This window comes from Nomascus leucogenys, chromosome 17, assembly GCF_006542625.1.
Source record: "Nomascus leucogenys isolate Asia chromosome 17, Asia_NLE_v1, whole genome shotgun sequence".
NCBI classification, from domain to species: domain Eukaryota; kingdom Metazoa; phylum Chordata; class Mammalia; order Primates; family Hylobatidae; genus Nomascus; species Nomascus leucogenys.
Genome location: NC_044397.1, coordinates 4,936,414 through 5,077,837, shown reverse-complemented (window position 1 = coordinate 5,077,837; position 141,424 = coordinate 4,936,414). Strand labels below are relative to the sequence as shown.

The following is a 141,424-nucleotide window of genomic DNA, read 5'->3' as shown; positions in this document are numbered from 1 at the left end:
CACAGAGCAGTTGAATGACCTGCCCTAGAGAACACTCAGCTTATAAATGGTAAGCTGGGTTTACAGCTGCAGTCTGACTACAGAACTCCCACTCTGAATCTTTTCTTCACATCTGCTGGGGAAATGCAAGTTTAGCAGGGTGAATTCAGATCATGGGTGCAAATAAGTGAAACGCATTTAACCATTCCCTTTGTCATTCAATAAATATTGATCACATACCCATTGGATGCTAGCTCTGTGCTAGGGGACTTAGCAGTGCCCCCCGCCCCCCAGGAGCTCCCATCTGGAAGAGGAAGGAGATGTGTGGATGGAGACCTGCCTCACTACTCAGTGAGTGCCCCAAGAGAGGGGGACAGAGGAAGGAAATTGTGGATGTGAAAAGCTGGCTCCAGAGGAATCATTTTTTAGGAAGATAAGCGAGGGAGCCAAGTCAGTGGAGTCAGGGAACAGCACTCCAAGAACCAGAAGGCAAGCCAAGAGGGCAGAACCATGCCCACCCCTAACATCTGCAGGACCCAGGAAACCCCATGAACCGCCCCTGGCTCACAGCCAGTCTGTTTCTGTTCACGCTCCTGGCTTGTCTTGCAGAGTGAGGAGCGTCATGTGAATGAGCATGACAGCATGAGTGCCAGCAATGCCTTCAAGCTCTGGCCTATAAACAGCTCCACCTATAAACAGCTGCCCCTGGTTACTCCTCAGGCCAGGGGACACACACCAGAATCACACTTCAGCCTCATGAGGACAAAGTGAGGAAAAGGAGGAAAATAAAACAAAACCGAAAATAAAACAAAACCAAAAACAAAGGGGCATGAAGAAGATTTTGGAGGTAATGGCTGTGTTTATTACCTTGATTGTGGTGATGTTTTCACAGGTATATGCATAAGTCCAAATGCATCAAATTGTATATAGGAGATGGGTGCAGTTTTTTGTATATCAACAACAAAGAAGAAAAAGGAGGAGGAAGAGGAGGAAGAAAAAAAGAAAACAGACATATAAAAAGAAAATAGATGATGGGGCTCGGGGAGGGGAGGAAGGGGAAGTGATGTTAATGGGTGCAGGATTTCTTTTTGGGGAGATGAAAAGGATCTAAACTTGACTGTGGGGATGGTTCACAACTCTGAATAAATGCAAAACTGTTGAATAGTATTTAAATGGGTGAACTGTATGGTACATAAATTACATCTCAATAAGGCTGTTACAAAAAATAGCTATATACTGGGGCACATGGAAGCTTCAATAAGCTTCAAGGAATTGAAATAATTTTTTAGAAAATAAAAAAAATAATAGACCAGGTGCGGTGGCTCACGCCTGTAATCCCAGCACTTCGGGAGGCCAAAGTGGGCAGATTGTGAGGTCAAGAGATCGAGACCATCCTGGCCAACATGGTGAAACCCCGACTCTACCAAAAATACAAAAATTAGCTGGGTGTGGTGGAGCGTATCTGTAGTCCTAGCTACTCGGGAGGCTGAGGTAGGGGAATCGCTTGAACCTGGGAGGCAGAGGTTGCAGTGAGCCGAGATCACACCACTGCACTCCAGCCTGGTGACAGAGCAAGACTCTGTCTCAAAAAAAAAAAAAAAAAAAAATAGGGCAGGCCAGGTGCAGTGGCTCACACCTGTAATCCCACACTTTGGGAGGCTGAGGCAGGTGGATCACTTGAGGTCAGGCATTCAAGACCAGCCTGGCCAACATGGTGAAATCCCATCTCTACTAAAAATACAAAAAATTAGCTGGGTGTGGTGGCACGTGCCTGTGGTCCTAGCGACTCAGGAGGCTGAGGCAAGAGAATCACTCGAGCCCAGGAGGTGGAGGTTGCAGCAGTGAGCCAAGATAGCCAAGATCGTACCACTGCACTCCAGCCTGGGTGACAGAGCGAGACTCCATCTCAAAAAAAAAAAAAAAAAAAAGAATAGGACAAACTGAGGGAGGAAGCCCTTGCAGGCTCTAGAAGAGAGCCTAGGGCTGTTGGGGCAGATAATGTCCAAACATTGGTTACTTGGCCCATGGCCCAGCGACAAGTTACACGTTCCAGGGAGGTGTGTTTCTTTGACCCCGTGAGCTCCCTGCTCTATCAGGGACCCTGGTTGTCCAGGTCTAAAGGCCATTTTGGATAGAATCATGGAAGCCCTAAGAACAGGTTTCAGCCTTTCTCCCTCTTCTCCAGGGAGGCTGAGTGGAGCAAGGATAAATAAGAGGCCACTGGCTGGGCGCGGTGGCTCACACCTGTAATCCCATCACTTTGGGAGGCCAAGGCGGGTGGATCACCTGAGGTCAGGAGTTCGAAACCAGCCTGACCAACATAGTGAAACCCAGTCTCTACTAAAAATAGAAAATTAGCTGGGCGTGGTGGCACATGCCTGTAATCCCAGCTACTAGGGAGGCTGAGGCAGGAGAATCGTTTGAACCCTGGAGGTGAAGGTTGCGGTGAGCCAAGAGCATGCCACTGCACTCCAGCCTAGGCAACAAGACTGAAACTCCGTCTCAAAAAAAAAAAGAGAGAGGCCACAAGGTGCCCAGGCCTTGGTGAGAGAGCAGTGTCTGTGTTGCAGGGGCTTGTGGAGACGTCCCAGGGCATTAGGTGGGGAATGGAAGGTGGAAGGCACAGAGCACTCTTTCAAGAAATTTGGCAGTGAGAGGAAATAAAGCAAGAGGAAAAGAGCTGGAGAGGGAGGGAGGACAGAGGGAATGTTTTTGTTTGTTTGCATTTAGAGGGCAGTAGACAGGAGTATGTTTTCGTCTGAGGGAAAAGGAGTGTGGAGAGAGAGAGGGATTGAAAAATGAGAGGGTAGAGGGAAGGGCATGAAAAGGAAATATGACCAAAAAGGATCTTTTATTTTTTATTTTTTGAGATGGAGTTTAGCTCTTGTTGCCCAGGCTGGAGTGCAATGGTGCGTTCTCGCCTTACCGCAACCTCCGCTTCCCGGGTTCAAGCAATTCTCCTGCCTCAGCTGGGATTACAGGCATGAGCCACCACGCCCGGCTAATTTTGTATTTTTAGTAGAGACGGGGTTTCCCCATGTTGGTTAGGCTGGTTTCAAACTCCTGACCTCAGGTGATCCGCCCGCCTCAGCCTCCCAAAGTGCTGAGATTACAGGCGTGAGCCACCCTGCCCGGCCCCCCAAAAGGATCTTTTTGCCTCATCAGCCAGGGGATTTGACAGCCTTATGAAAAAAGCAGGACCTCTCTTTCTCTGAGGGAAGGTAGGTGGTAGATTGAGGGAGCCCTAGCCGGGCGGTCTTGATTGTCCCTGAAATAATTCCATGTATTGAACATTCACTCACTGTGTGCCAGGCACTGTTTTAGGTGTTAAACATGTCATATCTTGCTCATTTCTCAAAACTACCCTCAAGGTCAATGCAATCATTGTTCCCTTCATTTGACAGTAGGGAAAACTCAGGCACAGAGAGAGGACTGGTAACTGGCCCAAAGTAATGCATCGAGTTAGCAATGCTCTTAGACACAGGCAGAGAGGCCTCTGACCTGAGGTCTGAATGTTTGAAGGCTCTGCACGTCATAGTCACCCAGAAAACAAACATTAACAAAGCAAGACTTCAGCTACTGGCCATAGTGAAGTTACTGAGACGAGATTTACTGTCCTGCCTTAAAAAACTAGGGCTCTGGATAAAGTAGATGATTTTTCAGACTTTGAACAAAGGCAACTCAGGACCATGATCTCCCAGAAAAGGGAAACAAAAGAAGTGAGCCCTATAATTACCTCCAGCTCACAGCCTGATTGCAGTTTGCAGGCTTCAGTACAGGGACAGGGAGTCCAAACAGAGTTTGGAGTCTTGCTGATTAAGAAAACAGAATTCAAGAGGCCAATGTGCTAGAATTTGCATGGCAGAACACCAGAGAGGAGGGAGCTGAGCATATATCCAAAGATCTGCAGAGATGTCTTCTTAAATCTTTGGCTGAGTACTGATTTGCACATGCACGAAAGGCAAGGCCTGGGAAAGAACCACAGAAGGCAGAGCAGTGCCTGGAGCTCACACAGGGTTGGGATTAGTTTCTGTTCCCAAAAGGCAGAACGAAAAAACCTTGTAATACATAGGATATCAGGTACAATTCTCAAACGGGTATTGCCTTAGTAGAGGTCTAAATTAACCTTAGACTAACAGCTCCTCTGTATCTGTCCTAACAAATCTTAAAAGTAAGCATCAGAAATAAAAATCTGATTCCAAATGTGTTAAGTGTGTGGCCAGAACCAAGTCTGACATTACTTAAAGAAATGCAACAAAATGCAGCCCCAAACAATGTAAAGTTCACAGTGTTCAGAGGCTTGTCAAACTACAGATCAATTACCTCAAAAACATACATGCAAAAATTCTAAACAAAATTTTAGCAAATCAAGTCCAACAACATATAAAAAGTATAATACATCATGGCTAAGCGGGATTTATCTCAGGAACACAAAGTTGGTTTAATGTTTGAAAATCAATCAAAATTAATTCACTATATTAACAAACTAAAAAGTGAAAACCATGTGATCATTGCAATATATGCAGAAAAAACATTTGGTAAATCCAATATTTATTCCTGATAAACACTCTCAGAAAACTAGGAATAGAAAGAAAGTTCCTCAACCTGATAAAGAGCATGTAAAAACAAAGAAACAAAAAAACACAACAAAAAGCATACAAAGGGCCAGGCGCAGTGGCTCACGCTTGTAATCCCAGCACTTTGGGAGGCCGAGGCGGGCGGATCACGAGGTCAGGAGATCGAGACCACGGTGAAACCCTGTCTCTACTAAAAAAAAAATACAAAAAATTAGCCGGGCGTGGTGGCGGGCGCCTGTAGTCCCAACTACTCGGAGAGACTGAGGCAGGAGAATGGCGTGAACCCGGGAGGCGGAGCTTGCAGTGAGCCAAGATTGTGCCACTGCACTCCAGCCTGGGCGACAGAGCGAGACTCCGTCTCAAAAAAAAAAAAAAAAAGCATACAAAGAAATAGAAAGTGTGACCCACAACCAATGGAAAAATCAATCAGTAGAAACAGACCCTGAAATGAAGAGATGAAGAAATCAGCAGAAAAGGACATTGAAAGAGATTACATAAATATGACTCATATATTCAAGAAGGTAGAGAAAATGATAAATATAATAATGAAAATGTGATTTCCAGGAACAAAAATACAGCACCTCAAATAAATAAAAAAATACAGTATATTAAATAAAAAATACACTGGAGTGGATAAAAAGCAGGTTAGATACTATAAAATCAACTATTTTGAAGATATAGCAAAAAAAATCTAAATAAAATACAGAGAGAAAATGAGGGTAGGGGGAATAAACAGAGCATCAGTAACATTTGAGGTAATATTAGACAATCTAACACATGTGTAATTGGAGACCCAGATAGGGTGAGGAGATAAAAAATTATATTTGAAGAAATAATGTTAAAATTTTTCTAAATTTGCCAGGCACAGTGGCTCGTGCCCATAATCCCAGTGCTTTGGGATTACTAGGAAGATATGTTTGCCAGCTAGGAAGCTGGGACATAGTTTATGTAATGGGTGGACAGCTTTATGTGTAACTCTTAACTATCAAGACACCTCCTTTGGGAGGTTCCTTTGCACTCTTGCCCTGGGCTGCAAATGTGAGGGGTGGGGTGTCTGGCAGGTGGTAGACCCAGAACTTTACCCAGGTGGTCTGGCCCCAGGACCCACTGCACCACCCTCCATGGGAAGAGAGAGTGGGGAGACTGGGAAGAGTACAGCATGGAGAAGTTTCTGGAAGAGGCTTGCAAATATGCCACAAAAGCTCTGTGGGGCTGGAATTTAATATTGATGAGGAAATGTTTGATGGGTGAGGGTGGTAAAGAGGACAGATAAAGGGTGTGAGGTCTGCGGGTATTGACTATTTCTCTGGGGACAAAGGGGTGTGATCAGAAGATAGCTTGTAGCCCGGAGCTGAGCAGCCCTTGGGCTCTGATGCCTGTGTTGAAATGGCTCTCTTTATTTAGCTAACTCCCTATTGCCTTCAGGAATGGAAAGCCAGTGTCACTTGGCAATCTTAAAAATGCATGCTGGGGAAACAAAGCAAGGTGCTACGTTTTAATATTGTTGCTGCCAGATGCTGCTAAATTCTGACCCAGCGATTCACTGGTGCTTGAGAGCCGTTGCAGACAGGCTGCACTAAGCTGAGATGATTCTCTTTGATGATGTCAGAAGAATTGAAAGAGAATTCAAAATGCAAATTTTCTGCTTCCCAAGGTCCACCAAATCATCTTCAGGACAGCAGTGATACAGTCACCGTGGTCTGGGAAAGTCTGGGAGAGGGCGCTAGTCCAGTTGGGCAAGCCAGACTTCCACCACTTGTCCGAACTTACGTGCCGGGTACACTGTTTTCAAAGACAGCCACAATTTCTCCTATCCCTAGGTCGTGTCACTCCTCCTACCAGAAGGTAGAGGCTGTTTCCCCTCCCCTTGATTCTGGGCTGGCCTTGGAACTGGCTTTGACCAACAGAACGCGCCAAAAGTGTTGCCGTGTCAGTTCCAGCCTAGGCTTTGAGAGGCCTGGCTGCTTCTGCCTGCATTCTCTTGGAGGCTTGGGCCACCATACAAGAAGTCAGTCCATCCTGCTTGAGAAAGAAGGTCAGCCATCCTCCACCCCTTCCACCCACCCCAGCTGAATGGCCAGCTGAATGCAAACAAATGAGCAATGCCAGCCAAAACATAATGGGTAGCTGCTGTTTTTTTATTTTTGTTTTTTTTTTAGACGGAGTCTCGCTCTGTCATCCAGGCTGGAGTGCAGTGGCGCTATCTCGGCTTACTGCAGCCTCCGCCTCCTGGGTTCAAGGGATTCTCCTGCTTCAGCCTACTGAGTAGCTGGGATTACAGCACCCGCCACCACGCCCAGCTGATTTTTGTATTTTTAGTAGAGACGGGGTTTCACCATGTTGGCCAGGCTGGTCTCGAACTCCTGGCCTCAGGTGATCCTCTCAACTTGTCCTCCCAAAGTGCTGGGATTACAAGCATGAGCCACCACGCCCAGCCTAGCTGCTGTTTTAAGTCACCACATTTGAAAGTGAATTTTGCACTGTGTAGAGCTTTCCACGTGTTATTTTTTTTACAACACAATGTTCCCCACACCATTCATATGAGAGTGTTATCTTTTTTTAATATGAAAATTGTATAATAAAATTGTTTTAAGCATCCCCCACCCCGGCCATTTGCTAAATTAAATCCATTGCCTCATTCTGCTCTAAAAATAAGGGAGACTGTTTGATATGATTATATAAAATTGGTCATGTTCTTGTTTGAAGTTTGAGGAGTTTTTGGCCTAGAAATTGTACAAATAAACATTCCTTTGTTGTTTTTAAATTTTAGTTGACATGTAATAATTGTACATATTTACCGGATACAGAGTGATGTTTTGATACATGCATATGATGTGTAGTGATCAAATCAGAATAATTAGCATATCCATCATCTCAATCATTTATCATTTCTTTGTTATGAGAGTGTTATCTCCAGCTCCACTTTACAGATGAGAAAACCAAGGCTCAGAACGGTAACCACTGGATTCCATGAGCTGAGGGATCACGTCAGACTCCCTTTGGGGAGAGCTCATCTGCTTCCTTTCTCTTGAACTCACGGCTCCTCTCAGCCTCATCCGTCTCAGACTCAGGCATCCTGCCCAAGCTAACCCTGAAATCCCTCCTCCCTCTGGATTAGCTGGACGCTGTCTCTGGTGGGTGAGAGGGGAGGGATAAGTTTCACTGTTCAGCTAATATGTCCCCAAGGAAGTCAAGCAGGGTGTCCTCGCTAAGCCACACTGGGACTCCGAGTTGAGCTCTATGCAGAACTGGTTGACTAGGGGGCCCTCTGGGCATCTTTTTGCGTGAGTTTACCAATGTGCTGGCAGGCATTCCTTTGGAGGCCTCAGAAGAAAAGGGAAGTTTCTGGAGCAGTTGCCTGGGACAGAGGTTCAGATGGAAGGGAAGGCATGAATACAACAGAGGGTGTGGTAGAATCTGAAGTGTCGTTCAATCTCTGGTCCATACTTCCCTGGAAATGTTGGAACCCTGAAAGCAGCATTGTTCAAAACTTCCTTTCCATAAGGATTCAGGCGGAAACTAGTTTCCACCTAATGTCATACCTTTGGTGGTGTTTGGAAGGCAGAAGCGAGGCGGAGGCCACTTTCTTGCCCCTTTGGCAGCTTGCATTCCCAGGTGAGGTGGTGGAGATGTGAAGTGTTTCTGCAACAACATTCCAGGATCCATTCTGGAGTTTGCTGGGTGCTGACAGGAGGGTTTGGGGCAACAGTAGCAGCTTCCTGAGTCCTGGATTGCAGCCATGGGGTGTGTTCTGAAACTTTTAGCTCCAGTGGGGCCTCAGAGGGAGGAGTCTCCTGGTGGGCCCCAGGTGGCCACCTCCTCCTCTGTGGAATGCTGTTCTCTTGAGCGGCTTGGGCGATGTCACACAATTCTGGTAGGAGCCACCTGAGCCTCTCTAACACTTCCTCCTTCTTCTGGATGGCTTCGTCTTCCCTCCTTTTATTCCCTCTGTTCCATCTCTTTAAGTCCTCTCTCCAAGAGAGCTGCTTGCCTAACTCACCACCTGAGCATTGGGGAGGGAACATGTCATTTCTACTCTGTGGGCCTCAGTTTTCTAACCTGTAAATAGGGTTGCAATGAAAGTTCCCTTCTAGCTTGAACCTGCAATGATTCATTCCACAAATGTGTAATTGCAGTCTGCCAGGTTCTGGGCTAGGTAATGGGCCACAGGATGAAGGGGTCTGGTCTCTGTCCTAGTGGCTCTCACCTTCTGGAGGACACACAGACGAGTAAGCACGGAGTGACAACACAGGGGGCTCCAGACCGGGGTTGAGAGCGTCAGTTGGTTCCACTGGGCTTGCTAAGAAAGGCAGGAGCATCCTGACTGCCCCGCCTCTCCTGCCTGCTCCCTAGACACGGCCACTTTCAGTTCTTCTAGAGGATTATTTTGATTTTCAGCATCATCTGGGTCGAAAAGAGACTTGCATTGCTACTTTTTGATTTTTCAGTTTCAGGTACTCATTAAGCCCACATTCTATGAGACGTGGATTCAATCCCTTTCACCCGCTCACCTCCTTGTAACCTTCCTCCAGCAATCCCCTCCTGTCTCCCCCTCTCCCAATATGGTTACACCATCCTTTTGGTTAGACTAGGATTCTGTGTTTTCATTATTAGGACTAACTGTTATGTACAGCTAAACCACATAGTATGTTATTGTTACTTTTCTTTCAACATTTTGCTTAGTTTTCTTTATTATCATATTAGGGATTCAACCCCAAATTGTCCCCCATAGTACATTAGATCTCACCAGTGTCTTCACATGTCAGGCATTCTGTGAGTTCCATCTTCTGCGGGAACTCCCTTCCAGAGCCTTTGCCTTCTTTGGTCTGGCCTGGTAGCTCTTTCTTCCCCGGATGGGGTCCTCTAACCTCTTCCTTATGCCCATCCTCTGCTTCCCTTTTCTTGTTTTTGGTGGAACACATCCTTCACCCTCCTACTATGAGAAGTGGTGAGTGGAGCTGCATTTTGGGAATTTGCATGTCTCGACATGTTTTTATGCTGCACTTAATTAATAGTTTGGCAGAGCATGGCATTTTAGGTTGGAAACAATTTTCCCTTAGAGCTTCAAAGGCAATGTTCCATTATTTTCTATGACAGTGTTGTACATTCCAATACTGTTTTTAATGTGCTCCAGGTGCCTGTAGGATCTTCTCTCGTCTGCCATGTTCTGAAATTCTGTGATGATGTGCTTTGGTGAAGGTACATTTTTACACACACTTTGACCCATTCAGTTAGATGTGATAGAAACTCACGTCTATCAATTCTGGGGCATGCTTTTAAGTTACTTAGGAGTTTTCTCTTCCCTGATTCTCTCTTTTTAGGCCTCCTATTATTTAGATGTTGGATCTCCTGAACTGGTCCTCTAATTTTATTGTTTCTCCTCTGTTTCTCTTTGCTGCTGTTTTATTTGCTGTACTTTGTGGAAAATCTCTTTGACTTCCAGCCTTCTTGCTGTAGTTTTCATTTCTGCTATCATATTTTTAATTTCTAAGACCTCATTTTGTTCTTGGAATGTTCATTTTTGTAACATCTTAATCTTATTTCATGAATGCAATATCACATCTCCTTGAGAATAAATGACTTTTAAGTTTTCCTCTATCTGCCTAGTAATATCTTCTGTGTTGCTTTTTGTCTGTTTTGATTTCTGTTTTTCATATTAGGTGTTCTACTCATATCCCTGTTGGTCCTTGCATTTTTATTGAAAAATAGGATTCTAAAAGCTCTGTGTCTGTGAGTGGGCCTTGCTGACCTGACCTTTGGGAACCCTTGATGTCTATGGCTCTCAATCCCCCTGGAGTGTCCCTGCTTCAACCACATCAGTGTCTCCCAGCCCAAACACCCTCTACCCCTCCAGAATATTCATCTCTCATCATCTGCCATGGTATGGGGAGGAGAAGAGGCCTGCCCATACAGAGTGGCAGAGTGGGGTAGGGGATCTGGAGGACTCACTACTCCCTAAACTGACTTTCAACCAGTTTGCCTGATTTTTCTTTTTTTCTTTAAAAAAATAGGCTTGTCAGGGCACGGTGGCTCACGCCTGTAATCCCAGCACTTTGGGAGGCCGAGGCAGGTGGATCACCTGAGGTCAGGAGTTTGAGACCAGCCTCACCAACATGGTGAAACCCTGTCTCTACTAAAAATACAAAAATCAGCCAGGCGTGGTGGTGCGTGCCTGTAATCCCAGCTACTTGGGAGGCTGAGGCAGGAGAATCACTTGAACCCAGGAAGGAGAGTTTGCAGTGAGCCGAGATCGCGCCACTGCACTCCAGCCTGGGTGACAGAGTGAGATTCTGTCTCAAAAAAAAAAAAAAAAAGGTTTTTTTTTTTTTTTTTTTTTAAGAGTGGTTTTAGGTTCACAGCAAAATTGAGTGGAAAGTACAGAGAATTCCCATACACCCCCTATCCCCGACATGCACAGCCTCTTCCATGATTAACGTCCCCACTGGAGTGGTAGGTTTGTTACAATATATGGACCTACACTGACCATCGTTGTCACCCAAAGTCCACAGCGGTTCATTCTTGGTGTACATTCTGTGGGTGCGGACAAATGTATAATGGCATGTACCCACCATTATAGTATCACCCAGGGTAGTTTCCCTGTCCTATAATCCTCTGCTCTGCCCATTCATCCCTCCCTCCCCTCCAGTCCCTGGCAACCACTTGTCATTTACTTGGTTACAGATTTGCCATTACTCCCACTTCTTTTCCTTTTTTTTTCTTTTTGAGACAGAGTCTTGCTCTGTCACCCAGGCTGGAGTGCAGTGGCACGATTTTGGCTCACTGCAACCTCCGCCTTTTGGGTTCAAGTGATTCTCTTGCCTCAGCCTCCCAAGTAGGTGGGACTACAGGTGTGCACCACCACACCCAACTAATGTTTGTAGTTTTAGTAGAGGTGGGATCTCACCATGTTGGACAGGCTGGTCTTGAACTCCTGACCTTAAGTGATCTGCCCGCCTTGGCCTCCCAAAGTGCTGGGATTACAGGTGTGAGCCACTGTGCTCGGCCATTACCTCCACTTCTAGAAGTACCCAGTGCCAGCCAACAGTCCCTGAGCATTGGTGGGGAGGTCCACATGCAGAGTGGGCTGCCTCTCAGCTCTTCTCATGCTACCTTAGGACTCAGCTGTCTCTGCCCATCCTCTCCAAGGGCTCTAAAACGTGTTGCTGTTGTCTCCTGTCTGGTTCTATTTGTCTCTTTGAGGCTATTCCTTAAAAGAAAAATCCCTCTACTGTAGTTCAGCAGGGCTCCAGGAGGGCATGAAGGAAAGTGCATGAGCTCAATCCGCCATGTTTATGAGAAGCTGCTCCCATTGGGTTTTCTGATGTCACCTCAAATTCAATTCGACCCAGACCAGTCCTCTCATCGTGTACTACAAATCGAGCTCCTGCTCCATATATCCTGACTTCCGCCAGTGGCTTCTGCCACTCCCTCACCTAAGGCTGAAAGCCGTAGGGGCCTCATATGTCTTTGTTTTTTTGCCACCCACTGTAGAACCAGTCTCACATTCTTCTCTTCCTTTGTGGGTGGGGCATCCCTTCCATTTCCCTTCCGCTCTGTTCACAGCCACCGCCCCCATCCAGCTTCTCACACCCAGGCCTGAATGAATGGCCTGTTGATTTTCAAGCTTGTCTCCCTCACATCTAATCTACAAGTGCCTGTTATAAAAAAATGCCATGATTATATCATTCCTCCACTCAAAAATATAGTTTTTATTTTTATTTATTTATTTATTTATTTATTTGAGATGGAGTCTTGCTCTGTCGCCCAGGCTGGAGTGCAGTGGTGTGATCTCAGCTCACTGCAACTTCTGTCTCCTGGGTTCAAGCGATTCTCCCACCTCAGCCTCCCAAGTAACTGGGATTACAGGTGCCCGCCACCACACCTGGCTAGTTTTTGCATTTTTAGTAGAGACGGGGCTTCACCACGTTGGCCAGGCCGGTCTGGAACTCCTGACCTCGGGCAATCTGCCCACCTTGGTCTCTCAAAGTGTTGGGATTACAGGCGTGAGCCACCGTGCCCAGCCAAATATTGTATTTCGTCCAGAGTAAAAAGTCCGAAGTTCTGAGTCAGGCCAGTGATTTTCCATAATCTGACTCCAATCAATGTCTCTGGGCCTAATTCTCCTACCATGACTGCTGGGCACGGGCACTCTGAACAGATCAGCTCCTTTCAGACGCTGTGCCCTTCACATGCTGTCCTCTCTGCCCGGGCACCTCTCAACACCCAGCTCAAGTGCTTCCCTGGTGTGAAGTTTCCCAGGTTACCCCAGGGAAGTTGCAGACATCCTTTTCTGGGTTCCCATGCCCAAACTGAATGCTGTATTGTCATTCTTCTGCTTATATATCTGTCTATATCTATAAGCTTCATATATATACATCATTCTTCTGCTTATATATGTATCTGTTTGGAGTTCTTTGAGGAGACAGACTGTGTCTTATTCATCTTGTACTTTCAGAGCCCAGCTTGGTGCCTTGTATGCAGAAAGTTCTCAATAAATTTTGAATGTATGAATGATTAACCTCAGTTATACTTCATATTTGTTGCTTTCTATTCTTTTCTATGCAGCTGCCTTCTCTGTCACCATATTAATAACAATTTTTATAGGAAAACCTTTTGTAAAATTAAACCCCTTGGAAGTGTCGTAAGAAGACCCTTTTCTATATGGGGAGTGCTTACAGCAGAAGGGAGTCGAGCATATTCTTTTGCCTGGGGCCTTATCTTAACTTATTTTACTTCTTTACATATCGGTGTTATTTTCTTTCTTTCTTTTTAATTTTTTTATTTTTTTAGACGGAGTCTTGCTCTGTCGGCCAGGCGATTCTCCTGCCTCAGCCTCCCCAGTAGCTGGGATTACAGGTGCCTGCCACTACATCTAATCTTTTTTATATATATATATATTTTTTTAGTAGAGATAGGGTTTGGCCTTGTTGGTCAGGCTGGTTTTGAACTCCTGACCTCAAGTGATCCACCCGCCTCCGCCTCCCAGTATGCTAGGATTACATGTGTGAGTCACTGTTCTTTTTCCAGCTGCTCTGTTAGCCCCTTAGGGTAGGGCCTGTGCCTACTCATTGCTTTCCGTATTCCCCGTTACTCCCAGCCGCAGGCTGGGTGTAGAATTGATGCTCAATAAAGGTTTGTGGATTGACTGGGTGCGCTCTGGGGTAGGGAAAGATACACGCGTCAGTTTGGGGTGATTCTCCAATGCGGAAGCAAAGTCAGGAAGCTGGGGGTGGGTCGTGGCAAAGGTCTGACAGCCGAGGACCAGAGCGGGTTGTGGGAGAGGGCACCCGGGGACAGCCAATGACAGCTGAGCATTCTTTGTGAAGCAGGAAGCAAGAGAAGGATGAGGAAGGAATTCCACGGAAGAAGTAGGAGAGAAACTTGTGTGAATGGTGTAATGGTTGGGTGGGGGTGGCGAGTGCAATAGGGGAGGGGTGCAGGGAGGTGAGAAGGCTCCCGGAGTGAAGGCCTTAGCAGGCCTAACAGGCAGGCCAGCCCTGTCTTCCCTGCCACCTCCCTTGCCTCCTGTTCACACAGATGCTCCACACTGCGGCCCATCTGCCAGAGCCGCCTTTGTCTTAACTATTGAGGAGCCCCTGAACCGCCCCACACCCTCCTTCAGTGTCATCAGGCCCAGGCCTCTGCTTGGGGATGGGATTCCCACCCGCTCTTGACTTCCCACTGCCAGCTGTGAGTCCCATGACTGTTTCTAGGCTGCCCTTCCCAGAAGGGGTCCCCACCCCTGTTCCTGAGTTCTCAGGGAGATAACAAGGAATGAGACATGAGAACCAGGGGAACTGCTGAGTTTGCCGGAGAAGGGCCGGCTCATGTATGCACTCATAAAGAGGTATACAATCTGAGCCCATTCTGCCTTTTCCCTTGCTCCTTTTTTTTTTTTTTTAAATTGAGAAAGAGTCTCACTCTGTCTGCAACCTATGCTGCCTGAGTTCAAGTTATTCTCATGCCTCAGCCTCCCGAGTAGTTGGGACTAGAGGCACACGCCACCATGCCAGGCTTTTTTTTTGTATTTTTAGTAGAGACAGGGTTTCACCATGTTGGCCAGGCTGGTCTCGAACTCCTGACCTCAAGTGATCCACCTGCCTCAGCCTCCCAAAGTGCTGGGATTACAGGCATGAGCCATCATACCCGGCCCCATGCTGCTTAAAAATACACTGAGGCACATATAACCATCACTGCTGAGATAATTAATAATAAAACATTTTCTTGACATTCCTTGGCTATGTCCCACCTCCTCTCAACCTCTGAGGGTCTTCTCTCTCTCTCCCTTTGTTACTTACTAAACTCACTGAAAGAGAGACCTACACCCGCGCCTCTACTTCCTCTCCACATACAGACTCCCTAACCCAGGGGTCCCCAACCCCCAGACCGTGGACCTGGTCTGTGGCCTGTTAGGAACTGGGCTGCACAGCAGGAGGGGAGCGGCTGAAAAGGGAGCATAACCACCCGAGCTCCACCTCTGTCAGCTCAGCGGTGGCACTAGATTCTCACAGGACTGTGAAGTCTATTGTGACCTGTGCATGCAAGGGACCTAGATTGTGTGCAACTTATGAGAATCTAATGGCTGATGATCTGAAGTGGAACAGTTTCATACCGAAACTATCCCCCCACCCCCACCCTGGTCCATGGAAAAATTGTCTTCCACGAAACCAGTCCCTGGCGCCAAAAAGGTTGGGGACCGCTGCCCTAACCCACCATTCTGCCCTCACTCTTCTTAGAAACTATTCTGTCCTAGGGCATCAGAAGCTTCCAGTCGCCAAGTCCATGGAAGCAGCTCCCAGGCCTCGAATTTTGGGAACCCTGTGGCCTCTGTCACAGTGAACCCTCAGCAATGCCTTCTCTTGTGGTTCTCCTTCCTTGCCATCCCCGTACTATCCCCACCTTCCTTTGTGGCCACATCTCCTGTCCCACGACCAGATGTGGGCCCAGATGTGCTTTGCCAATTTCCATCTGTCCAGTCCTGGGCATGGGAGCCACTTGATGTCCTGCCACCCCTGCAAACCCCTTTAACATTTTGTCTTTTCCCTTGCTTGTCTTGAGCCCACAGGGGCTGAAAGGATAAGAATTCTTCCTGTGGCATGGACCCCAAACCTTGGAGCTATCCTTCTTTTATTTATTGATTTATTTATTAAATCCCTTATTTATTTATTTATTTATTTATTTATTTAAAGGCAGGATCTCACTCTGTTGCCCAGGCTGGAGTGCAGTAGCACGATCTCAGCTCACTGGAGCCTCCACCTCCTGGGTTCAAGCAATTCTCCCACATCAACCTCTCGAGTAGCTGGGATTACAGGTGCGCCCGGCTAATTTTTGCATTTTTAGTAGAGACGGGGTTTCACCATGTTAGCCTGGGCGGTCTCGAACTCCTGACCTCAGGTGATCTGCCCACCTCAGCCTCCCAAAGTGCTGGGATTACAGGCATGAGCCACTGCACCTGGCCCATTCTTTTTTATTTTTAAGTGAAATATTCCAGCCACAAAAAGGTACAGAGAACAGATTTAACCTCTGTGTTCCCACCACCCAGCTCCAATACTAACCATTACCAACAGACTTGAAGCCCCTTGAATACTCCTCCCCATTGCATCCCCCTCCCCAGAGTGACAGCCACCATCTTGAATTTGTTATTTATCATTCCTACAAATTATTTAAATGTTTGCTACATGTATGTGTGCCCATACATGATATAGAAAATTATTACACGTTTTCAAACATTATACAAATGAGAACAGTCTCTATGTATCTTTCTTCAACTTACTTTTTTTTTTTTTTTTTGCTCAAATTTACCCTGCTGATGGGAGCTCTTTATTTACTCTTTGCAGTGTAATATTCCATTGTCAAATGTGCCACACTTGATTCCCCTCTCTCCTGTGAATAGACATTTAGGAAGGCCCTGTTGAGCTTGTTCCTGACCTCCTTTCTCTCAGGTAGCCAACAGCCCCTCTTTTACTCTGTTGTTTTGCAAAAAGCCTCCTGACACTATTTTCCAAAGCAACCCGCCACCCTACTTAGGCCTTCATCATCTGTCACCTGGACAACCCGAAGAGTCACCTAATTGGCTCCTGTCATCCTATATGGTTCCACCTGGCCTCTTCCCCAAATCTCAGGTCAATCCTGTTATTTCTCTGCTCTAAATGCCCCTGTGGGTACAGCTCCCCCAAGCCCCAGCTTGGTCCCCAGCTTGACCTGCGGGGCCCTCCCCTGTCTGGTGCCTGCCTTTCCACTATCACCTCCCACTAACCCAGTCTCCCTGTCCGGCCTTCCTGGCTGTCCCCAGGTGTTCTGCCCAGTCCACCTGTGTGTTTTCAGCTATCCCCTGCCTTGCAAACCTTTCCTGCTAAGTCGAATCTGTATGGCTCTGCTGTGCACACCTCTGAAGGTCACAGCACCACTCACTGGCCCCTGCCACACCTGTGAAGTACCCATTTAAGTCCAAGACAGTCCCTCTGTGGATGGAAACTCCCCAGTGGCATCAACAGCAGCAGCAGCATCACCACTTACTGGCGTCAGCAGGTGTGGGCATGCTCATGCCACCAAGCCGGGTAATTCTCCCCTTAGCCTTCTGAGTAGTCAGGGAGTCTTAGGGCCACTTTATGGGAAACCACACCCCAATTCACCCACCCAAAGCCCAGGGCAGTCAGTTGGTAATGACAGGGATGGGGCCAGGTTTCTTTTCTTTTTTTTTTTTTTTAGACGGAGTCTCACTCTGTTGCCCAGGCTGGAGTGCAGTGGCACAATCTCGGCTCACTGCAAGCTCCGCCTCCTGGGTTCACGCCATTCTCCTGCCTCAGCCTCCTGAGTAGCTGGGATTACAGGCGCCCACCACCATGCCCGGCTAATTTTTTGTATTTTTAGTAGAGACGGGGTTTCACCATGTTAGCCAGGATGGTCTCGATCTCCTGACCTCAGGTGATCCGCCCGCCTCAGCCTCCCAAAGTGCTGGGATTACAGGCGTGAGCCACTGTGCCTGGCCCCGGGGCCAGGTTTCTAAGACCCTATTGGCCTCCCTGCCTCGGCCTCTGTCTCTGCTGCTTCCATTTAATTTTTTGTTTTCTTCCACATTAACCTTCCTTAAGCTCCATCTCAGTTCCCCTGCAGGCCTAGAATGTCCGCTCTTGTCCCCTCTTTCTACCCAAATTTCCCCTCCTCAGCTCCAGAACTCTTCCAGGGAGTCTTCCAGGATACACTGGTCCCCAGTGAGCACTTGGGTCCCCCTGAGCCCCTATGGTGACTGGCACTCAGGACTCCATTTTATTAACAGCCATTATGTATTGAGGGCATATTATGCACCAGACATCTTTTTACATATCATTAATCTTCTCAACAAGCCAGTGATGTAGAGATATTACCCCACCCCATTCTACAAATGAGAACTCTGAGGCCCAGAGAGGTCCAGTGGCTTTCCCAACGCCACAGAGCTGGCAAGCAGCAGAGGCAGGATTCGAACCCTTGTGTTTACTCCCTCACAGCACATGACACTCGGCTGATCTCCATCTGTTTCCCAGCCAGAGAAGCAGCTCTCAGAGAACAGAGACCCACTCTGTGTTTCTCTGGTGACCACCCACCCTTACCCCCTGCACCTGGCCCACTCCTGGAGCCCAAGCATGGTGGCCTTGTATAGACAGGCCTGCATTCCAGGTCCCAGAGCAGGAGAGGCCCTCGTGGGAGGGCCAGGGCCAGAAGCCCAGAGTGCCGGCTTGGTTACCCAGCCCACCACTGCACTGTCCCTGTTAATTCAGCCAGTCTTCGGAAGGTTGCCAGCCCTGTCCCTGGCCCCTCCTGGCTAGGACAGAGGGCCTTTCAGCTGGGCTGCCACCATGACCACCTTCTCGGGAGGGGCTGTTTTTCTAAACTTTTGATCCTGAGGCGGATGCAGACTGCAGGCCAGTGAGGTGTCGGGGGTTCTGTGTGGTGGGATGTCCCACCCTGGGGGTCCATGGCTGGTCACCTAGAGATGACTGCAGATGGAAGGGACCTCTGGTGTCAGCATATCGGGTAGTAGCATGTGCATGTTTGTGTGAAGGTGTGTGCTATGCGTGAGGGGTGTCATTGTAAACTCCTCACCACAGACAAGGGGATCTTTGTCTGCCCTGCTCTGCCTCACCGTCCCATCAGAAGGGCCCCTGTCTGATTATTTTTATAGGGTAATTCAGACTTCTTTCTCTGCTTCACTCTGTCCTTCAGTGACTGTTCCAAGATCAATTTACCTTATTCTGCTTAGAGAAGAATGGCAGCTGGGGAACTCAGAAGCCAGGGCCTAATTCCTGGCTTCGAGGTGCTCGGAGCCTCATTTCCCCACTGGGAGCCTCCAGAGAAGCAGGGAAGCAGCGAACACCAAAGTAAATTGTGTCACTAGAAAGCAGGGGCAAACCACAGGGTCTCCCTCTTCTCTTTCCCCACCGTCAGCCACAGGTTCCTTTTTTTTTAAGCCCAGAACCCGGATTGCTCATCTGCAAAGATTCTTTATTCTTAATGCTTTATCTGCTCATCTCTTTGACTCTGCCTCAGTTTCTTCATCCATAAAATGGGGATAATAATATCTAACTCAGAGTCGTTTTGGGGATGAAATGAAATATAAAGCTTCTAGGATAGTGCCTGGCACATAATGAGGGCTCATTAAATGTTAATAATTATTACTATTTTAAAACAGGTACTGAGCCCTCCGCTGTGTGGCGGCTGGCATTCTCAGGGAAATTGTTCTGTGCTCTGGAGACAGGCAAGTTTGTCCAGAGGAGCCGGTCTTCTTTGTTTAAAGCGCCCTCTGCTGACCATCGGCAAGAAGGCCTTGGGCAAGGTGGCGAGTTCACGGTGGGGGAGCCAAGTGCTGAGTGCCAAGGGGAAGGGGGACTTCTGCCGGATGCAGAGCACAGAGCGCTACTTATCCCACCCCTAAAATGTCCGGCTTGGAGCATTTCTCTCTTTTTTTTTTCCCCAGCCTGAAAACAGGTTCCAAAGATAGCTTCCCCAACAGGACTCAGCAATGCTAAGACCAGGACAAGCTGCCAGCCGCAGCTAACAACAGCCTGCACCCTGGCTGTGAGTTAACAGTAGGAAGGAGAGAAGCTACACACCCAGCATGCAGGGCTTCCTGACGGCAAAGCGTGATGGGGGTTGGCGGGGCGGTGGACATGTTTGTTCTTACTTCGAATAAGGTAATAATTGCGGGAGGGCTGCCCCATGTAGGATGTCAGATCAGGAAGAAAATAAATTACTGAGTCTATAAGCCCAATGCACCCAGAAGGTGATGGCTCATAACAGCTCTTGTTATATTGCCAGACCCTGCCCTGTACCAGTGTCCAAAATAGATCATCACCCCACCTGCAAATGCACTGACAATTCACTATAGCCCTGTGAGAGGAATACAAAGAGGACTCTAGTTGAAGCAGCAGAAACTGAAGTTAGACTGCGGGAAGGGCGGTCCTGAGAATAAAGCTAGGTGCAGTCTTGTCCCTCCAGAGTCTGGCATAGGAAGAATGCCCCTGGGGCTAGTCCACAGAACTGACGCTCTTCTTCAAGGGGGTAGAGTAACAGGGCTGGGAGACTGACAGCCAACACCTCAGGATTCTCTGGGGCATTCTGGTAGGTCCCGGCTGGGAGGGGAAGAAGGGGAAGGGGGAAGCAGCTGCAGCAAAATCATGGGTAATCGTTTTATTGCATTGTAGAGAATGCCATTGTCCACAGATTACATGCAGCTAGGTTTACCGTACAAGGCCCTGGCAGCCTCCAGGAGGGCTGGGAGGGGCAGATTACAATACACATCAGTGCTACTTCTTTAAACAGTGTCTGGTGGGGAGACTCTAAGACCAAGCTGAGCTCCCCAGCCCCTCTCGAGGTACCATGGGGGACAGGGAATTCACCCCAGGCTCTACACAAGCGTCCAGAGGATTAGGGCTGTGGTGGAGCAGGCCTGCAGAGTGGATGAAGGTGAGACAGAGAAAGCAGGGTGAGGGAGCGACAGACAGAAACAGATGGAGGAAAAGGACAAAAGACATGCCTGAAAGTAGAGAGAGGCCAGCAAAGACTCACCATCCAGGTCCTTCTCCTAGCATTTGGCTGGAGAGTTCCAGCAGTTTGGTGATTTGTGGAAAGGGTGATTGACTCCAGTTCAGCTTTCTCAACACCCTCCCCTCCCCTGCTCGCCAAATACACTCTTCTGGGCCTTGTCCCTAGGGACAGGCCTGGGACTCCTTTCTGCCCTCAAGGAGGGAGTGTCCAGAAGGTGGCATAAGACCAATGAGGGCCGGGTGCGGTGGCTCACGCCTATAATCCCAGCACTTTGGGAGGCCGAGGCCGGCGGATCACCTGAGGTTGGGAGTTTGAGATCAGCCTGACCAACATGGAGAAACCCCATCTCTACTAAAAATACAAAAAAATTAGCCTGGCGTGGTGGTGCATGCCTGTAATCCCAGCTACTCGGGAGGCTGAGGCGGGAGAATCGCTTGAACCCGGGAGGCAAAGGTTGCAGTGAGCCGAGATAGTGTCACTGCACTCCAATCTGGGCAACAAGAGTGAAACTCCCATCTTAAAAAAAATAAAAAATAAAGAAGACCAATGAGACGGCTGAGGCCCTGGGGATGTGCACGGGGGTCTGAGGTGGCAGGAGGGGCTCTGTTGAGGAGGGGCAGCAGGTGGGGAACCAGGACTTAAGACGGAATAAGAGGCGCAGGCTGGTGTGCTGGGGCTGGGGGAAGTGTCAGGGCCCATCTTTGGCTTAACAGCTTGGCCCTTGGCCTCTTTCCTTGCGGCCTATCCAGGGTCCCCTTTGTACAGGTTGAATGATCCCATTTCTGCCGTGAGCCCACAATGACTATGATGATTATGGTCACCGCACAGCGTGCCACGTGGGTGTATATGCACACTAAGGGTCCTACTGCTTTAGGATGCCACCACCACACCTGGACACGACTACACACACACACGCTTATCCAGGCAGCCCCCTTGAAGACGTGGACAATGGGCCCGGAAGGACATCTGGGCATGGGGGTGGACGTCTCCAGAGCAGGTGGCACAGGTAAAGGAACCCTGAGGCAGTGGTCCTCTCCATCCCTGCAGCAAATCAGCTGCCTTCTCCAACACTCTGGCAAGAACTTGGATTTCAAACTAGTGAAAGAACTAGGGCGAAGGATTGGGACACTGGAAGAAAACAGGAAAATGACAGAGAACCCTGTTTAAGCGTGGAAGGGACAGGAGGCACAGGGGAACTGGAGGTGGGTGGGCCCTGTCTACAGTGAGGGCACATGCCCAGCACCCCTGCAGGGCTGCTCATTCCATCCACTCACAGAAACCACCACCACAGCGACCCTCACATTGCTGCTGCTCTGCCCAGGTTCCCTGAGCAGAGCGATCTTTCAGCTTTAATGCTCCTCCTCTCCCGCACCTCGGTGACACACACAGGGCCCGGTGAATAGAGGACGTTTAATATTTCTGTGCTGGTCAAACGGAACACAGGTGGGGAATACATGGGGAGGGGGCGGAGGGCCCCCTGCCTCTCAGGAGGGGTGGCTTGTGAGGGGTGTATGTGGGGGGTTCTTGGGAAATATCCAAGGAGTCTTCTCAGTAAAGGGGCCAGGCCAGAGGTGTTATGAGCATCCAATATGCCCAGTCCTTGGCCTTGAGTTGGGGTCCCCCATAGGGGGTCTGTGGAGAGTCTCACTTTTTTCCAGCTCTTTTGCTAGAATCCACACTCCCAGCACGACGGGTGACTTGGTCCTAGAGAGGGGTCTGGAGAGCCCCCAGGAAGCAGCCCAGGGTCGGGGAGGAGGGCTCCTGTGCCCACTCCTGACGGGGTGAGAGCCTGCTTCCTCTCCTCCTTTCTCCTTCCCCCAGGCTGGGCAGGAGCGGAGGGGAGGGGGGCAGGGCCCTGCCTCCACTGAGCCCCAGGGTCCTCGGGGTGGATGGAGGAGGGGTGGAGAGAGAGGGTCTTGGCCACCAACAGACACTGTAAACTTTGGTTTAAAACAATAACTTAAGTGGAGGGAGGGCTTCCAGCCGGGGGCCGGGGGGGGAGAATGGGAGGGCAGGTGCTGGGGAGGCGACAAAGGAAAAAGCCAACAAAAAGTTTTGGTTTTTGCTTCCGGCATAAGAAAGGTCTTTGGTCATCCGTTTAACTGGGGGGGGAGGGGGGCCGTGGGGGGAAGAGGCGGGCAGGGAAGGGGAGCTGAGGGCGACTGCAGAGGAAGGGGAGCTGAGGGAGTGTGAGAGGACTGCAGAGAGGCCTGCAGGCTGGATGTGGGTGTGGAGCCGGGGTCCAGCCTGGCCTTCCCCTGGGCTCCCGGCCCAGGCCCCCGCCTCTGGCCTCAGGGGGAGCTTGGCTCCACCTGCAGAAGCACACCTGGCACAGACCTCTGTGGGTGAGGCAGTACCAGGCCTCTTCCCATGGGGGCGGCTGGAGGATCCCCCAGCAAACGGGGGTGGGGGTGGAGGCCTGGCTCAGCCGGGTTCTGTCTCAGGTTGGGGGCAGGGCTGGAGCCAGGTGGGCCTGCTCACACGGACCCCCACAGGGCACACAGACAGTCCCACCCCAGCAGCAGACGGGGCTGTTTCTTCTGGGGATGGAGGAACAGTTCCTCCACTCAGGCCAGGGCAGGGTGGGAGCTGGGGGTGGAGAGTTCTTTCTTCACAGTACGGAAAAGGCGGCAGAAGGGAGCACGAGTTAGGAAAGTGGGGGCCTCTGGCCAGAAAACACGGCCAGAGCCAGGGGCCAGAGAGAGGTGCCGGGGGCCCTGGGTTTGAGAGGGGTGGCTAAGCCCCGCCTGCGGGTCTCCATGGTGCTGAGGGGCCCTGTGGGGATAGCTGGTGGGGGAGGAGGGCCCTGCTGCTGCTGGTGGTTGGGGGGAGGCGGTTTCAGATGTGGGGAGGGTCTGAGGAGGGGTCTGAACCCTCCGTGTCCTCTACTGGTCCGAGACCAGGGGTTGTGTCCCTGGGGGTGGGAACCGTCCTGCCCCTACGTGTTTTTGTCAGGTCACACTGGGAGCTGCTGGCCCGGGCCTCCCCCGTCTGAGTCCTGGATTTGCCTTGAGGCTCGGGAGGGGCTGTGGAGTGGGGGGAGATGGGGCCTGGATTCTGGAAGGGAGGGGTCTCACCCCTGCCCTGCCGGTCCCTACAGGCCCTTAGGACAGTTCTTCTCCCGGCAGCTCCTCCTCCAGGTCCCTGTCTTCCAGAGGCCCCGAGGCGCTGGGGTTAGGGGCGCCCAGGGGAGGCCCAGGCTGCCTGTCTTCCTCCGCCTCTGCTGGCTCCTCCTTCACCTGCACCTGGTGGCTGAGGCAAAAGTATGGCATGGGCACCAGGTGGCTGTCCTCTGATGCCCTCTGACCCCTGCCCCCCAAACTCACCCAGAACTCTGGGGCACAGTGGGATGCCCACAGCCCCCTCCCCAGGATCCCATCAGACCTGAGGGCTGATCTCCCCTAGGGCTCTCTTCAAAGAAAAGCCGGTGCTGGGGCAGAGACTGCTCTGGGTTGCGGAGCAGAGAAGAGGGGAGATGAGCGAACGGAGGAAGGAGAAGAAAGACAGAAGAAAGGCCAGGCGAGGTGGCTCACACATGTAATCCCAGCATTTTGGGTGGGCGAGGCCAGTGGATCACCCGAAATCAGGAGTTCGAGACCAGCCTGGCCAGCATGGTGAAACCTCATTCTCTACTAAATACAAAATAATTAGTCAGGCGTGGTGGGAGATGCCTGTAATTCCAGCTACTTGGGAGGCTGAGGCAGGAGAATCACTTGAACCCAGGAGGCAGAGGTTGCAGTGAGCCAAGATCTTGCCATTACACTCCAGCCTGGGTGACAGAGCGAGACTCCGTCTTAAGAAAGGGGGAAAAGGGGGAAGAGAAGGTGGGAAGGTGGGGAGGTGGGGAGAGGGGGTAAGAAAAACAGGCAGGTGGGACAAGGGAGGGCTGAGAGGGCTGATGAGGGAAGGTAGAGAGAAGCCACTTGTCCTGGGGAGAGGTGTGGTGGGGGTGGGATGGGGGATGATGCCTCCTCCCTGGTGGTTGAGGGGCGCTGGGGTGGGTGGGAGTCCGTGCTGTGTGCTCACCTGTACTGGGGCGGGGAGAGGCGAGGAGGGCTGCTGCTGCCGTTGCTGGGCAGCGGCTCCACGGGGGCACCCACGTCATCGTGGCTGAGGGGCAGCAGGCTGCTGGCGGAGCCAGGGTTCAGCATGCCAGGGCTGTTGAGGAGGGGGAAGCTGCTCTCGGCCAGGGCGGCCTGGAGGGGCACAGGGTTGGGCCTTGTCAGTGGCTCCACAGGACGGGGCACACTCAGTCTAAGGAGAGCCGCCTGTGTGTCTGCCTACTGGCCCCACGGGCGCATCTGTCTGGGCAACTCCCAAGCCCCAACTCAGCCTTTGAATGTAGCACCCCTCCCCCATGGCTGGAACTCTGACCTCCCAAACTCCTACCTCCCAGCTTTCCTGGAACCTGGGCCTGGCTTATCCCCTCTCCCAGGGAACAGAGAACCCCCAGACTGACAAACCAGGAAAGGGGATGCTATAGGTATGCCATCCTCCCAGCTGCCTGCCTTGTCTGAACCCAGCCTTGAAAGCAGAGGTGGAGGCTAGCCCCGAGCCGGGGTGGGGCAGAGAGGTGGGGTCTTGGAGAGTTTGGGTCTTCACCCTCCTTCCCTCCTCTGGTGAGTCCTCTGCAGGGGAGGACGGAGTCTCTTGTATGAGAAAGCAAGGGGGCAGGAGGTAGAGGTGAGCGGGTGGGCTCTGGGCTGGTCACCTGGTAGCTGGCATTAAGTGCTCCATAGCTGAGGCCCGAGATCATGTTCTTCACCAGGGTGGGGCTCCTGGAGGACAGAGAAGGCCATCTTTGGCTCACTCATTCACTTAGCTCTTCATTCGCATCTCTTTACTCTCACTAAGTAAGGGCCTGTGCTGGGAATGGGTCCCATTCCCTAATCCGGGAGGCCAGGGCGGATCAGCCGCTGTCTTGGAGCTGTGTGTGTGCTTGGTCTGATTCGGTCTTCAACACTCAACTAGCCCTGCAGGAGCAGCCCCTTCACAGGTGGGTGCAAGGGGCTTGGTTCAGGGACCTGTCCAGGTCTCGGAGCTGGGAAGCGGGAACTGGCATCCCCCCAGTGTCTGCCTTCACAGCATGCTGCCCCCTCCCCGCCACCCGTTTTCTCTCTCCGGTCTAGATTTTCCAATGTTTGGCAAGGTCCAATCTATAGTCTCCGCAGTTACACACCTGGTCTGCCCGCACTGTCTTGCCATCCTAGATTCTGGGACATGTCAGACATACGCTCAGCCTGTCCCACATGCTTCATACAGAAGGCTTCTCTGCACGGGAAGGTGTTCGGGAGTTGGGACAGGAAAAGCAGTGGCTGGGGGCTGTCCCTCTTCCAGTGATGACACCATCACAGAGCTCTCACAGAGCTTAAGGAAACAGCCAAAGGTCACCAAACTGGTGAGAAGCAGACGTGCAGGCGCAGCCAGGCCTGGAGACTGGCCCCTGGGCATTCACCAGGCAATGGCTTCCCTCCATTCTCCAGGCTCCCACACTGCCTGGCGTGCAAAGGCTCCTGCCTGGAGAGCAGGCATCTTTTGAGGGGAGCAGACACCCCACACCTCAGAGACATCCATCTAACTTGCTCTCCTCTCCTTACCCAGGGGCTCTGGCCCAAGGGGCACAGCAAGCAGGTGGCTGGGGTGGGGGTGTTTGAGGTGGGGAGAAGGCCACTGCTGCTACGTGGAAGCCAAAGGGAGGTCCTGACCCTGTCCCAGGCTCCTCAGTTTCTGTTTAAACTGCCAGGTGGAGGCCAGATGCAGTAGCTCACGCCTGTAATCCCAGCATTTTGGGAGGCCGATGTGGGCAGATCACCTGAGGTCAGGAGTTCGAGATCAGCCTGGTCAACATGGTGAAACCCCGTCTCTACCAAAAATACAATAATTAGCTGGGTGTGGTGGTGGGCGCCTGTAATTCCAGCTTCTCGGGAGGCTGAGGCAGGAGAATCACTTGAACCCAGGAGGTGGAGGTTGCAGTGAGCCAAAATCGTGCCACTGCTTTCCAGCCTGGGCAACAGAGCAAGACTCCGTCTCAAAACAGTAATAGGCCGGGCGCGCTGGTGCATGTCTGTAATCTAGCACTTTGGGAGGCCAAGGCAGGTGGATCACCTGAAGTTGGGAATTCGAGACCAGCCTGACCAACGTGGTGAAACCATGTTTCTACTAAATACAAAAAAAACTAGCCAGGCGTGATGGTGGGCACCTGTAATTCTAGCTACTCGAAAGGCTGGGGCAGGAGAATCGCTTGAACCCGGGAAGTGGAGGTTGCAGTGAACTGAGATCGTGCCATTGCACTCTAGCCTGGGCAACAAGAACGAAACTCCTTCTCAAAATAAATAAATAAATAAATAAAATAATAAAATTAAAAATAATAATAAATAATAAATAAAATGCCAGGTGGTGAAGCTGAGCACAAAAGACCAGGAGGGCAGAGACCTGGTCCTGGAACTAGCTCTGCCACAAATCTGCCCTGGGGCCTCCTGCCAGCCCCTGGCCCTCACTGGCTCTCCTCTGCCATAAGATGAATTGGTGGGGTCCCGGGACCTCAGAGGTCTAGTCATCCTGATAAACTGAGAGAGCAGGTGCCCTGGGGGGTGGCAGCCCCTCATCCACGGCCCATTGGCCAGCATCTGCCTGTGTGCCAGCTCTGGCCAGGGCTACTTGGGGCCCCTGTCTCTCTTTGCTACTAGGCCTCCTGCTTGGCCCCTTCCCTCAGTCAGAGTGAGGACAGAAGAGGACATAAATGTCTGCCTTCTGATTATCCATCACTTCCAGATTCCAGCCCCCTGTCCCCAAGCACTAGTCTCCTCTGCTCCTTTCTCCCCACACGCCTTCCCCCAGCCAGGAAGGATCTGGTGCACATGTGTACCCTGGAGAGGTAGGGGGTGGGGGTGAGTTGGCTCCTGCCCCCTGGGCAGGTACACCCCATCCAGCTCTGGACCCACGTACCCTGTCATCTTTGGCGGTCTCCGCTTCTGATACTCCCGCTCGTCCACAGTCCACACGGCACCCTTGACGTTCTCCACGCGGACGAAGCACTTGTGCAGGCTGAGGTTGTGGCGCACGGCGTTCTGTGGGTGAAGAGGAGCTCAGAAGCGGCTTGCTCGGCCAAGCACAAACATGATAGTCCTCACCCCATCCCACGTCCCACGCAGCAGTGGTCCACCTTCCTCAGCTCAGGGATGAGCAGGGGAGGGGGGTGGGCTGGGAGGAGACACGGCCAAAGGGAAGGCGGGCCGGGCCCCTACCCTTTCCATAGAGCCAGGGGCTCCCAGCCTCTTCACCATGGATGACCCATTTTATTAGCTGCCTCCTCTCTCCCTGCCACGTCTTGGAAAGTTCCGTCTACTAACTAAATGCTATCTAGTTAGTAATAATCTGTTTCATCATCTTTGTTAATCAAAGACACATGTAATTGTTACTCAGGGCTTTGGATCAGCAGCAGATCACATTCAGGCCCTGGCATCTCTGCAAGCCCAGGATGCTTTATCTCAGGTGCATGCAGAATTTCCACTAAGCTTTTAAAAGTTTAGGAAAGAGCTCATAAACCCTCACTGCCACCTCCACTGACCCACAGGAGCCTGGGAGCCATGCTTTGGGCCGTGGCTCAGAACAGGCAGATTATATTTTGAGAGTACAAGGTATACAGTAAAGGCCTCATACGTGTTGAAATAAACAGGGAGAGAGGAGAGTGTGGGTTGACAGCTGAGAGTCAGAAAGAGGAGAGAAAGAAGGTAAGTCACCTTGTCTGTTCCACCTCCTCCTGGCAGGATAACTTCAAGAATTGAGGTCATCTGGTTTGTAGGACGCTTGGGTGAGGGCAGGGTGCTTGGCCCAATTCCTCCACTCACCACCACGGGAGCCCGGACTAGGGCCCTAGTCTGCCCCACCTCATCGTGTCCCTCAGTCCTGTCCCTGCACCCTCCTCTCTCAGCTGTGCTACCCCCACGGCCAGCTCCCAGTTATCACCATCCCTGCCTGCATCCCTGTCCCTGCTACCTGTCCTCCCTTAGCCTCCCCCGCCTCGTCCCCATCCTTGTCTCCTCTTTACATTTCTAAACGGGGAAGAAAGCGGGTAGGGCAGGCAGCCCGTGCCCCTGGAGATCCCCTCTCCCTCTCTCCCTTCCAACTCTTGCCACTTGCAACTGGCCCGATTTCATTACCAATTTTAATTTGCCTCTAATTAAATCCTGTGTATTTTTCCGACTCGCTTGCTAATCCACGAGGGAGGCGGGCGGCTGGAGTGGAATCTCTTGGAGCGATAATTACAAAGGGTCTAATCACGCCGGGGCTCCTGCCTCGGAATAAATTTGCCCGCATTACGGGGCTCCGATCCTCCGCTTTGCAAATGAGAATGACCCCAATTTCCGAGGATGGCCTCACCGGGGCTTTTTTCCCTCATTTCGAAGCCTGATTCGTGATGAGAGACTAATTCGTTACGCTGAAACATTAACGGCAATTTAAGGGGTCTGGCGGGGGCTTCGTAAACAAAAGGACAGGCCCACAACACGGGCCTTGGGAGGGGATGGACACGGGGAGGGCCAGCAAGGACCATCAGCTTGGCAGATGGCAGCTCTGTCCCTGGATGAACGGCAGCTGGTTGGGCCCACACCATGCCCGCTCCCAACCCTTCTGCCCTGGTCTGAGGTGGAAAGTATCTCAGGGTGAGAGCCAGCAAAGGTGAAGAAGGGAAAGAAGGAAGCACAAATAATTCGGGAGAGGAGCAGAGATGACCTGACGGGCTGAGAAATGAGTGGAAAGTAGAGGTGGAAGGGAAGCAGAGTTGGGTGTAGACGGCGTATTTCCCAAGTAACATGAATGGATGTGGCTGAAAAAAAACAGAAGGTCAAAGTGGACCTCAAGCTGGATGGATTCTGTTGTGCCATGAGGAAGACTCAGGCAGTGGCCTCAGGCACGGAAGCAGCAGCAGAGTACTGCTAACTGGGAAAGTCACCTACTTAGTCGTTCACTTTCCCCAGCCCAGATGCTTCGTACTGGACCCTAGACTAGGTGAGGGGAGACGGGGGTGAAGAACTAGGAGGAACACACCACAGAGATGTCAAAGGCTGGGCTGGGCAAGGGCGGCAGGGTTAGAATATCAGGGGGGTGGCTTCAGGATGGTCACTGAGTAGTTTAAGGAAGTCACCTAAACCAGGTCACCTAACCTGACCTCAAGAGAAGAATTAGAAAATTGCAGCAGGGCGTAACAGGTAAGAGAGACGGAAGGAAGGAAGGTAGGTGGCTTAGCAGTACTTTGCCCCCAAAGAGGAGGCTGTCTTACGGAAAGGAGGCTCTATATTGCTACCCCTAAAGGCAAAGGATTAATATGCATTATTAAACATTAGGTAATAATTATAATCATTCCTTACGTTTGTAGGACTCTATCATTTATAAGAACCTGGTATCTGAACTGACTTGGAGGTTGGAGACTGGACCAGGTGGTCCCAAGCAAGCCCTGCTGGCTCATAAAGAGGGCAGGAATGTGGTTGGCAGAAAATGACATCACTCACAGCCAATTAGAGCAGCTGTCCCAGCCTCCCAGCTTCTCTCCCAAGCTTTGGGAATTGGGTATGGGGATATGAAAGTCATGATGCAGTCCTTTCTGCTGCACTTAGCATAATCCCAGGGCAAAGGTAGGCAGGCACTGTGCAGACCCCACCAAGTCCTGGGCGCTGGTGGGGAGGAGGGGCTCGGTAACACTTGTTGAAACCTAGTGCGATTGGGGGAGGTAGCCCGTTTAACTGCAGTTTCTTCAGTGGCCAGCAGGGGGACTCAAGAGCCAGGGATCCAATTAAGGTTCAGAGAGGCAGTCCTTGCCCGCGTCTAACCTTCCCTGCAGGGGCCAACTCTCTTCTTCTTCCCCCCTACCCCGCCCACTCTCCCAATTTAGATATCACCTTCCCACCTTGAGACGGACAGACAGACAGACAGACACACACACACACACACACCACACACACACACCCCTTTTGGCTATAGAAAAATAAATGGCCTAGTGCCCCAGCATCTCTGTGTCCCATTTTTCTAGAGTCCCCCTCTTGCCTGCTTCTGCTCTCCCAGGAAAACTTATGGCTGAAGGTGTTGAAATGACTAATTGGATGGAGATAATTATCTTCCTGCCAGGGACGGCAGAGCTGAGGACGGCTGTGAGTGCTGTCAGTGCACCAGTGTGTGGTCCAAGGCTCTTGGTCCATCCGTGTGTCTACGCCTGCACTTTCCTAGCCCCACCCTCAGGCTTCAGAACATGTACTTTAAGCCAAGGTATCCAGACCCTTGGGGTCTCTGTGAAATTCGGCCCAGGCCTCTGTACCAAGCTTGGGTGTTAGCAGTTCCTAGAGGCCCTACCTCATGGGGCTGGCATCTTTGGGGCCCTTGTGGGTGTATCCTAGAGAAGAGAAGGATTGCTTCCCAGAAAGGAGGCAGCACCAGGCTGGAAGGAAGGGATCATTAAAAGGTTATGGAACAATCCACAGCTCCTGCTGAGGTGGGCGTGGGGCATGCAGCCCTGGCTGGGCCCTTGGGTGGCTGTTTCTGCAGGACTAATGGTTTAGGGAACTAATTGTTAGGCAGCCTTGGTCTCCATGGGATATGGTAGGTCTAAGGGTGACTGGGGCCCAGAAGGTGGAAGGGGCCTGCTTCACCTTCCAGGTGGCAGTGTTTCTGCGGAAATAGGCGAACATCCTGGTGAACCAGTTATAGATCTCATTCAAGGTCAGCTGCCTGTCAGGGGTTTCCAGGATGGCCTGCGGGGAAGGAACAAGCAAAGGGACCGTCAGCCTGGGCCTCGAAGGGTCACAGCCCTGGGTTCCCTCCCCCAGTATCTCTCCCTTCTGCCTGGGCCCGAGCTCACCTTGTAAGAAGACCTGCTCAGAAATGTGTGGATAACAAGATGGGTGGTGGCTGGTGGGTCCCCTCAGAGGGACAGGCTGGTTACAGCCCGGCCAAGGATAAAGAGGGCAGGAGCCTCCAAGGGCTATGTATTTGTACAAGAAGGATTGGAGCTGCTTCTGGAGAGAAAATGCCTTTAGTACCCGGCCCTGGACCGAGGGTGAAAGCAGTCAGTCCTGTCTTTCTTGGGAGAGATGTCCACTGGGTGGAGGCTGTTTGGAATTTATTCTGATTTTGGCAAAAGGCACCCTAAGCACAGTGTGTGTGAGAGAGAAAGAATGTGTGTGAGGGTGTACATGCCTGTCTGGGTATCAGGGAGGACACATGTGTCCATGTAAGTTCATGCGTGAGTGTGAATACTATGTGAACACTGGTGACATGAAGATCATGGGCTCGAGGGAGGAAGGAGACAGACTAAGAGTGACCCTGAGTCTATCATGGGGGGCTGTGTATGTGGAAATGAGCACATGAATGCCACGGTGGGCATCAGTAGGAAGAGCAGTGTGTGCACCCCCAGAGACACATAACCCTATGCAGCAGGCTGACAGGGCCCAGCCTGCAGGAGGGCCCCGCAGAGCAGAGAGGGAAGACCGCCATGTGAGAGGGAGCGGGACAGCTCCACTGCTTGGCCCCAGGACCTTCCTGGAGGCAGGGGTGTGGCAGGGGCTGGGGGAGCAGCCTGTGTGCCATTCCCCACCCTCCTCCTACCTGCCCTGCTCACCTGGCGGATGAGGGAGGCGTAGGTGAAGGGGGGCCGGACGTCGGCGTTCTTGTAGAACTCATGATTCTGGGCCAGCTCTGGGGAGACAGGCAGAGGATGAGGTAGCCAGACATGGGGCTCAGATGGGAAAAACAGCCTCACTCTGCTGTCGCCCTGCAGCCCCCAGCCCACCCTCACCTGAGGAGATGGGGGAGCAGAACTTGTCGCTGCTTCTCCGACGGGCTGGGCCCCCACCATGCAGGGAGGCAGAGCCCAAGCCAGGGGGCCGTAGGGGGGTGACAGGGGCTGCGGCCGAGGTCGGGGGGTGCACGAGACCATCTGGGAACGAGTCTGCTGCAGAGACGGTCACCTTGGAGAATGAGGAGGAGCCGGGGACCGGGTTCAGCTGTGAGCAATGGGGAGGGTACTGAGACCAGTGCCCGAGGGTGGGGGTCCCGAGGCTCCAGGGTCTGTGGAAGGCTCTGGGAGGGGCGGGGAGGGGAGCAGCACTCACTGGCTGGCTGAAGGGCTTGGGTTCCGAGGGCCGCATGTGCAGGTGGGCCATCATGGCCTGCAGCCGCTCGCTCTCCTTGGCGAGCTGTGGAGGGTGGCAAAGCAGGAGGTGAGCGGGAGGCTGAATCCTGGAGGCAGTGTTGTCCCACCCCTCCACCCCCAGGCCCTTCAGAAGGCCGCCGGTTCCCACCCCCAGTGGCCTCCTTGCCTCAGCATCCACACTCCCTCTGTGACCTGCCCCAGGGAGGCCTCAGCAATGCTCTACCCCTCAGGGGCTGCCAGCTCCACGAAGCCTCTCCCTTTCTTCCCTGGACGGCGACCATTTGAGCCCTCCCAGTGCGTCCTGGCTGGAGCTTATCCCTGCCTCTACATGTTGGGGGGCTTCTTCCTACCCACCCACGCGGGGCGGCCACTGTGCCTTGTGCAGTGGCACTTGTGTGTGAGGGCCTCGCATACTGAATGCAGATGCAGGAACGGATGAATGGCTCAGACACCCCATTCATAAACTCAATGGGTCTCTCATGACCACCCTCTCACAGTAGGATGCTCTGCTAGGTGCTGGAGGGAGCAGCACAGAGGAGCTGCCCTGAGTCGCTTCCTGGGAACCCTGTGCTGCCGAGTGTCCCCTCTCAAGTAGCTGGGATACTCCCTTGGGAAAGCCAGGCTGCCTGGGTTCTAATCCCAGCTCTGCCGCTCACAGGCAAGTTACTTTAGCTCTGTGTGCCTGTTTTCTCCATCTGGAAAATGGGGAGAATAATGGTACCCACCACATAAGGTTGTTGAGAGGATTCCTTGAGCTATATAAGGTATTTGGTACAGCACAAAGTAAGTGCTGCATATGTTAGCTGCTAATAATTATTTTTGATGTTTCTATGTAGCGTGAGTCTCTTCTGGACCTCCCAGCAGAGACGCCCCCAACCTTGGTTTACCCCTCAGAATCCAGCTGTCCTCACCTCACAACCATGGTCATTAGGACCTAGAAAGCATAAGATGGTGGCTTTGACCATAGGACCCTTCCATAAGACCCTCCCAACAGAGCCCACCTAGCAAGTCAGTGCTGTGGGTGGGCAGGGGCTGGAGCCCGCCATGTCCCTCCCCAGCATCTTCTGGGCCACACCTGGATCTCCAGCTGCTGCACCACTTGCATCTGTACCCGGCACTGGGCTGTACTCCGGTCATCGAGGGCATGCTCTGTGTTGAGGTGTCTTCAAGGGGAAGAGAGGAGGAGAGAAAGTTGGCTTCAGTTTCTCTGCTGCCACCATCCTCCCATCCTATCCTCTAATCCCACCCATGGCCTGAAAAGCAGACAGACCAAGAGATACAAAGAAGAGAAAGAGATGGAAAAACGGGGCAATGGGGGAAGGCTTCTCCCTTCTCGTCAGCCTCCTTTGATGTCTTTGCTAAAATCCCAGCTACAGAGAGATCTAATTGCAAATGAACTAATTAAGTAAACCTCTGACGAAGCGTGAAAACAATTTGTTTGACCCTGATGCTGCAAGGGTCTGGGAGACAGCGGAGTTAATCAGTCAGTGACAGAGCCTGGCACGGCTGTGGCAGCTGGCCGCCTGCTGCCAGCCGCCTGTCCACCTCCCGCCCTGCCTGTCTGCGGCCCTCAGCCTGTCACTCGCCATCACTCCCCGGGGCTGAGGCTGGAGGGGAGCTGGGGAGGGTGGGGGGAGGAGAAATGCTTATGTTTGTCCTCTCCTTCTACCCGCACCCTGTGCTGGGGATGGAGTCCGGGGAATGCAGGCCCAGAAGTATAGACAGGGTAGGGAGTGGGTGATCAGGGAGTCCGTGGGGGGCAGAGAAAGAATTAGAACCCCCTGGAGTGAGGACAGTAGTACAGCTAGTGAGGAGGGCTCCCAGAAGGGGCAAGCTAGTGGGCAGGGTTGGGGGAGGGGCCCTGTGGGGAAAGGCTGCTGGGGAGGCGCTGGGGGTGACACCTACTTGATAAACTGGCCCAGGTCTTCACACAGGGTCTCACAGCCTGGCCACTTGCACTCTCCGTGTCCGTACAGGGGGTGGGAGCCGGGGGTCTCCTCGTGGGAAGAGCTGGGAGGACAGCAAGGAGGTGGCCGATCAGGGACCCTGAAGACCCCAGCCGCCCTATAGTCAGCTGAGCACCAGCTCCCCTGCTGGTGACATTTCTGCCCCAATACAGGTTTCCCAGCGGCCAAGCACCATCTGTACACCCCGGGAGAGGGAGTGGAGAGGGAGTGAACCTCCGGTCCCTGGGACCCACCCCCTCCCTCACAGTCCCCATCACAGGGCCAGCCCTCGTGGGGTGGGGGGGGCAGGTCTACCCCCAGGCAGGGCTTTGATGCCCCTCCCAGCCTGGACCCCTGTACCTGTCTCTCCGAGATGTGAGCACAGTGGGCTGTCCGTTGGGCAGAGTATGGTGGGAGAGGGGGGGTGAGACCTTGGGGGGAGCGGCAAACGAGGTAGCGGTGGCGGCCGTGCCAGTGAGGTCCAGCCCCTCCTGCTTGACGCTGTCCTCGGCAGGCTGCCCGGGGGCACCCTCACCCTTCCACAGCTGGGGCAGGTCTGTTGGGCAAACAGCTGCTGTGGGAGAGACAGGGGAGGCTGGCAGGGCCCCACGAACACTCGGCTTTCTACCTGGCCCCAAGAGCAGGGGCTGCCAGCTCTTACGTACAGGCAGGGCTGTGGGGTTGGGGCTGGGAGGGGAGGAGTGGCAGGCGCTCACCTTGCGGAAGGGTCTGGAGGGGCCCCGAGGCTTGGTTGGGCTGCAGGCTGACCAGCCCCTGCCTCTGCAGGTTGAGCAGGTGCTGCTGCTGCAACTGTTGCATTTGCAGGAGCTGCTGCTGGAAGGCCAGCTGCTTGTTCCCCAGTGCCTGGTGAGGGGCCCGAGGGGGCGGGCAGAGAGGGGTGCCATCAGCTTCAGGCATGCCATCTGGCCCCCACCCTGCGGCCACCCCCTCCCAGGGCCTGTCAGCCCCTGGAGCTGTCGTTGTGGCGTCTGCAGCTGCAGTGTGTCTGCTCCCGGCCCAGCTTCCATAAGGCTGCATGCCTCCTCGCAGTAAACACACGCATGCACGCACGTACGCACGCGCGCAAACACACACAGCCAGACCCAGACACGCAGCACGACGCCCTCCCTCCTCCCGCCTCCCTCCTTCCGCTGCTTCAGCTCCCTGCACCGCAGCTGTGCACGCCTGGGGGGGGCCTCATCACAATGATCGATGAGCCTGTCAGATTCTGGGGGCCACTCCTGCCTGGAGGGCACCCTTCCCACATGCCTGGGGTGCCCCCCTTCTGCTCTGGGGAGGGAGTTTTCTCTCCCCCAGCTCTTTTCCTCTCTTGCTTTTTAGATACAGAGAATCAAGGAGTCTGACGGGACTCGCTGGGACCCAGGCTCGGAGAACAGTCACATCACCACTGCCCAGGCGTCCTGTACTCCCTGGCTCACCCACTCTACCTACCCCCACCCATTCAGTTCTTCACACAGGCACTGACAAGTCAGGCTATCAGCAAGTCTCTTTTGAGCCCCAGGAGCCAAGCATGTCCTGGGTGGGTTGAGAGGCAGAGATGTCTCTGCCTGCCTGCTGGGGGTGGGAAGCATGGGGTAGGGTGGGGGCTGGCTATTCAATACAGAGACACAGGATAAACTTAGCCTAGAGATTTACCTGCCGATAACACAGCAATTACAAGACTGCTGACGGGGGAGACTGGGGGTGCTGGAGAATTCCTGGGTGTCAGGGCAGCCTTCCGGGAAGAGGAAACTTAGAGCTTGGGGCTGCAGTTGGGCAGCAGGGGAGATTCACAGGTCTGGGACCCAGGGGAGAAGGGCCTCCAGGGCCTGGTATAGAAGCTCCGATGGGGTAGGGGATGTAGGCTGGGGAGCTCTGAGAGGAGACTGCGGGGTGGCTGGGCAAGTCATGACAAGAAGGGGAAGAAGCTGGGGGCAGGCTGAGGTAAGGGGAAGTGGTTTGCTGAAGGACTCAGAGATTCGCAGGACAAGGAGGGGAGGGCTGAGGTGCTGGGTCACAAAGACACAAGGGGACAGGAAGATGGCGTGACCACAAGGCACATAAGCGTGGCCTGGCAGACGCCACACACGGGGGTGACACGTACACACCTGTCTACACCCATGTGCACAGAGACAACAACACGAGGCAAGGAGAGAAAGAATGAATGAGGATGAGGGGAGATGGAGACACGTAAGAACCACCATCCCCATTTCCCCCACAATGATCCTTGGTCCCCATCCTCAACCTTTTCTAGATTTTTCTACTATTCCTGCAAGGCAGTTCCCTCCTGACCAGCTCTGGACACCCAGCCTCTGGGCAGGGGGTGAGGGTGGTGGTGGGCCCTGCTACGGCCCCTTACCTCTTTGGGCTGCGGCTTCCCAGCCTGCTGCTGGGTGAGGAGCTGCAGGTGGAGCTGCTCCTGCTGCTTCTTGTAGTACTCCTGCAGCTGGGGGAGTGGGGGAGGGTTACCACTGGCAGGGTACTGCTATCCCCACAACCCCAGCCCTGTCCCATCTGGGCTCCTGGGGGCAGGAGAAGGGAGTTTCCCTAAAACGTGGCCTGGCTCTCCGCAGTCAGCCTGGAGGGGCCCTGAGCAGGGTCTGGGTGGGGAGGGAGGGGGCAAGGGATGGAGGAGTTTCATTCCCACAGCTCTGAACCCTCCCTGCTTTTGGTGGATCTCCTGAACAGGTCACAGGGAACAAGGTGCCAGTATGTTCCAGTACTTTGCCCTTCCCTGTTCAGGAGATAGAAGTGGGGCCAGCATGCAGGGAGGGAGGACGAGGGAGTATTGTGGGGGCAGGGCCGCCATGAGAGATGCCTGACCTTTGACCTCTCCCCACTACCCTAGAGGAATGCAGATCAGTCTGGCCTGAGCGGTCTCTCTGGTTTCTGGGACAGCTTGGGCCCTTGGTGAGGTGTAAACAGGATGGGAGGAGCCAGGCCAGGCAGAGGAGGAGGGACCAGCTGCCCTGGGGCCAGACTCACCTGCTGGAGCATGAGGGCTTGCTGCTGCTGGAGCAAGGCCTGCAGCTGCGGGGGCGACAGGATCTGCTGCATCTGTTGCGGGGTAAGCATCTGTGGCGACATCATGGCCACCGACACAGGCACCTGCAGGATTCGGCCCGTTAGCCCTGTCCCCTGGACCCCACCCCAGGAGGAGGCACCACCCAGGGCCCCACTCTCAGCGTGGCAGAGTGGCTCCCAGGGAGGCTGCCTGGGTTCCAATTCTGGCTCTGCTGCCTGCTGGCTGTCTCTCTCTTTGGACAGTGACTTACCTCCCTGTTGTCTGTTTTCTTTATTTCTAAAATGAAAACAGTGATAGTACCTACCTATTAAGGTCACCATGAGGACTAATCAGTGAATACTTAAAACAAGGCCTGGCACACAGCAAGTGCATATAAGGGTTGGCTATTATCATAGGACGTGCTGTCCTTACAGCAGGAAGATTAGGCTCTAGTGACACTGGTCAGTAGAACCCATGCTTTGGCTGGTTCCCCCCAGTAATGGGGGAGGGGCAGCACACCAGGCCACCCATAGTCTCACACAGTCTATTTTGAGACCACTTCCTGCAAGGTGGGCCTGGCTGGGAGGGCAGTCTACAGCATGGGAAGGATTCAAAACATGGCCCACCTTGCACGAGGACCTGCACTTTGTCTCCTCTCACACACCCCGGCACACCTGCCTGGACGGCACACACAGTGGCCAGAGGTGAAGCCCACGGAGCGCTCTTGGTGCCATCCTGGTCCTAATGTGTGTGTGTGTGTGTAGCTATGTCTAGGGTGGGGTGGGAAGAATGGCAGGCAGGGAGTTAGCAGGGCAGGCTTCTGCTCCTAGCTCTGCACTGAGCTGGCTGTGCGACTCTAGCAAGTCACTTGCCCTCTCTTATGTTTCCGTTTCCTCAAACTTAAAACATAAGAGACTGGGCTGTAAGAGATGATTCCTTCTAGGCTGGAACATTCAGGATTCTCAAAGTAGAACAGCTTTCTACCCTCTGCCCTGGGTCAGGCCTCTATAGAAGGCCCAAAGAATCCAGCTATAGGGAAAAGATTCCGAAAAAAGCAATGACATCATTATCTTCCCAACCCCACCTCTCCTGAACCCCCCAGGCTTGTGCAGTCATGGATGGGCAGGTCTCAGCTGCTATTTTGTCTTGTTCCCGTATTAGCAGGACAGGTGCTCTGATGGGGCTGTCTGCCGCCCCCTCCACTCTGTGACCCCATGCATACAGGACTCTTCTCTAATTTCCTCTCTCACTCCTGAGCTGTGGCAGAGTGCCTGGCACACAGTAGGTACTCACTAAGTGTTAGCCCCCCTGAGCTGAAATGCCTTCCCCGGCACCTCAGAGGCCCCTCTGCCAGCCCGGGAGCAGGAAGAGAAGGTTACAGGGCTAGCCCAGTCAGAGAGGAGTGCTGTGCAGGGACTTGTCCTAGGCTGTGACAGGCTAGGTCCTCAGGGGACCCTCCCCCAAGCCTCAGCCTCACCTGTGGGGTAGGGGAGGAGGAGCTGGATCTCTTTTCAATGCCTAGCAGAGACAGGACTCAGCCTTGAACCACCCCTTAAGCCATGGATTAGGAAATCCCCAGGCAGAGAAGCAACCAGGGAGGTACAGTGAATCCAAGGACATCGGGGAATCCGGTGGCTCCCAACACCTCTTGCTCACCCCATCACTGGCAGCTGTCCCTGCCCCTGGGTTTTACTCCCCTATCCCAGCCCATCTCTATCCACATGGCCCTGGGAGGGGTAACACCTAGCTCTTTAGTCATGGGCATACCATGTGAATGAAGGCTCCAAGGGACCTCTAAGCCAGTGGGGGATGTGCCCTTAGGAGTGTTTTTTGTTCTTTGTTGTTGTTGTTGTTTAACATCATTTTTACCAATGAGGAGACCAGGAAAGTCTGGCAGCCTTAAGTGGCAGGGTTGGGATTTAAGCCCAGGTCTGCGTACTCCATAGCTCCCAGGGTTTTCACATCCTATGCTGACTGCCCCACCCCCGGACAGGTCTTGGGAAGGGTTAGGGAGAGAATGTGGAGGTGGGACGTCCGGAGGCTGAGGGGGCTGATGAGGCTGAGATCCCAAAGGCTAACTTCCTACTCTTCGGTTGTATCCTAGAAGGACTCTCTGAAAGCCAGGCTGCAGGGGTGGATGTGGGGGCCTGGGGTTGGAGGCAGACAACGGCATAGACCCAACTCCAAAGCCAGCCCCTAAGTCTGTTGTTGGGTGTTCCAGAGGCAGCTGAGGAGGCTGCTCAAAGAAGGTGGGTTTTGCCATCCAAAGACATGGAACAAGTACCACTGTCCTTTCTTTCCTCCTCCCAAGGGGGTGCCCAACAAAGAGAGGCATCCTGGTGCGGGTGAGCTCAGAGCCCTAGATTTCTGGGTCAGGTGACCTTGGTTTTTGTCCCTGATATTTACCAGTCTTGAAATCACCAAGCCGCACTTTCCCTGTCGGCTAACTGGGATTTGGGGCACCTGCCCTCCCTGCATCATTAGCAGATGTTGCTGACTGCTTATTATGTGCCAGGCATGGCACTTGGCTAAGCCCTTTACACGTGTATCTCATGGAATCTTCACGGCAACCCTGTGAGGATGGTGCCATCATCATTAACATCGCACAGATGAGATGGGAAAACTGAGGCCCAGAGAGGTTAAATAACCTGCCCTGACCCTGACCCGGAAGGGACAGTGGGAGCAGGGGTGAAAGTGACTTGTACGCCACTAAATTCTATGTAAACGTGAAGAAAATCACTTTTTAAAACATTTTGGATTTTCCCTTTCCCCTCCTTCTCTGTCTCCTCCCCTGGTGTGCCTTAGGGTGCTGCCAAAGGTCACTGAGGACCAAGGCACTAGGTCACTCATTCTCACTGCTGTGAGAGCTGAACTAGAGACAAACGTGGCCCGCAACAGGAAAGACTGAGACCAGACACTCAGAAGATCTTTCCAGGCACCAGGACTGTGAGTCACTGACAGGTGCATGTGAACAAAGGATGTGGCCTTTCCTTCCTTGGGCCTTTCTTACTTGGAAGCAGGGGAATGGAAGAGATGACCTTGGAGGGCCTCCTTGGCACTTGCTTTTCCTGCCACTTGGCTAAGCAGCTGCCTGTGGAGGCTGCTACAGAGATCTGGACGGATTACATGGTGTGCACTCGTCTCGAGGTGGCCCACTGGAGTCACAAAGGGTCTGGGAAGTGGCTGCCGCATGCTGATCTCCTGAGTTGGTTGACCTCATCCACCTCTCCCCGTGCCCCTTGGGGGTCTGAGAACTGAGCTGGAGCTCCGCTGGTGTCCCGGCCGGCCCCTTGCCAGGCTCAGATGCCTCAGGATGGGTGCTCTACAGCTGGAGGGCTCAGCAGGGCCCCTGAGTCACCATCTGGAGAGTAGCTGGGCAGCTAAGTGCTAACTTAAGCACTGGCAGTGTGAGAGCCCTGGGCCAAACGCTGGCAGCTGCTTCCAGCCCCTCCCTCAGGGACCCTGCACCCACCCGTGAATACAGTGTGCTCGGCTGGACGGTCTGACTGGAAAGAACAGGGACAGTGCCTGACACACAGGAAGCTTATTTGAGGGCTGAGAGTGGGAACGAATGCAATTTGGTGCCAGGGTCAAGGACCCAAACTGTCTCTTAAGTATGGGGTCCCTGTGAGTAGGGGGCGATGTGGGGAGATCAGGCCAGAGAACTCTCCTGCAAATGACCAGAAGTCCTCAAACTAATTCTGGGCTGCGGCTGCAGCAAGGAAAGATAGCAGTGAGATATAAAGAAGGACTTCTGGAAATGCCAGATGGGGATGGAGGAAGCCAAGGCCCCAGCCACCTTTGCCCCCATCACGTCCTCAACTCTGGGCCACCTGTGCCGCCTTCTATGATAGGCCTCTCCCTGGTGGTGTCCGGGCCTGGAAGGGGGGCCCCTCACTAGGCTGGAGCTGGAGACCTGATAAGAGTTTTGGTAACTCTTCTGAAGCTGGCTCTGGAGGAGAGGGGTGGTGAACGTGGCTGGGAGGTGTGTGGGCAGAAAATCCTGCTGGGGAGCAGAGCAGCGTTCTGTGGGGAGCCCTGGGAAAGGAGCTGCCCTCGATCTCCCTTCATTATCCACTGTACTCAGGCTCAAGATGCACTCTTCTGCTCAGGTGGGGAGCCCAGTCCTTGCTCTCCCCTATCCCCTCACCAGTCTTGAGCTCACAGAAGAGCATTTCAAGGCCCTGGACCCTACTTCAGGACAAGGATCTGACCTCCTTGAAGATAATAAACTTAGGAATAGGGGCAGAAGGCAAGGAAGGTATTCAGGGTTGGAGGAGAAATAGAGGGATCAATATAGGTGGGGAATCCAGGCTCCTTGGGAAGCATGGCTCCATGGCCCCAAGAACCCCCATCTCCCTGAGACCCTGAGAACCATCTGGCCTAGGCTTCTACACCTGGGAAATATTGGCATTATTACCATGCCAAGCACAAGGGATTGTCACAATGCAGAGATTAAAAGTGTTGAGTTCTACTGGCCGGGCACGATGGCTCACGCCTGTAATCCCAGCACTTTGGGAGGCAGAGGCATGCAGATCACCTGAGATTGGGGGTTTGAGACCAGCCTGACCAACAAGGAGAAACCCTAAAAATACAACGCTACTAAAACCTACTAAAAATACAACCCTACTAAAAATACAAAATTAGCTGGGTGTGGTGGCGCATGCCTGTAATCCCAGCTACTCGGGAGATTGAGGCTTGAGCTACTTGGGAGATTGAGATTGCTTGAACCCGGGAGGCGGAGGTTGTGGTGAGCTGAAATCGTGCCATTGCACTCTAGCCTGGGCAACAAGAGTGAGACTCCATCTCAAAAAAAAAAAAAAGTGTGAGTTCTGGAGCTATTGGGTTCAAATCCTCTGTCCTTTATTCATTGTATAACTTTGGATAAGTTTCTTAACCTCTCTGGGCCTCAGTTTCCTCATCTGCAAGATGGGGCTAGAATAACACCTCTCCCATAGGACTGTGAGGATAAATGAGATAGCTGTAAAGCGCTTAGTGTCTACACTTCATAGTAAGCACTCTGTAATGTCAGTTGTTAGTTTGGGATGTACTCAGTAACTATTTGTTGAATGAATGAATCAATCAATCAATCAATGAATTTTTGGAAGTAATGAGACAAGGAGAGAGAAGGCCTGAGAAAAAGATCATTTTATCTGTCTTTTCTGACCCTGAAACCTCTAGGCCTCTCTTATTTTGGAGGGAGGGAGTTTCCTAAGGAAGATTCCATAGTCTCCCTTCAGCTCTCAATTATTTCAGATCTGTGACCCTTAATCCCCAGCTGAGCAGTCCTTCTGGATGTCTTACCCCAGTCCTTCCCACTACCATCAAGCTCCTACCCTCCTACCCCTGGGTCAGCAGCCCCTTTCTGGTTTGGGGGAACGTTTGCTGTTGTCCAGCCTACTCCTTCCTGTTCTAAGCTGGGTCCAGGGCGGGCAGGATTCACAGTGGAAGCCCAAGGACCACTTCAAACCCTGGGATTGTATGTGGGGGATCATTAATTTAAAGAGACCCAATCCTGACCAGCATGGGTATGAGAACCTTTTAGATCTCATTCTGATGAAATCTTTCTCTTCCTCTCTTTATTGACTTTCCAGATTGTGTCTTCCCCTCCTCCACCGCAGGCCATGCCCTGATCTTTGCCCAGCTCCTCCCCTTTGAGGGTTGTCTCCTTAGGGTCAAGAATTTTAAAAGAGGGTTACTGTTAAGGCTGCACATCTGTTGGGCACCTTGAACTTTTTCCAAACATAAACTTGTTTTACATAAAACCCAGACTTTGTCAGAGCACTGGAATCTCCGCCCAGGACAAAGCCTGGTCCTGGGTCCTTCTCTGAGCACCCTGCCGCCACCCCACCCTCCTCTTCACTTCCCTCAGCACCCAGCCCCAGACTCCAGAGCACCTCCAGCTCAGGACCAACCATGCTCACCCTTCTTCCCTTAGATAAACTTCCTTTCAAAGCCTGGCTTAATCCCTTCCCCAATTCTGAGCCTCCCTCTGCTAGGGGAAGGGTGGGGGAGGCATGGATCCCAGGCTGCTGGGCAGAGGGGGAGGGGAGCGGCTGCCCAAGTAGTGACCCAACCCGGACTCAGACTGCAATTCTCCCAAGTTCTTTGTGACACAAAAGGTAAACAGAAGGCCTGGCTCCCCCACCACCCCCCCCGCCCACCCCCCACAGATCTCCCCTCCCCCAGCCAGCCAGATGGGCTGGCAAGCTGGGGGGAAGGGAGAAGGGGAAAAAAGGGCAGATTGTGCAAAGGAAAACAAAAGAGACAGAGAGACATCAAGAGACAGGAAGCATGGAGAGACTGCGAGAGAGCTGGTGGATGAGGGATAAGGGGGGAGGATAAGGGAAGGGGGGACTTAGTGACGTGACCGCAGCAACAGAGATGGCCTGGGAGGGGCTGAGATCCAGACACAGGAACAGAGAGGGACAGAGGGAGGGACCCACAGGGACGCAGAAACATGAGAAGTGAACGAGAGAGACCCTGAAGGGAAGAGGCAGGGGAGAAGAAACAGTGAGAGAGGTACAAAGAGACAGGGAGAGCTGCAGACAAACTTTGAGTGACAGGGACAAAGAGGCTAAGCTAGCGGAAGGTCTGGCTGATCAGGTGGAGACGAGAGAAAGTGGAAGTCTTTTTGCTCCACCCCTGCAGTGACTGTATTTCCTTTGAAAAGTTGCCCACTTTTTGGTGTTGGAACTGGCAAGAACAGTTCTCCAACGGGTCCTTGCCCTCCCTCTGTGCCAGGCCCACATTCCATCCCAACTCAGAGCCAGCGGGGTGCTCTCTTCCTCACCTGCACAGCAGAGGCAGACTGTTTGCTCTCATTGTTCCCTGGGGAGCTCAGGCCTGAGGCCTGCTGCAGCAGGAACTGCCGGGCCACTTGGAGAGCCTGCAAGACAGGGGCTGAGTCAGCAATGGCCTGGGAGGCTGGGTGGGATCCTGGGATTAGGGAGTGTTTGGGGCAGTAAGGAGAAGGAGCTCAGGGTAAGGTGGAAGGTCTTGGGGGTGACAGGGTCATGGGTCCATAAGGCCTTGGGGTAAGGGCAGTAGGAGTCACTGAGAAGGGCTGTTGGGGTTCAGGGATCAGAGCCTCTACAGACTCAGCCTGGGACCCAGTGAAGTTTTGCTAGGACTCAACAGGGACAGCAAATGGAAGGGCCCATGGTCAAAAAGGGACTCTTAGAGGAAAATAAAGGGGGTGGACTCAGGGCATTAGTAAATCAGTACTATTTGTTGAGCATCTACTATGGGTCAGGCACTATACAGGCAAGAGCTTATTTAATCTTCCTCTGTAAGGCTGTGAGGTAGGGGTTATTGCCCCATTTTGCAGATGAGGAAACTGAGTCTCCAGGAGATTAAGTAACTTACCCAAGATCATACAGCTAGGCGGCATCAGAGCCAAGATTTGAGCCCAGGAAGCCTGGCTTCAAGGCCAACTGCCTTACTGGGTGGTCAGCCTGGGGGCTAAAAAGTAGCATTCACTGTGGAGCCAGAGCACACAGTTGGGAGGATGAGGGAAGAGCCCTGGGGTCAGTGGCACAAGGTCTGAGTACCATGTGACTTTCTGAGTTCAAGGATTGTACATGCATGCTGCTGGAGGAATTAGATCAAGTTCTAAAAGGTATACTATTAGCAGAGATGCATGGACCATTGTGCTGTGGGCTTGGTGGCCACAGTGGCTTAGACTGAACTGAGCCAGAGGGGTCATAGGAGTGGGAGGCATATGGAGATTGCTGGAGAAATCACTCTAGTGGGTCAGTATGACAGTCAAGGAGTAGGAGGGGCCTGGAAGGTAAACTGATGGGCAGTGAGACGTCTGGTAGGAGTGAGAGGTCAGGAGGGCCCAGGAAATTATCTATGAGGCCAGTCAAGCCCTCTATGTCCTCACTCTGCTTCAGTGGGAGGTCTGAAGGCAAGTTCTGAATCCACATTTCAGGAGCACAAAACTTATCTGCTTCCAGATTGCTCAAGACCCCCTTGGGAGCCAGTGCAGGTGTGTCTAAGCCCTTGACGCAGGGCTCCAACCTTAGGCAGTCCTGGGTTTGAATCCCAGCTGTGCGGCCTGCCAGCTACGACCTTGGGCAAGTTATTCCAGGTCTCTGCACTTCAGTCTCCTTATCTGCAAAACTGTGAAGCTACCCATCTCCAAATTACTAGGGGGATTAAAGGACCAATGTTTGGCATCCAGTTGGCATTCCGGAAGTATTCATTCCCTTCAACTCTCATTAATCACTCAACAATTCTCCACTTCACCTCCTCCAGCCTCTCCCCAACATAGCCTCGTGCCCTGCGCACTTATTAGACGAAATGCGCCTGCTTGTGGCTCACTCTGACATCTGTCCACACACGCACTTGTTTTTTCCCACTTGTTTTTTCCGTATGGGCCCCTATTCTCCTACCCCACCATAAGCACCTTCAAGGCAAAACCTTTTTTTTTTTTTGAGACGGAGTCTCGCTCTGTCGCCCAGGCTGGAGTGCAGTGGCGCAATCTTGGCTCACTGCAAGCTCCGCCTCCCGGGTTCACGCCATTCTCCTGCCTCAGCCTCTCCGAGTAGCTGGGACTACAGGCGCCCGCCACCACGCCCGGCTAATTTTTTTGTATTTTTAGTAGAGACGGGGTTTCACTGTGGTCTCGATCTCCTGACCTCGTGATCCACTCGCCTCGGCCTCCCAAAGTGCTGGGATTACAAGCATGAGCCACGGCGCCCGGCGAAGGCAAAACCTTTTAAGGTGGGATATGGCTGCACCACCCGTCGCTCAACAAGCAAAGAGAGTGACCACTGTGTACCAAGCATGTACACACAACCACCTTCGCGTCCATTCATCATCAGTGTGAACAGCCGAGCCTCCTGAGGCTTTAAATCTAGTTTTCCCTAGGATGGCAACTAAATATGCACTGGCCTATTGACGGGAAGGTGTCCTGCAGCAAACCGGGAGCTGCAGGTGTGCTCCTCACAGGCCACCCCCACCCCACCTCCTTCCCTGGATGTCACACCCAGAGAAGTGCCCTGGGCTTCCAGAGGGGGACAGGATGTTTCTCCTCTTCCAGATTCACTTCAGAAAGCAGAAATCTGACCTTTCTAAGTCAAAAGACTCTGCGGAAAGAGGAGGAAGGGTGGGGGGGTTGTGGGGGAGGAAGGGCAGGGAGTCAGGTGCTCATTAGGAAGGAGCCCCTGCCTCTGCTACCTTGCTTTTACAAACCCCTCCAGGTCTACTGACAAGTGCTCTTTGTCCTCCAAAGGTGGAGGTAGGGTAAGGTTGAGGGGGTACAGGGGTCAGAGGCCAGGGGACAAGGGTAGGGGAAGAAGATGGCTCAGAGGGGCTGGCCAGCCCAGGCGACCCAAAAGGGACACTGGTTGGGGTGGGGAGATGACGCACTCCAGATCCCTGGGGGACAGGAGGAAACAGCAGGGAGGGGCTTCTGGGGGAAGTTGGGGGCAGAGTCCTGCTCAGTCTCCTGGGGTGGGGTGGGGGGTGGCCGGGGGAGTTGAATTCACTCCCCACTGACTCTCTTACTTCGTGGTCCCCTGGAGCATGAAATTACATGATTTACAGGAAAAAAATGGCAAGGCCTTGCAGTCTCATTCCTGAGACCTCCCCCTCCCTGTGACAGGCCCTTCCTCCCCCCACACCCCCTACCCACAACCCCTTTCCTTCTTCCTGCCAAGGCCAGGCTGGATGAGAGCCAGGTAAGACCTTAGGTCTGGCCAAGGCTCCCCTCCCTCAGCTTCCCACCATTCCTTCTCATACGTAGGTCCTCACTCACCACTCCTCTCACATCTATGAAGTACCTGCTGCATGCCAGGGACCAGGCTAGGGGCTGGGGATACAGAGAAATAGAACATGGCCTCTGCCCCCCCAGGGCTCACAGCTCAGGTTCTGTGATGATAGCCTCTAAGAATAAAGAATGATAGGCCGGGAGCAGCGGCTCATGCCTGTAATCCCAGCACTTTGGGAAGCCAAGGCAGGAGGATCATGAGGTCAGGAGATCAAGACAATCCTGGCTAACACGGTGAAACCCCGTCTCTACTAAAAATATAAAAAATTAGCCAGGCGTGGCGGCAGGAGCCTGTAGTCCCAGCTACTCGGGAGGCTGAGGCAGAAGGATGGCGTGAACCTGGGAGGCGGAGCTTGCAGTGAGCCGAGGGGGCACCACAGCACTCCAGCCTGGCAACAGAGAGAGACTCCGTCTCAAAAAACAAAACAAAACAAAAAACAAGACAAAAAACGAATGATAAGAAACTAGTCAGCCCGAAGTGGGGGTGAGTGCCAGGGCTCAGAGAAGGCTTCTACCTGGGGAAGTCTGGGAAGGCTTCCCAGAGGTGGTGGCAGCACTAACTGGAGTCTTGCCATCTGAAGGGCGAGTTGACATGGTGAATGAGGAGGGTCACATCTACCACGCTGCTGCACCAGATGTGTTCACACTGCCTGCTGGCACTGCGGCCTGGAGATCACTGGACTGCCCACCTCCGAGAGACATGGGAAATAACGGGTCCTAACTCCGGCAGATCCCCAGCCCCACTTTCTTTGAATATGCCAACCAGAGTGGGGCCTCCTTGAAAGCACAGATGTTGTCAACTGTAGCTGTGAACCCCCATCTCCAACCACCAGCACACAGCAGACATGCGATACCCACTCACAAAACTCATTTTAGTCTAGGCTGAATATGGGGGGCTGGCAAAGGCTGACATTAGCTTAACAGCTAACATTTGCCTTGCAGTTTTCAAAGCACTTTTTCAAACATTTAATTGAAGCTTCACAACATTGAGCTAAGTGGAGAAGAGCAGGTATTGATGTCCCTGTTTTACAGACAAGGAAACTGAGGCCTGAGGTTCCACAGCTAGGAAGTGGGAGAGTCCAAACACCTCTGACTGCTCAGGGCTTACCCCACTGAGGGGTCTCCATGATCCCATGCACAGTCCAGCGAGGCCTTCAAATCTGCCTTCCCCCTAACCTGCATGTGTTCAGCCCTACAGTGAGAAGGGGAAGTGAAGATGGTGGAGGTGGAGGAAGAAGACCAAGAAAGGAAACTCCAGGGAAAAAGTGGGCTCAGTTTCCCTTCCCTAAGGACAAGAGATACCCAAACACAGCCCTGGGTGAGAAAGGTGTTCAGATACCCACACCAGGAAGAAGCCATTATGGAAAACCTAGGGAAGCAGGAAGAGGGGGCTTAGGCAGAGTGGAAAACTGGGAGCCATTTGGCCTCTCAAACCTCATTTTTTTCCTCCTTCTGCCCCTTGGACTGAAAACCAAATGTCCAGCTCTGTGGTTTGGGGATGATGTCCAGTTTTCCTCTACGGGAGGTGCACTGTCCATTCATGCGTGGACTTCAAGAGAGATGTGGATGCAAGTTCTGGCTCCACCATATACTGGGTAACCTTGGGCAAGTCACCATCTCTTTGAGCCTCCGTTTCTTCCTCTGCAAAACTGGAACAACCCCATACTTTCTTCACGGGGTTCCTGGGAACAGCACGTGGGACTGTGCACATGGAGTACTTAGCACACTGCCAGGCACCCAGTAGGTCCTGGATGAACACTATCATGATGATTCACCAGCAGCTCCTGGTCATCTGCCTGGTGCCACCTGGAAGGCCTTGCTAACCAAACCCTCTTCCAGCCCAGCCCCCATTCCCCCTCAAGCTTAAGAACTCAGTCTCGCTAATGAAGCTGAACTCTCCTCCCCCCATCCCCCATTCAGAAGTCATTAGCAGGATCTCCGCAATTAGGAACAAATGGCTTATAACGGATGGCATCCAGGGAGGGCGGTTGGGATGGTGGAGAATGAAGCTGTAGCTTTGAGGGCAACAGGGAGCTGCTATGAATAGAAAAACAAGTCTTGGTGCTGTGGGGTCTCTCTCTCCCCTCCAGGATAAGACCACACTCCCATTTCTGGTTCTGAGAATTCGGGGTTGGTTGGGGGGGAGGGGTGGAAGAGGGGTCATTCTCTCTCAGGAAGCCAGGTGCGGGGCTATTTACCAGCCCTTTCAGCAGGCTGGAGGATCCCAGATCTGTGTTGGGGTGCCAGCCTTATTCTCTGTGTATGTGGGAGGACAGGGACGTGATCATCAGGGAGACAAGCTTGAAGGGCTGTTGAGAATGAGAAGTCAAAGAGCTTGGGCCACAGCCCCTGGAGAGCTGCAAGTGTTAGAGGGTATCTAGTCCAGTATTTTTCAAATTGCTGCTCATGGCCCAGTAGTGGGTCATAATATCAATTTAGTGGGTCAAAAAATAGGTATTTTCTAGTTCACTGATAGATTGAGAAACAGAGATCCAGAGATGGGCAATGATTTGCCCAGTGGGACACAGCAGCAAAAGCAGAACCTGAATGTACCAGACCTGAAACTGGGTTCTGCACAGGGAAGAGAAACCAAGCGCTGGCTGGGCAGGATGGAGGAGGTACTAGCAAATTCTGGTTTGATGTGGATTGTGGTGAGGGGCAGCCAAAACAAACAAACTCCAAACTTCCTTTGTCTGCCTCTGGCTGGTTTTGGCAAAACTGGGATTCGGTCTTATCTAAATTGTCTCCATAATTAATTTTCACTGGGAACTGGCTGGATTTAGGAAAAGAAGGGACTAGAAGGGCATTTGAGGGTGCTGGCCCACCTCGCCCCATTCCGAGCCGGAAAAGCATCCCCAGGAAAGCCTATTACCTTTACCTCCAGAGCCACAGCATGACTATTAATTTAACAATTTAATGAGTGGTTATTAAGCCCCACAGGGCACTCACAGTGTCCTCAGTACTGGGGACTCAGCATCTTTAACGGTGCTCACGTTCTAATGGGCTGAGACAGACACTACACAAAGAGACATGCAAACTCAGAGTTGGTGGCGAGTGTCCCACAGAGGCTGGCTGGCTGGCTGGCTGGCTCTAGGGTGTGTGGCCAGGGAAGGCCTCTCTGAGGAGACACAACATCAGGAGGAGGCAACTCTTCCAAGGGAGAGAAATCTGAGGTGGAGGGAACAGATGGTGCAAGGGCCCTGCTGTGGGAAAAGCTGGGTGCATTATGAATTGAAAAGCCAGTGTGGCCAAGAGAAGAGTGGCCTGAGAAGATGTCCCAGAGGTGTGCAGGGGCCAGATTGCACAGGGACAATGATTTTTTATTTCATTATACACCTGAAAAATCGCTGAAGGATTTTGAGTAGGAAGTGATACAGTCTTTCAGGGTAGATACTTACTGCTGGTAAACAATGGATGCCTAATAAGCACTCACTGGTTCAAAGTAAAGCAAGAATATCGCTTCATCTAACCCTCAAAATGCAACTCCTCAGGGACCAGAGGGTGGAAGAAAGGGGTACAAGAAGGAGGAGTTAGCGATTAGTGGTCCTGACCACTGAGAGAACTGACCTGGCGGGGTGGAAAGTTCTCGACCAGCCAGGCTTTGTCCTCCAGCAAAGAGACATAAAAATGAAATTACACAGAGAAGGGGGACAAGGAAGGTGGGGAGAGGAGACCATAAAACCCCTGAAGTTATTCCGCACCTTTTTCCCTTGGAAAAAAAAGCTTTTTGGAAAAGGCTGTAAATTTTTTTTACACCAACCTCGTAAAAATGACATCGGCACATTCTCAAATTAGAACCATTAAAATGAAAACCAGCAATGCACAGACACAGACAGGCCCACGTCGGTGGGAGACGACTCACATCCTGGGTGTACAGCCCCGGTTTCAGGACCCCTTCCCTACCAAGTGCCTTGAAAATGCCTCCTCTCTACAAGGAACTAGTCTCCAGCCTCAGAGAGATGAGAATTTACAGCTGAACTCAACAGCGTGGATGAGGAACTGCGATCCTTCAAAAGGCTCCTTCATTCTCTTCATTCCCAGCACTGCTGCTCTCAAACTCAGGCAGGCTTTGCACCAGCTGTGCCCGGCCTCTGCCTGCTTCTAGCAACAATGCAGCCCAGGGCTCATCCAGCTCCTGCAGCCAAAACCAGCGCTGCAGGGTGTCATGAGGGGGAGAGTCCTCAGTGCCTGGAAGGAACTCTCTGACCTCCAGCAAGGAGGTGAAATCACCAAGGTGGTGGTGGGTGGCCGAGTGGCAGTGATGCAGAAGTTCCCATGATCATTTTCCTCATTCTTGGTGGCATTTGGAGGTGGCTACCAGACATACATCCCTCCCACCAGTATCTGTGGAGTTCTCTGCAAGTGGGTCTGTGCTGGGGTCTGGGTTCTGAGCCGCTTCACTCTAGCTACCACTGCAGCGTAGAGTTGGAGTGGGGGCAATGGTGGTGGGGGATGCAGTTCTCTTCCTGAAGATTCCTACTGGGCCTTCTCAGAATAAAGGTGCTCCCCCAGGGGAAAAGCCAGCTCTCCCACTGAGGGTTCCAGGCCAAGTTCTGCCCTGATGAGGTGACCCTAGGATGCAGCCTTCCCCCCTTCAATCCTCAAGATAAACCCTTTCTCAGACAGAACATTCATCTCCCTTCCCCAAATTCTCCTCTGTATCCCCAGTTCTAATCAGCAGGGCCAATAATTCTGCCATGAAGGGGAGGTGAGGGAGGGAAGAAGAGGGATTTCAGAATTCCATATTAGGAGGGAAGCTGGGGGCTCTCCTGCCGGTAGAGTGGGCTGGCTCCTTTTAGTCCCAAGAAAGCAGGGGTCTGCAGATCCCTCCTCCAGGCCCCAGCCCCGCCCTCTGCCCTCCTAGCACTACTCCCTCCTAGGGGAATTTTCCAACATAGGAAACAGGGCGGTCTTTGGCTCTCAGGGACCTGGGAGGGGTACAACAAGGGGGATGGTTAAGGCCCTCTCCCAGCCACAGCACTCCCCAGCTCCTCCCACTTCCCACCTCCCACCTGCCCTTCTCTCACTGTGTCAGGCCAAGGAGGAAAGGGCAGTTTTCTGAGCGTTCCCCAGCAGCTGGTATGAACTGGTGTGATGTCCCTAAGCCTCCCCTCTGGAGAGTGCAGGCCCCAAATCTCCCTCCATGCCATGGTTCCTCCATGGGAGGGGCTCATTCTCCAGAAGAAAAAGGAGAATGCAGAAGGTGTGGGACCAGACAGGAAACAGTAGAATCTGGGGCACACAGCCAGCAGTCCTGAAGAGAAATGGGCCCTGGACCTGCAGACCAAAGACAACTGTTGACTGCGTGTGTGTGTGTGTGTGTGTGTGTGTGTGTGTGTCAGGGGGTTGTGGGGGGCAAATTCACCCTCTGAATCCTCCCCTTCCCCCGCTGTCATCCCTCTAAGTAGCTTGGGCAGAGGAGGGCCAGATGGGGGAGGAAAAGGAAAGAAAAGTCTCTCCCATTCTTCTTCTCCCCTCCCCCAACTGCCTGACATCCTCCCCATCTCTTTGAAGGGGGGTGAGTTAAAAGCCCATTAATGTGCAGAGCCCCCCAACCCTTTTGAATCTCCTCACAGGATGTGAACGGGGTGGGATTTGGCCCAGTTGCCACGGCAACTGCAGTGGGAGTTCCCAGACGCTAGGCAACCCTCCCATGACCCTCGCTGACCTGTCACCCCCGCAACCCATGGACAATGGGAGTGCGCGCTCCAGAGGCCCAGGACGCCTTTCAGCTTGGCCTCAGCACCGCCGCCAGCGGCTCTGCCTGCCTCCACCCCACCGGCTCGGCCCTCCTGGCCCCAACTTGGCCAGCGCACCCAGACCAGCCCCCAAGACCTCCCCTCCCAAAATCTGCCACACACTTCTCCTAGGCTTCATGGCCCCTATCAGAGAGAGTCCTAAGGGTATTTGTGGGGTCCCTGAGAAAATCCCCACACTGGGAACATTTTCATACAAGTGAAATCAGATTAGGATAAAACACAAGGGCAACTTTCAAACAAAAGAGCCACCCCATAGGGTAAAAATGCAGGGAGGGGCACTGCGGTAGAAGCATTTGCCTTGGCGAGGGAGGGGACGGATGGGCCGCGGGTGTGTCTACGGTCTAGGGTATACTTTAACAGCAGCTGGGGATCACCAATGCCAGCTGGCCGCCACGGTGCCCAGTGCAAAATAAGACTGAAGGTGTGTTTGCAGCTTGACTGACTGCTCCAGAGCCTACTGTACTTCCTGCACCTTCTCCTCAGGGTAGACAGATTCCCCATAGGGCATAAGACTGCAGACTTGGTGAAAGCCCCAAAGACAGCGTGGAGGTGGTATGGCTCTGTCACTCACCAACGACCAGGCTGGGATGAAGGAGGTGGAAGCTGGGGCCTTGAGGGGCTGAAATGGGGCAGCCAGCCAAGGACCCTCTCCCTCTAGTCAGACCTGGCCTGGCAGCCAAGCCAGGTCACCCCCCAGCCTCTGTTTAAACAAGCTCCCAGCCTGCTCGTTGCATGGAAACAAGCGCCTGCTCTTGTTCCAAAGTGACGTGGCCGCCCTCTTCAGCACTGTTTGTTTCAGCCTAAAGTCCTGTCACAGGCCTGACTTCTGACTCGCCCTGTTTATCTCTCTCCTCTCTGTCAACTCATTACTCCCAAAGGCCAGGATTGCATTTCCAGGGCTTGTTTACTGAGAGCAGAGGGACAAGGACCAACAGACAGACAAAGGCAGAGGAGCTTGGAGAGCCACAGAGGGTACGAGGAGAATGGGACCAGCGTGTGGTCCACAGACCCTCTCCTGCCCCACTTCCTATCGAGTTTGCAGATGGCACTGGAGTGGCTACTTAGGGCCAGTGGGCGGCATTGCTTTTCTATCACAGAACCCTTTCAGGTTGGAAATGAAATGCTCTCATTTACTGATGAACAGACATTTCCTTAGCACCCACTATGCTTGGGGCCTCACTGCCTCCATTTCCCACAGTGACTGTGTGATGGAGAAGCAGCAAAGGGGCAGGTGTGCTGAGCCCTGAACTAGGAACTGGGAGAGTGAGGTCTACACAGCCTTTATTGTGCCATCTTGACAAGTCATTGCCTACCTCTGGCCGTCTCATCTGTGAAATTGGAATAATAATATCCACCTTGCAGGGATGGTGAGATAACGACATAGCATATGTGAAGACCCCAACGCACCAAAGAGACGAAAGGCATTGGTTTGTCCTCTAAGTCCTTTCAGGTTGGGGTTGAGAAGGAGCAGGAACCCAAAGGGCCAGGCTCTCTTTCCCACACTTGTTTATCCTACAAGTAGGAACATTTGTCGTTGGGGACCAGAAAATGTTACCCTTGAAGCTCCCCCAAAAGCCTCGTTCACACACTCAGGGTAGAGGAATAGCCCATGGACTATTTCATTTTAATTGGAAATCTTGTAATTTTAATTTTGCAAGGTTCTTTTCATAGTTTGGAGCCAACAAAACCTTTTTTAAGTCTCAAATATGTTCCTTGGCCCTGGGCACTCTGCCCATAGTGAGCCCAAATGGATAAAACAGCCCTCTGCCTGCCTCCAACTCCCCACCCCAGTTTATTTGTGAAACAGATATAGGATTTTCCAGGACTGTGGGATATTCCCCAAAACAAACAGGAATAACTGGAATGTGGAATATAGATGGGAAAACATGGCTCATGTGCAACGCAGAACCAAGAAACCTGATCAGTACAGACAGTTCTGTCTTTCCCCACCCCAAACATTTCCCCAGTTATCCAGAGAACTGTGTTCGTTCTTCATTTTCAGAAATTTTTTAAAAGAAACTTTCCAGTTTCAGTACTCCCCAACCCCTACTACATTTAAAATTTTTCATAACTCTGTCTGCACAGTCACAGAGATGGAACAGCTGGCCATACAAAATGGGTGGCCTTGGAGATTTCTCGTGGGGTGTGTTTTGCTATTATGTTGGTAAAGGGTAGGATATTGCCCTTTAACCTTCTGTCCCCAGCAAACGGCACAGACTCTGTGGGTCTCTTCTCCAGGGAACCTGCTTAGGAAGGCTTGGGAGATGCCAGCAAACTCCTGAAGAGTATCTCCCTAGGGAAGGGAGTCAGGCCCTTCCCTGCTCCAGTCTCCACTGCTGGCAAGAGAAAGTGATTTTTGAAGTCCTCCGTTCCACTCACATCCACATGGACAAGTGAGCCGCACGTGTTGCACACCCAAATTGCACCTGATCCTAACAACTCTGTACTTTAGGTGCCAAGGAGGCCAGGGCTCAGGCAGGCTCATGACTTGGTCAAGGTCATGCCACTGGTTAAGGGGCTGGCTGGGACTTAAACCAGGTTTCTTCAATTCCTGCTTTAGCGCTGGCTGACCAGCTCTGTGCAGGGGAGTCAGGCTTCTGATGGTGTTGCTTCCAGTCTGACTGGCTCCAAGGAATATGATGGGAAAAGGCCCCTTAGGGGTTATGAAGTTGGGCTGTGGGAGAAGGAGTGCAGAGTCCCAGGGTGAACTTGGGAGAGACAGCAGGGCCACGGAGGAGCACATGAGGGCACTGTGGTACATACATGTGTGCACGCATGAGGCAGGAGTGGAGTACTGAGCAGGGAGGTACACGCAGAGCCCTGCTTCTCCATGTTCCTAGCATACCCCCACCCCCGCCCTGCCCAAGGGCCGGCACCACCAGCAGTGATTCCAGGAGCAGAGTCAAATCAGAGAAAGAGAATCCCAAGGCCAGGGCTGTTGGCTGGGCAGGTTCTCAACTTGTTAAGCATGACTCTCCCTTTTTCCCTGGTGGGACCAGGACATGAGGCCCCTGCTCTGTCGTCACCCAACCAGATCTAGACCCAACCTAGTGCCTCTAGATCCTCAGAGAGGCCGGTCTTAAACTCCCAAACTCTGCGCTTTAGGGTGGAAGAGGAAATAGAAGACACAGACAGGGGTTCCCAGTTTGAGCCCTAAAAATGGAGGCCTGTCTTTGCCTACCTCTCTTGGCCTTTACCCAGCTGCCTGGGCCTCTCTTCACTGCTTGAAATGGAGGCCCAGGCTGACTCGGAGGCAGAGAATGTTTTCCCACAGAAATAATGTGAAGATCCCCCTGTGTGCACAGCACCCTCTTAACCCTGTTCATTTAGCCAGTTTCCTAGCCAGTGTGAAGGTGAAGAGTGGCGTGCCCACCAATCCAACATCCCAATCTCAAGCCTGCTGCCCAGGTGTGTGTCTGTCTCTTCTTACTGGCATTTCTAGGACAGTTTCAAGCTTCATGATCTCAGACCTCCGAGTCCCACTTCTCTCTCTTGAAAATGCTGTGGTAGCCCAGGCTCAAGGTGGCCACCAGAAGGGGTGGGTGGACAGGGAGTCCTTGGAGGCTGGACTGTTTTAAGAATGATAAAGTGAGGCTGCTTGGCAGGGAGTGGCGCTCCAGCAGCCAGGATGAAGTAGAATGCGGCCTAGTGCCCCCTCTCCCACTCCCAGATACCCCAAGGCGCACCAGTTCCTACCTGTTGCTGCTGGAAGTGCAGCAGCTCCGCGGGGCTCATCTCACCATTGCTGTCTGCACCTGTGGTCACTTCCCTGCCCGTGCCACTTGCAGTTGTCCCTGTGGCCCCGCCGCTGCTGCCATCGGCTTGCCCAGAGAGGCTGCCCACACCATTCTGACCAGATGGAGCCGACCTGATTGTCTCCGAGGCAGATTCCACCATCATGTCGCTCTAGCGGTACCTGGAGGAGGCAGAGAGACACGGGGGAGAAGCTGAGGCTGAAGGCTGAAAGGGCAGTGACTGCTGACCCCCAAAAACATAACCATCGCCACAGGAGTAGCTGGGCATCTACTCCTCTTCAACTTCCCAGAGGCTGCTCCTGGGATGCCTGATGGAGTGTGGCTCCTCCCGATGTCCCCCCAGGTGAGGGGTGACTCCACACCCCCAACCACGTTTTCTTGACTTCTAGGAGACCTTGTGCTGGGGTGGGGAAGGGAGGAGACAAAGCCCTTGCACTGCTCCTCTGGGTGAGGATTTTTTGCCCCAGTTGAGGTTTTGCACTGTTTATAATAATGACATGAAGAAGGGCTTTTTAAGGTTTTTGTTTGTTTGTTTGTTTTTGAGACAGAGTCTTGCTCTGTTGCCCAGGCCGGAGTGCAGTGGTGCGATCTCGGCTCACTGCAGCCTCCGCCTCCCGAGTTTGAGCGATTCTTCTACCTCAGCCTCCTGAGTAGCTAGGATTACAGGCGCCTGCCACCATGACCAGCTAAATTTTTGTGTGTGTATTTTTAGTAGAGAAGGGGTTTCACCATGTTGGCCAGGCTGGTCTCGAACTCCTGACCTCAGGTGATCTGCCTGCCTCAGCCTCCCAAAATGCTGCGATTATAGGCATGAGCCACAGTGCCCAGCCCCCGTCTGGGTCTTCAACCTACACCAACAAAGCAAAGACAAAAGTTATTCACTAGGAACCTACCATATTACTGCCTTCCTACCCCCACCTGAAATGGACTTTGTGTTTGCTCCCATCCCAGGGCAAACGACCTTCCCCAGGCCACAGAAGGTCCAGAGCAACAATTATTCTTCTATAAAAAAGGCTGCCACTTGCTCAGCACCTACTGGGAGCCAGACACTGGGCTTCGGCATGGAGGTGTGCAATGAAGGAAGCCCTGGTTCCACTTTCCATCTTCCATTTTAAAGCCCTCAGCCTAGCACCTGGTCAAAAGTAGACACTCAGTAAGGTTAACTCACTCTCCATAGGAACCATGATTTCTCCTCATGAGAACTGTGGGAGACAGTTATCACACCAATTTTACAGATGGAAAATCCGAAGGTCCAGAGAGTTAGGTTACATACCCAAGGCAAAGAGTCAAAGTCTGGATCCCCCGACCCCGGAAATGCCTCTCAAGGAGTTGCTGAAACATACCTCCAGAAAGAGAGGGTATGTGTTTGGGATGGTCAGGGCAGTAAGGAGGAGGTGGAGGCCTGAGCTGCTTCTTATAACTCATAGAGGTTCCAACAGTCTTTAAAATTTAATTAATTTACTCATTTTATTTTATCTTTTTGAGACAGAGTCTCGCTCTGTCACCCAGGCCGGAGTGCAGTGGCACGATCTCGGCTCCCTGCAACCTCTGTCTCCCGGGTTCAAGCGATTATCCTGCCTCAGCCTCCCAAGTAGCTGGTACTATAGGCATGCAACACCATGCCTGGCTAATTTTAGTAGAGATGTTAGCCAGGCTGGTCTCGAACTCCTGGCCTCAACTGATCCACTCGCCTCAGCCTCCGAAAGTGCTGGGATTATAGGCATGAACCACGGCATCTGACGAGGTTCCAATATCCTTAGTATGAAAAGCTGTTCTCAAATTCTGGGGGCTCCCCAACTACCCCCGAGTCATAGTCCCTTGAGAGGAACATGGACTTCAGTCAAACAGGTCAGACCACGGTTGGTATCCACTACTGATATTTGATCCATCTTAAACTCCCCAACCCTCAGATTCCTTGTCTGTGGTAGGACAATGTTTCTTGGCACCTATGGGGGATTGGTTCCAGGATCCCTGTGGATACCATAATTTCCAGATGCTCAAGCCTCCCAGTTTGTCCTGCAGAACCTGTGGATACAAAAGTTGGCCCTCCCTATCTGTGGATCCTGCACACTGCAAATACTGTACAGTATTTTCCGTCTGTGGTGGATTGAATCCACGGATGTGGAACCTGCGGATAAAGAGAGCCAAGTATATTTCATCCCAGCCTCCAAGTCTTTTGAGGAGAAAATAAACATGCACATGGCACCTGACAGAGCAAGCCCCCAATATTGATCAGCACCTTCTCCACCCACCATAATTGTAAGGGTGAGGACATTGAGACCCAAAGAGGTCAAGGACTTGGCCCAGATTGCACAGAGATCATCGAGGGATAGAAGCCACATGAGCATTTAGCAAGGCCGGTGGAAGCCAGCCAGTTTCTTTCCTCCCGATTCGATCTCTTTTGGCCTAGGCAGACCCTATAACCACATGGTCTCCCTGACCCAACTGACAGATGAGGGCCTTGTAGGTAACAATGAGAAACTGCAGAAAGAGACTGGACTGTGATTTCTCTAGTTCCTTCCCCAAGTCAGTAGCTCCCCAAAGCATTTCCCTCCCACTCCCAAATTCTCTCCTTTCACTCCAGAAGAACTCTTCTCCCTCACTCTACCAAGCCATTTGCTCAGCTTTCATCCTGGCTGGAAGCAGAGTGGGGAGGAGACAGAGAACTGTAAGGGGTCCACAGAAGCCATATCCCTGTTCCTGTGGCCCCTCTTCATCTGTGACTCTGGGTGTCACTGTCCCAGTAAGTCTGAGTGGCCTCCTGGGTACCCTGTATTTGTGAATTTCTCTGTATGTTCCTAAGGGCTTGCTCTTCCCCCAACCCAGCTGCTGCTCCACTCCTAAGTTCTGAGAGGAGCTGGGCTGGAGTAGGGGCAGGATGGGAGTGATGGTTCGGAAGAGATTGAGCACTCGGTCTCAGGCCTTAATGGCCATGTCAGCCTGAGGGCTAGTGGCGGTGAAATGACGGATGGGGTGGGCACCATTCTCCACTTGTCACAGCACAGGGCTCCATCACCCTCCCCTGAAACCACCCAGTCAGCAGCACCTTCCCCCACTTGGGCCTGGGCCTCAGTTACATGAGGGGGATGGGGAGACAGGAGGGAGGGGGGCATCTCCCCCAACCCTGGCTCTGCTGGTGGTGGAAAGCAGCTGCCCGCTCTGATTCCAAGTCTAGCTTCTCTGAGATCTGAGAACTCCTGGGCCCCAGGGGACAAAGACCAGAGCCTCAGGGGTGTATGCATGCAAAGGAGAAAGGAAAGAGAATCTGGCAGTTACTTCCCTGGGGTTAGGGAGAGTGGCTGGCCCCCTTCCAACACTCAAGGAGTATCATAAAGTTGCAGATCAGACAGTAAGTTTGGAAAACGAGAAAAAAGGAAGGAGGAGGATGCAGACAGAGGTGCTCCTTTCTTTTCTTTTTATGGGGGGGGGGCATACAGAGCAACACCCAGTGAACAACATAATTGCTGCAATGTGGTGTATAATAATAGCTATTCAGGGGCCGATCATTCATATTAAACAGGGTGAAGCAAGCCTCTCATTTGCATGCTTGAGATTATATGCATTTGAAAAGTCATTTCCGCAGGGTGTGTGAATGGCATTAATTCCCATGTGGCATGCTCTGCCCCCTCCAGGGTCTTTACCCCACTGACACACACCCATACACCTCCTTCCATGCTCCCGCCCACCTACCAACATACCCCCCAAACCTGCATGACAGACACTCCCAAGTGCTTTCTGAATTCTCACCTCTGCCCTGGGATACCTGCCCGCCAAGGATGAGCACACCAGCAGCCTCATGTCTCCTGCCCACCTCGCCACAGGGTGCCGCGATAGCACAGGGGTGCTCCCTGCACTGTGGGTGAGCAGGCTCTGGGTGCCTGGGACCCAGTCAGCTAGAGACAGGATGGGGAAGGGTGCTGGCAGGAGGCCTTGATTGTCAGTCCCCTGTTAACTACAAGGGTGTGGGGTATGGAGGAGAAGTCAGTGTCCACAGGAGCCTGAGCCCTGGTTAGGGGAGCAGGCAGGGGCCTGGGCTCAGTCACACACTATTGTGAATCCTCTGCCTTCCCTTTTCTCTGAGCCTCTATTTCCCCATCTCTATACGAATAGGTGGTCCTGAAGGTCTCTTCTCACTCTCAGTCTGGCATGTGGACATGAAACCACAGTATTTCAGTGAATACTGGTAGGCACTGACTGTCGGTCTGCTGGAGTCACAGCCGGGTCCGTTTCACAGTGGACTCCACCCAGTGTAGATCTGAGCTGCTTCCTCTGGTAATGAGGGGCAAGCTCCAAGAGGTCCTCCTTTCTTCTCCACACACCCCTATCTTCCCAATCCATGCTTCTCCCCCAGCCACCAAGGTCCTTAGCAAGGAGCAGCTGAACACCTGCGGAACAGGAAGGCAGAGGCTCTGAGAATTAGATCATCTGGTTTCTAGGCTCAGCCGTGTGACCTTGGGCAAGTCACTGGGGTGCTCTTTCTGCCTCCATACAATAAGGTAGGGGTTGGCCAGGGGTCTAAGGTTCGCTAATACTGGGCTCTTATCCCCCACCCCAGACTTTCCATATCCCTCTCCTACCACATGTTGGGGGCAAATGGAGATAGCACCGGAGGCCGAGTTATTTTGGCAGGTCCAGGATTTGTCTGAGGCTCAGGTCCTGCACTTAGGCAGGACCTAGTTGGCCCAACCCTCAGCGTTCCCCGTGGGGGAGCCAGGGCACCTCGGAGCCTATGTCAGGCCCAGAGGCTCCTGCAGATGCCGTCGGAAGGAAGCTGGGTCAAAGCCGTGGCTGCCTCTTCCGCTCTGAGGCAGTCTGCGGGCCGCTGGGGGCTCCCACTTCCCCGGAGGCTCCTGGCTCTTCAAAGAACCTGGGCGGGTGAGTGCGCAACGAGGGACGCCCTTGGAACTCGCCAGAGACCGCCCCGTCCCCTCCCAGGCCGGAAGTGACGAGTTCCACCTACCCTGGGGCCAAAGGGGGGACCCACGGGCTGGGGTGCTTTTGGGGAAGGAGAAAAGAGACGGGGAGCCCCACATGCGGAGAAACCTTTTGTGCTTTTTCGCGGGCCCATATGGCGTAGCGAGTATTAATTACCGTCGCTTTTTAATTAACAATCGCTTAATCTGAGCCGTAACATTTGCCATGACACCCTGCGCCTCGCCGCGAACCCGCACCGCCCGCCCTGCCAACTCATCAATTAATTTTTATTGACGTTTTCTTCCCCCAAACAGGCACAATACCAGGGTTTTCCAATTAACACCTCTGCGATCTCTAATTAGTACAATTAACAGACTGATGGATGCCCGGAGTTTACCCGCGGGGGAGGGAGAGAGGGGCGGGGCAGCCCCCAGCGCGCTCCTGGGCGCGCGTCCTGCCGGGAGCACACGTGCACGCGCAGCTGGAGTGGAGATGAGGCCCCAGTTCTTAAGGGAGACACGGGTGGGGAATGACCACAGGTAGCCCGTACCCAGAGCAATGGTGGCGGTTGGAATTTAAATAAGATATCGTTTCCAGTTCTCCGGAAACCTATAATCTAGTCTGGGAGATAGCAGGACGTGGCCCAGCTGACAGCCTGACCCTGTAAGTTGGTGTCTAGCCCCAGCGCTAACACCAATTTACTACTGAGTGACTTGTTTTTTTAAGAGTGGTGGTGGTGGTGGAGGGGGGGAGTCTTTGTTGCCCAGGCTGGTCTCCAACTCTGGGCTCAAGTGATCCTTCCTCCTCAGTCTCCCAAAGTACTGGGATTACTGGCCTGAGCCACTGCACCTGGCCTACGAGAGTGACTTGGAGCAAGTTGATTCTCCTCTTTTCTTCTCTGTATAACAGGGAGAACTGGACTAGATGTAGCCATCTATTTTATAATTTATAATTCCAACAAAGATTAGGAAGCAGATTGCAATAAGAGGTAAGATTTCTTAAAATACAATAGCACGGAGTAGAAGATGAGAATGACGGACCACAACGTTAAATCGGGGGGTTGCAGACCTGAGTGCATCAGAGTCACCTTGGAGAGCTTGTTAAAGCAGATTACTGGGCCCCAACAGAAGTTGCTAACCCAATAGGTCTGGAGGGGGCCTGGGAATCTGTATTTCTAAGAAGTTCCCAGGTGATGCTGATGGTGGTTGTCCCAGGCAATGGGGCTCCAATGATGAACACTAACTTTAGTTATGAGTTTCCTGCTGGGCAAAACTAGATGATATATCTGCAAAAGCCATTCAATCATTCAACATGTATTTAGGGCCCCATTAAGCTAAGCACTGGGGATCTACCTGAAGGAAAGTGAAATGTGGACCCTACTGAACAAGGCAGTGCAGCAGTGTCCTTAGATGCTCTGAGAGCTGCAGGTAAAGGACTCAGCAAGGGCAACTGGTAATAACGGAGGTCCTAGCCCCTTCTCTTTTTTCCTAGATAAACCTGGCACTTGTTTTTCCTCAAAACAAGTTTCCTAAAAACCAGTGGGGCTTTAGCCATGAACAAAGTCATGCTTCTCTCTCCTCCAGTGGTTGGCCAGGAGCATGTTTCACCAGCAATGACCCTTCATCCATTCATTGGTGCGACCAATGTTTAAGCACCTACAGTGTGCCAGGCTCTGTGTATGCAGACTCCAGCAGAGCAGGACACAGGCCTTGCTCTTGCGGAGCTTATATTCCCATGAAGAGGGTACAAATGTTAAGTAAAGACACAAGTAAATGGAGAAGCCCAAGTCAGATACATTCTATCAAGTGTGAGTACAGGAAATAAATGGGGATCTAAGGTAAGTGGAGAGGGGCAGGGAAAGCCTCCTTTTTCCAGGAAAGGGCATTTATGCTTAGATATGAAGTCTGAGTAGGTATTGGCCAGGCAAAGTATACAGGGCAAACAACATATGCAAAGGCCTTTATTTTACAAAAGAAGGGTCGTCAGTTTCAGACTTTTCCAGAATTAAAAATCTTTGAAATACATACATTTCTAGATTATATAAAGATACACATGTGGATACCAGAGCACAAGATGTCTTCTGGTTCCTTCTTTCTCTATTTGTTTCTTTCTAGCTATCCTGCTATATCTTACTTGTGTCAAGAGACATAAAACAGAGGGCTTTTCAGAGCAATGAGCCCTGGCCCTACAAGTAACTGCAGGATGCTTCCCAATCCAAAGTCCCAGGGACCAGCCTCCCCCATTCAGCCCTGGCCCCAGAGGCCCACTGGCTTCTGGCTTCAGGCTCCAGGTAAGGGGAGGGCTCCAGGGCAGTGGCCACTTTGGGCCTCTGGCTTACTTAGCCAGCCACTCATTTGCCAGATGACCTGCTAACCCTTCCTGGCCTCTTATTACCTTTGTGACATTGGGGAATGAGGTCACCAGTCTGAGCCTTGGTTTCTTTATCTGTAATGTGGGGCTAATGCCAATACACCTTCCTTCCAGGGTTGCAGTGGTATCAAATAAGACACCCTGCATGAGGAAGACGTTTAGAGAAGGGTAGTTACTATAATCACGGGAGTCCAGAAAGTCCTGCTACAACCCACCTGAGTGGGCTATGGTTTAAAAACTGATCCCCCCCCCCCCCTCCCAGCCCTTGGTTCAGCACTTGAAGAAAGTGAGTCAAGACTCATGGGTTAGAACGTGGCTATAGCTCCAAAATAGGTCCTGAAGCCAGAGCTGGGTGATGTGAGTCAAGCACTGCTTGGCTCCCTGATCATGCCAGCAGTTTCTCTCCCCAAGCACATGGGGCTCTGTGAGTTCCAGAGTAGGCTTAATCCCTCTCCTTGGGCACTCCTCATTGTGTGGGTCAGAGGCTGGCATGCTGGACTTCCCTCTGTACCCCCACCTCTGCCTGAGTTCCTGGCCTGGGAGTGACATCCTAGAAGCTACCTACCCCAACTCTAGGGACCATTCAAGGCCTCTTAGCACAACACTTTGGTGCTGGGGGGAGCTCAGTACAAGTGGCAGGGCAAAGACATTCCTATCTGAAAGGCTCCAACAAAGCCTTCGATTCGTAAGGTGAATCTGCCATCCAGGGCTGTCTGTTCCAGGTCCTCTCCCAAGTTCCAAATAACTTTATTTCTGAATCCTAAAAGTAAGAGACATCCTGGTAGAAAATTGTGAAAAAAAAAGAAAAAAAACCAGAGTACTCATAATCCTACCCCGCAGAGATCTAGCCCTTTGGGATATATAGCCTTTCCGGTCAATCCATTCTCACTCTTTTGGCATATAAACATTTAAAAAGTGAAATTGGGGTCATAATCTATACATGGTTTGAATTTTCCTCTTTTTCCACTCACCACTTACTATCATAAGCATTTCCACATGCTATCAAATATTTTAAGCAACAGTTTCTAACGGTCACACAGTTGCTTGAATGGGCCGCATGTTCCAGAATGTATTGAGCCAATCCCCTAGAGCTGGACATCTAGGCTGTTAGCTATGTTTTACTATGACTCTGCAGTAAACACCTTTATGGGAACAGGATACTCTACATTTTTGACTAGTTGCATAGGATACATGTTTAGAAGGTGGAACTGCATATTTTTAAGGTTCTTGATATATTCATTCCCAAATTGATGCCCATAAAATTCATACCAATTTTGCCCAGTTCTTCTTTAGCAAGGCAGTCACATCTCATAAGACTCTCGGGCCCTAACCTCTTTAGTGATTTCCCTCAATTCTCCTTAGCTCCTTCTCCAGGAGATTCTCAGAGCCTGAATAAGGCATTTGCAACTCAACACTATAGGCCCTGTCAAATCTGGGTGAGTTCCCCAAGGTCAGAGTGGGGCAGGGAGCCTTCACCTGCAGCTGACACTGAGCACAGTGGGCACTGGGGTTGGGGCAAACGGAGGTGAGCGAAATGCAATCCTTGCTTTTGCCGGGCTTGAAATGGAGAGAGGAGAAAGACTAATGGGCACGTAAGTTTTCCTTCTAAACATCGGAATCATCTGGGGAACTTTAAAAAAACAAACCAACCAACCCATACCTACAGCCCACCCTAAGTCAATTAAATCACACTCTTCAGGGAATTGGACCTAGGCGTGGATATTTTAAAAAGCTTTCCAAGCATTCTAAATTCCCAGTGCAGCCAGGATTGAGAACTTCTGTCTTACACAACACACACAGCTTTACAAACGTTATGTTAGACACTGGGGACCATGGAGCCTGGAGGGAGTAAGGGGTGCTCTGGAAAGGCTTTCTGTAGGAGGTGGCTTCTGAGCTGAGCCATGATGCAGCAAGGCCTCGGGACACAATTTGTGAATATATTTTATTGTTAAAAACCATTCGATTGCCGGACGCGGTGGCTCACACCTGTAATCCCAGCACTTTGGGAGGCCAAGGCGGGCAGATCACGAGGTCAGGAGATCGAGACCATCCTGGCTAACACGGTGAAACCCCATCTCTACTAAAAATACAAAAAATTAGCCGGGTGTGTTGGTGGGCGCCTGTAGTCCCAGCTACTCGGGAGGCTGAGGCAGGAGAATGGTGTGAACCCGGGAGGTGGAGCTTGCAGTGAGCCGAGATGACGCCACTGCACTCCAGCCTGGGCAACAGAGCGAGACTCCATTTCAAAAGAAAAAAAAAATTCAGAGTCCCCAAGAGTGCTTTCCTATAGCCTCTCCCTCCTCTCTCCCCCATGCAATTTTGCGCTCATTTTGACAGAGGATGGAACCACACTTCAAAGATGCCAAAGATTTGACAAGGTTATCTGACTGCTAAGTGGCGGAGCCAAACTGAAACCAGGTGGCTCTCCTGACTCCTAAACCAGTGCTCCTCCCCGCGTCCTAACTCTCCGAGTCACTCTGGAATCCAAGCCTTCCCTTACCCCTACCACCACCCTCCACCTTACCTTTTACTGGCTCCATCCCTGAAACGCTCACAGGCCCTGGCAAGGTGGCCTCCCTCAATACCCCTTCCTACTACACAGACCAAAAAAAAGAATTAACAATACAGGGGGAAAAAAAAGAAAGAGAACCAAAGATCCCACTCCATCTCATTAAGAAAGTAAACATAAGAGCCATCTAAGTGTCTAATTAAGCTTCTAATTAGTCCCTGCTTGTTACTAATGCAAATTAGATTACTCCGCTTAACTACAGCATGTCCACAACACCCTTGTTAATTGCGGCCTTTTGAAATTAAATTACTCCCTAATTAGCATATCAAAGCCATTGATTCGGAGCTGGGAAAGATGAGGGCAAGAGGAGCCGAATGCCAAGTTTGGTTAATCAGAGACGGCTAATTAAATAGTGACGTCTTATGTGGGGGGCCTGCTGGTTAAGGGGTAGGGGCAACTCGTCCAGGGCCTGAATGGCCATCTGGAGCCTGGTTCTGGTAGTGCATTTGGCACCACGGTTTCCTGTGGGCACAGGAGGGGCTCTAGCGGGCCTGGGACAAACCACTGAGTATGGCCATTTCTGGGCCCCTGGCTGTTCTGCCAAGCTTGCCCCTGACATGCCTTGGCCCCTCCCTTCATTTCCCCAGATGTAGGGGGCAAGTGATGACTTTATCATAGAGGGGCTCACCCTGGCAGGGATGGGCTGATTTCATCTCGAAACAGGCCCCCGGAGACACAAGACCTTATGGTACAAAGACCTAACCTCTATGGTAGAAAGAAGGGAAAAAGAATCACCCACCACCATCAGTTCTTCTTTTTGAGACAGGGTCTCACTCTGTGTCGCTCTGACTGGAGTGCAGTGGCGTGATCTCGGCTCACTCACTGCAACCTTGCCTCCTTGGCTTCAGTGATCCTCTGGTCTCAGCCTCCCGAGTAGCTGGGACTACAGTCATATGCCACCACACCCTAATTTTTGTATTTTTTGTAGACAGGGGATTTCACCATATTGCCCAGGCTGGTCTCAAACTCCTGAGCTCAACTGATCCTCCCACTTTGGCCTCCCAAGTGCTGGGATTATAGGCATGAGCCACTGCGCCCAACCCACCATCAGTTATTAAGTAGCTGTGCGGGAATTAGATTTGGGTCAGGGTGTCCTTATAGGTCCTCTCTCTCAGATCTTCTTGTACAGACCCTGCAGTCTTTTTTTTTTTTTTTTTTTTTTTTGGAGACAGAGTCTCATTCTGTCGCCCAGGCTAGAGTGCAGTGGCACAATCTCGGCTCACTGCAACCTCCGCCTCCTGGGTTCAAGCAATTCTCCTGCCTCAGCCTCCTGAGTAGCTGGGACTAGAGGTGCCTGCCACCACGCCCAGCTAACTTTTGTATCTTTAGTAGAGATGGGGTTTCGCCATGTTGGCCAGGATGGTCTTGAACCACTGACCTCAGGTGATTCACCTGCTTTGGCCTCCCAAAGTGCTGGGATTACAGGCGTGAGCCACCGTTCCTGGTCAGACCCTGCAGAGTCGTTCAGACACTGTCCCACACTAGATTCTCCTTGAGGAATACTGGGGACAGGTGAATCTCCATGTCAAAGCTGCTAACCAAAATGCCCTCAGGGGCTAGGCTGGTCACTTAGGAGGCCAGGTGAGGCAGGCACAAGGAGGCAGCTGCCACTCAATCCCAGTCCATCCTTTCCACACAGAAATGCAGGCTCAGTGTTGACAGGGCTTGGGTTTTTCAAAAGGAGCAGAAGTGGGGATATTTATGTGAAATTTACCATTGTAATGAACTGTGTGTGGGTCAACAAAACTCAGCAGGGATGAAGTTAGTCCACTTGTGACCTCAGCCCTTATGGCCAGCATTTCAGAAAGGCAAGTTCCAGTTAACTGTGACTCGGGGCAAGTCAGGTAACCTCTCTGGGCCTGGGTCCTTCACCTATCAAATGAGAGTGATAATTACCACTGCCTGGAGAATCTTTCAGGGTTGTTGTGGGGATAAGAACAAGGAGGTATGTGAAACTGAAAAGCACAGTTCCTCAGTTAGGGCCTGGTGACTACCTAGCTCTACCTGCCACAACACCCTCCCAGGTTTCCTAATAGGGATGTCCTATTAGAACTTTCTTCCCCCATCTTCCATGCAGGGGGCAGAGCAAGGGCTTCCAAGTGTTCTTGAAAATGCTGAGGGCTTGTTCCTGCAGATATACCTGACCTGACTGTTGGGAGGCTTGGAGGTACCACACACCTATGCCCTCTGCCCTGCATTTAATGGATCAGCTCTGGCAGGGGCAGCAGCTTCTGAATGACAAAATCCTGAGGGTTAAAAAGTCCCTAGCTTGGTCCTTCTATACCTCCCGTCCCCAACTAGGGTGGAGTCTGTTCCCAGCTCTTCCTCCCTCCCCTAGTCCTCCTAAGTTTCTCACCAGTAGCCCCTGGAGCACACAGGATCACGGCCAAATTCCCAAAGGGCGAGATTCTGTTTACCTAAGGAGAGATCAGACAGGGTCCAGGGGAGGGGAAGTCCTCCTGTCCCTACCTGAGAAAGGGCGAATCCCAGCCCGTACCCAGCCCACGGGTATCCATCCAAGCCAAACTGGGCAAAGGGGCACAGAGCAGTGGTTTTATTTTAGAAAATAAGTGCAATTAAAAGAAAGGCAGAAAAAAAGGAATGGGGGAGGTGAAGGCTGCCCTGGTGTGAGGGGGAGGGGGGACGGCGGCACACAAGGGCCAAGCTGAAGCCCGCCTCGCCTCGCGGAGCTCTCTCTCCCAACGAAGATTCAATTAATTGATAACATGAGGCATCAAATTAATTTCTGGAGAATGTGAGATTCTGATGAAGGGAAATCTCGTCGATGGGGATCGGGTGGGAGGGGGCAGGCAGCACCCCTTTTAATCAGGCTCCACTGCCTAATTGGGAAGGAGGAGACTTGCCTGGGTCGTAGTGTCCCCTGCCCCGAGCTCCACAGCACCCCTTTCAAGAAGGACCCATGGAAGCAGTAGGTTCCCGATGCCCTTGGAACAAAGAGGGTGTGCGTTGAGACCTTCAGGTCTCTTCTTGCCTGGCTCCCAACCCGCAGCTTCAGGATGGTGAGCCCGAGGATGTGGGACTGCAGGTGCCCTCTTCACCCACTGTACAGTTAGGAAAACTGAGGCCCCTCTAGAGAGAAGAAGGGTCATGCCTAAGGCCGAAGAGTGAGTTAGGAAGTTGGCAGCAGTGGGCTTACCGGGGCCCCTCATCATGTACCCGTGTGGGTCCAGACCGTTTAGGCCTAGACCCACAAAATCATCTCTGAGCACAATGGGTGGACAGCCTTCTCTGTGGCTAAAAACTGCCATGCTGCCCGAGCCGTCCCCTCTTCCAGTGTTTCCGGATCCCCAGCTGCCGGCCTGAGCTGGCCCAGCTGCAGTTATTTTCTCTGCGTCTGGTGAGTGCCGAAAACCCCTTGTGTTACATCCCTGTGCTCAGGTCTCAGACATGCAGGAGCTTCCAGCAACTGGAACTGATGCGCTCAGTTAAAAAGGAAAAGCTCACTGGGGGAACAATCCAAAGCGAGTGCTCAGCTGGGGAGGGGAAACAGGTAGCTCTGGCTCTCTGGGAAAGAAAGCTTAGAGGCTTCCTGAAGGAGGGATTCTCTCAGTGGACCAACTCTACACCCTCAGCATGGCCTGACCATCCAGCTTCTCCGCTCCCATCCAGAGACGTAGCCTCAAAAAGCCTGGCGCTTTGCTCCCTGAGTGCTTATAGCTGCAGCCTCTCGCTGGGTCTCCCACAAATCCTGATGTTTCATATCTCCCCAAAACTCTCCAGTGCACCCCTTCCAGGATGCGGATGTGCATCTGCAGGGGAACCCCGAAGGAAAGGAGGAAGTACACCGCCACCCTCTTTTGGAGCAACTTCTTTAGGCCTGGGTCTCCATTGAAATGTTCTCCTAGAAACATAAAGCCAGCCAGGAATGGAATCCAAGGAAGCCCCGCTGAGGAGATGAGAACAGAAGCCACCTCAACCTCCCCTCCTACCCCCTGTTTTCATTTCACATGGGGAGGCCCTCCTAAGGGCTCTCTGGGTGGCACACATGTCCTGTCTCAGCTGGGGGTTTCAGGACCCACGCGAGCTCAGGTGGCCAGTGCCCACAGATCTGTGCTCCGGCCCTTGTTCCATTTCTGATTTTCCAAGTTGCACGTGAGCCACCCCTTCTCCGGGTCCCTCCTGCTGCCCTTCACCAGCCTGGCCTCCAGCACACAGTAGGTGCTCCACAGTGTTCGTAGGATGGATACAACTACTGAGTCCCTGGCTCCATTCTCTAAGCCACCCTGCCTTCAAGTCGCCATCATTTTGCTACCCCTTTCCTGCTAGTTGAGTAACTTCTGCTCCCACCAGTCCTGCCTACCTTGAACAAATGCCAGATGGTCTCTATTCTACATACTGTTAGTCTGAGGAAAACCCACCATGTCACCCCACTTTCCATTTACATGGTAGCCTGGGTCACAGACCATCAGAACTGCAGCAAGAAAGGAAACACCATTTACCTCTATCTTGCACTATCAACTGGCTCCACCCACCATCAGGCCTGGCTGTGGAGGCTCCAGTTGGCCAGAGGATGGGGCCCAGGGAGGTGGGCAGAGCAGCTGGGATTCAGGGAACAGGCGGCTGTATGGCTACCATCCAGACGGGAGAGAAGGAAGGTGCAGGGCTATACCAGAGGGACAGCCGGGAAAAGACCCTGGTCTCAGGAGGGATCCTGGGACCAGGATCAAGGCAGGGAGGGCATTCGCCAGGCCCAGGCCTGCCCAGCCCGGGCGACACACCACAGCAACACTGACTCCACGGTCCAACACCTGCGGCCCTGTCCAGATGTGTACCTTTTGTGCCAGGAGCTCTTGTTTTCTAGCTCAGGCAGGTGTGCCCTGCATCCAGGCTCTGCAAGGGCCCAGGAGCAACATCTCACAAGACCACAGCATCCGAAGTGGCAGAATTCGGAGGAAAGAGGGTTCCCGCTGTGATCCCGGCTTGGTGGAACTGGCAGCGGGCTGAAGGTGTGTATTTCCACAGAGAATCCTGGGAGGCAACGCTGAAGGGAGCCAATAACTTCAGGCTCAAGGGGAGTTTCCTTTTGCTTCTTTGAGATGATCCATTCAGTGACAGGTCCCAAATTGGTCTGAGACTTGTTGCCAAAAATCTTCCATAAGGACGTGTAGGCTAGGGTTTCCAAACCCTAGAAATCTCCCTTTCTGGAGAGAGGGGTTATCAGTCATTTTTCCTCCTCTGCATTCTGGGGAATTCTCTCTCCCATTTATGTGTGTCTCACAAGAACCTTAGGAGTGCCTGGGGAATGCTCCAGGGTTGTGTGCAGGTGCAAACACCAGATTCTGCACCTAGAGTCCCCCTCCCCACTTAAAGGGAAAAGAGAAAGACTTCACACTAGACACACTAGAAGGCAGGTGGCCTAGGCCAAGCTTATAGAGGAGGGAGTGAGGAGTGGCAGCTCCTCCCATCCTTTCTCCCTTCACCACAGCACAGGCTCAAGCCCTGCTGGTTATACTGGGAGTCGAGGGCCCCATATTTTAGTTCCAGCTCTGCTACCATGTAGCCGTGTAATCTTGGACAAATTGCCTCTTCTCTCTGGACTTCATTTTCCCAACCCATAAAATGAAGATTAATACTTCAGTATTTCCATATTCAACCAACATGTGGCCTGGCAGTGCTAGCAAATTAATAATAAAAGCCATCCCTTGATCAGTACTACCATGCACCCGGCACTGTGCTAGGAACTTGACATCTGCTCTTTCATCCAGCTCCCAAACGGAATCTCTAAGGTGGGTATTATTGACCTACTTTACAATGTAAGAACACTGAGGTTCGAAGAGCTTAATTAAGTTCTCCAGAGTCCCATCTCTAATGCCAAGTTCCAAAGCCTTTTCCACTCTGACACATGTTCTGCCCTGGGGAGGCCTCAGTTCCTTGCTCTGGGTTCCAGAGTTCTGGAACCAAATCTGAGGAGGTCATTCCAGCCAACGGAGCCTCAGAGTCCTGTCAAAAATAGTACCTGCCCTGCCTTGGTCTGGGAAAGCTGGAGCGTGGTAAGATCTGCGAGAAGGGAAACTGTGAGGAGTTTCATGGATGGAAGAAATTATTATTTCACACAGTTTAGGCTATTCAAAAAGTAAAGACATTGTACCTGCTTAGGATGGGACTGGGGGGCTTGCACTGTGGCTGGAGAGACAGGAAACTGCCAAGGCAGTGGGGTAGGAAGGGTTAAGATGCAGGGAAGGCTTCTCGGGGAGACGACCCTTCCCTCCCCTTGCAACTCACACCTCTCCTCTGAAACAGACACACTGTTCCCATTCTTCTCCCCCCCACCATGTGATATCTTATGTCTCTCCTACCCCAACAATCTGAGGTCCAGAGAGCAGACTCCAGCCTTCATTGCTTGGGTACCCCAGTACTCAGCCTGGGACCTGCCCAGGCAGAGTAGGGGCTCAGCAAACATTTGGGGGAATTACTAGATCAAAAGCAAGCCTTTCTCTCCCAGTCCCTCTGCTTCCCTCCCACCAAGGAAGAGGTATGTTTGGGGTAGGGGCCCAGCAGGATATGCACATTCCTGGCAAGAAGGGACCTACCTGCCTACAGCCAGAAAGGAAGTTTTCGGCTCTAAAGGCAGAGGAAGGGGGCTGGGGGCGTCTAGGTGTGAGGAAGGTCCCTACACAGAAAGGGACAGGAGCAGGTCCCTTTGCAAGTGGGACCCTTTGCAAGTGCTCTGGCCCTGGTGGTCTCCAGCACTGGGGTCAGGTCTTTCTGTCCCCAGGGCTCAGGGGTTCCCCAACTGCATAACTCCTGGGAAACCTGTCCAGGACAGGAAGAAAGACAGAAAACCCCACCCAGGCACCCAGCCCTTGGTGCCAGGAGAGAAGGCTCCCATGGTCTCCCAAACTTAGTAGCAAGGCTAGAGCCAGGATAAAGTGGGTCCTGAGGGTCCCGCAGGAGAGATTCAGCGCTCACCCTGGCCCTGGGTGTGGAGGCTGCGAGGGGGGCAACCACAAAACCACCTCTTCCCCTTGCCACCTTGCCCCACTGACTAGAGTGTGAGTGACTCCCCAAACTCACAGTTTTCTGAGAGTCTCAGATAGAAAGGGCACCATGGGAGCCAACAAGCTGTCCAGGTACCAAGAGCAGAGCCCCAGTATCCTCCCTCCAGCCACCAGGTAACAGAGCCCCAAAACCCCGAGGCAAAAGTTTCTCAAGTTGGAAAAAAAAAAAAAAAAAAAAAAGGCCTGCAGACTTCCCCACAGCGGTTTTCCGCGGGGGCGGGCAGAGGTTTTCTGAGGCCGTGGCTCCCCTTCAGGCGGCTGGGTCCACTGGGCCCGGCCTTCGGCCCCTGCGCCTACCGGCTGGTTCACAGCAGGGCGGGGTAGGGGGAGAGCTCAAAATGCCCGGTGCCCGCAGGGCATGGCGGTCAGGGGGCCATTCAGCCCTGGTTCTCTGTGGAAAGTGAGCTTCTGGGTTCGGCAGTGGGACCGGCACAGATCTTCCCGCAGCTACAGGCCATACGACAACCCCGCTGCTCTTTCTTTCTGCGGGCACTCGGGCCAGTCCTAACAATTGCCCCTCAAGCTGTGTGTGCTGCCCTAACCCTCAATCCCTGACCCGACACAGTGCGTGCTGGGACGAATCTAGGCGGGTCTCCGAAACCGGGGTGAAGATGCTGAAGTTCAGGTAAAAACCCGCATTGGCCAAAATGCTCCCGGGCTTTCTCGGGAGCCACCCGAATGGCAGCTTCAGACTCGGGTTTGCTTCTCCGGACTCCCCACCCCTATTCCCGGCTCCAGGCGCCGCGGTCAACCTGCGGGGAGACTAGGCGTTGGGGTGCCAGACACGCGGCGATCTCCAGACGCCCGAAACGCCAGGCGCCGAGTGAGCGAGTAAAGCAGCCGTGAGGGGGCTGGCCAGGGAAGCCGGGGAGCAAAGGAAAGAGCGGGGCGCGCTCTGGGCTCAGGGTTCCCATACCCTTCCCCCCTAACCTAGGATCGGGGTGGGACGCAGGTGTGTTCACGAGGTCGCCCCAGTTGGGGGACACAGGGAATCCGCCGCCGTCTGGGCCTCTGTCTCAAAATCCGCATTCCGCGAAATCACCCGGTCCTTTATGGGGGCGGCCGGGACCCCAGGTCGCATTCTAGCGCCACTGGCTCTGCTCTGACGCAGCCCAAGGAAGTTTGTTTGGCGTGGATGAGGAGCCCGAGGCTGAAGCGCCGCGGGTCAGAGAGGTGCTGGGGTCGTCCAGGGGAGATACCAGACTCCTCAGTTGGGGCGGGGGTTCCTGCTCGGTCACTCCGGGCTCCTTCCCTGGTGGCCTCCCGGCCCCCGTGGCCGCCCTCTCTTCTCCCCTTACGTGGTGAAGCGGGAGCTCTCTCCACAGCGGGTGAGTAGAGGTGTCAGCCAGATCGTTTCCCCACCCTCCACCTCCGGCGCACAAATCACAGGGGCCATTTCCAGACGCTCTCAAGTCCCCAAGAAGTTTTCCGCTCTATCCCCGAGCTGACTGAGCGATGGGAAAGGGGCTGACTGGCCCTGGCACTTCCGAGGTGCGACCTCAGCAAGACAAGTCCCCTCTTCACCAGAGACGACACGGCGGGTAGGACCGCGACCCCCCGCTCTCTCGCCCCCACTTTCATCTGCCTCCGGCGCGTCCTGGGGAGTCCAGTACCGACTAGAGTTGGGGGGAGCCACTTCCCTTCCCAGCTCTGGAAAGTCTGGGCCGGGAAGTATTCTTTGTCTGACTCGGGGCGGGGAGGGGGTCGCGCCCCCGTACACCCCATTCCCAGCGGCCCGGCAGGGAGGGGGCGGGGCCCAGATTCTTGGGGAAGGGCGGGCCTTGGTGGCCTCTCCGGCCGCCCCCCTCCCTGCCCTGGCCTCCGGCTGCCCCCACTCCTGCCGCGCCACAGCCCCCACCTGTTCCCGAGGCAGCTCCGGCCCGCGGGGGCCCGGGCCAGGGGCGGAATGTCGCGGCTGCGCGAGGTCAGTGCGCCACGGCCGGCCCTGGCTGGAACAAAGTGCGCCGGCCCAGGCCCGGCTCCTCCCGGCGCCCGGCGCGTCTCGGGCGGGCAGTTTGCAAACACAAAGTGAGCCAGCGAGCGGGCGAGAGAGTGCGCGAGCCAGGGAGTTGGTCTGGTCGCCCGCCCAGCCCCCACCCGCGTCCCTGGGCTCGGCCCGCCACCTACCTGTCCCGCCCGGCCGCTCCGTGCGGGCTCCGGCCCGTCAGCCCGCGCGGGGCATGGGGCTCGCTCCGGTCGCAGCCCGGGCCCGCCGCCGCCCGCCGGGGCTGCCCCTCCGCGCCGCCCAGCGCCGCGCAGCTCCCGGGCGTCCTCCCAGCGCGCCGCGCCGACCGCCGCGCGCCTCAACCCCGCCGGGGCATCGCACTTTATGGGCTGCTTGGCTCGCTGCGGCTCCGCTCCTCCTTCCCGGTCCTTCCGCGACGCTCGTCAGCTCGCTCCGGCTCCCGGGCTCCCGGACCCCGGCGTCCCCGCCCCCAGCCCAGCCCTGGTTCCGGCCCGGGCTCCTCCCCGCCGCGCCGCCGCCGCCGCCTGCGCCGCGCCCTCCTCGCGGGCTGGGGGCTCCGTCCCGGCCGCCGGCCGCACTGTCCGGTCCGCAGGGGCGGCGGGCTCCGGACTCCGAGGGGCTGCGACTGAGCCTGGGCTGCGAGTGGCTGCGAGCGGACGGCGCGCGGGCGGGGCAGGAGGGGGCGGGGGAGGAGGAGGGTGGAGAGGGAAGGAGGGAGCGCGCGGAGCGCGAGGGAGGAGGGAGCGAGAGAGCAAGCGGCGGAGGGAGGGGAGACCAACTTCTAGTGCTACCATAATTCGCCTAAAGCAGGTGCAGCAACTTTCACCCCGCCTGGCAGCCTGCTGAGAGCGAGAGAAGACCACGTGCACCAAACTTTAGGGGAGGAAAAATGGGAACATGGGGAGAAGACGTGGGGCGGCAGATCTGAAAAAGGTGGTAGGTGGAGGGACCCCAGGGATTCACCCTGGCCTCGGACTAATCCTATGGCGCGCTTGCAAACCCCGGCCATCCCTTGGAGTCTGGAGGTACGGCCAAGTCCTGCTCCCACACGGTTCACTGGTTCCCGGCGGGCTGCGCTCGGCGCGGGGAGTGGCCGGGGGCCCAGAGACGGAGCCAGTGTCAGGCCCGGGCCCTGCCTGGCCTCCCTCCTGCTCCCCACTGCGTGGGGGCTGAGGGTGGGCTTTCTGAGCCTAGGGTAGAGGGTGGGGAGGCCCCTTCAGGGCTTTGTGAACGGTCACCCCCGGGCGCGCACTGCCTCCCTCTGCGGAAAGGGAATTTCCCGTAAAATGCTCTGCGAACCAGTGAAGAAGGGGCCCAAGGCCAGAGCCATGCGGGCAAAGTGAAGTGCAAAGTTGAGGCAATTATCCGGACAAATTAGATTGTAAACAAAACCCCGCGTCTCTGAACATCGCTTTTGCCCAGGGGGACTGGAGGGATTGTGGTGGTGGCGGCGATGGTGTGTTTGGGTTGGGAGGGGGAGGTCTGGGTGAGGAAATGCCCACGGCCCAAGGGGGAGGGCTGTGTTGGTAGCAGACGCACCACTCAGAGTCCCGTGGAAATCTCAATACCTGTCCCCCTCCCCGCCCCACACACGCCGGAAACATCTCCCATCTGTCGCGTGTGTTGGGGGTGGGGAGAAGTGAAGGAGGCCTCAGGGGTCCTCATGAAGTACCCCAACCTAGCTCAGTGATGCCGGGTCCCCATGACCAAGGGAGAATCCTGTTGTGGGATCAGGACAGGAAGACAATGGCTCTTGAAGCCTCCCCTGGCCCTAAATCCTCAGGCAGGTGGACAAGGGGCCGGTGTAGTATATGAGCCCCTGTGGAGTGGGAGCTGGAAGCCTGAGGGGTGCGGGCGGAGCTGCAAGGATTGATGCTTAGTTGCCTGGGGGGAAAGGATTTCTTGGCCCTTCCAGTGGTCCTTGAAAGAAAAGGGGACCTCAGAGAGGAGGCACCCTCTTGGGTTGTTTTTCATAACTTCTGTCCCTTTTCTGCAATGTTAGTGACACCTGCACAGGTCCACATCTTATGTATTTGCCCTGTTGGGCAAGTGTGACAGGCATACTTAGGTCCTGCTGGAGCGTTTTAGATTTCTAGGTGTGAAATTGTGCAGGGAAGACTCTAAGTGCCATTTATGTGGATATCTCGGTGTCCTTTCCAGTGTGGCAACTGAGATAACCATAGCCGTAAGAATAAAATAACAGCTAACATCTGAGTCGTACCACCTACCAGCCATTTAATCTTCACAGTAAGCCCAGTAGGGAGATAATTCTATTATCTCCATTTTATAGAAGAGGAAACTGAGTCACAAAGAGATCAAGTCACTTGCCTGGGCTTACACAGCTGCTGGTCAGTGATGAGCCAGATTCCAACTAGAGCCACTTCAGTGAGGACAAGAAAGAAGCTTATGGTGGTCCCTGAAGCGGCACTGCCTGCTTGTGGGTTAGCTGAGGGGAAGGGTATTCTGGGAGAAAGAAAGCCCTTGGTAGTACTATCTGATTTATCTCCTGTTGAGGGCCAGCTCGAGTGGAAATCATGGTGTGTGGACAGCCCTAGGCCAAGCCTGGAGTGGCAAGTCCTTGTGTCAGACCAGCTGGGCCAGTGACTATGTCCTCAGTTCTCCTTCCTGTCCTTCTTGCAGCAAAGGCTGAGGGTGGGGTGAGAACTAGGGGCTTTGGAGACAAAAGAGAGAATTTCTGTAGGGGGGTATTGAATGAGGTGACCTCCGAGGGGCTTCAGCCCTCTTCTGGCTGGTTCACTGAATGGTTTTCCCATCCCCTTCCTGCAGCAGCCCTTGTACCTCACACATGGGCTCACTTGCCCAGAGGGATTGCCCTGGGAAATGCTTCGCTTTCAGTTCAGTTTACCCCTCATCTTCAGGCCAGTTCAGTTCACAGCTCCCTGTGAGCTACAGTGGGGGCTCAAGGCATCAAAAGACCCTGTCTTGTCTTCACCTAAAGGGCATTTTAGTAAGGAAGACAAAGCCTCCCCAAAGAAAGATACAGAACAAATGCCCCCAAATCAAAGAAGCCAGTCCAAAGCCCTTCTTCCTGGTGCAAGAGCTTCGTTAAAAAGGTTGAAAAGAGTAGCCCTTGGCTCCAAAGTGGGAGTGACTGGGAGCAGGCAGGAGGGTCCCCTTTCTGTCCTTGTTCCTTCACAGGACTCAGGGCAGGTGCAGGTGCTTTGGCGGTGGCTGGAACCAAGGCTCATGGCTTGGCCCTTCCAGGGGGGCCATAGTTAAGAGCACAGGGGCTAGAGTCAGGCAGCCTTGGGTTGAACTTCAGCCTCTGTCATTTAACCAGTGTGTGACCGAGGCAAGTTACATGATGTTTGAGTCTCAGTTAACTCACTCATCACCTCACTCATCAGTTGGGAGATTGGGAGGCCTCCTTGGGTGGTTGGGAGGGAGGATGGGCAAAACTTCTAGCCTGGTAATGTGTTCCTCACATGCTTTCCATAATTACTTATTTTCCCTTTGATGAGCTCCAGGGTCCTCACTTAAAATGAGGAATGCTGACCTCACAAAGCTGCAAATCATGAGTTGCCACTTATTAAATGCTTGCCAGGCAGTCGAATAACGTGCTGTTCAGCTTATCACCCCAGCAATGGTGACTCTTCTCCAGGTGGAGCTAAGAGAGGTCAAATGACTTGCTCAGTTCACATAGCTAGGAAGTAGCGTGGCGAGTACTTGCTCCCATGTCTCCTGCTCTGAAGCAGATGCCCTTTCCCAAGGTCAGCCGCCACCCTGTTGTGGAGGTGAAGTGGGCTGATGGATGAGCTTGTTCCTAGCAGCAGGCCTGATACTCAGGAGTAGGTTGGGGTGGTGATGATGTGTACATCTAGAAACATTTGCTTCCTTCCTATGGTCCCAACGAACCTAAGCCCAGATATTTTATGTTTCTTTTATTATTATTATTATTATTATTATTATTATTATTATTGAGACAGAGTCTCACTCTGTTGCCCAGGCTGGAGTGCAATGGCACAATCTTGGCTCACTGCAACCTCCGCCTTCTGAGTTGAAGCAATTCTCCTGTCTCAGCCTCCCGAGTAGCTGAGACTACAGGCTCATGCCACCATGCCCTGCTAATTTTTGTATTTTTAGTAGAGATGGGGTTTTGCCATATTGGCCAGTCTGATCTCGAACTCCTGACCGCAAGTGATCTGCCCACCTTGGCCTCCCAAAGTACTGGGATTACAGGCATGAGCCACTACACCTGGCCAAAAACTATTTTTTAGTTATTGAGGAATAAAACTTTATCAGCATAGGCTGGGTGTGGTGGCCCATGCCTGTAATCCCAGCACTTTGGGAGGCCGAGGCAGGTGGGTGGATCACCTGAGTTTGGGAGTTTGAGACCAGCCTGACCAACATGGAGAAACCCCATCTCTACTAAAAATACAAAATTAGCCAGGTGTGGTGGCACATGCCTGTAATCCCAGCTACTCAGGAGGCTGAGGCAGGAGAATTGCTTGAACCTGGGAGGCGGAGGGTGCAGTGAGCTGAACTCGTGCCATTGCACTCTAGCCTGGGCAACAAGAGCGAAACTCTGTCTCAAAAAACAAAACAAAAAACAAAAATAAAACCCACTTTATCAGCATAATACAGTAACTCCACTCCATTCCTAAGTATATGCCAATAAAAATGCATATGTACATATGTTCACCAAAAGGCATACACCAGAATGCTATGCCATCTATTCGCATGTGCTTACTATTCACAACAGCCGTCAACAATGGAATAGGTGACTAAACCACGGTCTTCTCATCCGTGGGCTAGTCCTTGGCAATGAGAATGAGCAAACCATTGCACGTGCAACAACATGGAGGAATCTCACAAATATAACGTTGAGCATAAAAGCCAGACACAAAAGAAAACAGTTTGATTCCATTGATAGGAAATTCAAAACCCAATCCAATGAACTGATGGCTTTAAAACTCAGGAGCATGACTGTTTTAGGTGGGGGTGTGACGGAGGGGCACGAGGGGATTTCTGGGGGTCTTTTTGAATTTGGGAGTTGGTTACATGCATGCGTTCACTTTGTAAACATTAATTGAGCTATAAATTTTATGCTTAAAAGTGAAACATGTAAAAATCATTGCTAATATAGGCCTTTCCGTGACTCTCCTTCTTTCCCATTCTCCATCCTTCCCTTGTGGTTTCCTGAAGTTGGCCTTCCCAAGTAAGTTTTCTACTCTTACTCCTTTGGTATTGCTTAGGTATCTCAAAATTTTCTTTTGTTTTAGTATTTATTTTTATTCACTTTTGTGGCATAGTAAAGTATCAAGCAATTAAAATTTTAAATGAAAGTTAGCCTGCTCCTTGTTTTTACTTGTGTTTTGCTGAACTTCATGCTGCCGAGATGAATGTCTACATTTTTGTTGCATGTGTTGTGTGTGTCTCTGGGTCACTTACTTAAGAGGCCGCTGGAGAGGATTCTACCATATCAGTGTGCCCCATCTTGTTTTGTTACCCAGCTTCCCACTGATGGGACAGTTCGATTGTAGTAGATGTTTGGGTATTATGGTCTCCTTGCTGCGGTAGGCTTCCTTCTGTGACCTCCCTTCCCACTGTGCCTCTCCTTCCCTTCTACTCCGGAATCTTTTTTGTGGTTCTTCTACTCCGGAATCTTTTCCCTTTCCCATCTCTCCCCTGTTCCTCCATTCCCTGCTTCCCAATCTTTCTGACTGGGAAAGACTTAGGATCTGTGCTGATTGGAGGTGAGGGAGGGATAGGAGAGGGACAGCCTTTTCCTTTTCCACAAAGGCTCCTCTTCCCCAAGATCAATGATGATTTAAAGAAAGAAGTATTTCATTAGGGGTTGACATCTTAATGAACCATGCCAGGAACCTTCAAGGCACTCTCTAGGCTTCCTCGGTTTTAAGCGGAGCTCCTACCTCTGGGGGAGGCTTATCAGTTTACCATATTGCCCCAAGTAGATGACCATGGTAGTGTGGGTAGCTGTGCCAGGGGCTGTGGAGGAGAGGGCCGCCAGGACTGGGGCGAGGCTGGCTTGTCCTTCTAGGTGCCAGGCTGACCGGGTGCCTGGGCGCTTGGAGATATTTGCAGTTCCTTTTGGGACTTTTAGGGAGTCAGAGACTCAGGCCTTGTCCAAAAGGTGGTGGGCATGGGACTTTGGGCTGATTGGTGGAAAATCAGTCATTAAAGATCAGGAAATAAGCGATAGCTTGACAAGCAGTGAGCAATTTTCCACTAATTGGAACACAGCATTTTTAGGTCAAATGAGATCCCTACATGGAGGGATTTCTGTGCAGGAAGAGAGCAGGACACACAGGGAAGGGCCAAGAGAGCAGACCCAGTGCCTTATCCCTCCTGCATGCACCCCACCCATGGGGGTGGGGATGGGGTGGAGGATGCGTGAGGGTAGCAGAAGCCCCAGGAGTGGGCACAGAGAAAAGAATTCCTTTTTCCTTCATTTGGTTCTTCCTCATCTTTTTTTTTTTTTGGACGTGGAGCTTCCGCTCTGTTGCCCAGGCTGGAGTGCAGTGGTGCAATCACAGCTCACTGTGATCAACCTCCTGGGCTCAAGTGATCCTCCCACCTCAGCCTTCCGATTAACTGTGACCACAACAGGTGTGAGCTACCACACCCGGGTAGAGAAGGGGTCTCTCTGTTGTGCAGGTTCGTCTCAAACTCCTGGACTCAAATAATTCTCCCGCCTCAGCCTCCTGAAATGCTGGGATTGCAGGTGCAAGCCACCTCTTCCGGCCCTTCCTTATCTTTTAAGAGCTATCCCACATTTTCCATCCACTTGAAGACTTTTGGATTTAAGTCTCAATTCTGTCACTTTTCTAGCCCCAAATCCTGAAGCAAGGGGCTTAACCTCAGTTTACTGAACTGCAAGATGGGAAGAAAGATGAGAGGCTGGCAGAGAGGTCGTGAGGGCAAGTATGGCTCATGTAGGATTCTTCTCAGTTTAGGCATTGGATAGACTATAGCTACTGTTCTTCTTTCTTGATTAACCCAGCCCACTTCTGCCTCTTTCCAGGTGCTCTTTAGCACTGCTATGTCATTGATGTTATAATGTGTTGTTAGCTAACTTGTTTAATAAGCTCCCAGTAACTTTTAACAAACCCTATTTTTTGTTAACTGTTTAGCCATTTTATGCCTCATTTCTCCAACTAGATAATAAACTCCTTAGTTTAGGGACCCACAATTTCAGTCATTTGGGGATTTCTCATTGCATCCAGCTTAATTTCCATTGCAAGGTAGCTGCACAGTACATGCTTATTGATTTGATTATGATTTGATACTTTAGAGCAAAGTTTAAAAAACAAAAAATAGCCTAACACTTTAGGGCAAGTTGGTGTCCTGCAGGTATCAGCTGCATGTTGTCAGACATATGCAATAACTGTGTCTTCAGCGATTGCAAGGAAAGAGCTAGCTAGGGTCAAGGGGGAAACTTGGGTAGAAAATGGGACAAGGAAGACTCTCATTCCCTCAGAGCCATCCCCTTCTCTCAGAGGGCTGTGCTCCCCATTCTTCTCATCTCTCCTCTGGCTCGCTTTCTGCTTGTTGACTTAGGATGCCTTCAGAACTCTGTTCTTAGCAGAGGATGCATTCCTTCCCCATGGAACCTGGAAGACCTGGCGCTTGGAGTGTCAGCTGCTGGTGCTGGAGGGTGAGGTGGGATATGAAAGAGGAAAGTTAAAGCCCAGGTAGACTCACATTGAAAATAGCTGCCACCTGTCGAGCATCGACTGTTCACCAGGCACTTTTAATATGTGTCTCTGATTCCCACAACAGTCCTATTTTTTTTTTAAGAGAAAGCAGTGCTCCAAATGTCAGAGGCAATGAATGTAGAGTAGAAATAAGGGAAGATAAGAGAGTTTTTACACATCCCTTATTGTGTATGGCATCTGGCTGGGTCCATGGAGTGGGGCTCACACATTTCCTCATCCTTGTAATTCTATGCCAGGCCTGGGCCCCAGGCCCCACCTCCTTCCTGGTTCTCCTGCACCCCCTCTTCTTTCTGGTCTTCACCATGTCCCCTAGGGTCTTCTCTCCTCCAGTCCCCTCTGCTCTTGACCCATGGCTCTCCAGCCCCCAGGACCTCTCTCAAGATTGTAAGGCAGCAGGAAGTCCCTGGAGCCAGGCAGTTGAAGGCAAACTGAAGCTGGGTCTTGCTTAAACTTCTTTAACCACCCATGCATCAGACACTGTGCTAAGCACGCTCCACACATGACCTAATTTCACCTCCCAACAGTCCTCTAAGATGATGCAACAGATACTTGTTGGTGCCCTGTCTGATGCACTGTGACTTTTCACCCCTAAGGCTTCCAATCACTAGTGCCTGCCTTTCCTAGCCTAAGGGTTTCCTTTGGCATTAGAGCCCACTTTTCCACTGTGTGGGAGACCAGAAGTGCCAGGGAACTAACACTTCCTGGGGGAGCCCTCCACCCATAACTGATGGGAATTGGTATATAAATACCCCTGCTCCCTCACTCCCCTTGTGGGATAACTCCGAGTCGTGTGTGCCGTGCATAATCCCAGGGTTTCCTCTGTGGGACTGAGCCCATCCTGTAGCTGGCTTGGTAACATATACTTTGTTGCCTCCTTTCCTTGTCTTACCTCCCCACTTTTCTACTGGTATTTCCTTCACCTCCTAAATCAACCATTTGCAATGGAATAGTGTCTCAGGGGCGGCTTCTGTGGGAACCCAGCCTAAATCAGGTTGATACTATTATTATCTTCATTCTATAAATGACAAGACTAAAGCTCAGAAAGGTTGAAATTCATACACGGTTCCACAATTATGTAAGTACAGCACCTGCCTTCATACCCTGGCTTGTTACACACCAGAGTGATCACCTCATTGCTCTAGTATACGGCTTCTTGAGGGCCCTTTCCCTCTCAAGAAGACTGGCTCAAGGCAATTCCCCTTGGCCTCCTGCCTTGAGAGGTAGGAGGTGGGGAGCAGGGTGGGTCAGGGGTACACTGGGAGTATTTCCAGCCCACCTAGTCCCCGTCTTCCTGTGGGACACTGGCCAGCAGTCATAGCCAGTCTCTGGATAGCAGGCAGAAAGAGAAGCAGAGAACACCTACCGGGCTGGAGATATGATGAATAGAAAGAAGTGAAAGCCACCTGGAGTGCTGGAAAAGAAGAGGACTGAATCAGGGGTACAAGGAGAGGGCAGGCTTGGGGCTGAGGAATCTTTCTGAGCATTTGCAGTACACAGCAGCTCCTGCAAAAACAGAAGGAATGCGAAGAGAGACAGGAAAGGATTTATTTTTTTTCTGTTTTATTTTAGAGTCAGGATCTCACTTTGACACCCAGGCTAGAGTGCAGTGACATGACCATAGCTCGCTGCAGCCTCGAATTCCTGGGCTCAAGAGATCCTTCTGCCTTAGCCTCTGAGTAGCTGGGACTACAAAAGGATTTCTTGATGTTAGAGTTTGCTCAGCCAGGGAATGTGGGAAGTCCCCTGCTGAGAATCTTCGGACCAGACAAGAAATTGGCCTGCCTCTTTTATGAGAGTGGAGGTGGGCCCCTTGGGACAGGAAAGACCTGATCCCTCCAGAGACAAAAGTTACCTGGTGAGAACACCTTCATGTTTTCTATTTGTTTGGTTTTCATGACACCTTTGTCTTAGTTTAGGTTCTCCCTGAAGCAGACTCTCACAGTGATTCAAGCATAAGTGGTTTATTTGGGAGGTGGTCCCAGAAATACCAGTGGGGGAGCAGGGCAGGGAGAATGAAGGGAAGGCAGCCAATCAAGGGAGTGTTATCCCACAGTCAGCAAGAGGAGTGCAGTCCCACTGGGGACTTGAGCATGCATAACACACACTGCACACAAGCCAGCCCATGGGCGCAGGCCTTAGGGTACTCATCCACCAACTTCCCCTTCATCATGGGCTGTGTCCTCCTTCTAGGCGCATTCACTCTCCAGCACTTCCGGCCTGCTCTGGGCTGGAGCCAAGGGTGTTTCCACGGCCAGGAAAAAACCCTCAGGCAAAGAGCAGGTGTTGGCAGTAAGCAGGCTTCTACCTTTAGAGGCGAACACTGAGAGAGATGGGCAGGGCGCCAGTGCCTGCCACACTCTGCCCTTCTGTTCTCCTGCTTAACTTTTCCTTTTCATGAGTCTTTGTGGGCTCATCTCATCTCCCACTGTCCTGTCTGAAGCACTGGGCGTTGCCCCACTCTCTCCTCGTCGTCTGTGCTCTCGGACAAGCCCATCTACTCTCATGGTTTTACCTACCACTTTTGAGATGGTGGCTCCCACTACTATAGTGTGTGGGACCTGGATGCCATGTGCATGTTTGTGGGCCTCCAGGGATGGCACACTCAACATGTCCCCAGCCCAAGCCATCTTCTGTATCCATAACATGCTCCACCTCTGCATTTTCGCCCCATTGGTGGCACCATAATCTACCCAGTCACTCTAGAAACTAGAATCATCCCTTGGTTCTCCTTATCTCTTCCTCTTCACATCCAGTCACCAAGTCCTGTGGCTTCCAAGGCATTTCTCAGAGTCATTCCCTCCTCTTTACCTCCACTTTCCCTACTATTGGTCAGGGCAGGACCCTCATCATCTCCCATCTGGAATATTCCAATAGCCTCCTAGCTGGCCTCCCCACTGCCAGCCTTATCCTCTTCTGGAGCCTCCCTTCAGTGCATCCTCCACAGTGGTGAAAAAGTTCTATCTAACATGCCATACCAGGCCGGGTGTGGAAGCTCATGCCTGTAATCTCAGCACTTTGGGAGGCTGAGGCAGACGGATTGCTTGAGGCCAGGAGTTCAAGACCAGCCTGGACGACATGGCAAAGCCCCATCTTTAATAAAAATTAAATAAATAAAATTCCAGCCTGAACTTGTCATGCCCTGCTTAAGACGCATTCAAAATTCAAGCACCTTGGCTGGGTGCGCAGGGTACAAGGTATCCTTTCTTGAACCTCTGGTTCTATCCCTGGCCACTCCCAGCTCTGCCACCTGGGACTTGTGGCATGTCCAGTGCTCTTCCATGTAGCTAGGCTTCCTCTCAGACTGTGTCCTCTGTTTGGAATATCTTTTCTCCCATATGCTTTCACTGCTGACTAAGACCCAGCTCAGATGGCACCTCTTCTTGGAAGTCTTCCCTGAATGCCCCAGGCTGGATTAGACACTCTTCTTTTGTGCTCTTGAATCAGTGCAAACATCAGAAAATCCACTTCAAATTGGGCTTAAATAACAATGAAAATTGACTGACTCTTGTACCTGAAAGTCAAGGGAGCAGGACTCGCTGCAGATGATGTGTGATCCAGGGGCTTAAAACGATGCCCTTGGGTGCTCCCATTGCTTAACTCTGCCTTTTCCTGGGTGGGCTTTATTCTTAGAGTCCTTGGAGGGAGTCCCATCAGCTTCAGACTCACATCCAACCCACTTCAGTCTAGTGAATTGTTCAAGCCAACACTTACTTAGCTTATTTGAACTTGGCTAGGGATTGACTTGCCCTTCTCCAAACCCATCAAAATGGCCAAGGGCTTACAGTGTTCTACTTCAGGGGTTGGTGTATGATGGCCAAATCCTGCTTACCACTTGTTTCTGGAAATAAAGTTGTACTGGAGCAGAGTCATACTCATTTGCTTATGTATCATCTGTGGCTGTTTTTGTGTGACAGGGGCAGAGTTGGGCAGTGGAGGCAAAGACGAGCAAACTTTTGCTGTATTTTAACCTCTGCAGGCTATGAGGCAAAATTGAGAATATGATGCAGGGATTTACATAACAAGAGAGAAAACAAATTTCCACAAAACTTTTATTGATGAAATTAGAATGACAATAATAATTGAGTACTTTTTTTTGTACTACAGGTCTACTAATAAGAAGAATGAAATTTGGGGAAAGGGGATAACATTTTGCTTGGTTGGGGTTCAAAGTTAATGCTCCCTATTATCAAAGCGACCACCAATGTTCATCTGTGAAAACCACTTAGCTAACAGACCATACAAAACCAGGCAGGATTTGGTCTGTGAGCCAGTTTGCAGACTCCTGAATTAAATCAAAGCATTACAGAGCTAAGGGAAGAGACGGTGGGAAGCTGATGCTGGAGATGATACTGACCCCATAGGTCTGTGGGAGGCATCTTATAAGGCATTTCTTTATAAGGCAAGTTCATGTCCATTGAGCTCCTTAATCCTGACAACAATTCCATGAGGGTAGGCAGGGCAAGGATGGTTGTACACTCTTCAGAGAGGAGACTGAGGCTCAGAGAGAAGTGGCTTGTCTGCAGTTTCATAGCAAAGCCTCTCTGGGACACCTTTGAGGATGCTAAGACATGGGCCTTGGAACACGTGCTTTGTTGAGTAATTGAACAATTATGTGTCTCCTGGTTGGAAGACAGGCTGAGCCAGCAGAGGGACAGGCTGGTCTGAACATGGCCTGGATGGCTAAGTTTCCAGCTGGCTTTGTGACATCTAGTGGTCTCCAGGAATAGGGCTGGTCAACATAGTGCCTAGGAACCCAGTGTGGCTTCAAGACTCTCTGAGCATAGGCCTGTCTCCCTATGCAGGACTGGGGATACCGGCGTAGCAGCTAGAAAGAAATCAGGGCTGGGCGTGGTGGCTCACACCTGTAATCCCAGCACTTTGGGAGGCCAAGGCAGGAGGATTGGTTGAGACCAGCCTGGGCAACATAACAAGACCCCCCACTTTTTTTTTTTTTTTTTTGGAGATGGAGTCTCTCTGTGTTGCCCAGGCTGGAGTGCAATGGTGCAATCATGGCTCACTGCAACCTCCACCTCCCAGGCTCAAGCGATTCTCCTTCTTCAGCCTTCCAAGTAGCTGGGATTACAGGCACCCACCATCATGCCTGGCTAATTTTTGTATTTTTGTAGAGACAGGTGTTTTGTAGAGATAGGTGTTTCATGTTGGCCAGGCTGGTCTTGAACTCCTTATCTCAGGTGATCTGCCTGTTTCAGCTTCCCAGAGTGCTGGGATTACAGGTGTGAGCCACCATGCCTGGCCATGAGACCCCTTCTCTACAAAAAATACAGTTATTAGCCAGGCATGATGGCGTGTGCTTATAGTCCCAGATACTCAGGAGGCTGAGATAGGAAAATCTCTTGAGCTCAGGAGGCAGAGGTTGTCATGAACCAAGATCTCACCACTGCATTTCAGCCTGGGCAACAGGGCAAGACTCCGTCACAAAAAAACAAACAAAAAAATAGAAATCAGACTTCAGGCAATAATGCCCAGCCCTACAAACAAAGATTTTGACCCTCTACCTCACTGCCTACAGCCTTCAATGCCTGGCCTCATCTGGGTCCCTGAGGAGCAAGCCTGCATCATGTGTCCTGTGGGCAGGCTGTGGGCAGCCGTCCTCCGGCTTACCTGGCCTCAGGTACGGCTGCCCAAGGTCAGGGAGGGTGGGTGGAGGCAATCAGATGTGAAGGACAGATGCTGAGTTCCTTTCCAGGATGATTTGTAGGTACTGAGCATGCGTGTTCTGGTACATACAAATACACACACAGACACTTCACACATTCCCTGTCTCACACACGTTTTCACACTCCTGTAGTCACCTCCATCTTCACTACCACCATCTCATGCTCACATACATGCACAGTCTCATGGTTTCTCACTTTTTTTTTTTTTTTTTTGAGATGGAGTCTGGCTCTGTCACCCAGGCTGGAGTACAGTGGCAGGATCTCAGCTCACTGCAACCTCTGCCTCCCTGGTTCCGGCGATTCTCCTGCCTCAGCCTCCCAAGTAGCTGGGATTACAACCATGCACCACCACGCCCAGCTAATTTTTGTACTTTTAGTAGAGACGGGGTTTCACCATGTTGGCCAGGCTGGTCTCGAACTCCTGACTTCAGGTGATCCACCCGCCTTGGCCTCCCAAAGTGCTAGGATTACAGGTGTGAGCTACCGCGTCCAGCTGGCTTTTCACATTTTTTCATGCACTCTCAAGCTAGCACAACATATTCATATGCACAACGTGTTCATACATACTTCTATTAGTTTCCTGGGACCGCCACAACAAAGTATCACACACTGGGTAGCTTAAAACAACAAGAATTTATTGTATCACAGTTTTGGAGGCCAGAAGTCCGAAAGCAAGGTTCCTTCTGAGACTTGTGGGGAAGGGCCTTTCCTTGCCTTTGCTGGCTTCTGGTAGCCCCAGGTATTCTTTGGTTTGGAGGTGCATCACTTCAGCTTCTGCCTCCATCTGTCTCTGTGTCTTCACATGGACATCTTATAAGGACACTAGTCATAATGCATGAGGGCCACTCTATTCCAATAGGGACTCATCTAACTGATAACATCTGCAATGATACTGGTTCCAAATAAAATCATATTCGGAGGTTCTGGGGTTAGGACTTCAATATATCCTTTTTGGAGAGGAGCACAATTCAACCCAAAATACCACCTACAGCCATAAAATCTCACATACATAGGCCATACTGCCATAGTGACACAGATATAAACACACATTCCCATAGTCACAAAAATCACACTCCCATATACAATTTCAGGGTCAGACACTCCCATGGTCCCCCCACATGCATGCATACACACACATGGCAAGGTCATCACATACACACTCCTTTAGTTTCCCAGTCTTACATACAGCCCTACACACCCCCTACAGTCACACCCCTTCGCACACCCTCCTGCCCCCACCTCAGTCCCAGAGGCCACCCTGCGGAGGTCACGCTCAGAGACCCGGCACATTTGCAGCCTCGAACTTGGCTCATACATCTCACATCCTCTCCCACCCACACAGTCTCTCCCCTCTGACTCCTCCGCCCAGCTCACCAGTTCCCCCACCAACCCTCATGGCAAGGAGGCAACAGACTGGCTCTGTCCCACTCCAGTGGGGGCACCAGGTGGCTCCCCTCTTGTCCTCTGGAATCTGGTGCCCCCACAAGCCTTCTGCCTTTTCAGGCTCCCACGCTTCCGTCTCGGGGGCAGACAGACAGACAGACAGGCACATCCACACACTCTCATGCTCACACACGCGCCCCTCCAGCAGCCCCACGGCAGCAGTCTGTTCCTCATTATGGGCCAATGCGCCTGTTTACTCACCCAGCTGGAGATGGTTAGAGAGTGATAAATAATGAAAGAGAAAACAGGCTTTTCCCCTCTGTGGCTTCTATTTATGTAACATGTGTCACTGTGCATTCACAGACTTTGTTTCGGAGCTGGTTGCAGGAAATAGTTTATTTTTTCCGGACGGTGGCTTAAGGGGTGGGGAGGTGGGGGGCAGGGTTTGGGTTTCTGATCTCACGCCCATAGGAGTTTCGGAATCTGGCTCCCAGAGTCCTCTTCCCCTGGTGCCTCCTCTCCTCACCTCCCCTGACATCCCCGGGGTGGGCATCATGGCTAGAGGCTGCCTCAGAACCAGGTTCTCCCACTCCACCTATTTGGAATGTGCTGGGGTGGTTGGGGGCCCCTCCCAGCTGCCTCTGAAACCTCCCAGACAGATGGGCTTGTTTTAAGAGCCAGACAGCTTGAGGCTGGGACTCCCAGAGAGGAGGCAGTTGGACAGGGTCTTCCTAGGTAGCCTGCACCTGTTGTTGGGGGAGGATGCAAAAGGATTAATTCTATAAAATAAGAAAAAAAAAAGACCCATACCTCGTGTTCACTTAGCACTTTCATCCCCGTGGTCTCTCTGAGGCCTCACAACTTTTAATGGCTGCTTTCCAGGTGAGAGAACTGGAGGAGGGCTTGCCACGGTCTGTGCAACTGGCTGATGAGGAGCCAGAACTTCACACTCAGGCCTCTGAGTCCAGAAGAGCCTCACACAGCCCGCTGCCTCCTCCTCCCAAGGGTGCCTCCCTTGGTAAAGTTCTTGTCGCCCTCACTCATTCTAAGGTGGATGGGAGTAGTTATAAGGGTGGGGGGGTTGGAATTTGGGGAATGGTGAGTCATCAGAGGTCTGAGAAGTGTCCCCTTCTCCACCCTTTCCGAAACACTAAGGTGAGCCTCGTTTGGGTGACAAACCAGGGAAGGAAGAAGCAGCAGAAGGTGCCCTGCTCCCCAACCTCCAGTGCAGGGAGGCTCTTGGGAAGCTGGAAGGGCACCTGCCCCCACCTGAGCCTGTCTTTTTGAATGCCAGGGCAGGGAGACAATGTCTTTGTTTGACATGGAGCCCCAGTTGTATCCCAGGCCACCTGCTGGGGGGACCCAGAGGTTCTGACCTTTGAGGAATATAGCATCCACTATGGAAAATGGGTCCAGAAGCCCCCAACTCCTGCAGACTGTGGGGGATGAATATATACAGGTGCCATGGGATTAAGGTGCAGGGCAGAATCCTGCCCAGTGACCTCGGGGTTCTTGCAGGGAGCATCCCATTCCTGGCTGGGGGGTGAAGTAGCCACCTTCCCAAGACAAGGACTTTAAACACAGTCTGACAAATAAGAGCACATATGGGCCAAGGGCAAAAGAGAAAAAGTGCTAAGGAGGCAGTTTTCAAATTTAGTGGGTGTCAGATTCACAGGGGAGCTTATTAAATGCGGATCCCTGGGCTCCTTTCCTGGTGTTGATTCAGCAGGTCGGGGGGCGCCAGGAATCAGCATAGTTAGCAAGTTCCTGAGAGTTCTCAGACTAGTGGTTTCCCAAAGACTGGGAGACAACAGTGCCCTATGTGGGCCCTGGAGGCAACCCTCCTGCCCAACGCACAAAGATGAGATGCAAGCATCATGGTTAGGTCGGGAGGGATTTTGACTTCCCCCAAAGAGTGAGAATGATTTGGTTAGAGAATGATAAAATTTATTTGGTCCGAAGGAAGGGAGGGAGGAAGAGAGGAAGGAAAATAGAGTTTACCAATACCTATACGTGCCAAGCTGTTACATGACGCTTTTCGTTTTGCTTTGTGTTTTTGTGTTTTAGAGACAGGGTCTTGCTATGTGGCCCAGGCTGGAGTGCAGTGGCACAATCAAATCACAGCGCACTGCAGCCTCGAATTCCTGGGCTCAAGCAATTCTCCTGCCTCAGCCCTCTGAGTAGCTGGGACTACAGGTGCATGCCACCATGCCTGGCTGTTACACGACATTTTTACCTGGCTGCTTTGACTTTTTGACATTCATATCCATTTTTGGAACCTAAAACGCTGTCAACATTCTATTTCTTATTACCAAGTAATGCTCATACAGACATACCCGCCACAGCCCAAGTCAAAACTTTGTGTCAGCTGGGATGTTGTGCACACCTTGGAGCATTTACCACATGCCAGGCATTGTGCTTTGCACGTACTGCTTTGTTTTTTACTGCACCGCAGCACCGACAGGCAATACTATTCCCATTTTGCTGATGAGGACAGCAAGGGTCAGAGAGGTTTGGTGACTTGCCTAAGGCCACCCGGCTACGTCAACCCTGGCAACAGGAAGAGCTGGTGCTTTTGATTTTTTTACTGATCTAGGGAGAGGCCCTATTGGGGAGGTAGAGGGACTGAATCCAGATCCTGCTTTACAGCCCCCTCTCCAGGACTCCCTCCCTCCCACTCTGGAATGGGGAGGTGGATGGAGAGGCACCCTCTCTGCCACTCACTCAACCCCTCTGCCTTTGGGACCCTATGGACTCTCATACAGCCCACCCAGCTTGCACCCTGAGCTCTCTCCCAAGAAGCTGAGCACCTGGGGTCTAAGGCACTCCCTTCCAATTCAGTCCCTGGAGCACTTATGGCTCTGAGGGAGTCCCTGGAGAGGGGGCCGAAAGAGGTGGGGGAGCTTAAGGAGCACCTTTCCTGGGCTTCCAGGAGCCTCTTACATCCCTATCCCCTTGGCAGAATGGGTGTGTCACAACTGGAGGGTGGGGGTGTATGGGGATGGCAGAACTGGCCAGACCTACGGTCCCAGATGTTTGTTCAGGCTGCGGCTGAGCCTGATTTCAGACGTAGGGACTCCCAGCAGCTTCATGGAGGTCCTGCCTGGACCCCCACATGGACACTCACTTGCTTACTTGCACACACGCGTGCCCTCATGCGACTCCCCTCCACACAGAGTTCCACTTGTGAAAACCCAGACAAAGCTCCAGACTAATGTCCCTGTGGACAGTGACGTGAATGGTAAAAATCATCCTCAACCCCAGGTGCTCTGCACACGCTGACTGTAAACTTCACATTGATCCTGCGAGGACGCTTTTCCTGATTACCTCCCCCCACCCACCACACACCTTATAGATGAGAAAAATGGGCTTCAGAAAAGCCAAGTGACCGGTCTGAGGCCACACTGCGACCCCATCGCAGAGCAGGGACGGGGGTGCATCTGTTGCAGAGCTCACCCGCGTCCCTCTCACCAGTCTGCTTTTCCCGTCTGGCTCCCAGGACCCAGCAGGTGTTCAGCACGTCCACTGATGAATGTGTATGTCTGTGTTTTCTTTCACACACAGTGCAGGCTCCAGCTGCCCCTCTCTCCAAACCCACTCTGAGCTGTGATCTCCCTGCAGGCTCAGAAACTTGCATACCGCTTGGCTTCCCCTACAGCCAGAACTAGTGCCAGCCTGAATTCCCTGGGCCCCAGCCTCGGTTTCCCCTGAGTTTCTCAGGCCTGCACACCTGAGCAAGTCCCTCCCTGCTTTGAGCAGACCCACAGCACTGGTTGAGCTCCTGCTCCAGGCCTGACCCCCACTGTGGAAGCCTCTGGGGTCCAGCCACCTCCATTCTCCTCTCTTCTTCCGCAACGTCAGGCCTGGCACTGCCCCCACTCAGCCCCCTCTCCCTACAGCCCCCCGGGAGCCCAGGCTTTGCTTGAGGGCAGCGAGTGAAGCCGGCTGTAACAGAGAAACCTCAGGCTCCTCTTTAGAAGTCCCCGGAGGAGGCAGATCTGAGGAAAGGCTGCCGAGAAGGCGCCTGCAGCAATGTCAGCTTGAGAACAACCTGGCTGACAGGATGCTGAGCGGGGATTAAGGTCGGGATCAGGGAAGCCGGGGAAATGAAGGCAAGTTCCCTGCTCCCCTCTCTGCCACCGCGGCTGGGTTTGTCTTCTTGTTTGTTCTGGCTCTGGGAAAGTGGGCGGGGAGGGAAGTGGGCAGGGGTGAGGTGGGGAGGTGGAGGGAAGGACAGGGCAGAGGTGGAGAAGGGCTGGTAGGGGGGTGGAGGGAGGTGGAGGGAAGAGAAAGTCAGGCCTCCTCTGGGTCTTGGGGCTCGGCCAGGGGTGGGGCAGAGGCACAGATGGCCCTTACCTGGGACCCTTCCCCTATACCTGTCCCTATAGCCAGTCTGCCAGCCAGTGGAGCAGCCAGTCACCCCCCGACCCCCACCCCGGAACCCTCCCTCATGTCCTGAGTGTGGGTGGCAGGACCAGTGAGAACAGAATCGACCTTGCCCTGAGAGGCTCCCAGATCAGTCTACCTCCAGAGGTAGTCTGGATGCAGATGCAGTCTACCTCCAGAGAGGAGGTGAGCCTGTTTCCACCTGTCTACACATGCAAGATCCCCTTTTCTGGGGAAAGACCATTACCCCAACCTGCCTCATCATTGACATGTCACAAGAGTCCAGCCAAACAGGCTACTGATTTCCAGGTCATCCAGTGCACCACAATTCCAGTGAAACCTCAAATCCTTGCATTGCCCTTGGTGTGGTAGTGAAGAACGTGGCTTCTGGTTTCTGACTGCACGGGGTCGCCTTTTGGCTCTGCCACTGATTTGCTATGTCACATTGGGCAAGCTGGCTAACTTTCTATGCCTCAGTGGGATAAAATCATAGCACCTTCTTATAAACTTGTCAGGAAGATAGAGGGAGTGGACACGTGTGAAGTGCTTGGCATAGGGCCTGCCATGGAGGACAGAGGACATATGCCATAGCGTAGCTTTATTTATTATTGGGGCAGAGTACAGGAATAAGTGTGGCAATTTGAAGTGACTTAGCTGAAAGCTTCCTGGGGGAAGGGGTGTGAAAATCTCATTTTGGAGGCTGAGACTGGGCAGGGGTAGAGAAGTGAATTGGGGGTATGGAACTGAGCTCCCATTTGCCGGGAGAGTGAGTTAAGGATGTATCTGGTGAGAGGTGAGAGGCAGAGAGGATGCATTTTCTAGGAGCCCCCATCCCAGCCAGGCTTTCTCCAAAGTTCCCACTTTAATTAGGGGTAACTCTTCCAGCCCTGCCAAGGGCAGGCCAGGGGTGCCAAGACCATGAAAACATGCAGTTTTTCATGGTGACCTTCCCAGAATGGAGTTTATTCCAGAAACCCTAGCCATTCAGGGAGACTCCACTTGTACCTGGGTTTTCTGGACCTGGCAAGGGAAGAAACAGGCACAGACAGTATAGACCTGGAGGCAGATCGTCCCTAGGGTTGGGTTCCAGCTCTGTGACTGATCATCTATGTGCCTTGGAGCCAGTCAATTAGCCTCTCTGGACCTTAGCTGCCAGGTCTGTGAAATGAGATAGTAATACGTACCTTAGAGGTGTAATGATGAGTAGTTACTCCATAACTATCCACTGCTGATATTCAACTTAGCAAAGAGTTGCTGAGGTCCAGCCAGCTACTGGGGCCCTAATGAATGAGAGACCCTTTCCTAGCCCTCGAGTAGCTGGTGGCCTGCATGTGAGTCCAAATATGATGCTGAAGGCAGTGGCGCTACCTTAAAGGTCCACCTGGGAACCAAAGAGAAGGAGTTCCTGGCATCCACGTCCCAGGAACGTCCCAGGACACCCAAGCAGGGCCTGCTCCCCTGGCCCACCCTCCAGCCCTGCTTGGGTGTCCTCAGCCTCAGCCTATCACCCTATCTCTGGGACACCCTGGCCAGCAAGCTGGGGATGAGGACAGTGTTGGTGGGGGAGGGGAATGAGAACCTTAGGATGGGGTTCTGGGGTTCTGGTAATTGGGGAAAAGCTCTGCTGGGTCTGATTTCTGGGGGAAAGCCTTGGGCAAGGAGGCCCAGGCCCTGCAGAAGTGTGTGAGGAGCACCTTATTGGGGATTTTATCTCTAGGGTCCTGGTTCTAGAATTTTAAAAACCCGTTTTCTTTTCTTTTTGTTCTGTTAATAAAAGTTATGTATATTTATTGTTTAAAAAAATGGAAAATACAGGCCAGGCATGGTGGCTCATGCCTATAATCCCAGCACTTTGGGAGGCTGAGGCGGGTGGATCACGAGGTCAGGAGTTCAAAACTAGCCTGGCCAAGATGGTGAAACCCCATCTCTGCTAAAGCTAGAAAAATTAGCCAGGCATGGTGGCAGTTGCCTGTAATCCCAGCTACTCGGGAGGCTGAGCAGGAGAATTGCTTGAACCTGGGCAGCAGAGGTTGCAGTGAGCTGAGATCCAGCCACTGCACTCCAGCCTGGGTGACAGAGTGAGACTCCATCTCAAAAAAAAAAAAAAAAAAAAAGGAAAATACAGAAAAGCATAAAAAAGGAAATAAAGATCAGCCATAATCTTTCCACCCAGAGATAATCATGGTACGACTTTACTGTATCTCCTAGTTTTTTTAAAGCTGACTCTCATACACACATTTACACACACTCACATGGACACACACATTCACACACACATTCACAAATATACACTCACTCGCACTCACACATTTACATACACATATATGTAACTTTTTGTTACATGTTTAATGTACACGTCTTTAAAAGTTTAGAAACAAGATCATGGAATCATGAATACATCACCATTTTGTCAACTAATTTTTTTATTAAATAAAATATTGAGAACTTTTCCCCCAGGTCATTACATATTCTTCTCCAACATAATTTAAAACGACTGTGTAGTGCTCTGCCTTTGGGCATAAAGCATATCATTTGCATATCATTTTATCAGTCATCACCTGTTGGTCATCCATCCATTTCTAGATTTTTGCTATTATAAATAACACTGAGGTGAACATCCTTGCAGAGAAATCTTCGAGGGGGTCGCTAACTTTCCAATTGTCTATTCATGTCTGTCTACTCCCAGCTTTGATTTTGAACCTTTCTAGGCAGGATCTGTGTCTGATTCGTTGTGACCCCAAAGTCTAGCTTGGCTGCTGGTTCACTGTAGGCATCCAATAATGGTTGAATTGAGTTGCTTTTCTAGAGCATGTGCCCTGGGCTGAGGAATTGGGAAAGTGGGCTGACGAGGAAAGAGCCCACCTTTCCTGCTAGAACACTCAGGGGTCCCCAGTGCCTCTATGCTGGACCTGCTAACTTCTCCTAGGAAAACACCTTCCCAAGCACAGAGCCACTGGCCATCCCAGGGGCTCACTGAATGGCCCTCCTGTATCTCTTATCTTCCCAGGCAAACTGAACCTTGCCCAGACCCTCCCCCTTCATCCCCTACCCCACCATCTCCGACTCTTTTGAGTTCTTTTGTTGTGTTTTCAAGCTGAAGGCCCAGCAGACAGAGCCCTCTCACCTCTCACCTGCCCGTGTCTGCTGGAGCAATGTTGCGGCAGCTCCCAGCTCCCCATGCAGTCGTCTCCTCCGTGGCCCCCACTTTTGACAGCACAGCCTGCTTGGCTCCTGAGAAGTGCCCACGTGGCACACCTCACCCCTGCCCCTGCTCTGCCTGCCACCTCTCATGGCACCAAAGGAGCCTTTGTCTCTTCCTCGTGGGGGCTCTTAGCAGATGCTGACGTTCTGATTTGTAGAATCATGGATTTTGAAGTGGGGACCCAGGTCCCAGTGTTTCAGTGGGTCTTTAAAAAACAGAGAAAGAGAGAGAAAGATAGAGAGAGAGAGAGAGAGAGAGAGAGAGAAAGTGAGCAAGAGCACGAGAGGTAAGAGGCAAAAGCTGAGAGGTAAGACTTACTAACTTAATTTCCCTTCACCAGCATCCACACTCCAAACGTCCTGGAATTTCTTCCCTTCTTTTCAATTTTTAATCTCTTCTTTTCCTCTCTTTTCTTTCCCTCTTCCCCCTTTTCACTCCTTTCCTTCTCCGCTTTCTCTGTCTCTCTCAGCTCTGACACGAACACCCCCCCACCCTCCTGTCCTCCTCTCCCCTCCTCTCCCCTCCTCTCCTCCTCTCCCCTCCTCTCCCCTCCTCTCCTCCTCTCCCCTCCTCTCCCCTTCTTTTTTAAGCTTTTTTTTTTCTTTTAACTTTCAAGGTCATTCCGGACTCCTGATGCTGCCAGTCCCGCGGTGAGACGTGAGCGCCATTGGCGTCCGTGGCCTCTGTTTCCGTGGCAACCTAGTAACCATTAATTTTCAATTAAAGGAGACAAAAAGCTCGATGACAGCTCCAGGTCTGCTGAAGATGTCAAGAATCTGTATTAATATACAGCAAGAGAGCATAATTGTGTGTCCATCTTCCAGAGCAGCGAAAAATGGAGGGATAATTACCAGCTCGAAAGCCACTCTGTAATTTAGTTCTTACTGTCACCACAGCCCTACACATTAGCATAAATTAAAAGCAGAGTTTATTGTTATCAAAGTGCATTGATATCGCCAGACCTGCTTTCTTCCTTTTAACTGTTTGTCGTGGGTGAGTGACTCCCCAACTCTTGCCAGGGTTTCCCCAGGGTGGGGAGAGTGGAAGTGTGGCTGCTAGACCTGAAAGGTCTAGCTGCCAGCCTCCTTCAGGGCAGGTGGGGACAAGGGTCAGCATGTTGCCCCTCTGATAGGGTCTGGGGATGATGAGGGGGATGGAGGAGGCTTGGATATTTATTCACTTTTCACATGTAAGTGCTTTGTTTTGCCAATGCGGGCTCCAGCTCTTTGCAGAGGGGGCTGCTGCCCCGTCACAGGTCCCCCTTTAGTGCCTAGTACAGTGCAGGGCAGATGATGAGTGCTCTAAGGCAATGTGTTAAACAAAGGAATGAGTGCACGTGTAGGGGTATTCTCCCGGGGTGAATGTCAGTGGAGAGACCTTGCATTCCCTGTTCAGGGCGTGGCCAGTTCAGGTGGAGATGCTCGTGTCTGTGGCCCAGTTCCTGCTTGGCCAACCAGGACCCCAGCTCCCCAGAGGGGTCCCTCTGGACCCCACACCCCTAATCTTGCCGCTTGGCCACCCACCTCCATGGCCTGGGTCCTGCCACGGCCATCGCCTTCATACTCACCTCTGAGTGGTTGGAGAACCTCGAAGTGTCTCGCTGCCAGAGTGCCAGTGACAGCCACAGAAATCATGAATTTCCGTGAATGGGGGATGCGGAGTTTTCTTGTATTCAATCCAGAGAGAGCTGTCCTTCAGAGGGGAATTTAGTGTAATTACCCTTAAGGGAGCGATCCTTACACAGTCAGTCACAACACTGACCTCCTGGCTGAGATTTGACAGCAAAATTGCAGGCTGTGTACTCAACAGAAGGGGCATCCTCCTTTTTTGGGTGTTGAGGGGGGGAGGCGGGAAGGAAGGAGGAGGAGGGAAAGGAGACTCAGAGGCTTTGAAAAGAAAAGTGCTGGCTTACAGCTGCCAGGCGAGCGGGTTCTCCTTGGCAAGGCGTCTACAGGGCAAGGAGAAGGTGTCCAGAGATCCCCTGGAACTTCACCTGGCTCATGAAGAGGGGCCAAGGTAGGCACTCCAGCCCTTCAGATCTTTGAGCTCTGGTTTGTGATCTTAGCTAAAGTTAATCTTATTGTAGGAAGGATTTGGAGGGTACTAGGCACTATTTGATAAACTTCTCAGGCATGTTTTCCCAAACATATCTGTCCCTCGGTCCCTCCCTGGTGCTAGAAGTTCCACCGTTCCTTTTACCTTTAAGTTGACAGATCCAAGACCCTATAAACCTGCATCTGCGTTACCTGTAAGGACTAATGTGTTAATCTGTGACCACTCCAAATTTAGCATGGATGCATCTCTCAGATGTGCTGGCCCATCACATGACTGAATCCAAAGGACACAGGGGTCAGGCAAGTTTTCATGAAGGATTGGAAAAAATCTGTTGTATGGGTAGATCTTGATGGACTGTGAAGCCTGGCAAGGAATGGAGGTAAATCCCCAAAATCTCAAAGCTGGAAGAGACCCCAGAAGCCAACAGGTCCAAACTTCGCAGAGAAGGAGTCCCCACCTCTCTGTTCTACCTCTATCCAAAACTCAGGGCTGGGCGCAGTGACTCATGCCTGTAATCCCAGCACTTTGGGAGGCCAAGGCGGGCAGATCACCTGAGGTTAGGAGTTCGAGACCAGCCTGGCCAACATGGCAAAACCCCGTCTCTACTAAAAATACAAAAATTAGCCAGGCATGGTGGCATGCGCTTGTAATCCCAGCTACTCGAGAGGCTGGGAGGCGGAGGTTGCAGTGAGCGGAGATAGTGCCATTGCACTCCAGCCTGGGTGACAAGAGTGAAATTCTGTCTCAAAACAAAAAACAAACAAAAAACAAAACAAAGCAAACAAACAAAAACAACTCAGCCACCTCTGCCCGCACAATTCCTAATAGCAGGAGCTAGCTGTCTCTATAGAGGTCCATCCTGCTGTTAAATAGCCCTGACCGTTGCCAAATTCATCCTGAGTGCAAGTGAAAATCTGTGTCCGTGAAATTTCTTCCTTCCTTTTGGAGTCCCTTTGGAACAAATCTAGGCTTTCTCTGGAGGTACAGCCCTTCAGCTACATGGGGACCATGCTCAGCTATTCATCATCTTCTCCTCCAAGTCTGGGACCCAGTAGACTCATCACCATCTGGCTCATCCTTTCAGGAAAGTGCCCAAAAGGAGTCTGAAAGGGCACAGGACAGCCCAAAATGCAAACCCGATGTTTATTGAGCATCTGCTATGTTCCAAGCAGAAACACCCACCATATCTCTTTTCTTTTTCTGGAGATGGAGTCTCGCTCTGTCGCCAGGCTGGAGTGCAGTGGCACGATCTCAGCTCACTGCAACCTCCACCTCCCAGGTTCAAACAATTCTTCTGCCTCAGCCTCCCGAATAGCTGGGACTACAGGCTCATGCTGCCACGCTCAGCTAATTTTTTGTATTTTAGTAGAGATGGGATTTCACTGTGTTGCCCAGGCTGGTCTCAAACTCCTGAGCTTAGGCAATCTGCCCGCCTTGGCCTCCCAAAGTGCTGGGATTACAGGTGTGCGCCACTGCGCCTGGCCTCATATCTCTTTTCATCCTCTCAACCAATTCAATGAAGGGAGGATATATTATTCCCATTTTACTGTAGAGAAAAGAAGGACCCAAGAAGCTTCAAATCACTTGCCCCAAATCACCTGCCAGCAAGGGGCAGAGCCAGAACTGGGAGCCCAGACTCCTGACCCAGGCCAAGGACTTTCCTTGAGAATCCAGCTGCATTGGTCCCTACACCCCTTGGGCACCACTGGGTTTGGGGAATGAGCTCTGCCATCATTCTCCTGTCTCTCCACCTCCATGATGCTTTTCTGCAGAGCCTTTCTCTCCACTTGGCAGGGAGGAGGAATTCCAGGGGAAACCCAGCTTAAGTCCTGCATCCTCCCTGAAGGCTTCCCTGCCCATCCCAGGCCTCAGTAACTGTTTCAGTATAATGACAACATTGGACGTTATTTACTGACCACAGGACTGTGCGTCAGCACCTACCCTAAGGTATTTGATTCAATCCTCCAGGCATTTGCCCTGGCTGAGGATTCTGCCTGAGCTTCTCTCCCCTCAGATACCTGCATCTCCTTCAAGGACCACCTTCTCTGGGAGGTCCAACGTAACCATCCTTTCCCAGGTTTTTGTACCCACTTTATTTCTTTCTGTAGCTCATGTCACCTTCCGAAGAGTATTTAATTTACTGATTATTGTGCTCACTGCCTATCTTCCTCCTCTTTAAGTTCCAAAAGGACAGAGACTGTATTTTGTTTACTGTTGCATCCCAAGCACCTGGAACAGTGCCTGACATACAGTAGGTGCACAAGCCATATTTGTCAAATGACAGGAGGAAAACTCAAAACCCTTTGAGGCAGGTGTGTTGTTTGCACAGCAGAGAGGAACTAGGGCTCTAGTTCTGGGTTAGGTGGCTTGTCCAAGGTCACAGAGCTGGCCATACCCAGCTGTGTATTGGGCTGCTGAGTATGAGGCCCTTTGGCGTGGGCCTTGAGGCTGAGTCTGTTCTGAACTTTGAGTGTGTGTGTGTGTGTGTGTTTGGTGGCTTCCTAGGGGATTTCTGCCTGCATTCCAACCAGCAGGTCCTTCCGGGCACCCCTCCCCTCCTTTACAGGGCTTCTTCCCTTCCTGCAGCTCCTTTCAGCCCCTGCTTTCTTGCCCCAAGCCTGGAGAGGCCTGCGAGTGCAGTCCAGCTCACCTCCCTCCCCTGAGCTCATGGGTCTCTGCCTGGGCTGAAGTCCACACCAGGAGCCCCAAGGTGCCCCGGAAGGCCCCCACCTTGGCCTCTGAGTGGCTCCTCTCCCCAGAGATGTAAATCCGGGCCCCAGAGTGGCCACACAGAACATACATCTTAAACAAACACTTCTCCTTGCTGTTTATCTCCCTGGCCTTTAAACAAACTCTTTCAAAGGTTTCTGCTGATAGGAGAGATTTACTGAAAACCATTCCTTGCTTAAAAGCCCTGGGTTTATGCTGCTGGGGTGGGGGCAGTGGGGCCTTCAGGCCTGGGGTTTCTCTGCCTCCGGACCACATGTTTATCCTCCAGGCCTTGATAGAGGAGCAACACAGACTAATCTTTATGGAAAAGAAAATAATAAAAGCAGGAAAGGGGAGGGGTGGAGGCTGGGGGACGTTTGGTTCTTGTCACTGACTCCAAGAGGTTGTGGCAGGTCGGGGTGTGGCAGTGCCCACCACACTGCAGCCCTGCCTGTGGGGGGTGGGGTGAGCTGAGCGTCCGGGAGGGGTGGGGCTCCCTTGAACTTTGGACGGAAGGCCTTTGGGCAGGTGAGCCTCTTCTTGGGCTTCCAGAGGCCAGAGTGGGCCTCTCCCTACTGGATGGGGGTTGGAGGGAGGGCAGCAGTCACATGATCATGTCTATCCCTGCATCAGCCAACACTCAGAAGGCACCTAGCCTGTGCCAGGACCTGGGGGTGGAGAGAGGAATAGCTGTTAACATTTACTTTAGCATTTCTGTGGGCCTGGTACTGTTCTAAATCACTTACATGAATCAACTCATATAATGGCCCCAGAAGTAGATTCTATAATTGTCTCAGTTTTGCATATGGGGAAACCAAGTCACAGAAAGATTACTGGCCATACTCCAGAGGTTTTGGTTTAACTGGGATGCATACTGGGCATTGGATTCCAGGATGCATCCCAAGTGGAAAACTATTGCTATAGAGATTGACATTCCCATTTCCCACCCACTCCCCACTTGTCCTCCCAATAATAATACAGTATCTCATCCACTTCAAGGTGTCTCACAATTCATTGGCAGTGGTATTTCTTTCTTAGTGGATCGTAAAATAATGGTGCATCTTACAGTCTTAGCTTCAACAAAATATAGTAATGGAAAACTAACCTCTACCAACTGTGGGGACTGAGCTGGATGATTTGCGTCCGTTATCTCATTTAATCCACCTCCCAAAGCTGCAAGATAGGTCACAGGAGCACCTCTGATGAGAAAACTGGGGCACCAAGAATTCAATAGCCTGCCCAAGATCACCCAGCTGGTGGGAGGTGGAGGCAGGATTTGAATCCACAGTTAAATGGCCTAATATTTATCCTGACCCTTATAGAGCGCCTTATACGTTTCAAACTGTCTTCCCACCTGTTTTGTCCATTGAGGAAGATGCTGAAATCCAGAAAGGTTAAGTGACCTGCTCTAAGTTACACATCTGACTTCTCAACCTATAACTGTGGGAGAACCATGGGAAGTGGGTTTTGTTGTTACTGTTGTTTGCTTGTCTTAAGCCTACCTGGGCTTTTATAGCTAGAAGCCACTCCTAAGAGAACACGACCAGGAAAGTGGGCCAGGGCAGGGGCCCCTGAGGGTATGGGCCATCCTGGGGTCTTGGGTGCTGAAGGTTGGAGCCAAGGCCTGTCGTGGGACCTCCCAAGGGCGGAGGACTTGGGCAGCGGTAGAGGTCATTGCAAAGACTCCACTGACTTCCGCCTCTGTTTTGTTTGTGAAGCAAAGTTGCTGCAGTGGCAGGTGGGGAGACAGGAGAAGGCCGGGTAGGAATTTCCAGTCCTTCCCTGGGCCCATAGCTCAGACCGGAAGCCACTCCCTTCCTCCATGTTTACATGCAGCGGGCCACACCCCTTGAGATGGCACCGACTGACACCCCCTTCCGGTCCTCCTGCTCCAGGCCAAATACTTTTTCACTCACGTTAAAGCACGTTTCAGCACCTGGGCCCTGAGCTGGGGAGCATTTCCAGGGAGGAAAGAAGGGAGAGGGTATGAGGAGGAGGCTGGGGACGGGTTGAGGGAAGGTGAGGAGCTGGGGGTAGTTGAGACTAGGACGAAGTTATGTGGGTGATTGTCTTGCACCCATCATCTTTCTTTTTGTATTATTCTTTCCTTATATAGTGACATCCAGTTTCCAAAACCTTTCCTTCCTCCTAGCAACTCTTACCCTAGGATACTTAATTCACACCAAGGTAAACATGACTGATAACAGCTTCCAAAGCGATCCTTTCAAGAGCATTTTGGCAGTGGCCTCTTTATTTGTTCATTCATTCTTTGATTTACTCAACAATTTCCTTTGGCATTCCTGGAGACCCTCCATCCTATCTCGAAGGCTTAGCTGGGACACCTCTAAGCTGTTTGGTGGGCTGCTGTCCAAACTCTGGGCTTTGTGGGTAATGGCATCCACACCCTCTGACAACATGTAGGTATATTGGCAGCAACCCAAGCTGTCTTTTTTGCACCTTCAATGGAAGGAAAGGTAATTTCTCCTCATGAAAAAAGTCTGGGAGATTTTGCCTAAATGAAAAGGGAAGTGCTTTAATGATAGATCTCCAGGCATCAAACCCATCAGTCCATCTGAGTTTGGTCATGGGCTGAGCTCCCCAGGGCAGCTGGGCAGGAGCCCATCCAGGACATCAGACGTTGGGGTAGAATTTCCACCCCGCTGGCCCTCAGGGCTCTGCATAGATTTCTCTCTCTGTCCTTCTTGGTAGGGAAGTGGCTGATGATGAGGAAGACCTGAGCTCAGAGCTGGAAGATATCCAGGGAATCACCCAGTAGTTTGCAGAGGACAAAATGACTCAAAAGTATATCGAAATCCAAAATATAAAACAGCTAAGAATTAAAGCTCCAGTTGAAGGCAAAGGTCTAGACCCTGCCTCCTCTGCTCTCCCACTTGGCCTATAAGTGGTCCAGAGCTTCTCTGTGGACGTCCAAAGCTCAGGAGAACACGAATAGAATCCACTGAGCCAGTCTAGTGATCCATTTTGTAGACAAACAAACTGAGTCAGAGCATGATGGGATGGATGAGAGTCCTTAGGGCCCTCCACCCTCCCATGATCGCTTCTGGTTCGTGTTCATTCCCTGGACTCATAATGTACCCTTCTTTCTAACTTGACCTGCACAATTCTACAGACTCTTCAGGCTCAGCTCAAATGTCACCCTCCACCATGGAGTGTTCCTCAATTCTCTCCTCCAGTTCTGGCCCTACTCCCACCCAGTTCGGTGCTCCTGGAGCTCACTGCTTTTGCATCTCTCTTAAGTTCAACCTCTCATTTCTGCTCATTTGAAGCAGCTCTTTTCTCCCTTGTCAGGCTGTTGGTCTCCTTGAGGTCAGGATCTTTTTAAAAAATCCCAAGCCTCCAGCCCATGAGTAGGTGTGCAATCACAGTGAGGCTGCTGACATGTTTTCTTGGGTGATGGTGAGATGCTTTGCCCACTGGGGTCAGGGTCTCCCTACTGGACGGCCCTAGTTCTCATCAATTTGGTGGAGAGGGCATAGAGTTTGATTAAACAGTTACTTGAATACCTGAAGTAGGGCAGGGAAGGGGATACAGAACCTTCAGAGCCTGGGGAGGAGGGACCCTTCTGCTCTAAATTGTCCACTCGCTCCATCCTCAAGAAGATGGAGAGCAGAAACAGGGGTAGGGGAAGAGAGCTGGGCCCCGCACACTTCCCACCATCACTGATTTCCCTCTTCTCTGGCATTTTAAGAGCTCAGACTCAAACCCTTCAAGGGCTTTTGAAACAATTAGATTTGAAAGTGCCCAGTGCTCGGTCTAATTGCTTAAAAGCCACTTCAGGCTCCAACTGACCCAGAGTAAAGCCTGGGGGGTGGGTAGGGGGGAGAGGAGACCCGAGACACTCTGTCGCCCTGTTTCCCAGGCCTTCCTGGACAACCAAGGCCTAGGTGAGTGGTGATGTCAAATAAGGGCCTTCAACTCTTCCTGGGAGGGGGCAGAGCCACCATACTCTTCCTGCCCCTTTCCCAGCCCTTGCCCCCAGGGAACCGCTCACATCTAACCTTTCTCTAAGATAGCTTCTCATGCAAATTCCAGCATTCTTAGGGGTGATTGGAGCACTTATGTCCAGAACCAATTTTCAGTGTCAGAAAGTGGACTGAGCTGGTGTAAAGAGGCCCAGAAGTATCAGGAGACAAGCCTTGGTGTGTCCAACTTAAGATGATGCTTTGCTTCTGGGATATTCTGAGATTGGGGATTTTGCAATCTTTAAGTCAGTTCCATCTCTCCATGCTTTCCTGATTACTCTTCTCCCAAGTTCCTTTTTTTTTTTTTGAGACAGAGTCTTGCTCTGTCACCCAGGCTGGAGTGCAGTGGTGTGATCTCGGCTCACTACAAGCTCCACCTCCCAGGTTCACACCATTCTCCTGCCTCAGCCTCCCGAGTAGAGTAGCTGGGACTACAGGCACCCGCCACCACACCCAGCTAATTTTTTTGTATTTTTAGTAGAGATGGGGTTTCACCGTGTTAGCCAGGATGGTCTCGATCTCCTGACCTCATGATCCGCCCGTCTTGGCCTCCCAAAGTGCTGGGATTACAGGCGTGAGCTGCCGTGCCTGGCTCCCAAGTTCTTTAAAAAAAAAAAAAAATTATATATATATATATATATATATATATATATATATATTTTATTTTGTTTGAGACAGGGTCTCATTCTGTCATCCAGGCTGGAGAGCAGTGGCAATGATTATGGCACACTGCAACCTTGACCTCCCAGGTTCAATTGATCCTCCTGCCTGAGCCTCCCCAGTAGCTGGGACTACAGGAATGTGCCATCACATCCAGCTAATTTTTAAATTTTTCATAGAGATGGGGTCTCACTATATTGCTCAGGCTGGTCTCAAACTCCTAGCCTCAAGTGATTCTCCTGGGTTGGCTTCCCAAAGTGCTGGGATTATAGGCATGAGCCACCATGCCCAGCTTTAAATATAGTTGCGGCGTAAAATTCTTCTCTCTGGCTTAAGACCTTGCAATGGCTCCATGTTAGATAGGAGCCATTGCAATGTTAAGCTACAGAGAAGCTCCCCCAGCCTTCCAGCCCCTCTGTAACTTGCTCCCACCTCACCTTTCCAGCTCCATCTGCCCTGTGTGCCCTCGGCCCCAGCCCACTGTGGTGCCTTTTCACAGGCCATGCTCTTGGCCCCCATTCCTTCACCATCTGAATGAAGTCATCTGTTTATGTGCCCAGCAACAGGCCAAGCAGAGGGGACACTGAAATAAATGAGCCACGGGCCCTGCTCTCGGGGGGACACATTCTACGTGGGACATGAAAACATAAACAGATGATCCCTTTGCCAAATTTTTCTTGAGCACCTCTATGTGCCAGACCTGAGGATGCCGAGGTGGACAAAACAAAGTCCCCACTCTTGTGGAGCTTAGATGGTTGAAGGAGAAACAGACAGAAACACATAAGCAAAGAGATATACAATCTGGCATGGGGAGATGAATGTGTGAAGTAAAACAAAGTAGGGGGGAAGAGAAGGATGGACCTTGGAGGTGAGGATATTTGAGCAGAAACCTGAGTAAAGGGAAGGAACTGCTTGTGCAATGGTCCTGAGGCAGGAGTGCCTTTGGGTTTAATGAGGAGCAAGGAAAGAGACCAGTGTGACTGGGGAAGAGTGAGTGAGGGAAGGAAGAAGAGAGAAGAGTAGAGGGAGCAGGGGCAAATCATGAACGATACTGTAGTCCTGGCAGGCCTTCGGATCCTATAGTGAGATGAGAGCCACTGGGGATATTGAGCAGGGGGTGAGGTCAGTAAACACATGTCTTTTTTTTTTTTTTTTTCTTTTGAGACGGAGTTTTGCTCTTGTTGCCCAGGCTGGAGTGCAATGGCGCAATCTTGGCTCACTGCAACCTCTGCCTCCCAGGTTCAATCGATTCTCCTTCCTCAGCCTCCCGAGTAGCTGGGATTACAGGCACGTGCCACCACACCTGGCTAATTTTGTATCTTTAGTAGAGAAGGGGTTTTGCCATGTTGGTCAGTCTCATCTCGAACTCCTGACCTCAGGTGATCTGCCCGCCTCGGCCTCCCAAAGTGCTGGGATTACAAGCGTGAGCCACTGCGCCCAGCCCAAACACATGTCTTAAAAGGCTCACTTTGGCTGCTGGTGGAGGACAGCCTGGAGGAAGGGGCAAGAGTGGAACCAGGGAGAATAGTTAGGGAGCCACTGCAATAGTTCAAGCAAGAGATGGCAATGGTCAGAGTATTGGGAAGTGGTTAAATTAGTGATAGTTATAATAGAGTGTAGATACTAATATGAGAGCACAAGCCGGGGACTCCATGCCAGACCTGGATGTAGGAGTGGGCTGTTGAAAAGAAAGGATTGCTGCAGGTTTGACCATGAAGCCAAATCTTCAAGAAGAAGGAATTCGTAGAGACAGGAGGTGAGAAAGTGGGGCAGAGGAGCAGCACACACTGCAGTGTGTACTTCCTGTCTTGCAGGGCCCTGGGGGCAGTGTAGACAGGCCAGAGCATCATTTAGAGGCAGGGAGTAGGGCAGGCTGAGGCTGGAGGGCTTGAGAGGGGCTGGACACCAACGTCAATGGCCAAGTTGAATTTGGGTCTTCTGTGTGCAGCAGGGAGCCACGGAAGAGTGTTAAGCGTGGCTGCATCATGATCCAGTTTGTGTTCAAAAAGGATCACTGGCTGTGGAGGGGTGGGCAAAGGACTGGGGCCTGGAGGACCAGTTAGGAAGCTGTTGTGGTGACCTGGTGGTAGATGAGAGTGGCCTGGACTAGAGGGGCTGTGATGGGGCTTGGAGAACGGTTTAGAAAGGAAAGTTGCCAGGATGTTCAGATGTTGGCTGATCAGACAAAGGGATTAGAAAGCAGAAGGAATAAAGAGTGACCCACCTTCAGCTCCAATGCCTGTAGACATTGGAGTGTAGGGCCCCTCCTTTGGCCCTCCTCAGAGGGTAGGAGTCTGTCCAGAAGGAGGGAGCCACCCCCACTCCTGAACCATGCTCCAGATGCCCAGGGCCCTAGAAATCCCTGTCCTAACGGCCCGTGCCCTGCATCCAGGACCTCTGCAGGCCACCTCCCCAGGTTCAACCTCCAGAGGGTAGCTTGTGTCTTGGCTGTGAGTTGAGTGTGGGGCATGCAGTCAGCAGTCGTGTGTGTGGATTGGAGTATCTACACACGTGCTCGAAACCCTAGTTTAAGGTGAAGGTGGGGCTGGGAAGGGAAGAGGCGGGCTGAGGGCAGGGCTGGGGGAGAGCAGAGGGAGTTTCTCCCTGCGCCGTGTCCCTGTGCAGAACTCCAGGAAGCCTGAGAACTCTAAATTCAAATCAAGCCTTCCAGATCTTTAGAAGGTGTATGTGTCAGCCTAGGAGAATAGAACATATTTTATTAAACAGTTTGTTAACTTGATTTTTAACTTTTAAATATTTAGACATATGGAATGTGGGTCTCCATTTGTACTTTCGCTTGGTCTAAGAGGGGTGAGTGGAACACTCCCCAAGGCCAGGATTGTGTCTTATTTGTCTTGTTCACCCTCCCCCATCCCCCCAACCTTGGACCCCTGGACCTTGGTAATTTCCATCGAACTGGAAAGAGAATCAGATCCCAGCCTGATAGTGAGAAATGCAGACTTGATGAGACCCCAGGAGGGAAAAGAAAGGTTGGTCAGGCAACTGACTACAGAGGGCTTTGGAGATGTGGTCAGTGGCTGGCGAGGAAGCTGACCCAGTGTCCGGGGGGTTAAGAGCAGGCAGACCACCTGGGTTCAAAGCCCAGTTCTGCTCTTTAGGACTGTGTGGCCGCAGCAGGTTGCTAGCTCCTGGTGCATCGGCCGCCTTCTTGTAAGACAGGGTAACGATGATAATCCCTAATGGCCCCAACCGCCTAGTTTACTGGGGCAAGATGTAGTGTTTGGCATGTAGTGAGTTCTATGAAAGTTTGTTATCATGTGAAATGACCCCTTGGAAGGAACTCTTAAGTCCAGCTAAGGGGCAGCTCCTGGCAAATCAGAGAAGGAGACACTGGTTTTGGTGGCAGACTTTTCTCCTCTCACTTTCAAGATTCCCCATAGCAGATGGGGGCTCAGTGACTAGGCTGTTCCCCCTCCTCTACCAGGGCTGTCTGTGGCCTGGGGTAACTCCCTCTGTTCTCTGTGTCTTCAAGCTCCACCAGCTCCATCCTCTCGTTCCCTGGGGACTTTGCCAAGCAACGCACTTGCTAATCCTGGAGGACCTCATTCACACGAAGATAGTGGGCCCAGTGCTGTGTTGAGTGTCCCAACAGGTTATCTCATTCAATCCTTTTTTTTCTGTCAGGGAAGTTGAGACAAATTGTTCACTTCTTTTAATAATCCTCTGAGCACTGTTCCAGATATTCTTATCCCTATTTCCCAGAGGAGACCAGAGCAGAGAGAGGTTAAGTATTTCAGTATTTCTCAGCCGCAGAGCTTGGACTAGAATCCAAGACTGTGTGGCTCCAGAGCCCACTCTTGACTTCGATAAGTCCTGCCTTAGTCAGAACTAGTGGGACGCTCCTGCTTAGGAAAGAGGTGGGACTTTCTGGAGCCAAGGCCGTGTCCCACAGGAGGCACTCTGATGGGACGGTAGACACTGAGGCAGGCTGACGGTGGGTTGGTGTTCTGGTTTGTTGGGGAGAGGAAGTTCTTTTGGTTTCCTTCAGATTATTGCTAAGGGCCTTCCAGGCAACCAACCAACCAACCCATCAACCCTTTCTTTTTGAGGGACATGACTGTGGGTGGGTCTGGAAAGCCAGGTGCTTTGTGTGTTGAAAATCCTGAGGCCTCTGCCTCTGTTTGGCAGTGAGTGTTCCAGACAGAGGGGATTCCATAGAGACAAGGAACTCCCCCTTCCACACTCCAGCCCTGTCTCAACCCTACAGCCTGTCCCTACCTGGGGGCTGTGGAGGCAAGTTGATAACATGGACCCTCTGAAAGCTGCCAGCCTTGGGGATCAAATGCCTGTGAAATAACACTCAGGCATCACATGTTTGTTGAGTGGAGACAGAGATGCCGCATCCTGGTCCTTGCTCTCTAGAGCTTCCAGTTGCCTAGCAGGATGGGCATACACACTGGGGAAAGTATCCCATGGAAAGAGCATTGAGGAGGCTGGCCCTGTGGCCCTGATGAGAACTCTAACTTGGACAAGTCACTGATCTTGGTTTCTCACCTGTGAAATGAGAAAGTTAGAATTGATCACTGGGTTAAACCTTGTTTTTCCTCTTAAAATTAGCTCTAATCAAATCCAACACAGAACTCTGCTATAAAAAGTAGAGCTGCTCTGCTTGTGAGAGGCGGGAGCCAATCTTCTCTGGTTTCTTCCTCTTCTTTCAGGATGATCCCCAAGGGCGGCTCTCAGTGTCTTTCACTGAAGGCATGAACCTCATGGAACAGCTCAGGAATGGCCTCACAGAGGCAGTCCAAGAGGGCTTGAAGGCTAGAAGGATTTTGGAGTGAAGGTGTGGGGAGGGCACACCGGGCAGGAGGCGCTGTGTGAGAAAAGATGCAGATGGGGAAGAGCCAGCCTGGCTGGGGGTGGGAAGTGCTGGAGGAGAGGGAGTGCAAAGAACCCAAGAAGGAATCCTCAGGGGATGCCCATGGGAATTTCACAGGAGCACCAAGGGGGAAAATGATATCTACAACTGGGAACTCAAGTCCAGGCCCCTTCCTACAGAGATGGGTGGGGTGTATACCCTGCTGTGAGGGGAGGGAAAGAACCAGCATCAAGGAAATGATACAGTGTCCACTTTGGAGGGTTGCTTTAATGGTGAAATTAGTGAAGCTAGCTAAAGCCTCAGGACAGAAGGAATGCTACACAGGCATTTGTTAAATACGGTCGGACCAGAGTGGACCCTGAGCTTGCCAAAGGTCTGCATCCCTCCTGGCCTTGGGCCCAGTGCTGGTGGTGATAGCTTAGAATTTCAGCAGCTTCTATGCTCAACAGTTACAGTGATTATGAGATGTTTGTGTATGTGCGTGTTCGGGGGATGTGGCTGCAGGTGTCTTTCAGCCACCTTCTAACATGCATGCTAGTGCACACACACACACACACACACACACACACCTTCTCTTAGTCTTTTCTGTGGAGCTGGTGCACTCCTCAGCACCCCCACCCCTTCATCCTCCGAATCCCCACCCCATCCCCTTTGCTTCGAGTCCATACCTTGCTCAGCCTTCTCCCTCCCCTCTCTCTGAGTCCCTGGTCCTCCCACCCACCATAAATCTGTAACTCGGGAGTGTGTGTGGTGGGGGAGGGGGTGGAAAAGCAGCAAACCAAACCAACCCCAGCTAATGAAAACGGCGATAAATCTCTGTCTATCAGGTTTGTTGTGAGCACAAACATTGCCAAACAAGGGCCCAGATGGCCTGCAGGCCCTCCTCCCTATGGTCTGCAGAGCTTTAAATGGAAATCGTTGCTTTATACGTCTATTTACTACTTGGAAATGGGGGATGACTGAGACCGGGGTGCCTGGCCAGGAAATGGGGTGCAGACCAGGTGTGAGTTCTCTGCCCTCCATGCCTGAGCAGGACTGCTGTCTAGTCCCCAGCCTTTACCATTCCTGTTCCTGGTGAGCTCTCTCTGACATAGGTCATTGGGCTGGAGTGGGGAAGAGGCTACCTTGCTGGCTGACATTCTGGTCTCCACAGCCTGGCCTCAGCCTGCTCCAAGGCACACTCCTGGCTAGCTGGACCCAACTCCTCACTGTTGTTTTCAAAGTTCTTCATGTTTTGCCTAGAACTTTCCCTGTTTTCCATATGGCCTGCCCTGGATGGGTAGAAGTGGAAGCCTACCTTGTCTTTCAAGGCCAAGCCAAACCCCACCTCCTCCAGGAAGTCTCCCCATCCCTAGTCCTCTCTGGGCTCCATTCCTGCAGCATCAGCCACAGACAGCCTAGGCAGTCTTTACAAGATAACTGCTTGGGAGGTGGACAGGTCTGGGCACACAGCCAGGCTTTACCCCTTAGTTAAGGGACCTTGACAGGTTAATCTCTCAGCCTCAGTTTCTTACTCTATGTAATAGGTATAATTATGATGCCTACTTCTCACCTGCCAAATAAAAAATAAAAATAAATAAATAAATAAATGAAGCAAGTGTAGAATGTGCTTAGCAAAGTGAGGAGCACAGTCTTAGAGCTTTGGACGTGTCAGCCTTTATTATCGGTGCCACCCAGTCATGACTGGGAATGATTCTTCTCTGTGCCTTGCCTTTTCACAGAGATGTGTGTGTGTGTGCGCACGCATGTCTCTGCATGTCCTAGTTTGGTTTCCCCTGAGATCAGACCCTGAGACAAGAACTTGGGTGCAGGTAGTTTACTGAGGAGGTGATCCCTGGAGGCTGGAGGGAGGGAATGGGGAAGTGAGATAGGGATGGGATATGAGAAAAGCCAGTGAAGAGTGGTTAATGATCGAGTTTCATTGTGGGCAATGGGGGCCCACTGAGGAACTGTGAGAACACACCATGGAATTGTCCAATGGAGTCCCAAGGCAGCCAAGTTGCTTATCCACCCATTCTTATCTCTTATTAATAACTTGAGGGTTGCCACTGCAGTGTTAAATCCCAGCTGTCCTGCGGGCTGAGTAAAGTTCTCTTGGCCCCTGCAGTGGAGAAACTCTGCAGGTGAGAAGCAGAAAGGCTGCTTAGGGTGGACAATTCCTGGGCTTGCTGACATCTTCCCATCACAGTGGCAGATGAGTGGAGAAGTGGGCTAGAGGACATAGGGTGAGGCACAAACAGCATCCTCTGCTGAATCATCACCTTTCAAGCCCTGACAGCCTCCAGCACGGCATTTTGCACACAGTAGGCACACTGTAAGTATTTGCGGACCAAAAGGAGGTTTGACATTAGAGCTGGGAAAACCTGGACTCTCCCCATTGCTCAGTTTTTAATTCATTGTGTGATGCTAAGCAAGACATAGGACGACTCTGGGCCACATCGTCTATAAAATTAAGACCTTTTTACCTTCTCTGCTTATGCCATATCCGGGTTGGAACAAGCTGGAATGATGTTTGGGGAGTGCTCAGAACAGGTAAGAAGGGGCTGTGATGATGATGATGATAATGATGATGATGATGATGATGATGATGTGTGTAGGGAAGGGGAAGTTTCCCCTATCTAGGCATGATCCAAGCTTGAGGTACCTAGTTATGTTATTCACTGTGTGGTCAAAACACAAAGGTGTGTTCCCCTGGCCCTGGTGGGATGACTCCTGCCTCCTCCTATTCCAAGACAACCCAAAGGTAAAAGATGGAAAAAGAAAAGGCCATGGGGGTAAGATCTGCTGACTCCTCAGTGAAAAGGATCCCACATTTCCCTGCCGACAAGGGATAGCCTGTGGTTCCTTTTACCTAGGTCAGTAGTGGGTTTTACTGATGTCTGATGAGTGTAGAAACCATTTTGTACAGCAATCCCAAACTTCGCGGTGAGAGGGGTGGGGGGGGGGGGGGTTCTTGGAATCCCTAGGGAGCCCATGGATAACCCTTAAGAGTCCCTAAGTCCCTAAAAAATATAAGTAAAAAATGGCCCGGCATGGTGGCTCACACCTGTAATCCCAGCACTTTGGAAGGCTGAGGTGGGCCGATCACCTGAGGTCAGGAGTTTGACACCAGCCTGGCCAACGTGGTGACACCCTGTTTCTACTAAAAATACAAAAATTAGCCTGGTGTGGTGGCCACCTGTAATCCCAGCTACTTGGGAGGCTAAGGCACGAGAATGGCTTGAACCCGGGAGGTGGAGGTTGCAGTGAGCCAAGATGGCGCCACTGCACTCCAGTCTAGGAGACAGAGCAAGACTCCATCTCAAAAAAAAAAAAAAATCTATCTGTAGATAGATAGATAGATATGTAAAAATGGAGTGCTTGAGTATATATGTACCCATAAGCCACTCTAAATTGGTGACCTGAAGCTTCCAGCAAATTCTCAAAGGAGTTTGTAACCCAAAAAAAGTAGATTTGCCCTATCCCAAATCTCCCATCTCAAAGAGGGGGACACTGAAGTCCAGAGAGGGTAAGCCACCTGCTGGGTCACACAGTAGAGGCCAGATGGAAACCAAGGTCTCTAACCCTGTGTGGCTTTGTGGGTCTGCTAGGCAGACCTAAACAGTTAGGTCTGCCGGACTGCACAACCAGAAAAGCAGGCTGGTTCACCAGGACGCTGTGCCGAGAGTCCATGGCACATTACAAAGTCTCTACTTGCTCCCGGGGGAAACATCTCAAAGGCATGATATAGTCACTATTTTCTGGGGATGAGGGTGAGCACTGAGCTCTATTTCCATGGAAAACAGAAGAAGGAAAAGCTAGACCAAATGTGGAAAGAAACAGAGCCCTCTGTTACTGAGAAAGAGCACTGGGGCAGGGAGTGCTCTTAAAACTCAAGTGAAGCTTGGGCGCATTGGCAGGCCTTAGTTTCCAGAGGCAGAGATGGAAATGAAAATCATACTTACCCCCCTAAGTTGTGAAGATTAAAGAAGATGATGCAAGTGAAAATGGCTTATAAATAGGAAAGCAGTACACAAATGCTAGTAATGATCTTTACGGCAGCGGCCTGGTAAATACTTGTTTTGCTGCTGGGAATAAATTGTATACCACCTAGGTGTCAATTACCCAATTCTGGACAGCTATACCATTGTCCTTCAAGCCCTTGCAGCCTACTGTTGGAGTGAGAGCCCTGGCTTTGAAGTCAAACCTGAATCTGCACCTCAGCTCCACCACCTGTGCACGTGTGTGACTTTGGATAAATCATGTAACTCTCTCAGCCTCGAATTGTCCATCTGCAAAACAGGGACACATGTCTACCTCATGAGGACATAATGAAGAATTGATGAGTTGGTAAAAATGAAAATATCTATAATGGTGACTGGCACACAATAGTTACTCAATAAACATTAGCAATTTTGTTCCTGTTCCTCAACAGTTTCTAACTTTGGATAATTTGTTTGCTGCATAGTTTCTGTCTCTCTTCTCCACTAAAATGTAAGCTCTGCAGCGCAAGGACATGCCTGACTTGTTTACCGCTCTGTTTCCCAGACCGGGCACACAGTGTGCTACAGACATTTGTGAAATGAATGAGTGGAAGTGCAAAAGCACGTTTTTAAAGGATGGGAAAGAACTCTGACAATGTGAGAATGCTCACATTGGATCAGCCCCAAGGGGGACCCGGAGCTGTGCCAAGAACCCTATTAGGGGTCAAGAGAGTTGGCCTCTGGTCCTAGCTCTGCCGCTTAACTGCTGAGCCACCTCCGGGCAGTTTGTTGGCCTTCTCTGGCCCTCTTTGTGTTTCCTCCAGAGCGTGGGAGCCCTAAGACTCCAGGGCTTCCCTCTCAGATGCTGACCTCCAAGGAGCTCTGGCCAGCTGGGAAGTGTGGGATTTCGGGATAATTCAGGGACTAAATAAAGAGAAAGGATAAGTGGGAGAGGATAAAGACCGGGAAGGAAGAAAAGTCAACGCGTGGCTGCGGCGCTGGGCAGCTACGGGTGGAGGTAGATTGGGGGAACGCTGCGCTGGGCCAAAGCACGGAGCTGCTGTGCGCGCCCCCGAGCATGTCTCCGCCGCGGCTGATGCGCCCGAGCCTCCGCCTGCCCCTCCCTTCCTTGAGCGCCTCGCCAGTTCCCGCCGCCACTGACTTTCTGACTTCTTAACTTGTCAGCAAATCCCAGAGTTAAAAATGCACACGCACCCCGGCCAGCCGCCAGCAGGGCCGTCTGGCCGAGGCTCCAGATGTGGGGCCACCGCGCGGGCCGCCCGCCCCGCCGCGCAGACTAAACAATCGGCCTTGGCCGTGAGCGCAGCGCAATTCCAGATGCCGCGTCCCTCGCGCCGCGCGCTAATTGGGCCGCGGGCGCGAGGCTCTGTCAGCGCCAGCAAGGCCCTGCCCAGGGAGGCCTTGGCCAGGCGCCCGCCCGCTGGGCTACCTAAGGCGGGGGCAGGGTGGAGAGATGGAGGGGAATGGTGGGGGGGACGAAGAGGGGAGAGAGAGGAGAGAGGAGAGGAGGAGGAAGAGGAGGAGGAGGAGAGAAGAAGACACAGTGAGACAGGCCACGAGACAGCGTCAGCTCTGAGACAGAGAAACACGAAGAGGGGCAGACAGAAAGGGACATAGACATTCTCAGAGAGAGAGCTTCAGAGACAAAGAGAAAGCCAGAAGCACTGAGCCATATTCAGATTCAGAAGGAGACAGAGAAGGTAGAGAGGGAGAGAGACCACAGAGAGTTGGAGAAACAGAGGCAGGGCAGACTGACACGAGAACAGAATCAGGAGAGACCAAGAAAACGAGAAGGAAACCAACGTGGACGCGGCCAGGAAGAACGCAGGCGGTGGGAGCACAGGAGACCCGCATGTATACCACCGGGTCGCTGCTGCCTGATGGGTGTCTAACCCCTTTTGTTTTATAGTACCTCCTCCCTTTACATTCTCACTTTTTATCATTCTTCCTAGACCCGGGCGAAGCCGGGAACTGAGCCCACCCGCGCGGTGATCCATTCCTAGTCTGGCTGGGGGACTGCGTAGAGAAGGAACCTGAGCCGTCGAGATTTCACTCCTAAGCCTGGGCTTGGAGACAGGGCTTCGCCCTGGACGCTGCGGGAGGGTGCGGGATGGGACTCCGTGGGGATTTGCCTAGAGGCAGGGGATGCCCCGAATGACCCCTGTAGGGCCCGCCCCCAGGCAGCCACCTCGGCAGCACCCTCCTTTCCCATGCGCCCTGGGGCCTCTTCAGCTCTAGAGACAGGAGGATGACTCAACACAGGTTAGTCAAGACCCAGGGCAGGGAAGCCCACCGGGGACCACCCGGGGGAGCCCCCCAGCCTCGCGTTCCGCCCCCGCCGGGAGGCCCGGGCGCCCCGGGGGTGAGCGCGGAGGGCAGTGCGGCGGCCCGGCGGCTCTTGGCGGCCCCTCTCTGACAATCTTTCCTTTGTTTGTTTTCTTAAATCTGGGAGGCCCGAATTCCTGCCGGATTCCGTAGGTTTCACTCAGGAAGGAGGCGCCCCCACCCCCACCCCCTCTCACGTCGGGCCCGGCTGCGGGGGGAATGGCAGGTTCTTCCCGGAGGCCAGCGGCGCGCAGCCCCAAGGCCCGGGCAGGGCGAGCGGGCGCCGGGCGCGGCGGAGAGTCCCGGGCGCCCTGCCCGCGCGCGCCACCGCGCAGCCCCGCCGGAGGGCCGCGGGCAGCCTCGGCAGAGAAAATTAAAAGAAAAAAAAATCAAACCAGGAGCGCTTTAAAAGACACAAAGAGTAGCCCTTCCCCCACCCAGCTTCATTCCACACCCCATCCACCTCTCACACTCCCCCACCCCTTTTTTATTTTGGTCTCCAAACTTGAGCCTCATTAATTTCCAAAAAAAATTTCCCCCAATAAAAGGCAAACATGGAAAGAAAAACAAACTATTAGAAAATAGAGGAGGGAGGAAATGTTATTTAAAAGGTTAGCAGACCGCATCATTTTCCAATGATATTATATACTCCCAGCAGTATCCAAAATATATATGGGCCCTGGGCCAAGAATGTAAAAAAAAACTTTTTTTTGAAAAAACCCTTACTTAGACACAACATCTGGACCGGAGAGCGAACAAACCCCCCATTTATCACACTTAATCCTCCAATGAAGCAATCGACAGTTGACTTCTGTTTTGCTAATTTAGTTGCTTTCAAGCGCCGGCCCAGTCCAGACCGGGAATTAAGTGTCACTTGTGGAGGGCCTGCCCTGCCCCCGCCCGTCTTCGCTCCCTCCCGCGCCCAGGCTCTCGGATAGGGAAAAAAGGCCATTAATGAAGAAAGAAACTTTTTACGAATTCCCTTTACCCCCGCCCACTCGGGTCAGTGAAAACCTCGACTGTGACCTAGCTCTGTCCCCTCGTCCAGTACCCGACACCCACTTCTTTGGCAGCCACGCCCCCACCCGCCAGCTGCCTCCCCCCAAGACTCGGTGGAGCAACGCATCAGCCGGCACAAACTTTTGCAGCTCCAGGAGGTCACCCAGCTCACCGCCTTCTCCGCGGGTTGGCTAGGTGTTGTCATCCTCGTACCTGGCACTGCCTGGTGGCCTGGCAGCTTGACCCTTAGGCCTGGAGAGGGCAGGGGAAGGTCGTGGTGCTTGGCGGTAGGGAGCTTCCATTCCCCCCCCCGGAAGTGGATGAGAGGCAGCAGCTCCCGAGGTGGAGGCCCTTGGCCAGCAGTGTCCAGAGACAATGCGATCTTGTGAGATTGCAAGCTGGAGAGAGAATAAATCAGGGAAAGTGTATCATTTGAGGATTAGTCAATAAATCCTGGGACCCTGGCCCAGTGGGGCTGGTGCCAGAGGCCGGGCTATCCTTAAGTGCAGACTTCCTTCCTCAGCAACCTTCCCTTCCCTTCCCAGAGGCCTCCTGGGTCTCTCTCTCCTCACCTCTCTCTGTCCATCTCCATGGCTCCTCTCCTAAACTTTGGAGCCCAAGGCATAGCCTTCTGTCCTTCCTCTCCCCCTTGCTGGAAAAGGTTCTACAATGGAGCAGAGAAGGTTTGAAGTTGTCCTCAGGCACCTGCAAACAGAAGAGGCTGGAGAATGTGTCCCAACTCCAGCCTGCCCGCTCCTGTTCACTCTGATCCAGCCCACCCCCTAGTCCGCAGCTTTGAGCCCTGGCAGAGTCCACAGGAACAGCCTGCACTCCTAAAAGAGGCCCCCAGTACCCTGAACCCCAGTCCTCTGCAGGCTCTCATGGTGGCCTGGCTGGGCCTCAAACTTCTTGGGGAGGGGCCCTGAGTTCTGGCCTCAATCCAAATGCAGTCTCAAACCTCCTGAGTCCATCCCCTAGGCCCATGGAAACCTCATATCTGGAGCACCCTCCATACTCACTCCAAAGGGCACTTATGAGTGCACTTAGTATATTCCAGGCAGTGTGCTAGACTCAGGACATTTGGAGACTGATGAAACTCTCTTCCTGCCCCTCCCTTGGACCTAAGCCTCTACTGGGCTTTATTTTCTGTTCATATGGGGATACCATATTACCCACCTATACTCCTTCCATAACCAGTCATTGAGCACCTGCCATATGCCAGACACTGTTCTAGGCACTGAGGGTTCAGAGCTGAGCAAAGGCCATTGCTGCCCTCCAACTTGCCAGGGAGACAGACATGCTGACAATTAATTCCAAGACAAGGCCAAAAGTCGGGGGCCATGGGAGGCATTTATAAAAGCCTTAGAGAAGGGACTGACTCACCTTGGCTGGGATAGAAGGAGGGGTGTTGGCTGGGTGCAGTGGCTCACACCTGTAATCCCAACACTCTGGGAGGCCGAGGCAGGCAGATCACGAGGTCAGGAGTTCAAGACCAGCCTGGCCAAGATGGTGAAACCCCATCTCTATTAAAAATACAAAAATTAGCTGGGTGTGGTGGCGGGTGCCTGTAATCCCAGCTACTCGGGAGGCTGAGGCAGAGAATTGCTTGAACCCAGGAGGAGGAGGTTGCAGTGAGCCGAGCCGAGATTACGCCACTGCACTCCAGCCTGGGTGACAGAGTGAGACTCCATCTCGAAAAAAAAAAAAAAGGGGGAGTGTGTGATGGATCACAGGGTGGTCGGGGTAACCTCATCACTCCATCACTCTAGCTCTTAAAGCCCATCCCGGGGGACCATAGAGCCTACTGGTTAAGAGCAAATGGTGTGGTTTAACTTCCTACTCTGCTACGTCAGTTGTAGGATCTAGGGCCTCTTAGTCTCTCTGAGCCTCAGTGTCATCATCTGAAAAAGTGGGACTAACCATGGGAACTGCCTTGTGAGTCTCTGACACAGTAACATGGGGCAAGCAGCTGGCATACAGCAACCTCTGAATGAATGTCCACTTAATTAGCTTTCTTTCAAAGTATTCGAATAGACTAGCTTGTAGCCTCCTTGCCACCCTCTTCTTGTCCTCCTTCTCAACTTGAGGGCCTGGCACAGTGCTGGGCATATAGTGTAAGTGGTGGAATAAATCAGTGAGTACAATAGAAAGCCCATCAAACCTTGGCTCAAGTGCCACTAGGTAGACAAGGCTGTGGGCAGTGGGCCTGAATGTTCCATTTCTTTGTTCTGATACCTGGCCATAGGCTGGGTGGGCCATGATGGCTGTTCTTCTTGCTCCCACATTTCCCAAAGTCAAGCAGAGTATGACCCTCTGAAGCCCCCTTTTTTCAGCTCAGTAGAAAGTCAAGAAATGTCTTCTAGCCTGGAGCCATCATTCTGTGACTCTGGTTTGGGCTGAGTCTTGACTTGCTGTGTGACCCCGGGCAAGACATGTCCCTCTCTGGGCCTTGGACTCCTTATAGGTAAAATGAGTAGGTTGGACTGGATGCCCTCCAAGCCCCTCTGCAGCTTTGTGGCTGATGTCTGCTTCTTCTTTCAGATGGGGGAACCTCATCTTCCTTGCCAGAGCCTGCTTACCTGGGGTGTGGTTTTCTGCTCTCCCATTTCCCATCTGCTTCTTGGCTTTTCTTTTCTTTTTTTTTTTGAGATGGAGTCTCACTCTCGCCCAGGCTGGAGTGCAGTTGAGTGATCTCAGCTCACTGCACCCTCCGCTTCCTGAGTTCAAGTGATTCTCCTGCCTCAGCCTCCCGAGTAGCTGGGATTACAGGCACATCACCATGCCCGGCTAATTTTTTGTATTTTTAGTAGAAATGAGATTTCACCATGTTGGCCAGGCTGGTCATGAACTGCTGACCTCCAGTGACCACCCACTTTGGCCTCCCAAAGTGCTAGGATTACAGGCTTGAGCCACCGCGCCTGGCCTCGCCTCTTGGCTTTTCTCTGTGGTGTCCCTGTCTTTCTCCCTTCTTGCTCCCCTCTTCCTCTCTTTCTCTCTCCTCTTCTTCTGTCCCAGGGTGTGAATAGTATGTGGATGAACTGCTGATGCTTAACTTTCTCCCAGGCAGCTTTCCCCTCCTACCTCTACCCTGCTTCTTGACCCCCAAACACAATCCAGGCCTGAGGAGCAAACCTCTCCATCTGTCCTCTTGCCTGGGCTTCTGTCCCTGAAGACCTTGGTGGTGCCCTGACCCTTGACTTCTGACTTCTGAAAGAATGGGAGAATGGCATCCCAGCTGGACCAAGACAGTGCCTAATATGGGTCTTCTGTCCCTAGAGACGGACAGGCTTTATATTCCCTCGCTGCCCTCCCCGCGAAGTCCCCAGGCTCAGGGAGACGGGAAACATTTTCTAAGTCTAGTTGACACTCAGCCCTGGAACCCACCTCCTTCACAATGCCATCGCCCACCTCTGAAGCTGGGAGAACCCCTTGACAGATGGGCCTGAGGTTATGATCGTCACTAAGGAACCACTTATTGTCAGGAACCATTTCCAGAGAACTACTGTGTGCCAGCTACTGTGCTATGAGCCAAGAGGAGGGGTCTGTGTTGGGGTAGAAGGGACTGGGGGTGGGACAAAAGCTGGGGGGAATCCCCAAGAAGGGCATCACTGCCAAGCCTAGGACTCGTGGGCAGAGGGTTTGGCAATGCCTGTGCGTGGGCCCAGTTGGAGTGGCACCTGAGATGGAGCCAGGCCTTGGAGGCAGGTAAACAGTACGCTGTGTGCTGGGTGTGGTGAAGGGAAGGGGGATACGGGGGCACAATGGACCATTGTGTACTCTGGAGTTGCCTTCACTTCTGGACTCTCTACAACCCTCCCACTAGGCTGTACAAATATTGAGACATATGAAAGATGTGGTCATAGATACCAAGACAAATGGAAGATGATAGTCATCTGCTTTTGGACTCTTCTTCTCTTGCCTAGACCACAGTGGACCAAGGGGTTGTGGTGGGAGCTGCATGGCCCCGCAGGACGGCAAAAGGAGGGAGCATTTGGCTTCTGGGATGTGGTTGACAGAGATCTAATCAAGTCTGGTGACGGGGCTGTGGCCTCAGCTGGGCCACTAGCTAGCTGTGTCTGTCTTTAGGAAAGTCACATTACTGCTCTAACCCTCAGTTTACTCATCTGTAAGATGGGATAAGGATTACCCTTGCTCTGTCTACCTCACAGTGATGTGTGGCATCGTGACAGAGCCTTGGATGTTGTTAAGGGGTGTACACAGGGCAGAGCTGGTTGTTCTTGCTTCTGTTGTTACTCTGCTGCAAGATCCTTTTTGCCTGACAAACCTCCCCTCTGGGTTCATATGTAGGCAGAATTGATGGCTACCCATGTGGGACTATTGAGAGACCTAAGGACAGGAATCAGGACTTAAATTATCTAAGTGTTCAGCCAACCAATCTTCATTCATTCACCATTCATTCAGTCAACATACATTTTTTTTTTGAGCTTCCTCTCTTATGTCAAGCACTTTGATGCCCTGGGCCTTTGAAGATGAATAAGGTATGTTTCTTGTCCTCAGGGAACTCCCAGTCAGCTGGGAAAGGGGCTGAACACACACACACAGCATTAACATATAATAATAACGAATATTTATTGAGCACTTTGTATGCGCCAGGAATGGTTCTAAGCACTCTATATACATTAATTCATATAATCATTTTCATTTTGAAGATGAGGAAACCAAAGCACAGAGAAGGTAAGCAACTTGCCAAAAGTCTCATAGCTAGGAAGGAACAGAACCAGGATTGACCCCAGGCAGCCTGTCTAGAGCCCGTGTTCTTAGCCAGTACCTAGTACGCACAACATGCATGAACCTACACTAACAAGGGCAAAAGAATAGTAAAGAGAAGAGTGGGCTGAGCCTCCAAAGAAATGGAAAAGGAGAGGAGGGATCGGCTATAGTCCAGCTTCCACTAGGGCAGGAGAAGGTGAAACAGGCTTGACTAAGCTGGACAGATTTGCAATGTCTCAGACAGGAGGTCCTGGGATGGGTTTCCAAGGCAGGAGGCTGAGTCAGGCTTCTTTGAAGGCAGCAGAGAGCTAGTTGGGATAGATTCCCTGCCAGCCCGCTGCTTGAGGTCCTTTCCAGCCCAAAGCTGTGCGAGGGAGAACTTTGGAAGTTTCCTGGTAGGAGAATGTGACACCTACTCCACATATAACTTGAGTTCCCCAATTCCAAACCCCATTGGGCCGTTTCTCCTTCTCTGGGCTGTAGTGTGCTGGGAGCTGGGAGTTATTAAGTAGGACTGAGCGTGCCAGGAGATATTGCTCAGGGAAAATGTGATGGAAATTCACCTCCAACTAGTTTAAGCAAAAGGAAGGGATTTATTGGCTCAAATAACCAAGAAGGATAGGAGTGTGTGTGTGTGTGTGTATGTGTGTGTGCACGCATGTGCATGCACATGCATTGGGGCAGGGGGCAAAGTTTAGGGACTGCCATACCTCAAAAAATTTCTTCAGCTTTCTCTCTTGCATTCTTTCTTGATCTCATTCATATGGTGGCTATGCTTTTTGGTGTGTGATAGCCTCATCTTTTTGTTTTGTTTTGTTTTTCCTGTGGCAATTGATCTTCCTCTCTAATTGCAGTGGGGGCGTGGAGAGGGAGAGGGAGGTCAAGACTTCTCTCATCTGCTGGAGGGCAGAGAGAGGTGGGTAGAAGAGCATGGCAGCAATTTCATGCTCGCATCTCGGAAGAAAGAGAGGATTTACTATTCCCAGCACCCCCCATCTGTAACATTTTAGCAAAGAGCTCCTTTTGGCCTAGCTTGGGTCATGTGCCCATCTTTTGGACGAATCAGGTGTCTAAGAAAGTTATGTTTGTCAATTGGCTAGATCTGGCTCATGGGCCCACCCTGAGGCCAGAGGAGCTGGGGAGTTGTAATTGGCAGCCCCACAGAATTGCATGGAAGAGAGGAGCAGGGGTTCAGTGAAGAAAGGGTTGTAGTCACCAGAAGTAGACAAGGCTGCCCGCAACAACACCCTCTCTCTCCCTCCCTGGCCCCTATTGCAGGCGACAGAGGAAGCAGCAGGATAAACTTAGCACACCTTCTTGGAGCTTCCATTTTATCTCAAGATTTTGGGGGAACATTTTAAAATGACATTTGAAACATTATTTTAATTTATAATACACATAGTTATACGGTGGAGTAAAATTCAAAGCTGATAGGCTTTTAAGATAAGACACAAGATGTCAAAAAAGTTTTGGACTTGTAGGAGGCTGTTTTTCTTATAGAATCTCCTCCTCCTCCTCCCTCTATATTTGTTCAAGCTCCCCTGATGTTAAGGATACTTGGGCAGCGATGGATTTGGGGCTGGAAATTTGGAGATGCACTAGAAATGGAAATAACATGGATTTTGGTGCCAGAGAGATGAAGCTTAGAATCTTGCTCCACCACTTTCTAGCAGTGTGATCTTAGGAGAGTCACACCCTCTCTCTGAACCTGTTTGCTCCCCTGTTAAAATGGGTACAGTGATGCTTGGTTGGTAGAGAAGTGGTGAGAAGGATTATGTGACCTAATGCTGAAACACACAGCCCGATGCCTGGCTTGAAGGAGACACTTTGTAAATGTGAGCTCTCATTTCCCTCCTTCCTGTGTCTGCAGGTTCTGCAAGCCAGCCCTGGCAGTCCAGAGCCCTAGGAGCTGAGGAAGGGGGCCCCTCATATGGCCCCAGCTAAACCTCTACCAGTCTTGGAAGAAGACTTATGAGTTGCTCCTCTTGCGAGCTATAACTGTAGATATGGGCATGGCGATAGCTGGCCTTGCCACCTTGTAGATACTGAATAGGCAATTAGTGCTTTATTGGTGTAACATTAGCCACTGAGGAGCAGTTCATTGTCCCATTTCCCCAGAGCTCCTGTAATAACTTCTTTTGTGGTATATATTACCCAGCACCACAGTGATGCGTTTACCTGTTTATAAGTCTCTTGCTCCCACCCGTTTGTGAATTCTTGGAGGCAGGAATTGTTTTCTCTACCTCTGTTTCTCTGGCGCTCAACACAGAAGTTGGCACGGAGTAGGGGCCCAGTGATGGACTGAAGAAGGAATGAGTGGACACACCTGCTGCACTGAGGTGCTTTTTGGCCAGGTAACAACAGTTGCTACCACTGTTTATTGAGCCATTACGATATATCAGGTATGTCCTGGGAACTCTTTCATTTTTAAACAATAATCCTTAAAACAACCCTATGTCTTAGGAACTATAATTTGCCTCCATTTTATTTATTTATTTATTTATTTATTTATTTATTTATTTATTTAAGACAGAGTCTCTCTCTGTCACCCAGGCTGTAGTACAGTGGCGCGATCTCGGCTCACTGCAACCTCTGCTTCCCAGGTTCAAGCGACGCTCCTACTTCCGCCTCCCGAGTAGCTGGGATTACAGGCATGCACCATTACGCCCGGCTAATTTTTGTGTTGTTAGTAGAGATGAGGTTTCACCATGTTGGCCAGGCTGGTCTTGAACTCCTGACCTCAGATGATCCACTCTCCTAGGCCTCCCAAAGTGCTGGGATTACAGGCGTGAGCTACTGTGCCGGGCCCTGCGCTGCCCCCGTTTTTAAGGTGAAAACCTGAGGCCCAAAAAGGGTTAAGGAAGTTGACCATGGTCTCCCGGCCTGAACGTGGCAGCATCAGAATGTGAGTCCACTTCTGTTAGATGTCAAAGCCAGGGAACCAAACGTCTACGTGCTTCTGTCTTCCATTTCAGGTTATACGGAGGGGCGGAGAGAAGAGAGCTAGGGTATAGAGAAATTCTTAGGAATAAAGCTGAAATGGGGGGTCCACTAGAGACAGAAAGGCTTGGTGATCAGAGAGGATTCAGGGTGAGGCTTAGGGGGAAAGTGGAGGGGGACTCTCGGGGCTGAAGGTCATGGGGAAGTTCAAGGGGACTTTGGGTTTGGGGAAACTGGGCTGGTGGTCAAGCACTGTGGGGGAAGGTGTCAGGGCAGTGGCTTCCCCTTGGAACTGGCTGGAGACAGAAGCAGCCCCTTCAGGTTGTTTTCAAGCGGGATTGGGGGTGTTTAATATTAATAGTAATGACTGTGGCGGGAAGATAATAGGCCTCAGTCAGATGAGAAGGGGGTAAGCGCTTATCTATGGCTGCTGAAGACACATGTCTTTCACCTGCTCCTTTAATATCCCCCTTCTTTCATTCCACCGCCCACCCCCTCCCACCAGCCTAGAACAAAAGGGGTATTATGGGCCGGGGTGTTTTCAGGCTGCAGCCAAGGAGACCTCCCCTTCCCCCTCTGCCTCCCCCCGCCCAGTTTGAATGAGGCTTTTTCCTCCCGCAGGAGATTAGCTCCGTTTGACAAGGCAGTGAACTTTGGGAGGGGTGAGTGGGGGTCTCCTCCGGGAGCCTCCAGAGTGCAGCCCTGATGAACGAATGCTGCCGGAGAGAGACCCTGAGAGACAGCCACGAAGACAGACGCACGGAGTCAGCAGCAGACAGACAGACAGACAGACACAGGGCAGGGAGGCATCGAGGTAGAGTTAGATTCTTAGATACAGGGACACACACACACACACACACACACACACACACACACATTCTTCAGGATGTTGGAATAAGCAGGGAGAGACAGGGAGAGACACACACGGAGAGACAGACAGACACACAGACATCCACAAAGAACAAAGGGACAGAGAAACACACATACATGCGCTCTTGCCACTAAATAGACTGACCCAGAGAGAAAGAGACAAAGGCAGAGAGAGAGTTGAGGGGATAGAAGACATAAAGAAGGAGACACCAAAGAGACAAATAAGATGAGAAGAAAGGAAATGCAAGGAGAAGAAGGAAGTGAGAAAGTGAAATTGGCAAGAGGCAGGGAAATAAAAGGAGACTCAGAAGGAAAGTTGTAAGCAGGCTGCTGAGCCCTTGACCTTCCTGAGTCTGCGCCTACTGACCCTGGCCTTGGACCCTGAGGAGTCAGGCCGCCCTGGAGTGGGTATTTGCATAGCTTCGGAGGACTAGGGGTGGATATGGAGCTTGGGGTGAGAGAAGGAAAGGGACTGGGAGTCTCCCAGGCTCCAGACTGAGAGGCTGACCCGGAGACAAAGATAGTGTGTTAGACAAGAGGTGAGTAGAAAATGCCCACAGGAAATGTGGATTTCCTTGATAAGATAGCCCCAGCCTCTGAAGGGACTGTCTGATGGGCGTGAGCAGGTGTGGAGGGGATGTGTTGGGGAACAGGGTTCTTTTGGGGGCCATATAGAAAGAAGGCTCATCACTTCTGCTGGTTGCCAGATGGAGAGAGGAGGAAAACCAAAGGCCAATTCCGCTATCACTATGACTTTCAACGGTATCCTCCTGGTGGAGAGATCCACTGGCATGGACCATTGGCATGAGGGAGCTGGGCTGTTAGACCCAGACACTCCTGGGTTCAAGTCCCAGCTCTGCCGATATGTGACTTCAGAAAAGGGACCTAACACATGTTAATCCCACTTTCCCTATCTATAAAATGGGAATAACGTAAGTGTTTTCCGTATGGGTGGCTGTAAGACTCAAATTACAATAATGTATTTAGCGCTATCAGAGACCCAGAGTAAGGATGAACATCTATTGGCTACTTACGTTTGCAGACCCTGTTCCAAAGCATCTTTCAGGTATTATTTCTTTTAAATTTCAGAACAATCCCTCCCATCATAGACTAAAGAACAATGTAAATCACAAACTGTTAAATGGTGGAGATACGATTTGAATGTGGACAGCTGAAGCTTAATCACCACTGCCTCTCACACTGGATACTACACTTATTAATAAGAGACAGACAGTCCCAGTCTTCACCATTCAGAAGGAGCTCCCCAGCCTTTTTGGGAGGAAAAGTGGAGTTTTATATACCTGAAAGGGGCTTGCAGTTCTTACGTGTGGAAGAGCAGGTGAGGCAGTGGTGTGCTGGTAAATGTTCAACAGCTGGCTCTTGAGGAGGAAAAAAAAGCATTTCCCAGTTTCTGTGCTGTAAATACTCCACCATGGCCAACTTCAAGCTACTAACGTGGCATTCACTGGGCCAGGAGTTGGGAAAAGATGCTTTCAGTCTGCCCTGGCGAGCCCATGTGAACTGGGTCCCGCATGGCCCTGAGTAAGCAGGGCCCAAGTTGCCTGTGTGGAGAGATGACTTCAGTGTGCCCATCTTTCCTGGCTGCTGGGAGCTTCAAACCTCATTCAAGAGAGAAGGGGCACCTGGTACCCGCATTTTGTGCCAATGCCAGGGGCTGCACAGAAGGTTACAGACCAATGGCACATGCTGTGGAGTCTGTAGAAATTCCGAGGTGGGAGAGAGTGCTGGGGACTGGCTGGTGGGATTGGTGTCTGTTTTGTGTAAGCTTGTGTCCTCTGCAGTTGGGAACTCCTAGACACAGGAGTGGCCTCTTCTCCCCCGACCCCATCCTTTCTCCCCAGCCTTGACCAGTCCTTGCACTCCCTTGCCCTCCACAATGCCCAGAACACCTCTCTAGGTGCTGTGAACTCCCAGTGTGTGGTAACAACAGTGCTGGGGGAGGCGTGGCACCAAAGATCTGTACCCCCTTTTTCTTTGGGGCCCCAAGTGCCTTCTGTGAAACCAAATACTCCCCCTAGTCGCCCACCCGGACACCTGACTCCCTCCTGAGGCCTACTCAGGGTGAAAGCCGTTTCCTGTCTGGGTCTTGGTAACCCCCTGAAATCCCGGCCTCCCTCCCCCGATCCCTTCCAAATGCTTATTAAGCCGTTTGCAAATCCAGGGCTGAACCGCGGCGTGAGTTTAATAAAGCAGAAGACAGATGCCATCCATCACGGGGCCGGGTGGGGCGAGGCGGGCTGATGGGCTCACACCCTTCTGGCTGCTTCTAGGTCAGCCAGCCACACATCCACACAGACCCTTCTCCTTGTCCAGGACCTCCTGGCTGTGACCACTCTTCAGCTCACTTCCCTGTCACAGATCTTGATCAGAAGACCACTGGCCCATGGTGGACAGAGAGTGGCCAGGAATCGGGAGGTCAGCCCAACCCCCGCCTTCCACATGGTTGTCTGCAGCAGGCAGGACTGCAACTCAGGTGCAAAATTTAAAGGGAGGCGGGAACAAAACTTCAGTAACCAAGATAAATCGTATGTTAATGCAATATTTTAAGAAATCAAACAATGCAACAAAAAATTCATGATGAGCAAAACCCTATAATTTTAAACAGACACAGGATCAGTCTCCTGGATTGTTCCTCTAATATCACTCATCAGGCACTGATAACGGCCCCCTCAAATTCAGTGGGTTCGATGTTCAGATGAACCTGGTCTGTCCCCAAGCCTGTTCCTTCTGTAGTCTTCCCACTTCAGGAAAGGCGATTCCTGACCAAAAACACCGGAGTCATAACTGACTGCTCTCTTTCTCCCATACCCCACACGCAACTCTCAAGCCATCTTGTTGGCTCTACTTTCAAAAGATGTCCAGAATCTGACCACTTCTCACCCCCTCTATGGTGGGCCCCTGGTTCCTGTCTTCACCTCCGCTCCCTGGGAGGACTGTGGCGCCCTCCTCCCTGGTCTTCCTACATCCCCTTCCCCCATGGGGTACTCTTTCCACAGAGTGGCAGGAAGATACTGTAGAATTCAGATGGTGCCAGTCTTCTACTTAAACTGCACCCCCGCCCCTGCTTCCCCACTGCACTGGGAGGAAGAGCCAGGCTCTTAACAACAGCCGTAGGGTCCCACGTGATCTGCGCCTACCTTCTCTAACATGCCTCCTACTTTCCTTTCCCCTGCCATCGGTTCCCTGGACACAATTGGCAGGCTAAGCACACTCCTGTCTCAGGGCCTTGGCACTCACTATTCCCTCTGCTGACACTCTTACCCCAGATGCCCATACTGCGCCTACCCCACCCCCACCCCCATGACGCCCACTATTCCCCTGTGCTGTTTTTCACTTTTTTGTTAGTTTGTTCCTTGAGGACAGAGTTTATCCCCTTTGGGATTCCAGGGCTGGGCACTCAGTAGAGACACAGTCTGTGCTGTCTGCCAGCCCCACTGTGGCGTAGCCTTCCCCACACATCAGTCTTTGAATAGAAATCTCATCATTAAAAGCACTTCCTGGCTGGGCACGGTGGCTCACACCTGTAATCCCAGCACTTTGGGAGGCCGAGGTGGGTGGATCATGAGGTCAGAAGTTCGAGACCAGCCTGACCAACATGGTGAAACCGTGTCTCTACTAAAAATACAAAAATTAGCCAGGCATGGTGGCACGTGCCTGCAATCCCAGCTACTCAGGAGGCTGAGGTAGGAGAATCGCTTGAACCCGGGAAGCGGAGGTTGCAGTGAGCCGAGATTGCGCCACTGCACTTCAGCCTGGGCAACAAGAGCGAAACTCCATCTCAAAAAAATAATACAATACAATACAATACAATACAATACAATACAATACAATACAGTACAGTACAGTACAGTACAGTACAGTACAATACAATACAATACAAGCACTTCCTCCTGCCTATGTGCTAATCTATGATTCTCATCTTGTTCCAAGCCCTGCAAAACACAGCTCCTCCAGGAAGCCCAGCTCTTGGCCAAGGTCGTGGGAACCAGAGGCAGAAGTGTGGTGCTGTGAAGGGCTCTGAACAGGAACCAAGAGCCCTAGGATTCAGTCCTGCTGTAGGTCCAGCTTGTTGTGTGTCCTTGGGCGAGTCACTTCCCTCTGGTCTTTGATTCCTCCTTTAGAAAAGAAAGCGTTTGAACCAGGTTCCTTCAAGCTCTGACCTTTTCAGATTTTAAAGTCTTCCGAAACTGAGAGCCTAATGTGGTCGTCAGTGGAGTCAGATCATCTGGGCTCAAATCCTAGTACCACCATTTTTAGATGGGCCAAATAGATGCTGTAGACCTCTGTGGTTGCATCTGTAAAATGGTGACAACTGTAGTCCTTATGTCATAATATTGTTGTGAAAATTACTTGACAGAATGCATTGACGTACAATGGCTCAGAAAGTACCTAAAAGACTCAATAACTGTTAGCTGGTTTCATTGCCATTAGTGGTAGATGTGGAGAATTCTAGAGTGGTATAATTGGCTTTTTGTATTTTACCAAATACCTATATTTATAAACAGCAGCAGGAAACCTTTTTATCCAAGAAAATAAAATGGCAGGCTGGTCATGGTGGCTCATGCCTATAATCCCAGCACTTTGGGAGGCTGAAATGGGAGGATCGCTTGAACTCAGGAGTTTGAGACCAGCCTGGGCAACATAGGAAGACCCCATCTCTATAAAAATCATTTTAGAAAATGGCTGACAAGGGGTCAAGGGAAGGCTGTCTCTCAGTGTCTAGGCTCTGGGCTGCCCTGGTCCCTCTCAGTCCGGTCTAATATCCCAGACAATCTGTCGGATGCCTCTAGGCCTCCCTCCAAGGACTTCTTATCCTTATCCTCTGCACCCCAGCCTCCTCCCTCCTGCAGCACCTGGACCCAGCCCTCTCCACCAGTGTCCCCTGAGCCCGGGCTCCTGATCCCACAGAGACCCAGGCCTGGCTGCAGCTTGCCTTTCACACCCAGATGTAGGAGTGGGCGTGGGAGCCCTGCCTGGGGCTGGGCTGGGGGCCAGCGCAACATCTGGTATCGATTACCAACGGTGGCTGCGGAGTGGACTCCTCTGCCTGCCACTCACCTATCTGCTGGGGTGACAGAGGAGATGGGAAAAAGGTTTTCACAGCTGGAATAAATTGACGGGAAGTGGAGGGGGAGGGTCGAAAAGAGACAAAAAACAACATTGAGCTCAAGATGGAAAAAAGACAGTATTAGAGGAGGTAATGAAGAAAATATGTGTGTGTGTGAGTGTGCCTGTGTTTGCACATAGAAGTGTGTCTGGGCAAGTGTGAATGTGTGTGCGTGTGTCTGGGGTACATGTGAGTGTGTGCACCTGTGTGCGTGTACACTCGTGTGTGTCTAGGATAAGCGGATATGTGTGTTTGTTAGCAAATCAGCCAGGGTCTTTTATTTAGTGTTGTTCAGTGTTTTGTTTATTTTGGGGGCCGCCCATACCTACTGAAGACTGGGCAGAATGCCTATTTCTGGTCTCCCAGGACACACCAAGCTGGAGGAAAAAGGGGAAAGGGGGTTGGGGAAGGGGAACCTGGAGGAAGAGAGGGAAGAAAGCAGGCAAGAATGAGCAAGGAGGTACCAAGAGGGCAAGAAGGTAAAGAAAGTGGCAGAAGGGGAGCAGCAGAAAAATACAGACCTCAGAAAAGGAGAAGAAAACAAGCCGAGTGACCCAGAAAACACCAGTGGCCTTGCCCTCAGCCCACCACCTGGTCCCTGCTCCTGCTGCGCCGGAGTCCCCTGGACCCGGGCCCCAGAAGCCGTGTCCATCTGTGGGTGACAGCCAGGCCAGGCCTGTCTCCCTCCCTCCTCTCCTCCCCCACCTGCTGACCCCACACTGCTCCCCTCGTCCCTCCCTCCTCCTCCCACTTTCTCCCTCCCAGCCCCCACCACCACCCCTGAGGCCAGGCTGCAGGAATTCCCCTCCTTCCCCATCTGTTCCCCACTGACACACTGCAGCTTTCAATTGCCCGCTCATTAGTCACCAAGATATTTCCCCTGGACCGCCCTCCTCTCCAACTCCTCTGCTCCAATCCAGCCAAGGCCAGCGGGGTCCCAGCCTCCCATCAGGCTCCTGTTTGCAGCGGACTGTTCTGTAATAAGCTTGTCACAGGCAGCGGAGCCACTGCTGAGGGACTTGGCCCTTACGGCGGAGGGGCCCCTTGGAGGCCCCTGAAGTATGTAGGAGGGGCTGGGGGCGGGCCCCCCACTGTGAGCAGCCCACTTTAGGCGGCTAACGCCCTTCATAATATTATCCCTGTTGAGTCCATAAAAGTCCCCTCTGGCGTTACAGCATTTGAGAGACTATTAAATTTTAAGGCCTTCGGCCTCCGGGGAGGAGGCAGGTTGACGTGTGTGTTTTGTGGGCTCCTGGTTACATGGCAGCCAGAAGGAGACTGAGGAGGGGCCAGGGCCTTGGAGAGGCTGCAGGGGCAGGGGAGAGGCTTGGGGCCAGCCCAGGGCCCAAGAGCTGTCTCTGTGTCCTGATGGGTTGGCTCTCACATTTTTGAAGACTGTAGGACTGGCCATCACTGGTGTGGGCACAGGAGAGCCGGGAGAAGAAGGGGCTCTTCCCCATGAGCCTGGGAGCGCTGAGGGACTCTGGGCCTTAGGGAACCATGCTGTCTCCCATAATCCCTGGCCAGCCAGTGCCCCCATCAGGAGGGCCCCATTCTCTGGCCTCCTTGGCAGGTGTTCACAGTGGGGGATGTGTCAGCTGCTCTCCCTCCAGGCCTTAATGCCACCCACATCTAGAGACTGGGGCTTTGGGTTGGTGCCCTCCCCACCTCTCCCGTGCTCTTCTGCACCTTTAGGCTAGCTCTATGTGAGCAGTCAAGGCCCCATCAGAGGCACTCTGGGCAGGTGGAGAGGCCCTGCCTGGGAGAAGAAATCTGTGTTCAACCCAGCCTCTGCCACCGATGAGGCTTGTATTTTGGGCTTCACGTTTTTTTTTAGCTGCTGTCTGAGGGAGTTGGACTGGATAATCCCTCAACTTGCACCAACTCTCTGAGTCTAATTTCATTACTTTGTGAGAGAAGGAGGGAATATTATGTTGGAGTAAAACTGCAGCACATTTATAGTAATGGCTAACGTATTTGGGCACTCACAATGGACTGGGCATTTTACCTACATTCTCTCTTGACAGCAACCCTCTGACGTGACAATTATTCACCCCCACTTTTACCAGAGGAAACGGAGGTATAGGGAGATGAAGTGCCCTGCTCAGGGCTGACTGGCTCTAGAGAGTATTGCTTTGCACTTTTCAGTCCATTGCATGGCCCTGACCACCTATTAACCTGCTATGTGCTAGCATTGTGTGGGAGGACTTTGGACAGTGTGGTGGAAAAGGCACAGCCTGGTCCTCTAGGAGTTCTCAGTACCCAAATGCATGTTCTCTCGGTCAACGCCTCTGAACCTCATTTTCCCCCTCTGCACATGGGGAATACCAAAGGTCCCCACCTCATTGGTGGCTTTGTAAGGAACAACAGACATGCAGAGCACTCAGCACAGAACCAGCCCATATGGTGGGCTCCTTGCATGTTAGTTCCTACTGTCACTGTCACTGCCATCCTTACAGGTTGCAAGAGCCCTGCTTTAGCCAGCTGAGGAGGAAAGTGATCCAGAGAGAGGCCATGTAAAGAGGTCAGTGCAATGCAGTCTGCAGATGAAAAGAGGCCAACTAACTGTCACCAACTCTCTCTTCTCTTTTCCTAAGGCCTGTGATTTGGAGGTAATAGTAATAACAACACCTCACATTTGTAAAGTGCTCTCTTTAGCATTTCAATTCAATTCTACAAATATTTACTACGTATCAACCCTGATTACCTTTTCCTAATTGTCAAACCCCTCCCCTTGGCCCCAGCACACACACACACACACACACACACACACACACACACACACACACACTTGCTCATATACTCCTGCATACATGCATGCACACACACACACCCCATCCACCTCCTGGCATGCAAATGTAAGCACTGGCACATATGCACACATGTGTAGGTACATGGGTGCATGCGCGTGCACACACACACACACACACACACAGAGACACACATGGCTGCTGCTTGCTCTCTTCTGCCTCCCTCAGCCTTTGTATATGTTTTGCTGTTATCTTGGGTGAGTTCACCTTCAACTCCAAGCCTCTAAGCAGGCGGGGACCTTGATTTTCTAAGTCACCCTGAAGATCACGGTTCGGAGGGGTCATAGAAAGGCACTGAGCTGTATGATTTGCACATGGGTGTGGGAGTCAGCCAGCCCAGTTCGAGTTCCTGCTCTGCTAGGCAGTGGTCCTGGACAAGTTACTTAACCTTTCTGTGCTTCAGCTTCCTTATCTGTAAAATGAGGATGATGAAAGTAGTCACCTCATAGGGGCATTGTCAGGATTAAACAAGACAACACACCTGTCACTGTGTCTGGTCTGCTATTGGCGATGGTGTTGAAGATATGATGACAGATGTGCAGGACTGGTCTCCTGCACAGACAATGCAGCATCACTGTGAGGGTTCTCACTGAAATATATTTCCCCTCATCAGTCTCTGATCAATGTTACCATCAGTCCTTTAGGTGAATGTATTTATCCCTTATTTCGCCATCCCTGGAATTCAATAGCTTTTTATCTTCATGTGAATGAGTTCAGCAGATCCCTTACAATTTAACTCTAGTTAGGGGAATGTTCCTCCCTTCCATTCTTCAGGAAATATTTACTGATCACTTCCTATGTGCTGGGTGCCAAAGACATAAAGGTGAATAAGATACAGAACCTGCTCCCCAGAAACCCCTGTCTAGAGAAGGAAACATACTATGGCAGTCAGTGAGAAAAGCTATGATGGAGATAAGCTCAGGGGTTGAGGGGGAGGCAGAACAGAGCCCCTAACTGCAGATGGAGGGGACCAAGCCTGGGAAGGTGATCTGGGGGAAATGAGTGCTCAGGTTCACTGGAAGGAGGTGACAGACGGCACCTCAGGCTGGAGGACATGAAGGGATACTGATTTTGCAGACCAGGCAATGCTGGGGTGGGGAGGGGGGCAGGGAGGCAGGGCACAGCTATGTGGAGAACAAACTGCACCCACTCAGAGGTTTTCTGGAAGCTTCTGCTGTCCTACTTTTGTGGCCTTGCCAGTGTTTTCTTCATCCGGGAATAGACTGGGGATGTCTGCTGCTAAGACCGGACAAAGCATCTGGCTTTGTATAGGGAACTGGCTTGTTGAAACTGAGAATCATGTTCAAGTCTTGTTGGGATGACAGTGAAGGGCAGATAGATGTCAAATGATGTCTCCATAGCCAGCTCACTGGGTGCACACTCTTGTCTCCGGGTTTGATAGTGTCTCTCTCGTTTTCTGCTGTTTGGATGCTGTTGAATAAATGCTCACGTGCTGTGACTCCCCTTCAGCCCCGTTTGTGCAGCCCTCACCAGCTAGTGTGGCTCCTCTGCCTGTGCTGTTGGAGCGATATCCCTGCAACCAACCAATGCAGCCTCCCTTTATTTTACTGAGGCTCAGAGAGGTCATGTGAGTTTGGGGCCAGTGGCAGAGCTGGGGCTTTGTTCCAGGGCTTCTGCCTTCATGCCCGGTTCCTTGCCTGCCCTCCTTGTGTTTGCCATAGAGGTGCTGGCACTTCAGTCCCAGGACCCAAAGGGAAGCTGCAATGCCAGAGGAGAAAGGACCAGGCTTTACAGGAGAGACAAGCTCAGAAGTCCACCCCCAGTCTCTCTACCCTGGGCCATCTGCCCACTCCCAGTCACTTGCTTCTATTGCTCCAGTTTGCCTCCAAGCCTAATAACACTGCTTTTAAAAATAGTATTCTTACTGATGTAGAATATACATATAGACATGAACACAAATCGGTAAGTGCACAGCTTGATGAATTTGCACAAACTGGACACACCCGTGTAAGCAACATTCAGATGAAGAAAAAGAACATTTATTAGCACCTTGGAATATTATGTCACGTCTCCTGCCAGTACCTGTCCACCTACTCCTCCCCCAAAGTAACTATTATACTAACTTCTTTATTTTGTTTTATTTTCTTTTCTTTTCATTTTTAATAGAGACAGGGTCTCCTTGTGTTGCCTAGGCTAGTCTCGAATTCCTAGGCTCAAGGGATCCTCCCACCTTGGCCTCTCAAAATGTTGGGATTACAGGTGTGAGCCACCACTCCTGGCCTATACTAGCTTCTAATACAATAGATTTATTTTGCCTGTTTTTGAACTTCATATAAATGGAATGATATAGTATGTAAGCTTTTTAAAAATTAAAACAAGTTGTTTTTTTTTTTTAAGAGACAGGGTCTCACTATGTTGCCCAGGCTTGTCTTGAACTCCTGGGCTCGTGATCCTCCTGCCTCAGCCTCCCGAATAGATGGGATTACAGGCACATACCACCCACCTGGCTTCCTAATATGTAAACTTTTTGTGTCTGGTTTCTTTTGCTCAATATTACGTTTGTAAGATTCACTTACATTATTGCATGGAGAAATAGTACATTCTTTCTCATTACTTTCCAGTGTTCCACTGTCTGAATTTACCTCATTCTATTTCTGCATTCTACTGTTGAGCTTTTCCCATTTTTTGCTATTATATATAGTGCTGCTATGAATATTTGCTGATGAATGGAATTTCTGGGTCATAAAGTATGCATGTGTTCAGTTTTAGTAGGTAATGCCAAACAGTTCTCAATAGTTGTTGAACCAATGCATACTCTCACCAGCAATACATCAGAGTTCCAATTGCTCCACATCCTCGTCAACACTTGGTATTCTCTGTCTTATTATTTTAACAACTTTGCTGGATGCATGGTGGTATTGCATTGTGAGTTTAATTTTTGTATTTCTCTAATGACTAATGAAATGAAATCTGTTTTCTTTTGTGTATTAGATATTTGAATGTCCTTTTTTGTGAATGCTCATTCAATTTTTTTGCCAATTTTTCATTGTTTTTTTCTTGCTCTTTAAAAAAACATTTATTATTACTGATTTGTTTGTTGGTTGGTTTGTTAGAGATAGGATCTTACTCTGTCACCCAGGCTGGAGTGCAGTGGCACAATCATAGCTCATTGCAGCCTCGAACTCCTGGCCTCAAGTGATCCTCCTGCCTTGGCCTCCCCAAGTGCTAGAATTACAGGCATGAGGCACTGCTGGACCGGTTTTCTTTTTCTTATTGATTTTCAAGAGTTCTATCTATATCTATATATCTGTATTTTCATCTCTATCTCCTGGATATGCATCTTTTGGTGAATATATATTTTACATATATATTTTCTCATCCTGCAGCTTGTCTTTTCACTCCCTTCAAAGTGTCTTTTGATGAGTATAACTTCTTAATTGTAATGTTGGCCAATGTATCAATTTATCCTTCATGGCTAAGTGTTTTTTTGTGTTCTTTTTAAGAATACTTTGCCAACTTTAAAGTCATGAAGATATCATATGTTTCTTCTAGAACCTTTATTGTCGTATTGTTTCCATTTGGATCTACAATCCATCTGGAGTTGATTTTTGTGTATGCCATGAGGTAGGGGTCAAGATTCATTTAAAAAATACAGCTTGGCACCATCTTGACCTCTGACCCCATCCACTCCCAACGAAAGCCCTACTTTAATCAAGAAGGGCTTTTGTGTCCAAATGTGTCCTTTGACAGCTGAATTCAAGAGCGGCCCTCTGGGCCTCTGAGTAGGGGCCAGAGCTGAGCTCAACATGGGAGGTCCCAAAGTGTGCTTGGCCCACCACTCCCGGGGAAGTGGCCTGGCAGATGAGAAAAACAGGGACAGAGGGATGAAGCACCTTCTCCATCTTTCGGCTGGGACTCTTTCACCCACTGAACTCCTGTGACGGGACTTAAAGATGCCCACGGAGTCCTAACTCAAGGGTTCCAATTCAGAACCTTGGGACTGCCTGCTTTCATACTCTGCCCATATTTATTCACTCAACAAATGTTCAGTTAACCTACCCTGTATTGGCCACTGGTCACTGATGATACAACAGTGAACAAAATGGACAACAAATCCCACCCTCATGAACCCAACATTCTGGTTGGGGTAGAGGCAATTAGAATACAGGCATACCTCAAAGATGTTGCAGGCTCAGTTCCAGGCCACCAAAGTAAAGCAAATATTGCAATAAAGCAAGTCACATGAATTTTTTAGTTTCCTAATGCATACAGAAATTATGTATCCACTGTACTGTAATCTACTGAGTGTGCAATAGCATTATGTCTAAAAAAAGTAGCTGCTTTAATTTTAAAATCTTGTTAAAAATATTAATGATCATCTGAGCCTTCAGTGAGTTGTAATTTTTTTGCTGGTGGAGGGTCTTGCTTTAGCATTGATGGCTGTTGACTGATCAGGGTGGCGGCTGCTGAAGGTTGGGGTGGCTGTGACAATGTCTTAAAATATGACAGTGAAGTTTGCGTCATTGATGAACTCTTCCTTTCATAAAATATTTCTCTAGTATGCAATGTTGTTTGATACCATTTTGCCACAGCAGAACTTCTTTCAAAATTAGAGTGAATCCTCTCAAATGTTGCTGCTGCTTTATCAACGACGTTTATGTAATATTCTAAATCCTTTGTTGTCATTTAAATAGTGCTCACAGCGTCTTTACCAGAGTAGATTCTCAAGAAACCACTTCCTTTGCTCATCCATAAAAGCAATTCCTCACACACTAAAATTTTATTATGAGATTCACTTCTGATTCTAGTTCTCTTGCTATTTCCACCACATCTGCAGCGACTTCCTCACTGAAGTCTCGAACCCCTCAAAGTCATTCGTGAGGGTTGGAATCAATTTCTTCCAGACTCCTATTAATGTTGATATTTTGACACCTTCTCTCATGATCATGAATGTTCTTAATAGCATCTAGAATGGTGAATTTTTTCTTTTTTTTCTTTCTTTTTTTTTGAGATGGAGTCTTGCTCTGTTGCCCAGACTGGAGTGCAGTGGCATGATCTCGGCTCACTGCAAGCTCTGCCTCCCGGGTTCATGCCATCTGGGACTACAGGCACCCGCCGCCACGCCCGGCTAATTTTTTGTATTTTTAGTACAGATGGCGTTTCACCATGTTAGCCAGGATGGTCTCGATCTCCTGACCTCGTGATCTGCCCGCCTTGGCCTCCCAAAGTGCTGGGATTACAGGCATGAGCCACCGTGCCTGGCCTAGAATGGTGAATCTTTTTGAG

General features: G+C 51.7%; 1 protein-coding gene and 2 long non-coding RNA genes across 9 annotated transcripts; 1 reads left to right on the top strand and 2 right to left on the bottom strand.

The window, feature by feature from the left end:
- Window positions 1-20,204: 20,204 nt before the first annotated feature.
- FOXP4 (forkhead box P4) lies at window positions 20,205-76,439 on the bottom strand. Of its 7 annotated transcripts, none has more exons than XM_012496571.2 (17): window positions 75,957-76,439; window positions 56,899-57,118; window positions 44,459-44,554; window positions 37,647-37,769; window positions 37,021-37,101; window positions 35,378-35,525; window positions 35,022-35,235; window positions 34,621-34,725; window positions 33,791-33,878; window positions 32,675-32,758; window positions 32,359-32,566; window positions 32,182-32,258; window positions 31,214-31,315; window positions 27,522-27,643; window positions 25,288-25,354; window positions 24,603-24,772; window positions 20,205-23,828 (listed from the first exon to the last, which is right to left on the bottom strand). In XM_012496571.2, the coding sequence occupies exons 2-17, from the start codon at window positions 57,100-57,102 to the stop codon at window positions 23,681-23,683; spliced, it is 2,037 nt and encodes a 678-aa protein (XP_012352025.2). In that variant the 5' UTR covers window positions 57,103-57,118; window positions 75,957-76,439; the 3' UTR covers window positions 20,205-23,680. The 7 variants fall into 7 exon arrangements, with proteins under 7 accessions (XP_012352025.2, XP_003266340.2, XP_030652451.1 ...); XM_003266292.3 differs by having other exon boundaries at window positions 37,021-37,107; window positions 75,957-76,419; XM_030796591.1 differs by having other exon boundaries at window positions 32,359-32,530; window positions 37,021-37,107; window positions 75,957-76,419.
- A 137-nt stretch (window positions 76,440-76,576) lies between these two features.
- LOC101178452 lies at window positions 76,577-99,091 on the top strand. The gene is made up of 2 exons (XR_001113426.2): window positions 76,577-76,731; window positions 98,761-99,091. It is a non-coding gene; the product is annotated as an uncharacterized LOC101178452 (long non-coding RNA).
- A 4,008-nt stretch (window positions 99,092-103,099) lies between these two features.
- On the bottom strand, window positions 103,100-120,438 carry LOC105737706. Its single transcript, XR_001113384.1, has 3 exons — window positions 120,271-120,438; window positions 119,912-120,080; window positions 103,100-103,576 (listed from the first exon to the last, which is right to left on the bottom strand). It is a non-coding gene; the product is annotated as an uncharacterized LOC105737706 (long non-coding RNA).
- Window positions 120,439-141,424: the final 20,986 nt, after the last annotated feature.

What these genes read in the sequence shown, in the direction of transcription:
- FOXP4 (XM_003266292.3), bottom strand. Translation starts at nt 57,102, where the DNA reads ATGATGGTGGAATCTGCCTCGGAGACAATCAGGTCGGCTCCATCTGGT. An exon ending in AGTCTGCCTCTGCTGTGCAG is followed by an intron (nt 37,770 to 44,458) that starts GTGAGGAAGAGA and finishes CGAATCCTGCAG; the next exon opens with GTGCCTGTGTCGGTGGCCAT. An exon ending in CTGCTCCCCCATCTCCTCAG is followed by an intron (nt 32,259 to 32,358) that starts GTGAGGGTGGGC and finishes CTGTCTCCCCAG; the next exon opens with AGCTGGCCCAGAATCATGAG.